Raw genomic sequence first — 144,179 nt, 5'->3', positions numbered from 1 at the left:
TTCCAATGTTTGAAGGTCTGGAAAGAGCCTGTATACAGGAGTCTGTCTTCCGGCTATATGTAGAGTGTATACACAGTTGGTGTCAGTTCAAAATGTACCAAGCAATATGCACTTAGAACAATAGAAAAGTGCAATTAAACACACATAAAACGCCATGTCAGTGAAAAACACATTTCAATGATCAATGTTCTCCTTAGATACATATCACAGCATACATATATTTGTTAAACATGTATGAAAAGTTTGGTGACACAGTAATTATATTGCAGGGTGTCATTTTCACTAGTGTCAGTTGCTGTTCATGCCAAATCAAGCAGGACATACTCCAAAACTCACAAGCCAAGACGCCTAGACTTATGCTAGTGATATCAATTATATAGTTCATCTGTACACACAATAGGATCATGTAATGCATGACATCTGGGACATTGCTCTGGGAATGTAATAGCCAGGACTTCAAACATACAACCCCTTTCCACCTGCACATCACACAGATCGCACACCGGGTCACACTGTATTGTAATGTAGTAACTTCTTGTAATTTGTACTTGAAATGCACCAGAGACCCATATTGACTGATATAAAACCTAAGTACCAAAATGGCGTAGTCATGTTCCTGATGATATTATCCTCCCAATCAGTGAGTCATGTGCCTCTCAAGGTTAGGTAATCATGGGAGTGTGAGTGTTTCTGTTAGATGTCCCTTTCACCAGAAATATGCATCATGCAGGCATGGAATATCAGAAACTCACGACATTTACCAAAGTGTTTGCATCGCAGACCGATTTTTTAAAGGTCGCTTTAGGCAGTTCATAACCGATTCGGACACAGACTTAGGCTGTTAGTTGTTATGGTGACAGTTGTAGATTGTTTCTGCCTCACGTGTAAACCGGTGCAGTAAACTCCCATTAACCATGTACCAAAGTTACTCGCGGACCGCAGATATTTTATAAACCACGCAGTAGGCGTGTTGTCAGCAAGCAATGGAGGGCATGGGACGGATTCGGGAAATGTGACCTACACTGGACAATCGCTTTGTCTGCCTAGAATGAAGACTGCCTGTGTGGCCTAGATATAAGGCTAGCAGTTTCCGAGAGAGAGTTCACTTGCCTTGCCTAACTGCATTATTTTAGGATCTCCCCATTTCTCTGCTGTTGTCCACATCCTATGGGAGCTTCAATGTCTCACTGTACAGTGCGCAGGGCCCCAGCCTTCACAGCTGAGGAACTCAAGGTGCGGGTGGGCATGGCCCTTTACCTGTACAGGCAGCTCTATGGCACACCAAAGGAGCATGTGGGTGATGATCAGACAGCATTGTTAGTTTACATGTGCAATAACCATGCACTTCTGGCATTAGTAATCTTAGAGACAACTATTTAAACCTGATTTTTAAATTTGGAAAGTGTTTATGTAACTGTCCTGGGCAAGTACACTGCTGTAGATGTGTATGTACTGGTGTTAACATTATATCACTGTTCTCATGGGAAAGAGTCCTCATTGAACACAGGTGAAGTGCAAAGAATACCTCTATGCTAACTTTTAGATTTGTTGGGCAAGCTGTTCATGACCTATGGGCACAAGTATTTGTCTATGGACATGTTGCATGTGAACTACAGACCTGTCGCCATGTCATCCCTACAGGTCAACTCCTGTCAGAAGGTCAACCTGTGGAGGACTATTGCACGGAAGGTGCACTACGTGGCAATCACCCATCGGTGCAGTGCCCACTGCAGGAAACTGTGGCAGGACTCTTGAGAGGCTGGACCAAGAAGATCGCAAGAGTCCAGCTGGGCCTGTCACCTCCAGACAGCAGGGGTGCATGCCACACCCTGACTCCCTAATTCTACGCATCCTGGCGGTGATCTGCCAAGTCCTAGATGGGCAGTTGAGGGCCAGAGAGTAGCAAGGAGGGGGTGATAATGTGCCTTGTTGCACAACATATGAATCCTTGCCTGTGCAAGTATTTGAGCCTGGCTGCCCATTTTTTAGGTTGTGAGACAAACAAAACCACCGTTCAGTTTAAAACAAAGTTTGAAGATGCATGGTTATGTCCCTTTCATCTGGGATGTGGGAGGCGAATATAGTCAGAGTATTGCTAGTAGTGCCATTCTATTGTAATATGAACGCATGGGAACACCATGTGCAGGGAGATGACCTTCAGTGTTTTTTGTTATTACTCAAAATGGCTCCGCACATAAGCAAATGTTTGGCCTGTTCTCTGTGTGGTTACAACAACGATGTAAAGTCAATTGATGTTGGCTCACTTAACTGTGATATGCCAGGCTATACAACCAGGTAGCAGGTAATGTCCATGTTGAGCTTTTGTTGATTAGTGAATGTTCTTTGTGGCAATGCTATCCCAGCACTGGTGATAAGTGTACTCAAATGTATCTGATGGCCAAATGATACGTTTGCCTACTCATGTCACATTTCACACTGGCCATTCCCAGATTGAGTGTCAGATATCATCATATCTATTTCAATGCTTAGTCCATGTTTCTAACTCTGTAAAAGTGATGACACATGTCATTGAGAACAATTCTGGATCAGGGTGGGTCAGCTGTGTTGATCTTGCTGGACCTATCAGCGGCCTTTGACACGGTCGATCATAACATATTGATCGACCGTGTCAATTCCATGGGCATCCAGGATAAAGCAGGAGATCTGCTACTTTTCTTTCTCTCCGATCGCTCTCAGATGGTAACGTTGGGCAATTATCGCTCTGCCCAAATGACTTTACCCTGTGGTGTCCCGCAAGGCTCATCCCTGAGTCCATTACTATTTAATATTTATGTGATGGACCTAGCAAGAATCATCAAGCTACATGGGATGAGCCTAACATCCTATGCTGACGATACCCAATTGGTATTATCGATAAAAAACAATGGAGAGAGAGTAGCAGCCAATTTCCAGCTAGGCATGCTCGCCATCAGTAACTGGATGGCAGAAAACTGCCTTAAGCTTAACTCCGATAAAACGGAGGTTATGATTTTTGGCAAACTCCATCCGATCTGGTCCAGCTCCTGGTGGCCTGCTGACTTGGGTTCACCTCCCAATCCAGTGGCTAAGGTGAAAAATCTTGGAGTTATTCTGGATGGAAAGCTCACACTTGCTGCGCATGCAAATACCATCGCATCTGCGTCCTTCTATAAAATCAAAACCATCAAAAAGATCTTACCATACTTACCTCCCTGTTCAGGCAGAACACTGATCACTGCCTTTGTAATGTCCTCAATGGACTATTGCAATGGGTTGTTTATGAACACCCAACAGAAAGTGATTCGTAAGTTGCAAACGGTGCAGAATGCAGCTGCCAGAATGCTCTCAGCCACACCTAAATTTATGCCTATTGCCCATGTAATAAAAAGTTACCGTTGGCTTACTGTGAAGAACAGAATAAAGTTCAAGGCCTTGTGCATTGCTTATAAAGCAACCCGCAACCAAGGACCGCGCTTCCTTTTAAATGCCTTTTCATTTCATGTCCCCAATAGACCACTACGGTCCGCTAATGCCTTCCTGATATCCGTGCCTAGAACTAGAACGGTCTCCTGGGGTAATAGACATTTCGTGGTCTCCACCGCAAAACTATGGAACTCATTGGATTTGGAGATATGATCGTCCCAATCCTTGATGATTTTTCGCAGAAAAATCAAAACATGGTTATTTAATCAATAGCTCCCCGTCGCACGCCCTTTAGAGTTTAGCTACTGTTACTAGCGCTGAGACGCCCTCGGGCATTTGTGTGCTTTACAAGTTTCATAAATAAATAAATAGAGTGGCTATCAAAGTAGGTCTTTTTTGGAAACAGGTTTTGAAGTAGAGGGATGATGAAAACAAAACATTACAAAAGGTTAGTATGTGTGTAAATCGTCTTCATTGGTCACACATTATGATCTGAAAAGCATGGTTTAGTTGCCTCACTGGTAGATTTAGAAAAAGTCACATGACCATCATTTTGAGGTACATGATATTTTGAAATGAAAAGCTATACATTGTGTGCATGATGAAAGAAATAAGGGAGGGGATATGCTATCTTGGCATTCTTAAATGTGGACATCTTCAGAGTTGACACAATGGTAAGACGTGTTGAATACACATTTTCAAGTATGATGTTCAGGACTACTAACTTGTACAGACAATGCATCAAGCTGCCCTGGTGATACAGTGATCCACATGAAGCATAAGGAAGATGAAGCCATTGGATTTGGCAGTGTGCTATGCTATGTTTATAGCCCAAACTGATATAATGTTTACAATCTGGAAAACAATCAGATTCACCTATGTGACACTGTGCCTAAATGCCACAAGACTTGGGGTCAAATACCTTTCATCCTAGCTATGCCTATTTCTTATGTGTGGCCACGATAAGAGAAACCCATGTGACACTGCAAACAACTACATCTGCTATTGGACATATGAGCAACTTCAATGTGATCTATGTGATATGCAAAAATAACTATTGATGGACAGACTGCAGAACAATGTCATACATTCACCCCAGTACAGAGATCTGGGCCTAAATCCATCATTTGTTCCCTCACCATGCCATTCCAGTTTGGTCCCAGCCATATGCAAATCAGCTTTGACCCTGCACCCAATGCGAACAATCCAGCACGAATTGCCAGGCCAGGTGCTCCCTGGACTGGAAACAAGCACCCTATGACCATTTTCACCCCTCTTCAGTCAGGATAGCTTGATTCCAGTGGCATGTTCAACACTGTCCATCATCCCCTTTGGTTTTGCTTTGTTCGCCCTAACTTGGCAGGGTATGCCCAGACGTGGGTTCCTTGCTCACTTTGCCACTGGAGTCAAGCTAGCCTGGCTGATGGTGGCTGATTAGCCAGAAACCGGTCCCAGGTTGCTTGTTTCCCGTCCAGGGAAGACATGGCTTGGCAGTTTGGGCTGGACTGTTCCCATGAGGCACAGGGTCAGACTGGTTTGCATTTGGCCATGTCTGAACTGGGGTGGCGGAGTGAGCTAAAGAATGAAGATGGATTAAACCCAGATCAGTTGACTGGGGGTGAGTGCTTGTAATGTTCAACACTCCGTCCATCATCCCCTTTGGTTTTGGATCTATGTGATATGGCCATTCCATGACTACACCACCTTGATGTATGATAATGAAGATATGTGACCTGTGACACTAGACCTGCTGTTTCCCAAGTTGATGAATCTGGATAGAAAATTGCATACCACATCGACAATCTTGCGTGTGACTTCTGTTCTCATTATGAGTTCTAAACTGCCTTGGATTAGATGAGTATGTTATGACACAAGTCAATCAGTACTGAGAGACAAGAAATCAGCTGGTACATGCCTGTGCTCAAGATATTGTGAATAAGTAGAAGTTACAGCACACAATGTTGCTGACATAATCATGTGTGAGGTCACACTGGTTTACCTGCATTCAAATATTGGTATTTACGGAACAGTTTCAAGTATTTTGCCCACAAGTTCAAATAATGTAGTTGTGTAGTCTTGGAAGAGTTGTGATGAAACCTATGTGGCAAGTACATATGGACAACTCATGTGAATAATTTTACTTCTTGTTTACAGCATCAGACCCGGGCAGAGAAGGAGACAGCATCACGGATGTTCGGGAAGCAGCTAGCCAGAGTGGTTCCTGTGCTGCGAGTGAGCAAGAGGAAACCAGTGGCATGAGGGTGACACAAGCATCCCTAAGAGCATAAGCAACATTACATCTGTCACCTCGACTTCAAACTCCATCTCCAGTGACGACTCCCGTGTGGAGGTAGATGACCCTGGACCTGTATCGACTCCTTCAGAGTCTACCACCACCCCTACCATCTTCTCCTTCCCTGCTGCTCCCCAGCCCCTGTCCGTGCCCGCTCCCCTACAAGGGGAGGCGTCTCCTTTGCTCTCTCCCCCTGCCTCTGTCTCCACTGCTGCCCTGCGTGTGGAGACCATTGACCTCCTGAGACAGATCTAAGTGGGGCAGACAGCAGTGCTGAATGTCCTCCAGGTGCATACCAATCACCTTACACAGATGGTATTCTTGCGGGGATTCTGCACATACACAGAACTATGCACAGGAAAACAGGACCTCAGTGAATAGGTGGTGTACCAACCCACCACATCCGTACCCAAAATCCCTCACCGATTAGCTATAGTGTCTCATTCGTTCTCCATCTATAGCGAAGCTACCAATGATTAGACAACCCAGAACACGCAACTCTATCTTAGGAATCGCGGGAGCCAGACACTCTTTTGCTTAGCCACTCATACTTGTCCACAAAGCGAGTAATCAGAGACGCAGTATAGTTTAAACTAACGTGCTCTGTGGTGCAGTACACAAGCCAATACAAGCAGCAGACTGCATAAACACAATATTGTCAACATTGTTACAATTCCATAGAACACAAACAGGGATGTCATGTTGTAGAAAACAATGAAAAAGGACAGAACAACTTAACCACCCTCCCCGTGACAAGAAATAGTTTAATATAAAACAGAAGAACTCTGGGCTTTGTCAGAAGACCCCCATACCTCAAGGCCTACATGCAATGTTCACATAGCAGGACAAACACAGTTCTACTCTCTTGAAAGGTGTCGCTCCGTGTGTGCAAAAACAGGTTGTGGTTGCAATATTATAGTACAGGATTTCCAGAGGTGCAGCTGTCTGTAGCTTGTTATGTTTAGGTGCGAGGGACAGATCAGAACAGAATAACAAGGGGCATCGTTGTTTAACCTTGAACATTGTGTGCAGACTAAACCTCAGAGCACAGCAAAGAACCTGCAAGGCGGACAGTTCTCATGTGTAAAGGGGCACAAATAAAGTCTTGCGAAATAAATGCTTACAGTGTCGTGCGCAAACGCAGCCTCATGGCAGCGAAGCTCATGCTAATTTAGCAATTGTCGACAATGAAGCCTTACTACAGTATCTTTCCTGGAGGGTATTCACTCTGACATGTCTTTCCTACAGAGATCTGATCAGGCTCTAGCCTCCACACTGATGGCATCATTAGCCCAAATTCAGCTTGCTTATCCTCATCCACAGTCCTGATTACCCTTCCTGGCCAAAGCAATCGCAAACATAAACATGCATCTACCTCAACATCCACATGCAGCACACACACACCTAGACATAAGGGCAAACACACACAGATTCACAAGACAGACGTCACATTTACTACCACAGACATGCCAACAGACACAACACCCATGGTACCACATGTCACACTAACAGCAAAACAGGCACCATACCAGCATCCAAAGACATGCTGCATACCTCACAACCCTCTGCCTCCACCGCCCCTACCCTGTCCTCTCATCATACCCACGCTGCCCAAATACTCCCCCTCTTTGCCCTTGACCACTTCCCTACCCAAACAGACCAACCCCCACCTAAAAAGAATAAAAATACACTGCTTCCCCTGCCAAACCCTTTTACACCCCCCAAAAACAAACCCAGACCCCTACAAAATAAGAGTTCCCCCAGGTTTCCCGGAAAAGGGAAGCTCCCCGGTTCAAAAAGTCACCATCCCCTACTAGAACCCAAAGGTCCCCTTTTCACATCTCAACCCAGTACCTCGACTCCCCAAAAATCCAAAAGATCCAAAAAAGCAAACCCCCTCCCTATTCCCTTCCAAACCCTTTAACACTACAAAATCTCACATCTCCTGAAGCCCAGTCCGCCCCCTCCATCTATCCCTCCCAATGATGTTGATGACACCCCCCTCCATCTAAGTCTCCCACTGATGTTGTCCCACCCCCTCCTGATTCCAGCCCCCACACAGACCAACCCAGTCCTCCCTAGTCTTGTCCTTTTGGTGCATTGCCTGCCCCCTAGATGCCCCTTACAGGGGAGGTGTCCCTTTGTAGTACAAATGCAGGCAAGTGAAGATGGGCAAGAAGCTTGTGGCCCATGTGAGGAACTCTTTTGGACTGGCCATTGGCATTTTCCTCTTGAATGGTGTGATTGTAAAGCTTACCAGTACATAGCGTTGTTATGCACATATCATTCTGGGCTAATTACACATTTGGAATATGATAGTCTGGGCATTTCCCTAATCTGAGAACTGGAAATAGGCCACATCATGCTGGGGAAGAGTGTATGGGGGTTCTCAGTTACTCTCTCCCCAATATGCTCGCTTTCGGGGCTTTTGATATACAGGCCTCCGGGGGCGAATGGACAATTTTGTGAAGAGCTGTTAAGCTCTGGTATTAATTTGTCCTGAAGTGCTCCTAATTTCACGGTATTAGGAGATTTTAATATCCAGCTAGATAAATCCGATACTCCAGTATGTCAGAGTTTGCTGACTGCATTAGACACGGTCCAACTTAAACAAATTATCAAAGGTCCTACACACAAAGCAGGACTTACGCTGGATCACTGTTATACTAATTTAAGTACGCTCGAGTTTAAGAAATCCACTTTAATACCTTGGTCTGACCATACCCTCCCGTCCTTTTCCCTTACGCGCCAGGAACAGATAGGCCAGGCTTGTTTTTTTTTAAAAACTAGTCGAGCTTGGTCCAAACTATCAAAGGAGAAATGGATTCTCAACCTTTTAGAATCCTTACCTGAACCTAGTAATGACCCCTCAGAAGCAAATGATCGCTATAGTCATTGGCTAGAGGTATCATTGGACGTGGTCCTACCTAAGGCTGAACTCGCCCATCGTAGCGGGGCGAATAAAAAAGCCTGGTATACTCCTGAGCTCAGAACCCTTAAACAGCTTTGTAAGCAGAAAGAGAGGATGTGGAGGAAAGACTACCTTGAAGCTAGTAAAAATAGTTACAGGACTGCGCTACGTAATTATAAAAAAGCTATCAAAATTACTAAGTCCAATTACTATCAAGAAAAAATGTCTTCTGCCTCAAACTCCTCCAGGGAAATCTTCAAAATATTTAAGTCCTTAGTTACCCCTCCTACCCCCACGATTGACCCGCTTCTTGCTCACACACGCTGTAGGGAGTTAGCAAACTTCTTCGCCTCAAAGATAGCAGATATCTATTCAACATTCCGGGGCTCCCTGGTGGCATTACCTCTGGCCCCAGGTCCAGATGGGACCCTCCTTGAGACTTTCCCCCCTCTTGACCGTCTGAAGGTTCAGTCGCTTTTGGGCAACTTGAAATCAGGTTCACCGGTTGATGTAGTACCCCCCACTATCCTCAATCTGGTCTCTGACACTGTGGCCCTGGTGATTCAGGAGGTGATTAATTCCTCCCTGTCAGCTGGGGTAGTCCCTCCCCACTGGAAACAGGCAAGAGTAAAGGCGCTACTGAAGAAACCCAATCTTAACCCTGATGATTGGGCCAACTATCGCCCTATCTCCTTGCTGCCCACGATCAGCAAGCTCACAGGAAAATATGTAAACTCGCTGATATCCAGCCATATAGAAAACAACAACTTATTACATCCAACCCAGACCGTATTCAGATGCAAACAAGGCACTGAAACTGCCCTTATTACAGTAGTGGAGGAAGCAAGGAAGATTGTTGATGGAGGTAGTTGTACAGCCATATTGTTATTAGATCTCAGTGCGGCCTTTGACACCGTTAACCATTCTATTCTGATCCAAAGGATGAATGATGTAGGTGTCACTGGGACCGCACTGAGGTGGCTGCAATCCTTCCTCTCCGAGCGGACTTTCTCGGTATTTGAGGATGACATCTCTTCCCCTCCTATGCATTTACACTGTGGCGTTCCCCAGGGTTCATCCCTCAGCCCAACCTTATTTAATATATATATGAGACCATTGGCTGAGGTGGTGCTACCTTGGGGGGTGCAACTAGTGACTTACGCGGATGATACTCAGCTTATCATCACTCTTTCTGGGAAGATGTCGACCTATGACAAACTTTCATCCTGCCTTAGCAGAGTCCATGAGTGGATGGATGACTCTTTCCTAAAACTTAACGGAGCAAAGACGGAGATCATGATGTTAGGGCATAACGCACCTTCCTCGGTGGATGGCTGGTGGCCTAACACTCTGGGCCAGCCCCCCCCCCCTAAAGAAAAAATCAAGAGTCTGGGAGTGTGGCTGGACCCAGCGCTCAATTTTTTGGTGCAAGCCCAGAAGGTAGCAGCTATTTGCTACGCCCTGATGAGATCACTCAGGAAAATCATTGGGCTGCGCCCATTCGAAGCAAGGCAGATACTAGTCCAGGCCCTGATTTTAACGCACCTCGACTATTCCAATGCAGTCTACCTAGGGGCCCCTCAGGGAACACTTAGGGTCTTACAGACTGTACAGAACTGTGCAGCCCGGATGCTTCTACAGATCTCTCGTAGAACCTCAGCCAAACCAGCGCTCCGGCAACTACATTGGCTGCCGGTACAACAAAGGATTGAATTTAAGGCTATGACCATTGTCCACAAAGCCCTAACCAAGACAGGACCTGATCTTATTCAACCTTTGTTCCTTCCCTATCAAACGAATAGGACCCTCAGATCCAGCAACAAGAACCTCCTGGCAGTTCCCAGAATAAGGAGAAGCCGTATCGGTGGCAGGCGTTTTTCTGTTCAGTCAGCAAAACTTTGGAACAGCCTGCCCGACTCTATTCGGATGGAGGAGAACCATCTTAGATTTAGGAATATGCTTAAAACCCTCTTATTTCCCTAAATCATTGGGGATGAATTGGACCACTGAAGCGCTGGGATGCCTCCGGGTAACCATGCGCTATACAAATGAGTAGTCATTCGTTCATTCATAGGATGTCCCTTTAGAATCTGTATGTACGCACACATAGGCCTGCATTTGCTCCTACACCCTGAAATATGACACACTATACTAGAGATGGGTGAGCAGCAGGATAGGGGATGTATGGCTAAGCCAAGGGTAATATTAGTTGTATTGTGTTGTTCAAGCATTTCAATGAGTGTTTGTGAGATAAGTCAAGTTGAGTGTGTCAATATGCCCAGAGAGTATGTGTGACATGCAAACTGTGACCAAAACACAAGGCGTCTGACTTCTGGGTTGTGATTTAGTGGATTAGTGTAGGGTTTATTTGCATTGTGACATGGTTTAGGTTGTTTCTCACAACATCATATTGAGTATTTTAGTTTGACAAGTGTTTTGTTGTGGAGAGTCAAAGGGGTGTGTATCATCAGCATCTGGCTACCTTTTTCACCCAACTGAGAAACTTGATCGTACATTTCACATATAGGCACAAGTTCTAAATGTTGTACTTTCAGGCATTGTACCTAAGATGACTGACCGTTTGTGTTTGCAAAGGCTGTGATAATCATATCAGTTATGTGACACACATGTGACTTTGCTCCATATGGATTTGGAGTTGTCAAGATACTGACAGGATTGAACTGTGCTTGTTGTATCCAAGATATTTCACCTACTTGTACTGGGACATTGGTGGGTGCTGCATGGGCTAAGTGTGTTAGTTATGTTTCAAACATTTAGCTGAACTCTATTAATTGTTAAAGGGTATTGATTATGTACATTAAATTGACATGTTGTGAATGCTAGGCTTTGTCAAGTCCTATTAGTATTTTAGGAGTGAACGACATTTGTCTGTGCTTGGTTATCCAAAGCCCCTTCTAGCCCCCTCATGTGATACAGCAGAAGATATACCTTTTCTGTGTAACTCAGCCCAGCAACACTCTCCTTCGTGGCTCAGTTTATGCAAGCAGATGGAATGTCAGTCGTTGGTGACAAGAGTGATGTAGAGGATTCTTAGTACAGGGTGGATGCTGTGTGCCAGTCTGGGAAGGCACTGCCCGTGGACAAGTGACCAGGGCCTCACAAATGCTAATGACTACAGGGCTCAGCAACAGAGCACTGCCTTTAGGAGGCTGTCAGTGTTACGAGCTACAGGGGATCAGCCACTCCCTTGGGTTTTGTAGCCATGGTGCTGCAATGTGATGCACAATTAACCCACAACATCCCTCTCCTGGGTCCCTTAGGAATGGGCTGATATTACAAAATGTTTGTCACAAGCAGCCTTTCAGTATACAAACTGTAATGAGTTTGTTTAATTTGTTTCTTTTTCTGACAGACTTGCCTTGCTGTCACCCCTCACTCTGCCTAAACAATGCATCAGCATTATGACAGCAAATAGCCACAGCACTTGAGGCTGCTATAGATGAGACCGGCACCTGCCCCTGCCTGAATGAAAATCAGGGGACCTTATGAGATACCCAAAAAACTAAAGTCTAACATCCATTATGCCATTATATCATAATGGGCACTGCTCACCAGTTATGACGGCATATGGAGAAGAGTGGACAATGGATGAGAGGGGCATTTTGTTTAAGCTTTTCCACTGATGAATATTTGTTTGTACAAGCTATGACTATTGTATTATACACACACATCATTTGGAGCTCGGCATATGATAGCTGTGTATTTAGTTATTTGTTTATTGAAAATAATAAAGGAATTTTGAGAAATGCTTGATGATGGCTCTTATCAAACATAAATGAACTTGAAGGGTTGTTAGGGCCGGTGGATTGCCCAGTGCTAGATGTGGTCAGCCTACTGGACTGTGAGTCAGCAGAAGTGTTTTGGGCCCGTCTGCTGTGCAGGGACTAAAGGAGCCTGTGTTACACCCCAGCACTAAATTGATAGACAAGTGAAGATGGGTTGTCGAACTGTGAAGCATAGCTGCACATGTTGGAGGGATAAATGTTGGGGGAGCTGAGATAGCTAAACAAGGGTAAAGGTGAGAGAGAGTTGTGATAACATTTTGTGCTTGGAGAGGAGACTCAGATGTAATAGGGGCAGAACAAGTAACAAATTAGATGAGTGAAAGGAAGGATTGAGGTTCAAATGCAGTGCTTGGATAGGATACGTAAAGTATCCTCGTTATTACAATGGGGATTGGAGGAAATGCAGAGGTGTGGATTTCAGAGTGTAGGACCTTAAAAAACTAGTAAACGCCTGGGCGAGGTATGCTAGCAATAGATAGATGTGAAAGAGGTAGAACCCTCTAGATAAGGTTAGAGGCTAACAAGAGATGAGAGCTGAGGGAAACATCCTAAACAAAGATGTTTGTAGAACGAATCGTGAACAGCGACAATTCCTAAACCACGACTTCCTAAACCACGACTTATTAAAAAACAACTTTCTTAAACAATGACTGAACGGGAATCTGCGGAGAGCGGGGAAGCCGCCAGCCTTTATCCTGCCAGACAACGACTTTCCATATGACTAGCACACTCTTTATTAATTTGGGGCCCGCGTCTTTGTACTGATATCCCCTCACCGCACTGCGTCACTCTGTACTGCTTTCAGCCTGAATACAGGTACTGAGGAGATCGGGGAAGTCGCCAGCCTTTATCCTGAAAGCATGGTAATTTGTTGGGGGCACCAAAAACCACGATTCGCTCTCCTCCATCCCACCTGACCAGACACGCTCATGGCCCCTTATGAGTCACTCGGCACTATGAAAGCAGGCACGGAGGAGAGTGTGGAAGCAGTCAGCCATTATCCTGCCAGCATGGTAGTTTCTTTGGGGCACCGGGTATTTGGAAATGCTTCGGCCTAACCCCACCTATATGACTCACTCGGCACTGCTACCAGGTGGCATGCTGGCACTGAGGATAGCGGGGAAGCTACCAGCCTTCATCCTGCCATGTTGGTACATTGTGGACATCGCATTTTTGGGAATGCTCAGGCCTCAGTCAATGTATGAACCATGCTGGTTGTTTATCTAATGGTTAGATGAGGCTTTTTATCAACGTTGTGAGGTAGGCCATTTAAATCTTTGAAAGTTTTTGAAACCTTTAATCTTACTTTTGTTAATTTTATAGGTGGTAATGGTTTGGTTTTTTAATTTATTTTTTAAATACTTACTTCCTTGGACGAGATATAGGGATGATGGGGGTAATGGGTGGGGAAGTAATTTATTAAAAAGGCAAAAAGATGTGTATTTTAAAGAACATAGTGGTGTGTCAGGTATTAGGGCTGTTGACCGTATGGAAGGTAAAAGAAAACCACAAAAAATAGAGTCCCACACGTTTTATTATTCTTTTTGTTTGGGTCAAGAACTATTTCGGGGGCTTCCCTTGTGCTCTATTTCCATCAGCACCAATAGTCTTTCTAGATGGGTAGGCGCAGTACGTTTTTATCTTCACCTTAAGGGCAGCCCGGATGTCAATAAAGAAAACAAAAAAAAATATATAGAGCAGGTCAGTGCTTAGAAAGTTATTACTTCCTTATTCAGGGAATAGGAGTGAGGGAAATTATCACAGCCAGTCCTTCACCATGTGGAACCCCTCATGCCCTCCCACGTTATGTTCCCCTCCCGCTCCCGTGCCCTGTGAGCCCTTTCAATGTTGCCCGTACATTTGTAAGCCACCCTCTTCCAAGAGAGTAGCTGGGCGAAGTGCAGTCTTCTGGGCCTTCCGGCCGAAGTTCTGCGTACACAGCGATGCCTCTGGATTTGGTGTAGTTCTTAAGCAGGGCTTTCACGTTCTCGTCTCTGGTCCCGGTATCTCCGTCTTTGTGAGTCCACTCCACGGTCTCTCCTCCTTTGCGAGGTTCCGCGGTTTATTCCGTTCCGAGGCTCGTCCCTCTTGTTTTGCTCGTCTCGTCCTCGGATAGGCCAGTGTTGAGTGACATCACGGGTCACACCTCCACAGTTTCTTCTGGCGGTTTCTTAAAGGGCTCCGGACCTGCCTGTTAGAGGGGGATACTATCAGAGTGTCCGGATCAAAGGGCAGTATAGTTTGCAGCTCATTATCAATATTGTGACATGGTGTAAATTGGTAATGAGCAATTTAAAGATTTTTCGTGGTTTAGGAACTCGTTGTAAAAAAAGTAGTGGTTTACCATTGCTCGTTGTTTAGCTTCCCTGGTTAAGGAATTTGTGGGTTAGACAGTAGTTGTTTAGTCATACATCCGAGAGTATGTAGCACTACGGTGAAAGGTGACTGTGATAGAGGCAAGAATCATTGAGAAAGTTAGTTGTTAATATGCAAAAGATAATGGAGGTATGGAACATGGAACTTAGATCTGGATGTAAGGGAGCCACAGTGAGACAAGGTAACAGTTTTTTGGGAAACCAAGCGGATAGGGGGATGTCAAGGGGATACAACAGCTGTGCACGTTAGGATGATGGATTTCTAGATGCGAGGTGCTGGCCGTTATATGGATGGTGTGTTCAAATATACAGATGTTCTAGTTTGTCTAATTACTCTTAGTAGGTCTTAAGCAGAGTAGAGTGAGTGACTGGTGAAAGGCTAATGAGTAAGGCCAGATTCAGGGAGCAATGTAAGAGTCAGGATGAGAGATTTGGTAATGTGTTAAGAGGGAATATGAGAGGTGGATATAATGGTGCACCTTGACAAAAATAAGTGTCCTAAAGCCAGTGGAGAGGGGAGAGATGGGGATGAGAGGGGTACATTTGACAAGAAACAGTTATCAGCTGCTGAGGAGGTAATATGTACAGTACATTGTGAGTACAGCATGAAGGGGAGAGGTGTTGTGTTCATAGAGGTGCAGGGAATGTAGGTGTGGATATAGGAGGGGTATCACCAGAATGAGAAGGTGGGAGTCTGGGTAGAATAGTAAGAGTTCAAGGGTAGAGCTTAGAGGCAAGAGATGAATTTAAGAATGGTAGTACCAGATGGTGATTGTAAGGAGCATGTAGATGAAGGACAGTTTGAGAGATGAGCGTGTACTTTGACATTGATGTCAGAGTGGTCAAATCAGCAAAATTAGGGAATAGGCAGGCCAAAAGGTAATGTGGAAAGGTACACATAGAGAGGATAGGTAGATGTAAGTATGCAAAATCTGTTGCCAGATGAAAGTAAGAGATGTAGTTAGGGGTCGTTGCTGCTTGCTGTCTGCCTCTGATTGTTCATTTCAGATTGTGGAAATGTCCACTAGGAGACCCGTAGCATATGCAATACCTACTAATATCACAGGGCATATTCCCCCCACCCTGCATGCCTTGCCAGAGTTGTGTGTGGGCATAAATGCTAGGTTTCACTTTGTAGGTTGATGTTGTTTGTGATTGCCTCAGTCTTCCTCTTGGATACTGCCCTGGGATGGAGGCATTGAGGATTCATGTTTTCTTTCCTGATGCAGATCCATTGAGTAGTGGGCCATCGATTACGACACATAGCCTCCCAAGGAAAGACTCCAAGATGTGTGTTGCTGGCCCTCCTTGAGCCAGACTACTCCTGACACCCCTACCCACACTTCACAGTACACTACACACACATGGGTCCTATTGGCATTATGACTTTGGATGCCAGAGGTATGGGAACAACAAGGAAGAGACACGCATTATAACAATATATCAGGAGGCGTAGGGAAAAGACATATCACTGTTGCAAGAGACCCATGTGATACGGAGGCAGGAGACAAAATTCCAAAAGTGCTTGCAGAGTCATTTTTTTGCACCGTCTACTTTTGTTTGGCAAAGGGAGCCCTTGTGTGGGTCTGTACTGTTGTCCCATTTAGCCCTTGAGGTACTACCATAGAGCCTGAAGGGCTCTATGTCTTTGTAGAGGGGCAACTTGATGGTTGCCAATATTATTGGGCAGTGTTTGTGGAACGAATGTGGCCAAACCGATCTTCATTCTGCAAATATCGCTCATCCTCACAAGGCAGGCCCATATCCCCTGGGTTGTGGAAGGCAATTTCAATTGTATCCAAGAGCTGCAGCTTGACTGTTATCCCACGCCATCCTCTCCAGTGTTGGCAATGTACATTACACAATGGGCTGCACACCTGTCCCTCTGACACTGTTGGTGGATCCTGCATCTAAAGACCCAGGAGTATTCCTATTACTCTGCAATACACAATCTACACATTCGGATTAAGAATATTTGTTATCACCACACACTACAGCCTGAGGTGCTAGATGCTGAATTCCTGGGAAGAACATTCTTAGAACATAACCCAATGCACTTACACATTAGGTGTGGTACGCAACAACACCCTGTCCACACATGGTACCTGCAGCCTACGTTGTAGTTGCCCCATGCAATTTGTGAATTACTGAGGGAATCCATCTCAAATTATTTGACTGACAACTGGGACACTGTCACTTCTAGGTTGTTGGAGTAGGAAGCCCTGAAAGCAGTACTAAGTGTCAGGTGCTTGGGGCTTTGGTAGGGACTTGGGCCAATATCCACTGGGCTTTGATGCAAATGGAGGCACTACTAGGTCAGCAGGAGACTGTGGTCCAGTTGCAGCCTGGAATGTTACCCACACTGACAAATACTCAAAGACACCACACCCATCTCATTGGGGAACTGTGTTGATTGTACCTCAAAACATGACAAACTGTGATGCAAGCACAGGGAGATAAGTCAGGGCAACCCCTGATCTGCCTCGTCAATGGCATTACACAAACTCAGCACATTACGATGATTAGGGATCACCTGAACCAGAGCACAGAGCCAGTCCCGTAGGAGGTACGAGTCCCCGGATCCTGGCAGAGCCAGCACCGGACCCGGCACAGGTCAGTCCCCGGACCCAGCGGAGCTCCGTCCAGAGGACACAGTACTCCACGGTGCACGCCCTGCCTGACCCGGGTCTGGGAATAAGTAGAGGCACCCTGTGCCCGGACCTCAGTGGGCGGACTCTGTCCCTTGAGCACTGTCCCGTGGGGATCGGCTGGCCTGGACCCCGAGAGAGCACTGCACCGCGGGGAGCGCAGGGGCTGCCTGCCACAGAAGGGTCGAGAGAGCCCTGCCCTCCGGATTCATGTCATTACTGAGTGAGTGCAGCCGCTGGCACCAGCGGGGGACTGGGGTCTCTGTAAAAGACCATGGGGTTCAGATCTACAGGGGGGCCGGCTGCGCGTAAGATGAGAAGTGCTGCTGAATAGGGGGGTTCTTTACGGGGTGGTCAATATAGGGTACCGTGGCTGGCTGTCTGCCATGTGGTCCAGGGGTGGTTGGCAGATATGGGGTACCTGTGTTCCATTGTGCATTTTGTATTGTAGGTGTTGTATATGGCCATGGTGGACGTTACATGCAGTATGGGATGGCTCCTTCATAGAAAGACTTATAGGCCACAAGACTAGACACGTTAGGGAAACTGCAGAAACAGCGCCTGTGTGGGGCGGCAGTCCTAGAACAATTGAAGATTACTATAGATCACTGTGTGGGTGGTCTAGACTTTACTGGACGGTGCTAGTTAAGGCAAGGGCACCCCACCCATCAAAGTCCACACTATCTACTATCCTCCCGGAGAACGTGCCCTTTTCCTCGAAGAACTAACAGACCTAATAACACAATTCTCCTTGTCCGACACCAAAGACGTTTTCTTAGGTGACCTCAATATCCACTGGAACGACCCAGAAGACCCCAATGTCCTGAACCTCTCCAACCTTATGGAAATACATAACCTCAAGCACCTCTGCAATAAACCTACTCACATCAAAGGTGCTACACTAGATGCGATCATAACAAACAATGATTTGATCTCCTTGAGTGAAATTACTCCAATTGACTGGTCTGACCACCACCTCATTCTGTTGAAGATTGACAAACATGCCAGTCTCCAACCCACTTGTGCTATCAAACCTAAACTCTTAACCAGAAACATCAAAGAAATACCTCTTTCCGAACTTGAAGCAAAGATTCATCCCCTTCTTCAACTCCATCCCGCATCATGGTCGGCAGATGACCTCACTTCTCACTTCAACTCAAGAATGACTGAGGTCTTAGACCTAGTTGCTCCTCTCAAACTCAAACATCTGAGGAGAGTCAAATCAAAACCCTTGTTTAACATGGAGCTGAATGATGAACGGCGCCAACTCAGACAAACGGAAAGGTCTTGGAGACAAAATCCCTCGTCCTTGCACCTCAAACATCTTAGATCTGCCCGATGATCATACAAAAAACACATCTTCAGTGAAAAGGCATCTTTTTTCGGCAACCGACTAGACGGAGAAAATATTATGTGGCAACACTGCTGCAACGGCCGGTGTGATGTTTGGCTGGGAGGCAGCTATACAAAGTGGGCAGGTTCCCAACATGCAGGGCACAGGAAATGGTGGGATCAATATTGCTCACTGGATCGCTGCTCCCCTGCGGAGCTGAAAGCCTGGTGAAAGTGTCTTTTTATCTATGATAACAGCCGGAGGCTACTGCCAGACATTATCCCGTACTCTCCGTCTGTTACTCTGCACTTCCTACCACTGTTCCATACAAAAATGTAAAGGAAAGGTCTGACGATATGGAGAGACACAGTTTTGACCTCAGTGTGGGAAGAGCATGACATTCCGGGGGGGGTGGGGAGCATTTCTTGGCATATGGCACACTAAAAGCTGAGAAGGGGCACCTGTGGAGAGTCACAGCAACTGAACTGGAGCATCATCCCCTAACCCACGCCCTGTACGTCATGTGTGACAGTCAGAAACTGGTGAACTTGTTTGCGAATGGCTTGGTGCACATGATAACAGACCCTCTGTCACCTGTTCTCTGGCTATAGGCCACTGATATAGAGCAAGCCCTCATGGCCAAGGAGTGGGAATGCACTAGTCAATACCAATGTAAAGTATCTAGTAATGCCAAACTCCAGTACAGTAAATTCAACATCCAGCACAGGGCATGTCTCACCACAGCTGTTCTATACGAAAGTTTGTGTCCTCCCCTCTGTGCCCATGATGTAGTGCACCTATTTTGGATTTGATACATATGTTCTGGGCATGGTTGGATGCACCAAACCTGTGGTCCAGAGTCACAGATGTACTTGACACAGTGATTGGTTGGGTCAACCTCCTTATTGGAGGGGACACTGCTAGGGACGTTCAGGCAGATGAGTGCTTAAAAAGTATCTAATAAAAGGATAGGTTTGGAAATGTTCATAGCACGCCAGGCCATTTGCATGCATTGTAAGGCCACTGCACTCCCAACACTGCAACACTTGGGCACAGTGACTCTCTAATGGGGTAGGGCTGAAGCAACTGTGCTGCGCATGGAGGAAGTCATGTGCCTCCACAGGATTGCAATAGTTAACCTGTAGAACAACTTGTTACAGGACTTACAGGATACACAGGAAGAGCCACTGGATGGGTGAAGGACTTTAAAAGGGTCAGGGTCATGGACACGTGGTCATGGACCCATAAGAGGTGGTCCTGACATGGCTAGATGAAGCTGCTGCTCTATTATGTGAGGCAGACTGGGTGCCTGACATCGCCTCCTTCAATCACGGGCAAGGGGGGCTCTTAGAATCCACGTATGCTAAAATGGCAACTGTTAATAAGGGCTGTGGTACGAGAGGACATGGTCTCACCCCCATGTCTAGACCGGGAGGTGTCTGGGATGCTGACCTTCTAAATGCCCGGGATCCCTCTGTGCTCGTCTATCTTGTTATGGTTATCGTGTTTTTGGAGTTGTTAAATTTTGAACCATATGCTCCTGTTGTGGTATACTTGACTCAGTGATGAATGTTGGTTATGCACAGCTGACATGATTTGCATTGCCTGCTTAATGAAAGATGACTTACATCCATACCAATTTGTTCCCAAGACATCATCATGAGATAAAAGTCAGAGATTTTTTGGATGTTAAAATGTCTTGTCACCCGTGTGCAGCTACATACATTCATCCTTATGCCATTAAATACAGTTCCCTGTGTCTTTATTTTGTATGCAAGAAATTGTCTTTGTTTTGAGATGTGGGTCATCCTTTCTAAAAGTTTTGGATATTGAACCATCCTTTATGTGCCTGCAGAATTCAAGCCTGCTCATTGTGACTCTTATTACTCTAGACCAGAGGTCTTCAATCTGTGAGGCGAGACCCCCAGGGGGGATTTTGGAGTCCTGGCAAGGGGGTCGTGCGTTCGCCAGCTTCACTTGTCTCTTCAATTTAAAACGTGTGCTAGGCTAATTTAGATCGTTATCAGCTGCTTCTGAAATGCAAATGTAAAAGTGTAAAGGATGCTTGGGAGCAGTTCTGGCTTTAATTAATCAAATCACTTCAAGCTTTGTGATGAAAAAGATGTTTTTTTGAGTGGAAGTACAAAGCGTTAACAATTGGGCTGGGTAGTGCTTGCTTTTACTTTTAACTGCATTTACACCGCCATTAGTACCCCTAAAGAGGTGTTGAAGGGACAGCTATGGAAAAAAAGTTTGCATTGCATACACTCTGGTATTAATAACATCTATGTTTTGGAAGCACCATTTTAGTGTAAAACTATTTCCACCTTTTGCAGCATTCTATCTTACACTGTGTGTAATTTATGTATGAAATAATGACTTACATATTCACAGTGCTTTCTGTCACAGGCTGTGACCTCATAGCACTAAAAATACACATCACTATTCTCCACTGAACCAACCAAGATGTAATTCTGTGGCTCTCTGGTTAAACGCAGACCTCTGCAGTGCATTCACTAATAGAGGTTTCATAATGTACTACAGTGCATTTCCCACTGGGTAACAACTTTTCAATTTATTTTTCATTTACGCTGCCCATTATTTTATGTGTAGATACCTGATGGTGAAAAACCCTAAAAACATACAGAGGGCCTCATTTATGAAAATTGTTGCCTCACTGTGACAATACAGCGAAGCAACAGTTTTCACTGTGCACTCCATGTGAAAATGGATGTGCCCCATTTAATGTATGGCACACCATGTTGTAAGGCATTACAGATACTTCAGTATTTCTAATGTATCTGTAGGAGAAAAGTGACACATTGCTGGGGTGTGTCTGAAAACAGACCCAACTCCAGCAGTGTGTCCTTTCACATGGGGCTGTGAGCCAGGTGTAAGATATTGACACAGTAGGATCCTAGATTTCACTGCATCACTTCTACGACCCTTTATTGCTGGGGAACGCCCTCCCTGCAAACATTATACCTGACACAGGTATAATGTAGTGCAGGCCTTTACAAAGTGATACATCTGCTTAGATGCATCACTTTGTAAATACTGAGCAACATGGAGCATTATTTACGCCGCTACAGCGTCACAAAAAGTGACTCAGTGGTGTGTAAAAGTGTGACAAGCCTTCATAAGTAAGGCCCAGAATATTTTGGGCTTATTTAGGAGAGGCTTGCATTGCTAGAGCTTCGCTGTTTTTGACCATCCAGTGGTGCACAGTGGTGCAAGCCTCTCAACCATACCTCTGAGGTGGTGCAAAGTCACCATGCAAGGCTTTGCATGGCCTCACAGATATGGAGTAACACATAGCAGAGCAAGTCACTGCTTTGAAATACTCTGCATCAAGGAGGTGTTCCATGGGCTTTGTGTGAGGTTCCCACGCAACACCCATGGATTTTGATGCTGACCTATATTTACAAAATCACGTAAACCTGAGGAGCTTCAAAACAGATGCCTCCCAGTGGAGGTGAAACGAGGAGGGATGTTTCTGCAGCTCACATAGAAAAAGAAAAACGCCTCTCTGGATTGTGTTTGTGAAGGAAGGTGCCCCTTCCTGTACAAAAACAATCCCTCCTGCGTTGCTGCTAGGCAACAATTTGCGCGCCAACGCAAGGGAAAAGGACAGAAATACACCATATTTCATAAATACGCCCATTCGTAATGAATTAGGCCCTTTGCTTATAGCTACACGTTTTGACTACACCCCCATCTTCACTGACTTTTGGTTTGCTAAACAAAGTTTACTATTATTTCCCCATGGTAAAAATTGTGTGCTGAAGGAATTGGAGGTGTTTAAAGTTGTCAATAGTTGTCATTGATGAAGGGTACAAGGTTGTAGAAATGTTTGTCAGATGGGGGTCCATATGCCTTAAAAAGTTTGACAAGGGGGTCTCGGCATCAAAAAGTTTGGAGATCTCTGCTCTAGACCTTTTTAAGAAATCTAATTCCAGGTGGAACATTTTGAGACCATGTCGTAACTGTACAGGTAGAGAGCCTAGCTCATACCCTGCCGGCTGGCCTCAGTAAACAGTGGTGGTGAAATACCACAGGTCCATCGGGTACGTGTAAACCTGACCTGACATAGCATACTGGGCCAGAAGATAGTTTTGGTCCAATGTTTTTGAATAAGGTGTGTGTGCAAGAAGACCTGGGTGCATGATAGATATTGCATGGAAGGCGTTCAGATGTCTGAGGCCTGCTTAGGAAATGTGCTGGATCGTTCAATTATTTTTTTATTACTGACACATACATCATTCCATGCTGGTTGTGACTGCCTATACTGACCTGGCTACATACCCTGTGATGAGGCTGAGATCATGAAGAGGGGAGGCTCTAGTGGATGCCTCCTCCAACACTGCTAAACTCATCTGGACACAGGATCAGAGACTGCACAATTGAGCTTATGGGGGACTGACAGCCCAGGCTGGACTATATTAGTCATGTTAGTGTTTTGATTCATGTAATAATCTGTCAACAACTAGTGCATCAGATTAAGAAGTTTGTCAGATTAGAAATGACCTATGCTTAGCTTTTCCATCCAATTGGGTGGATGTATTGTATTGACACTTGACAGATCTGCCATGTATTTTGACATCATTTTAATGCAGTGTTTACATATATTGTTGGCCAATTCACAGATACCTATACTAGATAAAGTGCTTGTTACAAAGCTGGTGCAACAATCGCAGGGAATTTATGGTAACTTGAAATCACTTCCTGTGATATGACTTCCTATGAAATGTATAGGTGGTCCATATATTCTGGTTCTGCCTGGGGAACTAATGATCCTAGGAGTGGCCCTGGTGCCAGTACATATGTTTCTGTGGACATATTTTTTTGTGTGCATTGATGTTCTGTTGCAATGACATGTTGATTTTTGCGCTGTGGTGTACTCTTCCATACATTTAGGTACACATACATATATGTAGCTATAGCCATTTCTGATCAGACCTTACATTTGTGTTAATCCCAGTATTTCCAGGTCAGACTATGGATACCTGATGATGGCATTCCATTATTTACCATGCTCAACATGCGACACAGGACTTTAGTCTCTATTGACAATTGCTTTGGTAGTTATGTTAATGTGTAGGGGTAGGTGTATAACTCACCAGCGGCAACGTCCTTGACGATTCCTATTCTCATATTCATCGATGATGTATAGTAGAGGGATGACATGCACAATGGGCTCGACAGCTTCACAGCAGATGTTGTAGGAAGCATGTTGTGTCGATTTTCAGACTTAAAAAAGTCTCTCCTTATGCCTACTCTGATGAGGTGGTGTCGGAAATATGCATCGTAATAGGACAGGTGGATCCAGGGCTGGAACTTTCTACGATTTGCTCCATCCTACCTTTCTGAGAGTTTCTTAGGGGAATTTCCAGTAGGAGTTGGAGAAACCAAATTGGGCAGTAAGCAATGTCTTTTTGGGCATCATAATACTGCGCTCAGAGTGACCGCCTCCACAGCTACATCGGTAGGTCCGACTGTCCTCAACATGCCCGCAAAGGCACTTCCAACCGACATCGTAATCGGCCCCTATATGTTATGGGGTTGTACATCAGAATATCGTTAGAGAATATTTTTTCTGTCAGAAATATGTTGTCCTAAATATTATTCGCAAGAATATTGCACTTTTGGTTGTAGAATTGTTATTATTTAATGCCAATGCAGTGATATTCAGCCACACAATGTGTCCGTTACAATATTTTGGCACAATGCCATGTGGTGGAGTATAAGAAATCCGGCTGTTGCATTTGGTACCAAAAAATTATAATCCTTAAGTCAGTTCTAAGAATAGGGTTGTCTTTTTTAAGTATAAACATCCTTCAGTAAAGGATGGGTGAAGAGTTGGGGCCTAATTATTATTACGGTGATCCTAAGGAATAGCACTCTTTACAATGCATGCATTTACAACAGAAGTCTCAACGCAAGTTGTTACAACAACGCTTTGTTACATCGCATGCCATTACAAGGCAAGTCGTTACAATGACTTGCGGTAGGGCGGATGCTGGAGTTTGGAATAGTATAATTTACTATTTCAACTCCAGTGTGTGCAACAGTAGGGAAGGTGTTGGGTTAAAAATCCAACTAATCCAACACCTTCAGCCCCCTACCACAAGTCGTTGTAACGACTTGCCTTGTAAGGGCATGCGATGGAACAATGCATCGTTGTAATGACTTACGTTGTAAACAGTGCGTTGTAAAGGTTGTTTCCTGATCCGATGGAGCACCCGAGCCACCGTGGCGAAGGGGTACGGCCGGTTCGACCACCCTATTAAAAGTAGGGCAGTTGGACTGTTTCAATTGCCAGGGATCATAGATCTGTCTAGAGACCACAATATGCTTGGCGGTGCCACTGCAGCACCCCAAAGCATATTACAAGTTTCCTCTCCGCCACAGGTTTCATTATGGTCAGCCCGCCATGAAAATATGGTGGAGAGGAAACAAAGCGGGCCCTAGAGGGCTCCCTGTTACCTCGTGACCATAGGGAGAATTCAGGGGAGTACATGTTGTGCCCCTGTGTGCATGCACTCCAGTTCCTGCATGGTATGGACTGCAGAGTCTATGCCATGCAGGAACTGCCTTTGACGCTCCAATTGCAGTGCCCTTTCTTTGAGGCACTGCCATGGGACTGAAAAAGAAATGCCGCCAGACACAAGAAAACGTGTAATCTGGCAGGCGTTGGTCGCGCGGCTATTGCAGTGTGGGAGCAGGGCGGCAGTTTGGCAGCCCCACTTCCACACTGCCAAAGTCATAATCGGGCCCTCAGTCAATTGTTTACATACCAACCTTCTTAACATAACGTAGCAAACACATACTGTCAGTCATGTTAAAATTTTAATTAGGGTCGGTGCACACTTTAATTCATACCATCGTAAGATGAGGTTAAATAAAGGAGTGTTGTGCTCAAACTTCTTATGTGTCAAAAATGTTTCAGAGGCTCATTCAGGCCCCCAAATCCCTGGTGCCTTCTTCAGGACTGCACCTGTTGCACATATCAACCTACTGTCATCAAGTCGGCAATGGATACGTTATTTCACTGTTTATCCTTAGTTGCAGTCAAAACCATAGCAATGGGAAACCAGTGGGGTACAGCACAGAAAGAACACATATTCTCTCAAGAATACCCTCAAAAACAATAAAACTCCTCTTGAATATATTGTAACAGTACAAAGTAAAGCAGACTGGTGATAGACAACTGTTGACTTTTTCAAGTCCAAGTCTATTTGTTCTACTATGGGCCAATTAGATAAAAATATGACACCTTTCTTCACTTTTCTATTAATGATTACAAAGCATGAACAGGGCTATTGTTCTCTCAAGCACATGTGCATTTAACTCCGGCATAATGCTGTGTACAGCAGATATTCAGAATGGTTTATTCATTTCGGCGGTGGGTACCCATAGCAATTCAATAAACTCACTCTGGTTAGGTCAAAATGTTGTTCTGATAGAATCTTTGTTTAAGCCCTATTAGCTATGACACAAGCAGCAGGCCATCCCCAGAGAAATGTGCGATAAGTTCAAGTACTCCCAACAATGTTAAAGTAAAGAAGACGCCATAGTAAACTTACCAAACCAATTCAGATAAATATAGAAAACTGTAATGAGCGAAAAAAACACCAAAATGATTTTAAAAGGTTAAGGGGTTCAGGAGATATTTTTAAAACATTAGGGTAAAAAGTGCCAAGAAAATGTAAAGCGTCTATCAGAAGAGACTGTTCATGGTTGAAGCCAACCGAGATGGAGCAGTGGTCAAAAGTCCCAAGTGCATCACCCTGTCAAAGATTTTATCTTTTGAGGGCAGATATATTTACCATGAGATTCGGCTGAGTCAGTCTTCAATGTGGTAAAAAGGTCAGAGCAGTAAAAAAGTGGGATTCTTGCCTGCCGTGTCTGCTACCTTATTTTGCAAGAGTAAGTACCTTGTCTTTGTTCTCCAGAGGTGGGAAAATGACTTAGAGCCAACTTAATTCTAAGTACCATGTTAAGAGATTACCCACATAGTGTGTCATGCTTTATCATGGGGCTGTGGCAATGGGAAAACCTATGAGTTGACATCACTCGACCATTGTCGTCAAAGTCAATCTAGCTCCTGAGTATCCAGGCAGTCACTATATACAACTCATCTCATCTCTATACCATCCCTAGTCCTTGTTATGTCAATCAAGGATTTTCCACAAAAGAGGGGGTTAAACATGTTTGATTGTGGATTATCTTATGCTTTCTCAATGTCTTCCAATCAAATGATTGAAAAAACAAAAAGTCTAAATGCCTACCTTTCTCTCATGGGCGGATAACATGTTTCAGTGCCTGCTGTGCACACACAGGGTCAATTGTATTCATCAGGGCTATGATTAGAGAGGATTCTTAGACACAGTGTAGGTGACCCTGTAAATGGGGGGTCACTTTGCATAGAGGAAACACGTTGTTTCCTTTCGGCTCTTTAAACTGAAGAAATGTTCTACATGAAAAGATGAATAAAGAATCAGCATTAATTTTAGAAAGACCCTTCTCCACATGTGATGATTTTAAATATAACTTCCACTTAGGGATGAACGGAACTCGCAGACTTTCACTCCACGGAATTTCACTGACTTACATAAAAAATCCCAAAGACTCCAGAGTACTGCCAACGGGCAGTTGATATGGAGTTTGTGCTGCTTGTGCTTTAGTTTAGCAATGGTAGAGTGAGCAGCACTACAAAATCTGGCCCAAACTGCACAATGCGTTTGGCAAAAGTGCACGGCCACTTGAGTCTATTTTGCTGCCACTCAAGTAAAAAATCTACTTGAACGGTGGTGAATCTACTCGAACTGCAGCCTTCTGACTTGCGACCACTTGCGACTGCCAGCATTAGAAAATCACACTAGAGGCTGCCAGATTTTGCTTGTGGTCAGCAGCTTGCGTTTTCTGGAGCCTTGCAGGAGAAAAATTCAGCCATGCTGCGATTTGTGGAAGTTGTCCAGAACTCTGTATTAAAGAGTAGCACAGAATGACCAAAAATTCACCAATTCTGCAGGCACTACCACTTCTTCCACTAAGAAAATTCCCTCTCAACTGAGTGCACATTCCCATTTTTGGATTCTTGGACAAAGTATTATACACCCTTGTTAATTTCTCCTTCTTATAGCCCTTGAAAATCACCCATATCAATAAGGTGCCTGTTCCATCTCAGTTTAAAGGATAAAAGTTAAGTAATTAATTGTGCACATGTACCACCCACCATCATTTAGGTAAATACTTTTGCAAACATCTTATTCTGTCATTCTAGATACAGACTCTTCAACAGCCAGTTCTGAAGAGTTCCATCATTCTAATCATTGTCTCCAGTGCCTGCTTATCAAAAACAGAAAGATGTTTAGGATAGCGATTCATGAAAAATTGCTAGTCCTAACTATCAGATATCTACTTATGCATGGAAAGAGTCGGGCCTAACTAAACCACCGAGGCATTCAACCAGGGTTGACAATGTGAAGTCAACAAAATAAAGCATGCGGAAGAGCTGTAACAGACAGACAGAGCCTTTCTCTACCACCAGAACATCTGCCTTGGCTTCATGATGTGTCTGCATGCTTGACTTCATCCACTCCTGAACTTTGAGGAGACATTCAAGAATGATGTTGCCTCCTTCATTAATAAACTCTGATATCACTGGGTGTCAAATTCCTACATTGGAAAATTGAAGATTTATATCCTGAGCAACCTTGGTTGTGGTTGCCTTTTGCTTTAAAACAGAGATTGAGAGAGTGCTCTGACTTCCAGGGCCTCTTAACTAACCACTCCAGAAGTAGAAAAGTCAAGTCCAGAATTGATTTTCTGCATTATGTGTTCAAGTGTGAAACCCTCCAATTCTTGGAAAACCTAGAGATGCCAACAACTCCTTCCAAGTGGTCTAGCAAACGGCCCTGCTTAACCATATTGGAGCTGGCTTTTATAGTTTGTAAAATCAACATTGCAATCCTTCTACCATCTTTGGCCCTCAAAAGTGTTTCCTAGATGCTTACAGGACCTGTTTCATTTACCTTCCTGGGCAAGACCAGAATGCTAGCTGTCCCACAGGAGACCAACATTATTATTGTGTGAAAATCTTTGTCTGATACAAATATTGTCAAAAGATATTGAAGTGAAAAGTATACTGTGGGGCAGAACATTAGAGGTAAGAATAGAATATTTGAACATCTCTAATATTGTTTTTCTTTAATATGTAGTTGCACATAAAATCAAATTTCTATTATTTGTAATGTTTTATGATTCGTGTGTGTTAAGTTACTAATATGTTAATTTTAGTTGCTTGTAATTTTGTAAATAATAGTTTTATTGTTTTGGTAATACTTTAAAAGTATTGCTTTTGAGTTTATTTACCGCAATATGTATGAAGGTACCGATTAGCGAATCAGAAATAGCGATTATTACCGAAACGCTAAATCTGAATCGCAAATCGGGATGTAACAACGCATTCGCAAATATATAGCGATTCGGCCAAAATCGCTAAATATTTGCACGATGTGAATCAGCGATTCCTTAAATGCCAAAACTCGCTAAATAGCGAGTTCGCACCCCGGAAATCGCTATATAGCGCGACCGCACCCCTAAATGCGCTAAATAGCGCGACCGCGCCCCTAAATGCGCTAAATAGCGCGACCGCGCCCATTACAGCGCTAAATTGCGAGGTTCCCCCGGGAAAAATCGCAATTTAGCGAATATCTGGAAACATCCAATTGCTATCCTGATGCTTTATGATGACATCACCAACCAGGAAGAGAGTGATTTCCCATGGGGCATCTGGATTGAGACAGAGAGTGTGAGAGTGTTGTTTGGAACTCAGGAGCCATGGCAGAAGGTGGAAACCAGGATGTCCCAGCAAGCCAGCAGGAGCAGCAAGCAGGGGAAGCAGCCAGGAAGAGGAAGCTCAAGTTCTCTGAGGCTGAACTAGAGACCCTAATCACCGAAATGGTGCCACACCATGATTCATTATTTGGGACCACTTCCCACAAGGTGCCAGAAGCCAGCAAGAGAAGGATTTGGGAGGGCATCCAAGTCAAAGTGAATGCCCTAGGAGTGACCCACAGGACAGTTGATGTTTTGCGCAAGCGCTGGTACGAGCTGCGCCAGCGCTCCAAGGAGAGGTTGGCTGCCAGGCTGGAGCAGTCCCAGCTCACCGCTGGGGGAACCTCCAACGTCCCTGACTCTACACCACTGGAGGAGCTGGTAGAGGGCACACTGCCTCATCAGAGTGTTGCGGGCGTGTCCGTGCTCGACAGCTCAGCACAACCAGCAGCAAGACCAGGTAAGAAGCATGCCTCCCCACCCTAAACCACCCCCAGAACCCCCTGACGCGACCTAGGGATTAGGGCAACCACATGTCAGGCTACACCAAGTACACAGGCAGGCACAGCAATGCATTATGGGAGATGTAGTCACAACAGTCAGTAATGTAGAAAGTAGCATCAGAATTTCACATTGTACACATGTGCAGGTCAGGAGAGGTGAATGACACAAGTAAAGTCAGGGAACACTGTGAAAAAATTTATTAGTTCATCACATGTGATGATAAAATAAGTAATGTGTGCACCTGCAAGTGGGAAGGCTACAGCCAGTGCAACTGAGACAGGACCCCGAGCCTCAGGAGAAGGCAGCCATGGCCATGATCCAGATGGGGAGGACAGTCCTTTCATCCAACCACAGGGACACAGTAGGAGGAACGTGAGGCCATTCAGAATTATGGATGATGAGGAAGAGGAAAATGTAAATGTCCAGTCTGATGCACCAGTACCCCAGCAGCAGGAGTCCAGAACAGAGTCCAGAGGCAGGCGTAGACCCCGCACGGCCATCAGCACCAATGTGCAACAAGATGAATCAGTGTTCGCCGGCCTCGAAATGCACATGCTTCAGGTTCACCGCCTGCAAGCGAAACACATGAAGGCGATTCAGAGAGAGATCAGGGCAGGGAACAGAGGACTACGCGAGGAAATCAGGGGGGCTGTGCAGGAGCTGACTGCAGAGTTGAGAGCTGAACGCGCAGCCAGGCGCAAAGAAATGGCCCGCATGGACCACTACACGCGTGCTATTAATCGCCTCGCCTCCTCCACCAATATGCTGGCAAGGCGTGCCATAGAGACCCAGCGAGAGTTCTCGCATGGTATCCAGGACATAGCCACTGTGGTAGTGCAGTCAACTGCCACCCTGGATGAGCTGCGTGCGCTGCGTGCTGCTGGACCCGGGGTGCTTACCCCCAGTGAGGAGGACTCACAGTCGGTGCGGAGCGGCCGGAGCAGCAGGCCTGCCACACAACAATAGGGACTGCATCAAAATGACTATTCCACACAGGGGGGATATGGAGCCAGCAACAGGGTAGCACTTGCTGTACCAATGACTGATTTAGTTGCACTGTGATTTAAACATGTGCTTTGGTTTAGGAGAGTTCATCCTGCTTTTTGTGGATGTCACATTGTTGGTATTGGAAATTAAACACGTTTGCAGAGCAAGAAGTTGTCATTGTATCATTTTTACTCACCTAGAAGTAGTTCCGCATGATCTCATCATGCCTCTGTCGCCCAGCTGCTGCAGCAGCTACGCCAGCTTCCATGTGTATGGGTCCGGGTCCCTCCACGTCAGAGGTATCTGAGTCACTCAACTCCATAGGTGTCCCTTTCCTGGTTGCAATGTTGTGGAGCATGGCACAAGCTACAACAATTTTGCAGCACGTCTCAGGGCTGTATTGAAGGGCACCTCCACTTTTGTGGATGCATCTGAATCAGCTCTTCAAAATCCCGAATGTTCGCTCGATGGTGTTTCTTGTGGTAATGTGTGCCCGGTTGAAGCGGCGCTCCCCAGCAGTGGCAGGATTCAAGTAGGGTGTCAGGATGAAGTCCCTGACTGGATAGGCACTGTCCCCTGTGGGTGGAATAGTTTAAAGGTCAGTCAATGTGATGCACATGCAGGTCATGAGTAATATGGGCTGACAATGTGTGCTGTTACCTAGTAGGTATCCCTCTCCAAATTCCCCTCTTGAGAGTCTACGGTATAGGCCACTGTGACGGAATATGAATGCGTCATGTGTGCTTCCTGGGTACTTTGCCACTATATCGGTGATTATGTTTTTGGCATCACACACCATCTGTATGTTCAGGGAATGGTAGCATTTCCTGTTCCGGAATACATACTCTATGTTTGAGGGGGGTGAAATGGCAATATGTGTTCCGTCTATACATCCTATGACGTGGGGGAATTGGGCTATGTTATAAAATTCCTGCTTGGTCTGTGCTAGTTCCTGTGGGGTGCTGGGGAAGTGTATGTGATGTTGCATCCTATGTGTCATGGCGTCAAGTAATGCATGGAAAAAGCGCGACAGGGCACTTTGTGACACCCCTCCTGCACTGGCTATGACCCCCTGGAAACTACCTGAGGACAGCAGGTGTAGTGAACACAGGACTTGGATGTGTGTGGGTATGGCTTGGGTCCTGCGGGTGGGGTGTTCTAGGTAGGGCCTGAGTTCCTCAATCAATTCAAGTATGCTCTCTTCCTCCAGTCTGTAATGGGTGTGGATATCCTCATCAGTGCGTTGGAAGATGGTGGTGCGCAACCGGAATATCCTCTCCTGCCGTCTCCTCCTCTGCGCCAGAGCTCTCATTCTTCGCCTCCTCACTATCATGTACAACCCGGACATTGTGGTAGGGAGTGTGTTGCATTCTGGGTTTCAATTTATACTTTGCACCTGGTTACCACCTGCTCCCACTTGATGGTAATTGCGATTCCTTAATTAGCGAATTTGCTTGAATCGCTATTTGCAATTGGTTGATACATTCCATTGCGATTTCGGAATTGCGATTTCCGCTTTAGCGAATCTCGCGAACGGATTTCATCGCTAATTAGTAAATCGCTTTTGTATTCGCTATTTAACACTTTCGCAACGTTTGGGATTCGCTATGTACCGATTCCTTATTTGGCAAGCGTATTTTGCTTCATACATAGCGATTAGCGATTTTTTAGTCGCTAACGCTATTTATAGCGATTCGCAGCGTTTGCGACTGATTTTTGGCTTCATACATATGGCCCTTAATGTCTTATTATTTGTATTATTGATGAATTGTGGAGTTTGTAGGGAAATAAGATAGGAACATAAGTTAATATGTTGTTTTATACTTTTAATTACACATTGGCATATTTCATTGGTTACGCAGGTTAATAATTATGTCAACTATTTGTTATATTATTAATGTAATATTTTCTTTTTTATTTCAATTGATTCTTCAGATTACTAGTTATGTCATTTTGGAATGATACAAATATAATCTTTTTTACAAATTGTTAGTTATTTTTTATCTTATTAAATATTTGCTTTATTTATAATGTGCATTGCATTATATAAATGATTAATTGATTGATTTCTCTTTTTTTGAGGTCATACTTTTTTTTCTTTTAAAATAATTTCTATTTTTTATATTTTTGCTTGTCATGATTTTTTTTTCAGGATCACCTCACCTTTTTGGGGGGGTTGTTCAGATTAAAGGGGCTTGGGAGGAAAGTTTTTTTATGATAATTGTTTTTTGTGTTTTCAATTGGCAATAATGTTTCAATTGTATTTTTAGAAGTACCTTTTTTAATTATAGTTGTCCTTTTGGGTTATATAAAAAAGGATGTTTCTTTAATTTACCTTTTAAATGTAACTTCTTTCAAAATATTATATTTGATTTTTTAGGTTAAATCCTAATGTGATTTAAAACAATACTTTATAAAAAAAAACTATGTATACACTTTCCATGCTGTTGCCTAGTTTCTAGGCAGAACATTAAATCTGACTCCTTCAAAACCTAGCACTTTTTCTACTGTTGTTTATGTAGGATTGGAAATAATAAATTCCTCAAAGTAGAATGCTTTCCCCACTTCCTATACTGTTGATTAGGTTGGTGTGGGAATAATAAATATGACCCTCGAAAGCCCAATATTGTCACCAAATTAGCTTAGGTTTGAGTTGGAATGGTAAATGTGACCACTCCAATGTCCAATACTTTTGGCACTGCTGCATAGAAAGGATTAGGAACACTAAATCAGACCCCTCCAAAGTTCAATGGCTTCCTAACTATTTATTAGATTGGAGTGGAAATAGTAAAACTGACCAATCCAAATTCCAAAACTTTCATCAGATTTGCTTAGGGAGAAGTGTTAATATTAAATATCACAACTCCATATTTCAGTGCTTTTCCAACTGTTGTTTAGGATGGAGTGTGACTATTAAATCTCATCCCTCCAAAGTCCAGTGCTTTCCCTACTTTGGCTTAGACTGAAGTGAAAATAGTAAATCTGACCAATCCAAAACATTCACCAATGTTGCTTAGTTTGGAGTGAGAATATTAAGTCTTGCCACTCCAAAAGTTCAATGGAATCCCTAGTGTTGCTTACATTTGAGTGAAATGAATGCATTTGACTCCTCCAAAGTCCTACACTTTCCATACTTTTGGTTAGGTTGGAGTTGGAATAGTATATTTCAGTCCTCAAAAGTTCAATTGTTTCATCAGTGTTACTTACTTGGAGTGGGAATATTAAATCTGATTCCTCACAAAGCTAAACATTTTCCATTCTGTTACTTAAGTTGGACTGGAATTATAGCATTTTATCCTGCTACTAATCTTGTTAGGTTGAAGTTGCTGTGGTAAATTGTATTCCTCCAATTTAAAAATTTTCATTGACATGCTTTTTAGTTGAATTTGAAATGCTAATTTTGTTTTGACTATGTTGTGCTTTAATTTTTGGCTTAATGGAGTTTACTTGTTTTTGTAATTCATATAGATTATGCTTACGTTAGTATTTTGGATGTTTTATTTTTTTGTTGAAACATATCTATTTTTTACATTTGAGTAGTTTTTTTAATTATTATTTTTACATTTGTGTTGTGTTTTTATTTTAATTTCTGTTGCATTATTATTTTAGTTTCCTAAATATATGTTTTGTGATTATATTTAAAAGTATATTTTTATTAAAATGTAATATTTTAATTTTATATAGTGATGTTTTTTAGTAATATCACTTGTACTAATCTGTTTATTAAATGTAATGTTAATAATGTATTATATATTGTATAAGAGTATTTGGCACCACCACCTCCCTGGGGCTCAATAAATCAATATGGGGGTCTCGTGGACCGCCCTACCCCGGGGCCTGCTACCTACCCAAGGCTAATTAAAATTATGTGGGGGGCCTCATGGACCCACCCATCCCCAGGGACCACCACCTCTCCGGAGCTAACTAAAGATATGTAGGGGGATCTCGCAGACCATTCTGGCCCCGGGGACCACCACCTCTCTGGGGCTAATTACATTTATGTGGGGGGTCTCACGGATCCCCCCAGCCCCGGGGACCACCACCTCCCTGGGGTAAAAAAATCAAAGGAGGGGGGCCATGCGACCCATCCAGGAGCCTAGATGGCCCCAGGGACCACCACCACCCAGTGCCAGCTCCTGCAATGTCCTGGGGTGCCCACCCCAGGGACATTGCTGTTTGCTATGGTTTGACAGCAGCTTCACAGCTGCCGACAAAACATAGCAAACTGTGATCACTTTCAGCAAGTGAGAACATACAAAATGCTCTCGATTGTTCAACGCAAACACAATTGCTTTGATACAGAGGGAACTTTCATATTAGCAGTTCCATATGTATCAAAGCAATGCCTGCTCCTGCAGGAGGTGGGAGTCTACAGCTATCAGTGGGGCCTCAGGCTCCCCCACGGCCCTTAGTATAAAAAGTGGGTGCTATGGGTGGGTCCAGGGCACCCAGAAAGGAGGCCGAGCCCCGATGAATGGGTCCCCGGGGATGAAATCTGCCTGGGAAGAGAGGACACTCGGCCCCCCTCCCCTTAAAAAAAATATATATATATATAAATAAATATATATAAAGGCCTGGACCCAGGGATGGGGTTTGGGATGGGATTAACCAGGGACAAAAAATAGAAGCGCCCCCTCCCTTAATATCGGCCCAAAGAAGGGTGGTCATGCGCCCCCTTCCGAAAAAGACAAAAAAGAAAAGGCCTGCATCTCACCAGAGGTCTGCCCCCTTTCTCCACTACTCTGCAAACACACCTCTTGGTGCACTACTGGTTGGGGGGTGAAATCCCCTTGGCTGCTCAGTGTCCTTAGGGGCCAACAAGACCTCCTGCTACCTACAGTAATTTATTTATTTATTTATAACACTTATAGAGCGCGCTGTTACCAAATGGTTTCCTGGTGCTATAGTGATAGCTCCCTTGGCCTTAGAACTCATGACTAATTAGTGAACAGCCACATTTTCAAACTTTTCCGGAAGGCCAGCAAGTCCGTGGTCTGTCTCAAAGCCATTGGTAGGGCATTTCAGGTGGTGGCTGCCCCTCGTACAAAACTTCTACCCCCCCAGCGTGCTTTCCTGATGCGTGGGGTCCTAATCAGCCCCAGTCTGGCCGACCTGAGATGCCTACCCGGTCTGTACCACTGAAAGTGCTGTTGTAGAAATGATGGGCCAAATCCATAGAGCGCCTTAAAGACTATACACAAAGATTTGAAAGTTATCCGTTTCCACACTGGAAGCCAGTGTAGCTTCACCAGTTCCCGGGAGACGGAAGCAAACTTTGGTAGGCCAGTGATAAGAGGGGCTCCAGCGTTCTGCAGAACCTGTAGTTTGTTGACCAGCCCCTGTTGAGCCTCCAAGAATAAACTATTGCAATAGTCGAGGCGGGATAGCACGAGGGCCGTCACGACCGTTTTCTTGCACTCATCCGGTAGGAAGGGGAGGATCTTCTGGATGATTTTCAGCGACCAGTGAATGGAGGAGGTCAGTGCATTTACTTGGGGTTTGTAGGAGAGCTTGTTATTGATCAGGACACCCAAATTCTTGACCTTCGTTACAGGTGTGGGGAGAGTCCCCATCTCTTCGGGCCACCACTTAGGACTCCAAAAATTGACATCGGAACCAAAGAGTAAAACCTCCGTTTTGGACGAGTTAAATTTTAGGCAGTTTCTGGCCATCCAGGTGCTGACAGCTGCCATACATTCCTGAAACTTGGAGACCACGCCATCCTCTCTCCCTGGAAGCAGTGATACCACAATCTGAATATCATCTGCGTAAGATGTTAATTCAAACCTGTATGAGCGGATAACCGGGGCGAGGGAGGAGATATATATATTAAAAAGGGTGGGACTTAAAGAGGATCCCTGGGGAACCCCCCCGGGAAGTTCGAATGGTCTTGACTCGAACTCTCCCTGGGCCAACACCTGGACCCTGTCAGTAAGAAAGGCTTTCAAGATGTCCAGGGCCCTCCCCTGCATCCCGCAGTCCTCCAAACGGTCCCCCAGAATACTGTGGTGGACCGTATCAAAGGCCGCGGACAAATCGAGGAGGACCAGGGCTGCTCGGCCACCTGCGTCCATCACCCTCCTAATCTCCTCGGTTGATTTGATCAGGGCAGACTTGGTGGTATGTCCTTCCCTGAACCCATGCTGCACTACATCCAGGCCATGCGTGGCTCCCAGGAAGGCGCAGAACTGAGAGTTCATAACTTTTTCTATAAGTTTAGCTGGCAACGGTAGTCTGGCAATAGGCCGATAATTATTGGGATCAGCGATATCCAGTGTGGGTTTCTTTAGCAGAGGGACAATTGAAGCCCGTTTCCAGCACGCTGGAAAGTCCCCTGCTTCAAACATCTGATTGAAGAGATTAGCTAAGGTGGCGGCTATAGGAGCTGCTGCCAGCCTCGCCACAGACGCCGGGCAGGGGTCATGGGTGAACCTGATTTTATGACATGTAGCTGTTTTTTAATTTCATTCAGAGCTCACCGGGCCAAATGCTAAAAATTCAGCCTCCTGTGAGTTGTCTAAACGGTTCCTAGGTGTGACTTCTAGTACGCTCTGCCTGACATGAGGCTCAAGTGAGGTGAAGATGTGTTCCACCTTGCTTAAGAAGAACTTGGCTAAGTTCTCGCAGAGTTCCGCGCTAGGTGGAATCATCACTGGCTTAGGGATAGCCAGGCTCGAGACCGTATGGAAGAGTTCCTTAGGCGAGTTCTTAGCCCCCTTAATACGGTCAGTGAAGTATGCTTGTTTGGCCTTCTCGATCATGTCTTTATAGACCACCTGTCTAGATTTAAGTTTTTGTTTGTCTCTCTCGTGATAGTTTTTACGCCAGGTCCGTTTCAATCTTTTGCATACCAGCTTAGATTCTCTGAGTTCGTCGGAGAACCAGGGGGCTGACGGAACTGTGCGGGTAGGGCGACAATTTTTTGGGGGGCTAATGTGGTACAGGCGCGGTCAATCCAGTTAGAATAAGCAGCTGCCGCTTCGTTCACGTCTGCTGGCAGAGCGACCATGGAAGACACCAGAAGGTCCTCGAACACGCTTCCTTCAATCTTGTTCCAAGTTCTACAGGTCCTAGCTGTTTTCCTGTCCTGTCTTGCCCTATAAGGCGGTGTGATGCAAATATTAAACAGCACTGTGGCATGATCAGACCAGGCGACGGGATCAGTCTTTACAAATTTCAGATCAGAATTGTTTGTAAATAATCCGTCCAAGGTGTGGCCTGCCGAATGCGTGGACCCTGTGACCACCTGTGTTAGTCCCACCCCATGCATCACCTCAGATAAAGCTATTGTGTCCGAGTCTAAATTTTTCTCTAGATGGAAATTGAAATCTCCTAAGACCGTGAACGATGCTGCACACAGGGCTTCCTCCAAGAGGCTGCCAACTGTGTCTAGAAACAGGGCCTTTGTGCCGGGGGGTCGATAAAGAAGTCAGCCCCTGAAGGATTGATGATTGGACCGAATGAGCTTAAACCCCAAGACCTCACACGCCTCGGAGAGCACCGGTTGGAAGGACCCTTTGATGGAGGAATGGTAAATGACCGCCAGGCCCCCTCCTTTTTTCCGAGGCCTGTCCAAGACAAAACTAAGATAATCTGGAGGGGTGGCTTTTACTATATCTGGCCCAGAGGCCGCATCCCTCCAGGACCCATTGATGAAAGCGATTTTTATCTCCTTGTCCTGGATCATCTCGGCACACTCCAGACTGTGTTGCACCAGGGATCTGGCGTTGATCAGCAGGCAACTTATGTTGCTTAGCATACCCTCCCCTATAGCCTCGTGAGTGCTAGTGAGTACCCGGGCTGGCCTTAAAAGGATGGCTGGGAGAGTCATGAGACAAGCTGGGCATACCTGAGTGCCTCCCTGTATGGCCTCATCCGGCCTCAATCTATTGCGGCCCACTTTCCTTCCTTTAACATTAAAGCTTAGTAGCAAGTCGCGGCCGTAGACCAAGCTTGTTGGAGTTCCTGCTGCCTGCCGACCAGGGGTCATGGCGCTAGGCGCGAGACCGGCGCGGACGGGCGCAGACGGGCTTGCCTTTGGTGCTTATGAAGTGCTAGGTAGGAGAAAGCCTAGAGCGCTCACCATGGCCCACTCAAGATGGCGGCCGTCTGGGTGAGCGCTTGTTCGAGTTTCCCCCTTCCTGTACCTCCGATGGAATAAAGAGACAACCCCTGACTTCCCGCTCCAATAGTTCGTCAAGCGGTAAATTACGTGCCCTTAAAAGTAAGGCCCATGCAGCTGGATTGCAGAGAGGTGGTTAGAGGTAATGCCCCCTTCCTCCACCACTCTGCAAACATACCTCTTGGTGCTCTGCTGGTGGGGGGATGACATCTCCTTCCCTCCTGAGGACCTCAGGACTAAAGTGGACTTCTTCCCCCAAGCAACAGTGCAACAGGAGGCACGTTTGCAGAGTGGTGGAGAAAGGGGACATGGCTTCTGACCACCTCTCAGCAATCCAGCTGTGTGGGCCCTACTGGACATAAAAGGAAGGCTAGTTTATTTATTTATTTATTTATTTAGAAGTTTTCTATAGCGCTAACAAGACCCGAAGGTAGCAGAGCGCTTTACAGTAAAAGGAAAGGCATGGTGAGCAAAAAGATAGAAGGACCCTCAAGAGCCAACTAGTAGTATGCCAGGAGGCCTGGTTGCAGAATTGAGGAGAAAGGGGGCGTACCACAGAAAACATCTCAGCAAACTCACTGTGTTGAACTTGCTGAAGGTAACAGGAGGAGTAGTAGACCCCTAAGGACCCTCAATAGCCATAGGGACTTCCTCCTCCTACTAGTAGGGCGCCAGGAGGTGCATTTGCAGAGTGTTGGAGAAAGGGGGCATGGCCTGCTAGCAAGTGTCTCTGGTAGCCCGTTGCGCACATTTTTGTTTTCTAAAAAATCACGGGTTAATCCCGGGTGTTCGATTTACATTTTGTCCGATATTATTTTTCAGAATTAAATAATAATCGACATTGGGAAGTAGAATTCACTCGCCCTTCGAAGTTATATAGATGTATCGTCAGACCTATAAAATACAGGTAAATCCATTAAATTAACGTGGCGCCTCTAATTGTGGCAGCAGCCCACACTTTTAAAGCAGTACATTTAATGTTACTCCGCTCTGTTGCAGGTTGATACACATGGAAATTGATGACATTCTAGAAAGACCCTCAAATTCCTGATCCCTTAAGGTATGCTGCATCATGGGATGCGCTCTTCAAAAGCAATTTTGGTTGGATAGAGGACCAATTTCTAAAAATATTTTTTCCCTTCTTTTTTTAAAAAACAGTTCCTATGGATATGACTTATCCTGCCCTGATGAGAGTCCTGTGACTAATACAGGGTGACTCGAAAGGCGTCGGCATCCATTTATTCAGTAAAGGATTTGTGCCATCGGCATTCGTTACATTCCCTGTGTTAAACAATATCCAAACATAGTAAATACTGGAACAAGAATGTGGGTGCAATCATAATTGGTTCACCCCCTGGAATTGTTTTTCAATCAGTACTAGAGGTATAGGTAAAATCCCCTGTTGCATTACTTAAAGGCCCAACCTACCCTCTTTCCCACAGGGCCAAACCCCCCTTCTTTATAAATGCTAGCAAGTGTCAGCACTCCTTCTGTTTGCGACTTATTGCAGGTAATAGAAGGGGTAGCTTGTCCCCCAAAGACCCTTAATAGGCAAGTGGACTTCATCCCCCTACAAGTAGTGCACCAGAAGGTGCGTTTGCAGAGTGGTGGGGAAAGGGGGTGTGGTCTGCTATCAGATCTCAGCTATCCTGTTGTATGGGACTTACTGGAAGTAATAGGAGGGGTAGTTGGCCCTCAAGGACGTCCTTGGGGGCCCACTACTCCTCCTGTTAGCTCCAGTAAGTCTCACACTGCACGATTGCTGAGAAGTTGTCAGAAGCACACCCCTTTCTCCACTACTCTGCAAACGTGCCACCGGGTACTCTACTAGTTGGGGGTTGAAGTCTTCTTGGCTCCAGAGGGACCTTGTGTCCAAGAATCCCTCCTGTAAGTCCTACAGAGTGGAATTCCTAAGAGCTGGTTAGAGGCCCTGCCCACTTTCTCCGCTACTCTGAAGACGTGACTGCTACTTTAAAAACCATAGAAATTCCCTGGAAAAAAAGCAAAGGTGACAGCGACGTTATAGTTAGAAATTAGCATTTATAAAACCTTAGAAATTCACAGAAAAAAAAACGAAGGTTTCAGGCACGTTATAGTTAGGAAATAGAATTAACCCCTTCGATGCTGATGACGGCCCCCAGCCGTCATGCATCACGGGGCTCGTGTGCTGATGACGGCTTGGGGCCGTCATGATCCCGCCCACTTCAAAAAACGCCACACAGGCGCAGAATCGCGGCCGCGCCCAAGGGGTTAAACAAACTCATTCACAGAACCCATACAAACACTTACACATCTTGTCACTCATCCATACAGCCAGTAACACATTAACTCATCCATATAGCCACTAACAGAACCACTAACTCACATATACAGCCACTCATGCACATACTCACTTGCCGATACAGTCAGTCACAGATTCAGTTATATAGACTTAGATACACTTACATGCCCACTCATACACCCAAATAACTTCTGACACAGTGAATGAGTTAACTATACACCTACTCACACACCTACTCACTCACCCATACAGTCACTCACAAAGCCGCTAACTCACCCATACAATTACTCACACAGTCACTCAGTTACATATACATATATTGATATATATATATACTTACTCACCTATACAGTGACAAAAGAACCACACACTCTCCCATACAACCTCTCTCACACTCACTTACTCACCCATCCAACCACTCAAACACCCATTTTCTCACACATGCCGCCACACATACAGCGACTCATATACCCACTCACTCACCCATACACTCACTTACACACCCATTAACACACCGAGACAGCCACTAATGTAACCTGTCACTCGCCCATACAGACACTTATGTATCTGCTCAAACACCCATTCAGCCACTCGTGCACCCTCTGATTCACTATTTACAACCACTGATACACCAACTCAGTCAACTATACAGACACTCACAAAATCACTCATTTGCTCATACATGCACTGACACACCCAATTGCTTACCTATACAAAGACTCACACACCCACTATCTCATGTATACAGTCTCTTATACATCCAGTCACTCTTCTATACACCACTTACACATTCACTCACTTTCCCATAAAGGAACTTCCAAAGTGAGTTACCTTAGTATATATGTTTAACACTCAGTAACTTTTAGAAAACTCTCACCATTACTGGATGATGTCATCAGTGATGTGATTTCAGATGTCATCAGTGATGTCACTGACCATGTCATGAGTGTAGGTGAGTAGGGTCGGCTTACATGGTTACCCTCACTTTTTGCTGTGATTCTCTGTTTTTTCGACTTTAGTGTTGCTGTGGACCTGCTAAATAGGCCCACAGCCCAGCAGTTCTCTCTCTAAACTGATACCATGTACTTTAGGTACATACCAGATTGGTTACTGGGTCACCCTTGTGAGCCCCTGTATAGTGTACCATAGGCACCCAGGGCATAGGTGCACCCTAGGCCTACCAGAGGCTGCAGTATGTATTGTGCCTCCCCTGGTTTGCCTTCCAAACTGACACCACAGGTCTGTTCACACAGCCTGGGTAAGGTGGTGTAATCACCCCTTACTTAGATATAGTATCCCTATATCTATATACCTATATAGACACATATACACCTATAAGCCACTCCTAAGGCAGACCTCGATAATCCTGGAGGTAGAGCGCTTGGTTTTATGTAAGAGGGTGCTCTTGCATGAGCTGAGCCCCTCTGCAGCTTTTGGTACCATCTCCTTATAGCAGTTCTATGATATAGCCATACCATATACTCTGAAGTGCATTAAAACCCTTGCGGTTAATGCTAACTTTGGTTTGACTTTATCAAAACATGTCGTGTAAGGTGTCAAACACTTTGGAATACTACCCCCGCCAGTTCTGGTGGTGGCGGTAGCATTCCACCCTTCTAGAGGGAGAAGACATGTAGTTACTGGTTTACCTGGTTAAAGTTAAACCGAGCCTCAGCATCACAAAATGGATGCTGCTGCCACAGACACAAGTCTGACCTCGTGTTGCTGGATGAAACTCCGGCAGGGGAGGCCTGGACAATAGGTTTCCTGTCCAAGGAGGTGCTGGCACCTCCCCTGACAGACTTTTGTGTATTGGGGCAGGGAGGGCTGCATTCAGTGAATGCTTTCCAGACACTGCCTGGGGCACACAAGGTGCTCCATGCATTTCCCAGTTTAAACCGGTTGCTGGGGCACTCTGCCCTAGCTTTGGCGTGAAAATGGACAAAGGGAAAGGGGTGTAACCACCCCCTTCCCCGGTCCACCCATAGGAGGGACTTTAAAGGTAGTCCAGCCCCTAAACTTAGTATAAGTATAGGAACCCAGTTCCTAGGACTTTAGATTACCCTGGATGAAACTCTGAAACATATATCCTGGACCTTCGACATTCCATTTCGACTGGAGGACGGAAGACATCTCCCTTGTGGTCAAGGAGTGACCACCCTGTTCAAACAGGCACCAAGAGCAACTTTGCCGGTCTGCATTTTCGAGGTTCCTGCCGGATCCTGAAGAATCTGCGACACAGGACATGGACTTTCAGACATCTTGACCCCGACCTTCGCTCACAGCAAAGCTGAGACCCGTGGCGGACAAGAGAGACGTGGGACCGGAACTCCTGCACATCCTGCATTTTTCAAGCTGCACTCACTTCACGAGGTAACTCGAAGTCGTGCATTGGGGTGCTTGAAGCCCCAGAACCGAGCACCATTTGCACTGAAGCTCAGAGGCCCCCACTCCACGATTGACCCGTGGGCCCCACTTTTGCATTTCAACTTGACGCATCTTCGTGGTTCCTAGTCCTAGTCCATTGGCTAGTGAGCCCCCCGAAGACTTTCCTTTGAATCTAACTTGCTTTCCTGGTTGCTCCAGGCTTGCTCCAACTTCCTCACAAAGGAGAAGTTACTCAGATCTTGCTGGTCTGCACCGAAGCCAATCTCGATATCCTGCGTGGGTTGCATTTGCCAAGGCTTGTTGGGTCCAATCCAGATACCGACGCTGCAGTCAACTAGATCCTTTATGGGACAGCTCGAATCCAGCTCCTGGTTGTCGTCAGCACCTCCTGGTCCTCGTGGCAGAAGAGACAAGCTTCACCTTTTCTCCTGAAATCACCCAACATTGGCTGGCAGCATTCCATCGCCATCCTGGTCACTGGCAAGTGACCCAGACTCTGTCCCTTCTGCTTTCAAGTTATTCAGATATTCGATCCAACCATGGATCCACCCAGACACTTTTCCTCTGGTCGCCTGCAGCACTTCTTTGCAGATCTGCATTGAAATTGACGATGAAACCCGACACCAAAAGACACCTATGCACCCAGCTTCCGTGGGTGAGGTAACGCAAGTACTCTGATAGTCTCGAGGGTATTGGCCCTCCTAATGTCGTGGTCCATTCAGAAGTATCCTTAAATTGTTTTAAAATTGTAACTTGTTCGTTTCCCATAGAAAGTCAATGGTAACCCGCGGCTGTGTTTAGTCACTGCTCCCGTGAGCCTCCTACTTCCTAACCTTTGGTTGTTTAGAGTAGCCCCAGCAATTCCACAGGCCCCAGGCCTGCTTTCTAATTCTCATGTGGTTCATGTACCACTATTTTAGTATATGGTTTGTGAGGCCCCTAGGGCAAAATGTATATTGTGCAACTTATCGTATGCTAATTGAGTAACTTGTATTGTACTTTTACCTCTGACCTCATAAAGAGTGCAGAGGGGTTGTGTTTAGAATAAATACATATATATTTGATATATACCTTGTGTGGTGTCCTTTCATTTGGTACTCAAGGGATTATAATTGGTAAAACAACTTGCTTAATACGCTGTGTGAAGTCTTAGCCTGATGACTGCTGGTCCATGCTACCACCAGGATAGCTTTCTATAAGGTTGACTTTACAACCCCCATCAATAAGGGTCGATTATACTGGTGCAATGTGCCCACTAGAACTAGTGGACTTCATATGCCAGGCTAACTTCTCACAATGAGTGTTATAATATGTGAGGCCATAAGGAGTGCATTGGGGGGGCGTGAGTTATAGTCAGCTCTGGTAACTATAACTGCTGCATTTCTCTGGTTTTGCATTAGTGAAATATCAGCCTAAATATAAAGTCCCTGTAACCTTTGTTTTTTTCAGTTAATTTCTAAGGTTTTTTTAAATGCTAATTTCTATCTACAACGTCCTTGTAACCTTTGTTTTTTTCCAGTCAAATGTGTATAGCTGGATGCTCCCATCAAATTTGGCATGTCTTGGCAGTTCGGGCTAGACTGTTCCCATGAGGCACAGGGTCAGACTGATTTGCATATAGCCATGTCTGAACTGGGGTGGCAGAGTTGGCTAAAGAACGGTGATGGATCAAACCCTGATCTTTTGACTTAGTGTGAGTGTTTGATTGGTTCAGATGCTCCGTCCATCACCACCCCCTTTTGTACCCTCATCAAATTTGGGGGCATGACTCGCTTCTCATGTGATTGCATGGATTTATAAAACATTTTCAACATGGAGTTGAGAAAGGGAGACAGGAGAAGTGTCTCCTCTTGACGATTCTGAAATACTTGTGTTTTGCATAAGGCACAGATCAGCAAATTGTCACAAGTTTTTTGAGCCACCTCCCTGGGGCGTATTTCCTTTTTCTTGGGGAGAGCCTCTTTGAACCCCCTCAGCCCCAGGGATGCCACCTCCCTGAGGCTTTACCTGGAAAGAATGTGTGGTGGCATGGACCCCCGCTGCCCCATTGGCTCCCACTTCCCTTGCGCTTTAATTTGTATTAATGCTGGGGCACACTGACCCCCTACAGTTCGAGGGACCACCACCTCCCAAGGGCTTTTGCTAAATTGAATGCAGGGGACACAAAATCCCACCACAGCCCAAGGGCCACCACCTCCCCGGGGTAGAAATGAGGGAGGCCGCACCGCTGCCCTCCTGGAGCCACAGATGGCCCAGGGGACCATCGCCCCCAAGGTCTGGCTTCTGCTATGTCCATGGATGCCCACGCCCTGGACATAGCTGTGTGCTATAGCTTGGTGGGACCTTTACCACTCCCACCAAGTCATAGCAAACAGTCCACTAAGAAAGGGCATTTAAATATGCTCTCACTTGCAGGAAGCAGAGCAAAGTTGCTTCCACACACAGGGAGCTGTGTTTTAGCAGTTCCCTGTCAGTGAAAGCAATGCCAGCTCCCACAGTAGGCGGGGAGCTGGCAGAGACCACGGGAGCCTTGAGGCTTCACTGACGGTCCGCAACAGTTGTTAGTGGGTGCCCTAGATGGGAACAGGGCACCCACAATAGAGGTCGGACATCACATTATGGGGTCCCCTGGGCTGAAATTGGCCACTGGAAGGGGGCCGTGTGGCCCTCTCTCCCTTTATTTAAAAAATAAGGCTGGGACTCAGAGGATGGAGTCCCCATGACCGGAAACAGCTCAGGAGGGGGGTGCTCAGCCCCCCTCCCTTTAATAAAAAAAATGCCATCTCAAATTACCTCATTAATGACATTATCCAAAGAACCACTCACGTATCCACTCATACCCCACAACACCTCTCTTACACCCACTCCCACACAACCACTCACATAACCATTCACAGACCCATACAAACACTCACTCATCCGCTCACTGATCCATTGAACCACTCACAGATTCCCGCACTCATATAGCCACTCACACAACCACTAACTCACCTATACAGCCACTTCTGTACTTACTCACTCACTCATACAGCCACTCACACACTGAGCCAGTCACCCATACAGCTGTTCACACACCTACTCACTCAACCATACAGTCACTCAGACAACCACTCACTCTTGCATACAGTTAAGCACACACCCTCTCACTTACTTACTTACTCATACATATACTAACACATGTACTCACTCAGCTATACATTCACTAACACAAGCACACAGTCAACCATAAGGCCACACTCACTCAAATATGCAGCCACTCACACTTCAATTTACTCATCTATTCAGCCTCTCACATACCCACTCACTCAGCCGTACACCACTGACACACCCACTCATTCACCCACACAGCCACACACAGTAACTCTGTAGTGTAGTTCCTATTATCCCAATAGGCTCTGCGCATTGGAATAATACCTTCAATAGTATAGGCCTAGACCAGACGTTAACTAGGTCTACTACTGTCGATATTAGACTTAAAGTTTTGGGTTTGCCAGCTAGCTCAGAGTTCACTAGAAACTTTCTCGAATAGGCAAGGAGGAGTTGAACCTCCCTGGATAAAACAAAACATCATTTTGAACTAAGGACTCTAAACACCAGCTGCTGCATAGCTTACCTCTCATGGATGTGATGTAGTGTGAGATGTTCAAACCTCTTCAGTGTTGGACTGCATTGGCACACACATATTCTGCTTGCCATAATGTTAAACTCTTCATTGTGTGCATGCCATGAGCCATATATAATGTATATGTCTGTCTGCAGGTGCATGTGTGTGTGTGTTTGTGTATGTGATTAAACATATCCTCAATAGCGCAGTAACTCCACAATTCAAAGCTGTTACTTTCTGAAACTTCAAAAAGCAGCATCCAGTGCACATTAAAATTAAGCAAACTTAGCCCTTATACCAAGCATTAGGTGTCGATAGAAAACAATCACAGTATGGCTTACTTGTAAAATGATTGCTAGTGGGGGGATTATAACTATCTTTACATATAAAAGACTGTAAGTACACTCTTGGCTTGCAAAGCAATCTGTCTATGCGAGGACATAAATCCTTTCATTAATATGAATAATGTATTATTCATGCAGTTCTACTGTCACCATACATCCTTGAAATTCAGGTTATGGCATGGTTTCAATGTTCCTAGCTTTTTAAAATATTAAATAAATATAGTGATAAATACAAGGACAAAGAAGGTGTTATAATGAAAAAATATTTACCATGAATGCTTTTACAATGAAATGTTTTACCATGAGTATGCCTTTACCATGGATGCCTTTACAACGAATTTCATTGTAAAAGCATGAATGGTAAAAGCATACTCTTGGTAAAAGGTTTACATATAACTCTAAAGTATTTTGGTATTAGAGTTAAGTAGCAAGTGTTATGAGTATGTTTTCTATTTTCATTATAAGGTGAACCACGTGATTTGTTGCACTAGGGGCGGTCACTTTCTGTAAATTTAAAAGTAAGGACATGCTGCTGTTTCTCTGTGTGATCAAGAGCACGGCTGTGCTTGAAACACGTCGAAGCAGAGCGGAAAAACTGTAATATGCAAAACAACAGGAGGGGATGTCAGGCCGCCTGAGCCCCCCACGGAAATCAGCTCGTCCAGCACAACCCCTCATTGGCCCTTGATCTTTCACCTCGTGCAGCTGCATGGTGATATGTATATATCTGGATTTTGGTTGGAATTGGAGGGTAACACTATGGAGTGGGAAAGTGAAAGATTTTATGGAATCTCTTAACATAGAGCTTGGCAGGACCATAATCACTCCCTTCAAACCCATGTCTACATGCAACCCTAATACACCACATGATATCACTGACATATGGCATAAAACAAGGACTAACTTTGCATCCAATATTAACTGGGGCCAAAGGGAAGCTCTCAAAATCCTACAGGATGATCACAACATTGTAATAAAACCCTCTGACATTATAATAAAACCCTCTGACAAGGGAGGTAATGTAGTGCTCTGGGACATTAACAAGTATAACCAGGAGGCACTCAGAAAACTTGACCGCAGTAGGAACTATGAAAGACTAACATACAGTCTTACAAACACTGCACAAACACATATCTTTCTATGGTACCCAGATGGAGGGACAAGGGACTTCTCACCACAGAGGAATATTTATTTCTATATGTCAAACATCCAGTAGTCCCCTGTTTCAATCTGTTGCCTAAGATCCACAATGACAGGGTGAACCCTCCTGACAGGCCTATTGTGTCTGCCTCTGGTAGTCTCCTTGAACATACTTCTATGTACCTGGGCTTTTTCTTATTACCTTATGTCCTGGCTCTCCCATCATACTGCAGAGATAGCACTGATTTTATTACCAAGGTTTAAAATATTTCCTGGCAATCGCATTTCATTTCGTTCACCGTGGATGTTACCGCACTACCTGTAATGAGCACACTTTAGGCATTGAAGCATGCAAGGGATAAGCCTATCTCTAGATTTGATCATACCATGATGCTGATTGAAATGTTGGGATTTTGTCTGAATAACAACTATTTTGTGTTTAACGGTCAGTGGTATCATCCGTTGGTCAGCACTTTGATTGGCAGTTGTTTCGCGCCGAGCTATGACAGCATTTTCATGTGGTGGTGGGAGGCTAACCATGTGTGGGTGGCAGAAAGGGAGAAGTGAACGAGACACATTACATTGTGAACTAGGTACATAAATGCTTTATTCATCATTTGGGAAGGCCCGAAACATGATTTGGAAGACTTCTTGGCACACATTGGACACAATGATTTGAATCTGTCATTTATATCCAAGATACACCACACTAAAACTGATTTTCTAGATGTTTCTGTTGAGATTCATGATGGCCAACTACATACCAATCTTTTCCATAAGGATACAGCAGGGAACAGCATTTTACATGCTGATAGCCATCACCCACAGAATCCCAAGTGGACTATCCCTTATGGTGCTTTGCAACAAGCTAAATTTAACTGCAGCACCAACGCCATGTATGGGGAAGACAAGGGAAGCATGATTTCAAGATTCAGAGCCAGCTGTTACCCTGATAAAGTCCTGAGAATAGCCAGTGACAAGGCATCCAAAGTGGCTAGGGACACCTTACTAGTCAAGAGAAAAAGGCAGGAGGGAAACCAGGAACCAGTGAGACTCATTACCACCTTCAATAGTGAGAGTTATGAGGTCAGGTAAGTGATTGCACATCACTGGCAACTTGTTAAAAATGTTCCAGCCCATTTCACCAAATCACATACCGTAAACCCAAATCATTACGTGATATTCTTGTGTACAGCTACACATACTGCATACTGGGAGAGAGGGCTGGTTACAGGAACAGAGTGGATTCTTTAAGTGTGGTAGATGCAAGGCATGTAAGAGAAGCAGCAACATGAGAACACATAACTGCAGCTGGTAAACAGAAACGCATAAACAAATTCCTTACCTGTTGCAGCGATTTCTGTGTTTATGTCCTCACATGTGCTTGCCGTCTCAGATTGCACCATTGGCCTAGTAAAAAAACGTATCTTAGACCATTACAAGGCTGTCATAAATCTCGATCAGTGGAACCAAAAAAGGATTGGGTCTGTGTGCTAACTGGCCTAGACCACTCTAATTTTGAACAACAAAAAGATGGCCAGCTAGATTGTTCGAATATAATCACACCACACTTAGCCAAAAAATCCTAAGCGGGCACACTTGTCATTTAGCTATTTTTACCTTCTTTCATAATTTTCAAGAAACATTTGCATATGTCCAAACATCAAGAATACTCAAGCAGCAAAATTCACATAAAACACCAAACTACAAATAAACGGATGTACGTCATTACGATGCACACTTTTACAACGCGTTCCATTACAACGCGGTTGTAAAAACGCAAGTCGTTACAACGACTTGCGTTGGGGGAGCGCAAATTACAAAATTTTTATTTACTATTCCAACACCAGTCCCCGTGGATAGTAGGGAAGGTGTTGGGATAGTAAATTAAATGATTTACTATCCTTGAGCGCCCCCAGCGCAATTCGCTGTAACAACTTTTGTTGTTATGACCACGTCGTAATGGAACGGCGTTGTAATGGTTGCGTCGTAAACGTCGCATACCCAAATAAACATTTTACAAACAATATAAATGAAAAACATTCCTTGCAACACCATATACAAACAAGGGAAAGAAACGATGCCTCTAGTCATTCAATTCATGGGGCACCGTCCTGATAACATAAGAACAGGCAAGCGGCCGCTCACTTCTTTTTTGCTGGCCTGCTTGTTTGACTGTGCTGGAAACTTTTTATTCCAAGGGTCCAATATCAGGGGGACAATGTCCTAAATTACAATCCTGAAACACCCTTCCTAGATCCTGCTCCAGCACAGGGTCAACGCGTTTCAAACCCGGACACTGTTTAGGGGTTCTCCTCAGGACATGGACTGGAAAGTGGCCTGTACTGTGGGACATACAAATAAATACATGACTGGTGTAAGAAAGCTAAAAAGATTATACTCGTTCTGACTAACACTCTTGACCTCCAACTGTGAGGTCAGGAAAGTGATTGCACATCACTGGCAACTTGTTAAAAAATTTCCATCCCATTTCCCCAAATCACATACCGTAAACCCAAATCATTACGTGATATTCTTGTGTACAGTTACACATATTGCATACTGGGAGAGAGGGCTGGTTACAGGAACAGAGTGGATTCTTTAAGTGTGGTAGATGCAAGGCATGTAAGAGAAGCAGCAACATGAGAAAACATAACAGCAACTGGTAAACAGAAACGCATAAATAAATTCCTTACCTGTTGCAGGGATTTCTGTGTTTATGTCCTCACATGTCCTTGCGGTCTCAGATTGCACCATTGGCCTAGTAAAAAAACGTATCTTAGAACATTACAAGGCTGTCATGAATCTCGATCAGGCATACCCTGTTGCCAGATACTGGACTAGGATGCACAATCAAAATTCTGGCCTTCTTGTTTTCTCTGCTGTTGACAGGATCAAAAGAACTGTCTGAGGTGGCAGTAGAGAGCGATGTATACACATTGGCTGCTTAGGTTCTTTACTGAAGTTATTTTATTCCATTTTCCTCAACAACTCCCTCGTCTGTCCCTCTGTCCACCACAAAAGGATTATCTCCTGTTGGATTGCTAGAAGTGTTTCTCTTACCTCTTTCACTGACCCAATGACCCCATTATATTTGTTTTTAGCTGCTTCCCCCCCCCCCTTTTTGTTGTTTTCAATAGGCACATTTACACATTATTGCTCCCTACTGGGGAGGGTGAACACTGCTTTGCTGGATATGTCATGAGACTAATGTTGTGATATATATCTTTAATGATGAATGATGAATTTGTATATAGGGCACTTGGCCTGATTGTATGCAATTCATTCATATACTATATCATTTCTGTTTTGTTTTATTGATTTGTGGTGTACATTAGTGGATTTTTCTGATGCTTTTTATAATACATTAAATATGGACAATGTGGTGATTCACTAACCACGACAGAATATAGAACTTAGAACACAGGCCAATGGATAAATGTTATGTGAGGATGAGATTTTTTGTTGGTTTGACCATTGTTTAGTCACATGAGTCTGTATTTTCCAAGTATCATTGTATTTCTACTGTTAGTAGGCAATTTGGCCATCATGTTTGAGTCCGCTCTATTTGTGCTATTCCACCAAATATTGTCATATAATGTGTCCAACCAACACTATATAAATATGTTTCAAAACACCTTTAACACATTTTTATTCTTTTTTTTACCATTTGTGACTTGATATATATCACTCCTATTCGGTCTCTTTCAAATGCATTCTATACTCTATGACAATTTCATAGTAGTATTTTTTTTATGTTTAACACTTGTGAAGTTATTTCTATGGTGGATGGGGCACTAGTTTCAGATGCGGCCGTGAGGAAGACCTGCTTAGGTTGAAACGCGTTGCCTGAAGTAAATTCTTCCTTGTGCTCCACTGACACGTGAGTGAGGCACTTTTAAAAAATTTCTTTTTATATATATATCTCTATATCTATATATATATATATATATATATATACATATATATTACCTACTGGCGGTCGCCAGTAGGTAGTTATAGTTAGGACCTAGTTTTCATAGAAAATCCGCAACATTCTATTTGGAATAACTTTGGCGCCGGTGGAAAAATTTTCTCAAATTTCTCAAATTAGATGGCCTGCTCCGCTCCGCTCCTTCCCTGAAAGTTTGGGGGGGATTTGTCAAGCGGGGGCCGAGATAAAAGGGGGGTCCCAAAACGTGTTTTCCCCATGTTAATTTCCATAGGGCGGTTGGACTCACTTTTAGCCCGAACGGCTGAATGGATTCCCACGAAACTTGGCAAAATTGTAGGGACTGGTCGCCCGATGTGCCTTTGCTATGTCTCAAGATATGTGCTCCAGTGGATTTTGAGTAATTTAGGTTCAAAACAATATATATATCTATGAGCGCGCCCCGGTACGCGCACCGGGGAGCGTACCAGCTCGCTGCGTGAGTACGCGCGCGGAAAGCTGATTGGCTCTCGGGTGTCTGTCAACATTCCAAACAGTCCGGAGCGGCCACCATCTTGTGTCTCGGTAGGATCGAGACACAAGAGGTGGCAAAAACAAAGGGGGAAATGACCATAAGGGGGCTGGGTAGACCCCCCCTGACACCCTAGGTTTGATGTGGGGGCCATGAAAGGGCCCCGCGGGGCAAAAAAAATATTACATTTTTTTTTCGATTTTTGCGGGGGGAGCGCCCGGTACGCGCACCGGGGAGCGTATCAGGGAGCGTACCTTGGAGAAAAAAGAATGACAGAGTTTTTAAAAAATGTAGCATTTTTTTATAAATTGGAGAACTCTTTTTTTTATTCTTTTTGTTGTTTTATATTTTTTAAATAGTTTTTTTGAACATTTTTTACTTTTTTTGGCTTTTGTGAACAGTTTTTTATTTTTTTTGTATTTTTTATGGGGAGAAACAAAAAACAGGGAATTGTAAATGGTTCAACTGGAGCAAAAAAAAAACAGGAAAAAATTAATGTTTCTTCGGGCACTTGTGGTGATCCCAAGCACGGATGATAAGTGTAATGCTTTGCTCACCATAGCATATTAACCCTCCACAAAATATGCAAACGATTTTAAAATTGGAAAACTTGGTTTGAATAGTTGAGCACATTTCCCTCGCTTCTGCACCCGATAGGGTGGGTTGATTACTTTGGGAGGTGCTGGCAGAAGATTGGGCAGGGTTTTTGGCAAGTTCCCTCACCTCTGCCCTAGCATAGTTATTAGGGTGCCGGCGTTGCATGTGCCGAATCATGGTGTTGTTGCCAAAAGAGTATTTTTTGTTAGGGTTCCCCCTTGAAAGTTGAAAACCACAGAATAAACAAGTCGCCTTTGGCGCATTAACTTTCTTCTTGTCCTTTGGGATGGAAAAAAACTGCCAGATAAAGTGCTCCTTTGGCTTATATGGGGTAGTATCTTCTGGTAGGAACCCCCCCTCCTCTTGCTCCTCCTCCTCCGCCTCTTCTTGGTCTCCACCACTGTGGTTTTGTGGTGGTCCTTGTGGTGGTGGTGGTGGTGAAGGTGGAGCAGATGCTCCTGCAGCTGCTGCTACTGTAGCCATTTTTCAGACAAATAGGTACAGAGAGGTCTTTCAACAGATCTTCCTCACTCTAAGTACAAAGTGAGAATGAGGCAAATAGGTGGGGGCTTTCATCATTTGGAAACCAAAACTGTCCTGAACCAATGAAAAGTGTTACTTTCAGGTCACAAGACTCGGGCCTTCATCATTTGGAAACCAAAACTGATCTCAACTAATGATTAGTGTTATTTTCAGGTCACATGACCCAACGTGCTTACGCTACGCGCCCGGGTGCGCGCCCGGGGCACGTAGCGTAAGCGCATCAGGACGTTGCGCGATCATATACGTCCGGGCGCTTCCGGGTGCGTTTACGCCGTGCGTCATAAGACGCATCACGCGGCTACGCGAAACGTCACGATGTTGTTTTCGTTCACGGCAATAGTGCTAATGGGACGCTCACCGGTACGCGCCCCGGGGCGCGCCGTAACACTGCGCTCACCGGTGAGCGCACCGATACACGCCCTGGGAGCGCTCCAGGGCAAAAAAAAAAATAAATAAATAAATAAACATAAAAAAAATACTATTACATAATTATACAATATAAAATTCGTTATAAAAAATATTACTTTTCATACCTATAGAGATTTTCTATTAAAAAAACCTTTGAAATTAACTGAAAAAACCATAGGTTTCACATCAGTTATAGTTAGGGATTAGCATTTAAAAAAACCTATTAAATTCACTGAAAAAACCATAGGTTTCACACCAGTTATAGTTAGCTGGACATTTTACTCGCATAAAACCAATGAAATTCCCACGTTATAGTTAGTTGGACTCACTATAACTTGCGCGTGAAATGCATTGCTGATGACGTCACATATTACATCACTCATGACATGGTCAGTGACATCTCTCATGACATCACTGATGATATAAGTATATATTTATATCCACACAGTCGTCAGAAACAGAGCACTTGCTTCAAATACAAAATGACGAAGAGCAGACCCTTAAGTTGCTGGTGCAAAGTGACTCGTTTATTTGTGCCAGCGCGTCCGCCATGACGCGTTTCGCCTCGGGAAGAAGCTTGATCACATGACATACTACATGCTGGAAAGACAGTCTTTTAAAGTGACAGTGCAATCACGCTAATGGTCAAGTTGTAAACATAGACAAAATACTGTGCAAAAGAACGCAATGGAATAAATAAATAAATATTGTTCCATATATCAAAAGCGTCGAGGTAGCAGCATTATGGGGCACATTTAGAAATATCCATGGTTAAGAACATGTATAAAAAATTCATATTTTCCGTGATAAGCATGGTGGCAACAGTGAGATAGAAACTCTCATTCCGTCTTACACATTGTTTATTTTGGGGCCCATAAAAAACAGAATAACCCAATGCCTCCAGGCCCAATTACATAATGCCGCTAAAGATTGTGTACCTCTGTTTCAAATATTGCACAATCCCAAAATTAAGGATAACAACTGTCCAATATACCATCCGGTTTCATACAGCCCTAGTGGGCAATAGCGATGGTACACGTCTGCCCAATGATTTAAAGTGCAAAGTGCAAGTGAAATTGTGCAAGATACGCTAATAGTGCAAAAAGACAAACAGATCATAAAAACATTCATATCTCAAGTAACTATACATCGCTCAGCCTCAACCTGTAAATAACTTAAATCACAATAAATAATTTCATAGAGTCAACCCCCCGGACAGGCAAAATCTTACTGCTTAGTCTTTAAATACATGTGTGCAGGTCCTCCCTATCATTTAATCCATTAGAATTTTTGCTGTCTAACTCCAATATATATCTCGTCTCAAGGAGACGAAGCTTGGCCTCTCGATCTCCTCCTCTCCTAGATGCTACTACTGTGTCAATGACATAATATTGGAGTTGACCTGGGTTACCTGTATGTTTCTGTCCGAAATGCCTGGCAACCGGGTTAGCCTGGTCATGCCCTACAATCTCCCGGATGTGTTGGAGTATCTGTTTGTGGGCGGGTAACCTGGTACCACCAACATACCTCAACCCACACGGACACTCCAACACATACACTGCATAGTCAGTCCTGCATGTTAACCTCTTAGTGAAGGCGATTGGTTCCTGCCTGAAAGGACTGATGTAATGTGTCCTATTGCTGCCGTATCGGCAGGCTTTGCATTGGGGACATGTTTTAAATCCCTTGCTTAGAGACAGCCATGTGGTGGATAATTGAGGTTCCAACGAATTCCTGACTAAAGCCTTAGCCATGGAAGGTGATCTCCTAAAGGTGAGTAGCGGTTTATTGGCTATTTTGTGTCCGATAACTGGGTCACTCTTTACTAGGTTCCAATTCTTATAGAGGATCTTTCAAAGCTCCCCATGTTGATGATTATATGTTAGTATAATACGTGATGGTATATTGGAATCCTGACCTCTAGCTTGATCTACCCTTGTCTTTGGAATCATGGCCTCCTGCCTAGTGATGGTCTGAGTGTGTTTAATGGCATTGGTAAGAATTTGGTTGGAATACCCTCTAACTAGGAAGCATTTCTTGCTGTCCTCCTGAGCTGCCGCACATTCAGAATCCGTGCTACAAATCCTTCTGATCCGAAGCATCTCCCCGTAGGGGATGCTCCGGATCAGATGAGCCGGATGGTGGCTGGCAGCATGTAAGACCGTGTTACCGGCAGTAGGCTTCCTGTACAACTTGGTCGCAAGGGTATTATTCTCAACATATACCTCCACGTCCAAAAAACATAATGAGGTAGCACTAATGTTGGATGTGAAGTTGAGATTTAAGCTGTTTCTATTCAATTCTTCCACAAATGCCATGGCACTAGCTTAGGAGCCCTTCCAGATAAAAAATAGATAATCTATATAGCGCAGATATAGGAGGATGTTATCCGTGGCAATCTCTAGGTGTTGACCATGCAGGACCTGCTCCTCCCACAGCCCCATGTGCAAGCACGCGTAGCTGGGGGAGAAGCAGGCCCCCATGGCCACACTCATGACCTGCTGATAGATGGCATTATTGAAAATGAAAAAATTCTGCTCCAGGCACATCTGTGTCATGCTCAGTAGCATCTTATTATGGGCAGCAAAATTCATAGGATGCCTATTAAGGAAGAATTCCATGACTCTCAGTCCATCACAGTGTCTTATAGAAGTATATAAGGCAGAGACATCCAAAGTCATTAAAAACATATTGGGTCCCCTAGAAAACTGCTCCACTTTGCGCAAAAAATCAAAGAAATCCTTGACATAAGAATCTAATGACTTTACCGAGTCCTGGAGAAAATAGTCAATGTACTTGGACACATTTTCTGTGGAACTGTCAATTGCCGATATTATGGGCAGTCCTAGGGGTCTATCAGCCCCCTTGTGGATCATAGGGATCAAATAGAAAGATGGAATCACTGGGTGTTCTTTTTTCAAAAAACGAAGTTCGTCCTCTGATAATAGGGCCACACTTCTCCAGGCTTGCAATTTCTGATATTGATCCACCCATGCCGCTTTTAAGATTTGAATATTGCTCCTTCTGTAGCACGAGGAATCACCCAGATGAACCTCAGCCTCCTTTAAATACATCTGTTGTGGCCACAGGACCACGTTGCCACCCTTATCAGCTTGTTTTACTATGATGTCATGATTTAATTCCAATTTGCTGATAAGTTGATTGTAACACCAATTTTGTTTGCTAATACAGAATTTCTTTTCGTTAGTGGCGGTGTTTAGTTTCTTCAGGTCCTGTACGAAAATCTCCTGATAAGTATCCAAGTTATCATGGATCATGATTGGCTGAAAGATGGATTTAGGTTTAAAATGAGTATTGCAATGGACCATGTATATATATATATATATATATATATATATATATATATATATATATATATATATATATATATATATATATATATATATATATATATATATATATCCAAAACCAGAGTTGCCCACAACAGATGAAGCCACAACACAGCGTGTTTAATTCATTTAATCCGAGGAGTGCATCAGCCTGGTTCCAGCGCACAAATATTGCCAAACGCGTTTCGGGCGTCACAGCGCCCTTGATCACTGGCATAGGAGACCCCACAACTCGAGCAGACCACCTGAGCACAATTTAATGTTCCGCCCCTGTGGGCGTGTGCTGTGAAGGTTTCTGGTAAATGTAGTCCGCTCTTCAATACAACCCCAGTGGGCGATGTGGGTCCCCAGAAAAATGAACAGTCTTACCCCAGTGGGTATGTGCTGCAGCCAGGCTTGACATAGCATTCATGCTCCTCAGAACGAACACACTGTTCCATGTAGTGCCTCTTGATATCCTGCACTACGGACCTGCATGATGCGCAGAGGGGCTTCATCGCGGCCGAGCTTGCCGCTATAAATCCAAAACCAGAGTTGCCCACAACAGATGAAGCCACAACACAGCGTGTTTAATTCATTTAATCCGAGGAGTGCATCAGCCTGGTTCCAGCGCACAAATATTGCCAAACGCGTTTCGGGCGTCACAGCGCCCTTGATCACTGGCATAGGAGACCCCACAACTCGAGCAGACCACCTGAGCACAATTTAATGTTCCGCCCCTGTGGGCGTGTGCTGTGAAGGTTTCTGGTAAATGTAGTCCGCTCTTCAATACAACCCCAGTGGGCGATGTGGGTCCCCAGAAAAATGAACAGTCTTACCCCAGTGGGTATGTGCTGCAGCCAGGCTTGACATAGCATTCATGCTCCTCAGAACGAACACACTTGTGGGGTCTCCTATGCCAGTGATCAAGGGCGCTGTGACGCCCGAAACGCGTTTGGCAATATTTGTGCGCTGGAACCAGGCTGATGCACTCCTCGGATTAAATGAATTAAACACGCTGTGTTGTGGCTTCATCTGTTGTGGGCAACTCTGGTTTTGGATATATATATATATATATATATATATATATAATCCAGGGACGCGGCACTCAAGAGTTGGATAATTTTGCTTAGGTTATTTAAACTTCAAGCTCAAACCGACCCGTTCAGCCTAATCTCGGCTTTGTTCACGGTAAGTGAGCCATTGTTTGTGTTTAGTTTTTATCTCATTCTGCCATTAAGGGGCATTCTGGGATACGTAGTTCATTTGTACATATATACATATATATTATTATGGCAAGCAACATTAGTGCATTTCGGCATGTGTGAGATTAATTTTGCATACCAATGTTATCACGCAATTTGAACAGATAAAGAAAATTTACATTTTTCGATAAAGATAATGATTTTGCTCTTTATTACAGTAATGCACAGCGATTTTTTCAGAGTAGTGCTATGCTGATATAGTATCAATAACTGCCTACTGATCTTCAACCTTCTGTTAAATTCGTACAGGAGTGCTTTTCGATCTCTCACTATGAGTTTAGTACCCATTATTGTTGAGTTCATGTCCACATTTCACAGTTTCTATTTACATTTTCCTGATGTTATTTTTTGTCCCTTTATTCCAAGTGTACATAAAGCTCTTCGTCAAAGTTCATAACTTTCGGTGCTTTTGTCCTAAGTCTAATTATGAAATGTGATTCAACCTGTCTTAGTTTTCTTTGTCTGTTTCCACCTCTTTCGTCCAATTTCACCATGTGCATTCCAAAGTATGTCATTGCCTTCCAGTCACTTTTCTGGCAGACTGCCATATGTTTTTCTGTGGCATATGACATATCCTTGTTTTTAACCACCCTGATGTGTTCTAGGATTCTCTTCTACCCAGTCCAGAATTGAACACTGTAGTAAGTACAGAATCAAGTAATAATCCACCTAGATTGATTCTGACTTTTAATAGACAGGAGCGCAAAATTCGTTCTATTATGAACCAGAGATGGCCAGCGTTAAAAACTGATTTGGTATTGGCCCCTAGAATAGCGGACAGACCTATTATCACCTATAGGAAAGGACTCAGCATGAGAACCCAACTCAGTCGGGATTTTCCTGAATTAATTAAACAGGATAATTGGATGGCCAGGCCTGGCTTTACCCGATGTTCCAGCTGTAGAGCGTGTAAATTTGGGATAAACACCACCAAATACTCCACACCCTTTAGACCTGACCCTGTGGAAATTAAGGGGAAACATAACTGCAAAACAGATTTTGCAGTATATGTTCTGACATGCACCTGTGGCCTTAGATATGTAGGCAGTACAGGCAAGCAGGTGCATGTCAGAATTTTACAACATCTTCGAGCTATCGTGAACAACGATAGCTCATACCCCGTGGCCCGTCATTTTAAAGCCATCCATCAAAACAATCTTGACTGTTTAACATACTTTGTTATTGCCTCCGTACCCAAGCCCATCAGGGGGGGAGACAGGGATCTCATGCTTAGGAGACTGGAATCGCAGTTCATTCTTGAACTGGATAGTCGTTTCCCAAATGGTCTTAATACGACGGAAGACCTTCATGTGTTCCTGTAATGTCTCTTTGAGGACCAACTTGAATTCAATTTTCAGCAGGTTGACCTACGCCGAGCTCCTCTGCTTCTATCCTGGTTTCTGTTCGGCTTCACACTCACTTTTTTAATTTTACTCACCATGGCTCACATGTTCAAGTATAAAAAAAAGGAAAAAATATATGTTTTTATACACAAAATTAGTTTTCCCTTTATTTTATTCCCTTTTTTCTGGGGGGCACACACACATTATAAACCTTTTCACCACTTCTATTGTGACACAGACCAAGGGGGCATGATTGGAGGCAGTCATTAAACTCTTTCGTTTAGCGCGATCTTGTGACCATGGTATACGTAATTCCTCACAATCAACATATCAAGCATTTAGGCTGATATTAGATCGAACAAATATATTGTTTGATAGATTTGAATTTGCTTTGGGGTCACATACTGGCATTAGACTTTAATGATTTAACATTATTTTCTGTTTACATACAAAATGCCATTTGTACATTAGTAATTTATTACTATGACTTCAATATTGCGATATTTGCACAGCATCTCAAATCACAAAAGTTTTTTATAGAAATGTATATATATTTTTATAGATCATTACATATCTGTTTTATAAATTTTAAAATATGAATTGTACTTTGATTGTGGCTTTAACAACGCATTCATGCTGTTATTCTATCTATGTATATACGTATCATGACACCAATTTAGAGAAACGACTGCCTCAGCCTAATCTAGGTAGTGTGTCTTTTATGTCTATTTATCACGTGGTTGCAAAGAAAAAAATGCCCGGGAAAAACTGACAGTACTTAAGCCATTGTGAACTTACTGACTAACGATCTGTGAACAAGGGCGGACGCCCGAAACGCGTAAGATCTGGTGGCCTTGAGCGCTAAATAAATCGTTTTTAGCCCATAACGGACGTTGGAGTGGCGTGGCTTTCTTTTCCTTTACTGCTGTGGCGGCTGCTGCGTGCTGGTTGGGTGAGAGAGCTGCATTCGTGCATATATATATATATATATATATATATATATATATATATATATATATATATATATATATATATATATATATATCCAAAACCAGAGTTGCCCACAACAGATGAAGCCACAACACAGCGTGTTTAATTCATTTAATCCGAGGAGTGCATCAGCCTGGTTCCAGCGCACAAATATTGCCAAACGCGTTTCGGGCGTCACAGCGCCCTTGATCACTGGCATAGGAGACCCCACAACTCGAGCAGACCACCTGAGCACAATTTAATGTTCCGCCCCTGTGGGCGTGTGCTGTGAAGGTTTCTGGTAAATGTAGTCCGCTCTTCAATACAACCCCAGTGGGCGATGTGGGTCCCCAGAAAAATGAACAGTCTTACCCCAGTGGGTATGTGCTGCAGCCAGGCTTGACATAGCATTCATGCTCCTCAGAACGAACACACTGTTCCATGTAGTGCCTCTTGATATCCTGCACTACGGACCTGCATGATGCGCAGTGGGGCTTCATCGCGGCCGAGCTTGCCGCTATAAATCCAAAACCAGAGTTGCCCACAACAGATGAAGCCACAACACAGCGTGTTTAATTCATTTAATCCGAGGAGTGCATCAGCCTGGTTCCAGCGCACAAATATTGCCAAACGCGTTTCGGGCGTCACAGCGCCCTTGATCACTGGCATAGGAGACCCCACAACTCGAGCAGACCACCTGAGCACAATTTAATGTTCCGCCCCTGTGGGCGTGTGCTGTGAAGGTTTCTGGTAAATGTAGTCCGCTCTTCAATACAACCCCAGTGGGCGATGTGGGTCCCCAGAAAAATGAACAGTCTTACCCCAGTGGGTATGTGCTGCAGCCAGGCTTGACATAGCATTCATGCTCCTCAGAACGAACACACTTGTGGGGTCTCCTATGCCAGTGATCAAGGGCGCTGTGACGCCCGAAACGCGTTTGGCAATATTTGTGCGCTGGAACCAGGCTGATGCACTCCTCGGATTAAATGAATTAAACACGCTGTGTTGTGGCTTCATCTGTTGTGGGCAACTCTGGTTTTGGATATATATATATATATATATATATATATATAATCCAGGGACGCGGCACTCAAGAGTTGGATAATTTTGCTTAGGTTATTTAAACTTCAAGCTCAAACCGACCCGTTCAGCCTAATCTCGGCTTTGTTCACGGTAAGTGAGCCATTGTTTGTGTTTAGTTTTTATCTCATTCTGCCATTAAGGGGCATTCTGGGATACGTAGTTCATTTGTACATATATACATATATATTATTATGGCAAGCAACATTAGTGCATTTCGGCATGTGTGAGATTAATTTTGCATACCAATGTTATCACGCAATTTGAACAGATAAAGAAAATTTACATTTTTCGATAAAGATAATGATTTTGCTCTTTATTACAGTAATGCACAGCGATTTTTTCAGAGTAGTGCTATGCTGATATAGTATCAATAACTGCCTACTGATCTTCAACCTTCTGTTAAATTCGTACAGGAGTGCTTTTCGATCTCTCACTATGAGTTTAGTACCCATTATTGTTGAGTTCATGTCCACATTTCACAGTTTCTATTTACATTTTCCTGATGTTATTTTTTGTCCCTTTATTCCAAGTGTACATAAAGCTCTTCGTCAAAGTTCATAACTTTCGGTGCTTTTGTCCTAAGTCTAATTATGAAATGTGATTCAACCTGTCTTAGTTTTCTTTGTCTGTTTCCACCTCTTTCGTCCAATTTCACCATGTGCATTCCAAAGTATGTCATTGCCTTCCAGTCACTTTTCTGGCAGACTGCCATATGTTTTTCTGTGGCATATGACATATCCTTGTTTTTAACCACCCTGATGTGTTCTAGGATTCTTTTTTTTCAACATGCATGTCGTGCTACCAATGTATTATGATCCGCACTTGCATTTGATGATGTATACTACATGTGTTGAGGTACAAGTTATTCTTTCCTCAATTGGTATTGCTTTACCATTGGGTTCTTCAAAAGTGCTTTTATTTTGGCCAATTTTGCAGGCCTTGCAGACATTGCACTTCCTGAAGCCTTTCTGTTGACTTGTAAGCCAATTTTCTTTTTCCAATTGGATACCTTTGAAGTGGCTTTTGACGAGTTGGTCTCTTAATTATGTTGCTTTTCTGTAACTTATCATTGGTCCTTGTCCTAGCATCTTTCCGATGCCAGGATCCCCTGATATTAGATGCCAATATTTTTTTATTTTGGTTTTGATAATGCCGCTTTCTTTGCTGTATGTTGTTATAAATTGAGGTGGAACTTGTGTGTTTACTTGTGTCTTAGTTTTGGCAGTCAATATTTCCGCCCTTGGTTTCAATGCAGCTCGTTTTTTACTTTTTTCCAGTGTTCTTTCATTATATCCTCTTGATCTCAATCTGGTTATTGTTTCCTGTATTTTGTTTTCTGCATCTGACTCCTTCGAGCAATTTCTCTTCATGCGAATAAATTCACTATATGGTATACTTGCTAGTAGTGGTTGAGGATAGAAATTGGTCCCATGGCGTATACTGTTCGTCTAGGTTTTCTTCCGAAATCATTTTGAGTGTATCTGATTGTTTTGGATGTATACTTTCAGATCTAGGAAGTCAATTTCCTTTTTATTGATTGCATAGGTGAATTCCAGGCCAACTTCATTGTCGCAGAGTTTGGAGTAGTACAAGTTAAAATAATTTTTTGTCCCATTCCAAATTAAAAACAAATCATTGATGTAACGGACCCATAGGAGTATCATATCTAGATCCATTTGGTTGGCTGGATCCCATGCAATTGTTTTCTCCCACCATCCCATTGTTATGTTCGCGTAGTTCGGCGAAAAAGATATACCCATGGCTGTACCACGTTCTTGCCTGTACAGCTGGTGGTGAAATAGGAAAACATTGTTGGTCAGACATAATTTGATCATACTAAAAAACACAATTGTAGGGAGGGTCAAGGGGAATATTTAAAGACCTGTCTAATCACTCCCCTGGTCAACTATAAAACAACAAAAGAGTAGACCAGGTCTGAGGGTAGTGTGTCACTATATCAATGACTCTGAAACGATAGGATGTATAGGTGTATCAATGTTGTTAGAAGTTTACGGACACAAAAGGCGAGAACAAAGTCCCATCAGACCACCCTGCTGGTGGAATTTACGTCATGTGGGACTAGCTGATCAACCCTTACCACAACTAGCCATACAGTGCTATAGTGGAAGGGAATGTCAGCGATCCAGCCATGATGTTTGTCATGAAGTGGACTAAATAAAGTGCAGTGCTCAAAGAAAATGTGATAAAATAAAATTGGCTACACTGGCCCAGAGAGAATGTACATACTGAAGTCAGTGTGTCAATGGTTAAAAACACACCTGGTAGAAAAATTAAGCTACCCTATGGCGTTGTGAAAATCGGTCGACATGTTTCAGCCTAAGGGGAAATTCCCCAGCTTTCTTCAGGACCTCAAGTGTATAATCGCTACTGTCACTATAACCACAAGTGAAGACTTTAAACTAAAAAATTTTTTTAAATAAGTTTACTGATAGACAGGCAGGAAACATATCTACCAGGAACTAGAACGCTTGGACGTCCACTGGCGGGGGAGAAGCATATCTTCATCCTATCAACAGACAAACATTTTTTTTTTGTTGCACAACAACATTGAATAACAGAAACACAGCCGCTTGAATACAGAGTGACCGCATAGAAAAACACTTGCATGAATTAATTTACATTCTGCATATATAGGCTCAAGCATACTAGCTTTATCACACAGAGGCATTTCCTCACGGTGATACTCACCCAGCCTTGTGTGGGTGAAGACCTCACCTCACCCGGCAACCGCTCGGGAGTATGAGGCCCCGCTCTACAGTGTAGAAAAAAGGACAAAGTAAGTACAAAACTCTACGATGTCCAAGCCAATTGCTCTACACAAATAACCCAACGAACGTGTGATAGGTACCTAACTGCCAGACACAAGCCCACATACATCCACCCCAATGGCACCTTATACATCGCACATGTTGCGAGTTGCGTCATGTCACATAACCCAATGTAGACACATAAGAGTGTCCCTCAGCGTTTTGGTAAAGGATTGTGAATTCCTCAATAGAAAAGGCTTTTTTTGTGCTTATTTAAAACCTCTCTTGTAAAATTAACGTGAGGGGCTAATGGTAGCCCTAAGGGGACCAGCTAGGCTGCCCAAATATAAGGGCTCCTATGTTAACAAAAGTTAGAGTCCTCTCTTACTGTACATTGGTATCAAATACTAATTATAGGCCATCTGGGCTAATGGATCTTATTTAATTTGAAGGAGCTGAATAAAAATGCGGATGGTCCGGAAGGACACTCACCTGTCCGTCGGTACCCCTGTAGTTGCACCAAGCAGAAGTGGAGGTGCTGGTAGGTCCGCATTGCACCCTTAAATAACCACCAACGGGTGGTGGTCGACACGGAAGCAACTATCAGGGCAAGCGCGGAGAGAGACGCTGTCCCGTTGCGCATGCGCGGTCAATTCCCGAACCGCCGGTAATGGTTTATGAAATAAAACATATTCCTCTGTTCGATGTGATGTAAACATGTGGGTGTATTGGATCGCTAATGCGTCCGAAGCCTCACCAAGTAATGCGTTAAATCTGATGTCTGCCTCCGAGCTACCACGCATAAACCAAACGGGGGAACACTAATCCCATTGTCATGCGCCCAACATCAAACTGCAAGATGGACTTGTAATTAATAAAAAATCTTTTGAAGTAAATAGATGTCTCTGGCGTGTGTCCCCTAGTAAGAGATACATCCGTGCACTAAGATTCAAATAATCTGATTTATATATTACATCAAATATAGTTTCCTATTCGTCGTGGAAACGAGCACAATAGGTTAAACAAATGGTTCTGAAATGCTGTGCTCTAATTATGATGTGCAATGGGCATCCTATCCAAAATGTCTCCGCATCCTAATGCTCATAGGGAAAGAGCCCTAAATATGTCAGCGGCTCAATTCTAAGAGTCAAGACCGTTAAGTCTGAAGAGAAATGAGATGATCATGAGTCATTCAGTGATGAAAAATGACTACTTATCATGTTTAGTTAGTAGTTGTCATAGAGTAATATCGCATATCCATGCAAATTAGGATTGTTCAAATCAGGTGTCATTTAAGGGAGGATGTGGCCATGGCTAGTGAGACAGAAAAGCAACACACACAATTAGGTTGGGTGAGCTAAGGACGATGCAAACAAACAGTGATTGCATTCAGTTACTAGACCCGCAACTAGAAAGTTGCTCTAAATACTAAAAAACACAATTGTAGGGAGGGTCAAGGGGAATATTTAAAGACCTGTCTACTCACTCCCCTGGTCAACTATAAAACAACAAAAGAGTAGACCAGGTCTGAGGGTAGTGTGTCACTATATCAATGACTCTGAAACGATAGGATGTATAGGTGTATCAATGTTGTTAGAAGTTTACGGACACAAAAGGCGAGAACAAAGTCCCATCAGACCACCCTGCTGGTGGAATTTACGTCATGTGGGACTAGCTGATCAACCCTTACCACAACTAGCCATACAGTGCTATAGTGGAAGGGAATGTCAGCGATCCAGCCATGATGTTTGTCATGAAGTGGACTAAATAAAGTGCAGTGCTCAAAGAAAATGTGATAAAATAAAATTGGCTACACTGGCCCAGAGAGAATGTACATACTGAAGTCAGTGTGTCAATGGTTAAAAACACACCTGGTAGAAAAATTAAGCTACCCTATGGCGTTGTGAAAATCGGTCGACATGTTTCAGCCTAAGGGGAAATTCCCCAGCTTTCTTCAGGACCTCAAGTGTATAATCGCTACTGTCACTATAACCACAAGTGAAGACTTTAAACTAAAAAATTTTTTTAAATAAGTTTACTGATAGACAGGAAGGATACATATCTACCAGGAACTAGAACGCTTGGACGTCCACTGGCGGGGGAGAAGCATATCTTCATCCTATCAACAGACAAAATTTTTTTTTTTGTTGCACAACAACATTGAATAACAGAAACACAGCCGCTTGAATACAGAGTGACCGCATAGAAAAACACTTGCATGAATTAATTTACATTCTGCATATATAGGCTCAAGCATACTAGCTTTATCACACAGAGGCATTTCCTCACGGTGATACTCACCCAGCCTTGTGTGGGTGAAGACCTCACCTCACCCGGCAACCGCTCGGGAGTATGAGGCCCCGCTCTACAGTGTAGAAAAAAGGACAAAGTAAGTACAAAACTCTACGATGTCCAAGCCAATTGCTCTACACAAATAACCCAACGAACGTGTGATAGGTACCTAACTGCCAGACACAAGCCCACATACATCCACCCCAATGGCACCTTATACATCGCACATGTTGCGAGTTGCGTCATGTCACATAACCCAATGTAGACACATAAGAGTGTCCCTCAGCGTTTTGGTAAAGGATTGTGAATTCCTCAATAGAAAAGGCTTTTTTTGTGCTTATTTAAAACCTCTCTTGTAAAATTAACGTGAGGGGCTAATGGTAGCCCTAAGGGGACCAGCTAGGCTGCCCAAATATAAGGGCTCCTATGTTAACAAAAGTTAGAGTCCTCTCTTACTGTACATTGGTATCAAATACTAATTATAGGCCATCTGGGCTAATGGATCTTATTTAATTTGAAGGAGCTGAATAAAAATGCGGATGGTCCGGAAGGACACTCACCTGTCCGTCGGTACCCCTGTAGTTGCACCAAGCAGAAGTGGAGGTGCTGGTAGGTCCGCATTGCACCCTTAAATAACCACCAACGGGTGGTGGTCGACACGGAAGCAACTATCAGGGCAAGCGCGGAGAGAGACGCTGTCCCGTTGCGCATGCGCGGTCAATTCCCGAACCGCCGGTAATGGTTTATGAAATAAAACATATTCCTCTGTTCGATGTGATGTAAACATGTGGGTGTATTGGATCGCTAATGCGTCCGAAGCCTCACCAAGTAATGCGTTAAATCTGATGTCTGCCTCCGAGCTACCGCGCATAAACCAAACGGGGGAACACTAATCCCATTGTCATGCGCCCAACATCAAACTGCAAGATGGACTTGTAATTAATAAAAAATCTTTTGAAGTAAATAGATGTCTCTGGCGTGTGTCCCCTAGTAAGAGATACATCCGTGCACTAAGATTCAAATAATCTGATTTATATATTACATCAAATATAGTTTCCTATTCGTCGTGGAAACGAGCACAATAGGTTAAACAAATGGTTCTGAAATGCTGTGCTCTAATTATGATGTGCAATGGGCATCCTATCCAAAATGTCTCCGCATCCTAATGCTCATAGGGAAAGAGCCCTAAATATGTCAGCGGCTCAATTCTAAGAGTCAAGACCGTTAAGTCTGAAGAGAAATGAGATGATCATGAGTCATTCAGTGATGAAAAATGACTACTTATCATGTTTAGTTAGTAGTTGTCATAGAGTAATATCGCATATCCATGCAAATTAGGATTGTTCAAATCAGGTGTCATTTAAGGGAGGATGTGGCCATGGCTAGTGAGACAGAAAAGCAACACACACAATTAGGTTGGGTGAGCTAAGGACGATGCAAACAAACAGTGATTGCATTCAGTTAATAGACCCGCAACTAGAAAGTTGCTCTAAATACTAAAAAACACAATTGTAGGGAGGGTCAAGGGGAATATTTAAAGACCTGTCTACTCACTCCCCTGGTCAACTATAAAACAACAAAAGAGTAGACCAGGTCTGAGGGTAGTGTGTCACTATATCAATGACTCTGAAACGATAGGATGTATAGGTGTATCAATGTTGTTAGAAGTTTACGGACACAAAAGGCGAGAACAAAGTCCCATCAGACCACCCTGCTGGTGGAATTTACGTCATGTGGGACTAGCTGATCAACCCTTACCACAACTAGCCATACAGTGCTATAGTGGAAGGGAATGTCAGCGATCCAGCCATGATGTTTGTCATGAAGTGGACTAAATAAAGTGCAGTGCTCAAAGAAAATGTGATAAAATAAAATTGGCTACACTGGCCCAGAGAGAATGTACATACTGAAGTCAGTGTGTCAATGGTTAAAAACACACCTGGTAGAAAAATTAAGCTACCCTATGGCGTTGTGAAAATCGGTCGACATGTTTCAGCCTAAGGGGAAATTCCCCAGCTTTCTTCAGGACCTCAAGTGTATAATCGCTACTGTCACTATAACCACAAGTGAAGACTTTAAACTAAAAATTTTTTTTAAATAAGTTTACTGATAGACAGGAAGGATACATATCTACCAGGAACTAGAACGCTTGGACGTCCACTGGCGGGGGAGAAGCATATCTTCATCCTATCAACAGACAAAATTTTTTTTTTTGTTGCACAACAACATTGAATAACAGAAACACAGCCGCTTGAATACAGAGTGACCGCATAGAAAAACACTTGCATGAATTAATTTACATTCTGCATATATAGGCTCAAGCATACTAGCTTTATCACACAGAGGCATTTCCTCACGGTGATACTCACCCAGCCTTGTGTGGGTGAAGACCTCACCTCACCCGGCAACCGCTCGGGAGTATGAGGCCCCGCTCTACAGTGTAGAAAAAAGGACAAAGTAAGTACAAAACTCTACGATGTCCAAGCCAATTGCTCTACACAAATAACCCAACGAACGTGTGATAGGTACCTAACTGCCAGACACAAGCCCACATACATCCACCCCAATGGCACCTTATACATCGCACATGTTGCGAGTTGCGTCATGTCACATAACCCAATGTAGACACATAAGAGTGTCCCTCAGCGTTTTGGTAAAGGATTGTGAATTCCTCAATAGAAAAGGCTTTTTTTGTGCTTATTTAAAACCTCTCTTGTAAAATTAACGTGAGGGGCTAATGGTAGCCCTAAGGGGACCAGCTAGGCTGCCCAAATATAAGGGCTCCTATGTTAACAAAAGTTAGAGTCCTCTCTTACTGTACATTGGTATCAAATACTAATTATAGGCCATCTGGGCTAATGGATCTTATTTAATTTGAAGGAGCTGAATAAAAATGCGGATGGTCCGGAAGGACACTCACCTGTCCGTCGGTACCCCTGTAGTTGCACCAAGCAGAAGTGGAGGTGCTGGTAGGTCCGCATTGCACCCTTAAATAACCACCAACGGGTGGTGGTCGACACGGAAGCAACTATCAGGGCAAGCGCGGAGAGAGACGCTGTCCCGTTGCGCATGCGCGGTCAATTCCCGAACCGCCGGTAATGGTTTATGAAATAAAACATATTCCTCTGTTCGATGTGATGTAAACATGTGGGTGTATTGGATCGCTAATGCGTCCGAAGCCTCACCAAGTAATGCGTTAAATCTGATGTCTGCCTCCGAGCTACCGCGCATAAACCAAACGGGGGAACACTAATCCCATTGTCATGCGCCCAACATCAAACTGCAAGATGGACTTGTAATTAATAAAAAATCTTTTGAAGTAAATAGATGTCTCTGGCGTGTGTCCCCTAGTAAGAGATACATCCGTGCACTAAGATTCAAATAATCTGATTTATATATTACATCAAATATAGTTTCCTATTCGTCGTGGAAACGAGCACAATAGGTTAAACAAATGGTTCTGAAATGCTGTGCTCTAATTATGATGTGCAATGGGCATCCTATCCAAAATGTCTCCGCATCCTAATGCTCATAGGGAAAGAGCCCTAAATATGTCAGCGGCTCAATTCTAAGAGTCAAGACCGTTAAGTCTGAAGAGAAATGAGATGATCATGAGTCATTCAGTGATGAAAAATGACTACTTATCATGTTTAGTTAGTAGTTGTCATAGAGTAATATCGCATATCCATGCAAATTAGGATTGTTCAAATCAGGTGTCATTTAAGGGAGGATGTGGCCATGGCTAGTGAGACAGAAAAGCAACACACACAATTAGGTTGGGTGAGCTAAGGACGATGCAAACAAACAGTGATTGCATTCAGTTAATAGACCCGCAACTAGAAAGTTGCTCTAAATACTAAAAAACACAATTGTAGGGAGGGTCAAGGGGAATATTTAAAGACCTGTCTACTCACTCCCCTGGTCAACTATAAAACAACAAAAGAGTAGACCAGGTCTGAGGGTAGTGTGTCACTATATCAATGACTCTGAAACGATAGGATGTATAGGTGTATCAATGTTGTTAGAAGTTTACGGACACAAAAGGCGAGAACAAAGTCCCATCAGACCACCCTGCTGGTGGAATTTACGTCATGTGGGACTAGCTGATCAACCCTTACCACAACTAGCCATACAGTGCTATAGTGGAAGGGAATGTCAGCGATCCAGCCATGATGTTTGTCATGAAGTGGACTAAATAAAGTGCAGTGCTCAAAGAAAATGTGATACAATAAAATTGGCTACACTGGCCCAGAGAGAATGTACATACTGAAGTCAGTGTGTCAATGGTTAAAAACACACCTGGTAGAAAAATTAAGCTACCCTATGGCGTTGTGAAAATCGGTCGACATGTTTCAGCCTAAGGGGAAATTCCCCAGCTTTCTTCAGGACCTCAAGTGTATAATCGCTACTGTCACTATAACCACAAGTGAAGACTTTAAACTAAAAAAAATTTTTAAATAAGTTTACTGATAGACAGGAAGGATACATATCTACCAGGAACTAGAACGCTTGGACGTCCACTGGCGGGGGAGAAGCATATCTTCATCCTATCAACAGACAAAAAATTTTTTTTTGTTGCACAACAACATTGAATAACAGAAACACAGCCGCTTGAATACAGAGTGACCGCATAGAAAAACACTTGCATGAATTAATTTACATTCTGCATATATAGGCTCAAGCATACTAGCTTTATCACACAGAGGCATTTCCTCACGGTGATACTCACCCAGCCTTGTGTGGGTGAAGACCTCACCTCACCCGGCAACCGCTCGGGAGTATGAGGCCCCGCTCTACAGTGTAGAAAAAAGGACAAAGTAAGTACAAAACTCTACGATGTCCAAGCCAATTGCTCTACACAAATAACCCAACGAACGTGTGATAGGTACCTAACTGCCAGACACAAGCCCACATACATCCACCCCAATGGCACCTTATACATCGCACATGTTGCGAGTTGCGTCATGTCACATAACCCAATGTAGACACATAAGAGTGTCCCTCAGCGTTTTGGTAAAGGATTGTGAATTCCTGCAGGGTGGTCTGATGGGACTTTGTTCTCGCCTTTTGTGTCCGTAAACTTCTAACAACATTGATACACCTATACATCCTATCGTTTCAGAGTCATTGATATAGTGACACACTACCCTCAGACCTGATCTACTCTTTTGTTGTTTTATAGTTGACCAGGGGAGTGAGTAGACAGGTCTTTAAATATTCCCCTTGACCCTCCCTACAATTGTGTTTTTTAGTATTTAGAGCAACTTTCTAGTTGCGGGTCTATTAACTGAATGCAATCACTGTTTGTTTGCATCGTCCTTAGCTCACCCAACCTAATTGTGTGTGTTGCTTTTCTGTCTCACTAGCCACGGCCACATCCTCCCTTAAATGACACCTGATTTGAACAATCCTAATTTGCATGGATATGCGATATTACTCTATGACAACTACTAACTAAACATGATAAGTAGTCATTTTTCATCACTGAATGGCTCATGATCATCTCATTTCTCTTCAGACTTAACGGTCTTGACTCTTAGAATTGAGCCGCTGACATATTTAGGGCTCTTTCCCTATGAGCATTAGGATGCGGAGACATTTTGGATAGGATGCCCATTGCACATCATAATTAGAGCACAGCATTTCAGAACCATTTGTTTAACCTATTGTGCTCGTTTCCACTACGAATAGGAAACTATATTTGATGTAATATATAAATCAGATTATTTGAATCTTCGTGCACGGATGTATCTCTTACTAGGGGACACACGCCAGAGACATCTATTTACTTCAAAAGATTTTTTATTAATTACAAGTCCATCTTGCAGTTTGATGTTGGGCGCATGACAATGGGATTAGTGTTCCCCCGTTTGGTTTATGCGCGGTAGCTCGGAGGCAGACATCAGATTTAGCGCATTACTTGGTGAGGCTTCGGACGCATTAGCGATCCAATACACCCACATGTTTACATCACATCGAACAGAGGAATATGTTTTATTTCATAAACCATTACCGGCGGTTCGGGAATTGACCGCGCATGCGCAACGGGACAGCGTCTCTCTCCGCGCTTGCCCTGATAGTTGCTTCCGTGTCGACCACTACCCGTTGGTGGTTATTTAAGGGTGCAATGCGGACCTACCAGCACCTCCACTTCCGCTTGGTGCAACTACAGGGGTACCGACGGACAGGTGAGTGTCCTTCCGGACCATCCGCATTTTTATTCAGCTCCTTCAAATTAAATAAGATCCTCTAGCCCAGATGGCCTATAATTAGTATTTGATACCAATGTACAGTAAGAGAGGACTCTAACTTTTGTTAACATAGGAGCCCTTATATTTGGGCAGCCTAGCTGGTCCCCTTAGGGCTACCATTAGCCCCTCACGTTAATTTTACAAGAGAGGTTTTAAATAAGCACAAAAAAAGCCTTTTCTATTGAGGAATTCACAATCCTTTACCAAAACGCTGAGGGACACTCTTATGTGTCTACATTGGGTTATGTGACATGACGCAACTCACAACATGTGCGATGTATAAGGTGCCATTGGGGTGGATGTATGTGGGCTTGTGTCTGGCAGTTAGGTACCTATCACACGTTCGTTGGGTTATTTGTGTAGAGCAATTGGCTTGGACATCGTAGAGTTTTGTACTTACTTTGTCCTTTTTCTACACTGTAGAGCGGGGCCTCATACTCCCGAGCGGTTGCCGGGTGAGGTGAGGTCTTCACCCACACAAGGCTGGGTGAGTATCACCGTGAGGAAATGCCTCTGTGTGATAAAGCTAGTATGCTTGAGCCTATATATGCAGAATGTAAATTAATTCATGCAAGTGTTTTTCTATGCGGTCACTCTGTATTCAAGCGGCTGTGTTTCTGTTATTCAATGTTGTTGTGCAACAAAAAGATTTTTTTTGTCTGTTGATAGGATGAAGATATGCTTCTCCCCCGCCAGTGGACGTCCAAGCGTTCTAGTTCCTGGTAGATATGTATCCTTCCTGTCTATCAGTAAACTTATTTTAAAAAAATGTTTAGTTTAAAGTCTTCGCTTGTGGTTATAGTGACAGTAGCGATTATACACTTGAGGTCCTGAAGAAAGCTGGGGAATTTCCCCTTAGGCTGAAACATGTCGACCGATTTTCACAACGCCATAGGGTAGCTTAATTTTTCTACCAGGTGTGTTTTTAACCATTGACACACTGACTTCAGTATGTACATTCTCTCTGGGCCAGTGTAGCCAATTTTATTTTATCACATTTTCTTTGAGCACTGCACTTTATTTAGTCCACTTCATGACAAACATCATGGCTGGATCGCTGACATTCCCTTCCACTATAGCACTGTATGGCTAGTTGTGGTAAGGGTTGATCAGCTAGTCCCACATGACGTAAATTCCACCAGCAGGGTGGTCTGATGGGACTTTGTTCTCGCCTTTTGTGTCCGTAAACTTCTAACAACATTGATACACCTATACATCCTATCGTTTCAGAGTCATTGATATAGTGACACACTACCCTCAGACCTGGTCTACTCTTTTGTTGTTTTATAATTTGATCATATCCATGAGCATATGGGTATGCTGAAGCTCACTGATGTTGCGTTGTTACATAAAGTAATTGCATGCATTTAGACCGATCTCATGCCTAATTGACGTATATAGGGATACTGCATAAATTTTAACCAGTCGATATTTTTCGTTCCACTTGATTCCATTGAGAATTCGTAGGAAATCGCCAGTGTCCTTGATATATTCTTCGCGATAGGTGCCAAGAATAAATCAACATATTGTGAAATGTTCTCATAGAGGCTGTCACATGATGAGACGATTGGTCTACCTGGGGGGTTGATGAGTGTCTTGTGAATTTTTGGTAAAAAATAGATGGTGGGGATTACTGGAAAGTCTTTAGTGAGAAATCTCAGCTCATCCTCGTTCAATAGTCCTTTGTTCTGCCATTCATGTAGGAGTCCATTCAATTGTAGTGTCATCTGATTTATCGGGTTGATCTCTATTTTGCTGTAGGTCTAGAATCATTTAATTGGTGCATTGCTTCTTTTACATAGTCCTGCGTATCCATCAGGACTATGTTGCCCCCTTTATCCGCAGGTTTTATTATCAGATTCACATCTTCATTCAGTGTCCTTATTGCATTTCTTTCTTTGCTAGTTAGATTTTCTCTCCTACTCATGTTGCGTGTGTTTGTAATCTTATCAATTTCTCCGATGATGGCTTCAGAGAACAGGTCAATTCTATTGCATGGAGACAGTGTTGGGCAGAATCTAGATTTTTGCTAGCTTTAACTTGCAGACATATTTGTAAAGGTCAATTCTAACTTGTGTTGGATCAAAATGTTTTTCCGGGCAAAAAGAAAGGCCTTTATTTAATAGAGATTTTTCATCTTCTGTTACTGCATGTTGCGAGAGATTAATTATGAGATTTTCTATGTGCGATTTCTTAAAGGGTAATACCATTTTTCTTTTGGCTCTTCTGGTTTTCCTTGCTTTTGTACATTGATGTTTGTTCCCTTTCCTCGACTTTGGTTTGTTCCCCTTACGCGGCCCCCTCCTCTGGACAGTGTCTTGTCCAAATTCATGAGCCGCACTTCCTCTAAAAAATCACATGTGGTGTTACCTGTGGCGCCATCCATTGTTTCACTCTTGCTCACATCAGATTCACTTGTACTAATTAGAGTACCAGTTGGTTGTTTAAATGGAAAGTTATTTTTTAAGTTATCAAAGCGAATGTCAGAATTCTGCCTTGAGCATAATCCCTCTCATCTCTTTTGAACTTTCTTTGTTTGCGCTCTTCGATTTCTGTTTCGTATTTTTCTAGTCTATCATCCATTTCCTTTTGTAGCTTTGCCGCTTCATCTTTGTTAATTTGTTGTTTTATAATGTCTTCAAATTCATTGATTTTGTTAGTGACCTCGCCTATGTCGATTTTCGCATGTTTGATCAAAATGCGCATCATGTTCAGAGAACATTCCACGTTGTGTACAACCCACTCTTCGATTAAATTTTTTTTGTTTCTGCTTGAGTGGGCATTGTAAAGATCCTTAACCCTCTGGGTATTCGTTTGACCTCTATATACTTTTCCAGCACAATGACTTCCCAGCTTTTATTTATTTATTTTTATACATTTTTTCCACTTGATTGAATAACTGTTTGGCTGTGCTTTGCTGTGATGTACTTGTATTACTTGTACTTGGTATAATGTTTTCTGTTTCTCCTGTACTTTTAAACAGATTAATTGCTTTGTCGGGACGTTTAGCTGCTAGCACCTCCATTTTTCAATACAGTTCTTTCTCTCAGCCGCGATTTAACGTTGCCTGGCACTTCTCACTGTTTCGAGCTAGTGAAGTTGACCTGTATCACCAGCTGTCCAAATCACTGTCTCTTAAACCTCAAAACCGCCTTACTGTTTATGGATCGGTTGTACTTGCGGGCTTTCAAAGACCGTATCGTTAACACTCCTTTGTTTCGCTGACTGCCAATGCCACTCACCTCAGGGAGACTCCCGACTTCACGGCACCCTCCGACCCCATCATACGGCACTCTACCTTCCGGCAAATCCTTCTTCCAATGGATATCCTCTCGCAGTGGAAACGGGTGCACTGGGGTCACTCAGATTTCTGCACCAATGTGATCCTCCAACTCCATGCGCTCTGCTACTGGTGCTTCGCGTAGGGGCCGTATCATGGCCCAAATTCAACAATCTATACACCAGGGACGCTACACAAATGCGGAGCACTCACTGAACTTTATGAGTTGATTTATTATGAGAAAATGCCTTTTGATGTTTTGCCTTCTGCAGTGGTCATTAGCACAGCCCCAAACATAGCACATGTTTGAATACCAGCAAGATGATCCCATTGTAAGCGCAGAATCATGGCCAGCAACAAAGGACTAACATAATTCAAGTTCCAAATACCAATATCTTGGCTGCATGTCGGTGTGTCGGTGTGTGCTTTTTCTATTCCAAGCCTCATGGTAAGTGTTTAGTTTTCCAATAAGTTTTCAAAGTTATTACAGTCTCTCATAGACTATTTCAACATCCCATCTTATATGGAAGGGAAAACGACGGTGTCAAATGTACCTTACACCCAGAGCTAATCCGTGTAGACCTTCGTGAATGGAAGTGGTCCCTGTGCCTCCAAACAAAGGTGCCATGCTGGTCACCATTATGTTCCTTGCCACTGATATGACTTCAAACGTTGTACATTTCTGCAGGTATCAGTCTGGATGACCTCAATCCGCCATCGTAGAGTATCATCCAATAAGAAATAAAGTAACAGCATTAAAGGAATTTAGTAAAGTAGGAGACGTGTCTATTTTAAAAAATAAAATCCCATCAGTTATATCCTCGTTTTACATTTACATGTAATCTGCCTAGGTCCTCTTAGCTGCTTAACCAGAGTGAGATATGGTAACGGAATGTTGGTGTGACTGTGATGCATGGAATGCCTGGGTGCCTGAGTGGATGAGTCGTGACAGTTAGAGATGGGCTGAGCAGCTAGGCAGGATGCTCCTGGTGGGGCTGGTACATGGCTGATACTTGACCAGAGCTGGCTGGACAGAGATTGACATGGAACCAATAAAGAAGACTTGGAAAATACTACATGGCTACCTGTGTCAGCTTGTATAGGGTACAACACCATCAAATATACATAACAATATTACAAGTTGCCTCTTTGTTCTGCATTGTGTTCTCTCTCCATGTTTGATCTTTTTCTTGATACAAGGGTGTTACAATTACAGGACTGTCTTCCAGTAATAAAATTATGTAACATAGCAACAGTGATGTAACTTTGCTGGCAATTTGTGATAACATATTGTTTCCTTATGTGTTTACCATATCATACACCTACCAACATTTGATGTGTCCTAAGGCCTCTTGAACTACTTTTATTGTATTTGTGCAGTCTATCAAACAGCAATATTTAAAGCATGTTTTATGCATTACAATGGTGTACTCTTTGTTCACTTATTCATAACATATGTTGTGCTTTAGCTTAGGCCTAGTGTTTTCCTAGATGGACAATCAAAGGTAGGAATTCCTGTGAGATTCTTCCGGCACTGTGTCATGGATTTGGGGAATTTTCTCACACTTTCTCACAACAGCTGAGAAAAATATTACAACTAGAGTGCACTCAGCTCTCTCAGGCAGATAGGTGAATTTCAGAATCCAGAGAGTTTACCAAGAGAAGTGGATTATGAAGTAGTAAGCACTAAATTATGCATGTTATGCTCCATTTCATGGGAAAAGGTATAGTTATTTTAATAATTTGTATTTTGCACTGACCTCTACTTCGCTGGTTCCTGCTCCCTGAGTCCCGATCCGGCACGGCTGAGTGCCGCTTGAACCGGCGGGCTGACGGGGTAGCGGGCGCCATCTTGGATCGGGGTACAGAGGCTGCCCAGGTCAGCGCTGCAGTCCTCGCGCTTCCCTCCTATTTAAAGACCTCCCCATGCGCACGTGCAGCGGACGCGCGCAGCGGGTGCGCCGGCGGCGCGCCAAAGGCAAGCCGGTCTGCGCCCGTCCGCGGTCGGCCTTACAAGGTTTGTGGCCACTGGCAGCCTCCACCATTGCTAATATTTCCAAACTCGGCCTTAGGCTGATTTCTCCCACTCCCTGCACTTTGGCACCGCCCCCCTCCCCCCCTTATTTCACCAGAGCCACCTCTCTCACCATGTGCGGCCCCCGCAATCTCTGTTTTTCTTTTGAACACTAGATCCGCGGTCAAGCACTATCATGAACTATTTGTTCTGCTTGACTCGCATAAGCCTGATCTTCTGTTCCTCACAGAGACTTGGTTTTGCCCGGATTCCCTCCCAATCCTGTTAGCTGCTCTACCCTCTTCTTACTATGCTCTCCGCGCCGACCGACCGGCTGGGAAGGCTGGCGGCGGCGCCGCCTTGATCGTCCGTTCCAGACTGCATTTTCAGTTATTATCAGCTCCCCCATCCCAGCGGTCGACTACTTGGTCGTTCGCTCTGCCTCCTTCCTAACACCTCTTACGTGCCTGCTCATGTATCGCCCTCCACAACTAACCCCGCACTTTCTTCCCGCTGTCCAGGACCTGCTGGCTACCCTGGCGGTGAATAACTCCTCCATCCTTGTGCTAGGTGATTTTAACTTTTGGCCCTCCGACCCTTCTGAGGACCTCTTATCTAAAGAGTTCTCGGAATCTCTCTGTTCTCTTAATTTTCTGTCCCATGTTCACACCCCTACCCATATCCACGGTCACACCCTGGACCAGGTTTGGTCGCTCAATCGTCCTGCTTCTTCCCTTGTTGTCTCCCCATGTGCCTGGTCTGATCATTTCTTAATTTCTTTTTTCTTATACCCCAGTCTCGCTAAGAATCTCCTCTTCTCAGAAATACCTGGGCACGCAATTGGAACCACGCTGACATGACATCCCTATGTTCCTCCCTCTCGGCATCTAGTCCCAACCTTCAAGATCTTCCCTCCTCTTCCCAAGTGGACACTTTCAGCAAATGGCTCGCCAGAGGCTGTGATCAGGTGGCCCCTCTAAGACGAGTTACGGCCAGACGCGCCAATGACGCAAATAGGTGGTTCAACGTGGAACTCAAGGAGAAAAAATTGGCCCTACAGCAAGCTGAGCGCGCTTGGAGACGCTCCTACTGTCCTACTCCCAAGCTTCAATACACCACACTTCTTAACCAATACAAGAAGTCCATTCTCTCTGCTAAGACCGATTATTTCTCCTCAAAAATCTTGTCCGCTGAAAATCAATCGAGAGAAATCTTTATCATCGTGCAGGACCTGGCTTTCTCGGACAGAGTCACCCTTAAACCCTCCCCTTCTCAGGCCCTCTGTGACTAACTTAACAACTACTTCTTGGAGAAAATCATACCTATCAACTCCAACATCCCTCCTCCCTCTCTTTCTTTTTCGGATCTTCAGCCCTCTCCTGCAAGGTCGTACCTTGACCACTTTCCCCCTCTGACCAAAGAGACGTTCCTGTCCCTTCTCTCAACAGTTAAGTCAGGCTCCCCATCCGACATCTGCCCTGAGACAAATATATCTGGCTTGTCCTTCCTCTCCCCTCACTTTCCTCAATAATTCCCTTGCCCAAGGTATTGTCCCACAATCTCACAAATCCTCGATAATAATTCCCATTTTCAAGAAGCCCGGTGCATATCCCTCCTCACTTGCAAACTATCGCCCTATCTCCCTCCTACCATTCTTAGGCAAAATATTGGAACGCCATGTCACCAGAGCTCTCAGTGCCTTGGCTGAGGAGAATGGATGTCTAGCCTCCCGCCAGGCTGGTTTCCGCCCTGCGCACTCCACGGAGTCCATAGTCCTCTCTGTCATGGACAACCTCAGAGAGGGCATGGACACCAACCAACCCCAGGCTTTGGTTCTTCTTGATTTATCCCCCGCCTTCGACACGGTGGACCATTCCATTCTCCTCTCCCGTTTCGGGGCGGCTGGCATCAGGGGATCCGCCTTGGTCTGGCTTTCCTCCTTCTTGAGGGACCGCACCCAGGCCATCCATCTGGCTGATTTTTCTGCTCCCTCCTGTAAGGTTCAGTGCGGGGTTCCACAAGGATCTTCTCTGTCCCCTCTTTTGTTCAATTTGTACATTTCCCCTCTTATTTTGGCACTACAGAAGATGGAGGTCATGATTTACAACTACGCTGACGACCTCCAGCTTATTTTTAATGTATCCTCTTTCCCAGAGTCCATTCACAAATTTCAATCTGTCATGTTTTTCATCAGGGACTGGATGAACCACAACCATCTGAAGCTCAACCCGGACAAAACCGAGCTGGTTTTGACAGGTGGTTCCTCCAATCCCTGGAATTCTTCTTTTTTGCCTTCCTCTTTGGGTACTCCTCCTACCCCCTCCTTTTCTGTCGAGACCCTAGGGATAAAACTAAACGCTCACCTCACTTTGCACTCCCAGATTAGCTCCGTTGTTTTTTCCTGTTTCCTCACTCTCCGCACTATTCGAAAGGTTTCACGTTTCTTTTCCTTTTCCGCTTTTAAACTTATTCTTTCAGCTATGGTTATTTCCCGCCTAGACTACAGCAATGTTCTGTATACCGGCGTCCCTGCATACAACCCTCGGCGACTTCAGCTGGTTCAAAACCAGGCTGCCTGACTTGTTTACAACCTTTCCAAGTCTCACCATGTCTCCCCTCTGCTCAAAGCTCTGCACTGGCTGCCCATCCGGGAGCGCTCTCTGTTCAAGATGGGCTGCATCACCTTCCAGGCCAGGGCAGGGACAGCCCCCGGTTTTATCACCTCTGTAATTAAGGGCTACCTTCCCTGTAGAGAGTTGCGCTCCTCTTCGCAATCTCTTCTGCTTGTCCCTAGCTTCAGGAAGAAGAAGTCGGGAGGTGCTAAATTTTCCACTCTAGCCCCCGCTTTTTGGAACACCCTTCCTCCCCCCCCCCCCATAGCTCCTCCTCTCATTATCTGGAGTTTCGAAAAGCAGTGAAAACATTTCTTTTCGCCCTAGCGCTTCCAGACTAGCGGCTCTCCCTTCCCTCTGCCCCATGGTTCGCATCCCTAGCGCCAAGAAACCGCCTGGTAGTTGTGCGCTTTATAAATATTTTAATTTCAATTTCAATTTCTATAGTAGGCAATACTTATTGAATACTATAAATTCCATAAGCCTTGGTTTAAAATGTTATTAATACAATAATGATTGCATCAAAAACCAAGCCTTTCATAATGGTGGCCCAAAGAGGAAGTAGAATTATAAGTGATAACAGGTTGCATATTTATATAGTACATACTTTCTGTTTGTTTTTAACCCCCATAATTCTTCTAATAATCACTACAATACTATGGCCTTATAACCCTCTGTAGGCGATGGCGTTTAGCTTTCGAGTGGGCCTTCAATGGCTGGTATATCCTGCTATGGTGGGGTCTAAGGCTATTAGAACATTTCGCTCAATGAGGCCAGAATGATCTAATTTAAAATACAAAGAACACCCGGAGAGCTTTGAAAACCTCGTGGCTCCAAAGCCTTTATTCACAGCTGTTGTTGTGAATGTGGAACTGTTTGCAGCCTCGCACAAGGCAACAGCTGTTATCTGTTGAACATTCACAGCAGTAGCTGTGATGGGAGGCTGAAGTCAGCCTCAGGCTCTCCCAGGGCTTGGCTAAACCGCTTTTCCTTGTTCAGTCAAGTCAGGAAGGCCTAGTATCTGAGCAGAAGTCCACCCTCACCCCCTCAAAGGCTCCAGTGACACTGTGAGCTATGGGAGAAGGGAGTCGGTAGGCTATTTGGGCCCCGTTCCACACTCTGCCTTTCACTTGTCCTGCCCAATACATATATTTTGGAGCGGCAAGGGAAAGAGAGAGGCAGAGGCTGTCCATTGGGACATTGTAATGTTGAGCGCAGTAGGTGTTTACCAGGTTTTTTAGCCCACTCCTCCTCCAGTGTCTTCAATTTAGCTCTCAAAAGCTCTCAACATTCTAATGTTCTAATTGAAGAAAAGATGAAGGCAGCACCAGTCGCAAAGTAAATTGAAAGAGACCAAAAAGTTGCAAAAATAGAATTTTCTTTTTATTTTCGTTTTTTCAAGGTGCACAAGACAGCCAACGCGTTTCGCTCCCCAACCATGGGAGCTTCGTCAGGGCAAATTTCAAAACGATATCTTTCCTCTATCTGTGCAGTATAGATGGAGGAAGCAGAATGCACCAATATAATGGCAAAAATACTAATTTGGAAGGTCCATGACATAACAGTTTTTTCCAAGAAGTTTAAGGGTCGTGAAGCTTGTCGAGCCAGTCAGATGGCGTCACAGTATCCCCATTAAAATATTATTTTTATAAGTCCATTGAGTGGTCACCAAATATCGAAGAAGAACGGAAAAGACAGTCCCTGATAAGCTGCTATTCCCAGTAACTCGAACAAAGTAGTATACAAGTAACGACCCTCAGCGAACTTCAACTTGCTGAAGTTCGCTGAGGGTCTTTACTTGTATACTACTTTGTTCGAGTTACTGGGAATAGCAGCTTATCAGGGACTGTCTTTTCCGTTCTTCTTCGATATTTGCGTAAACTTTCCCTCATTCTGACGGTGGACACGCTCAGGAGAGCAGTATCAGCTCTGATCCTGGCATGACTGGACTACGGCAACGTCTTGTATGTCGGTATCCCTCAAAAACTTCTGATCAGACTTCAGATAGTCATGAACGACGCCGCCAGACTAATCTTCAATAAACCAAGAAGGACACATGCCACCCCTCTCCTTCACAAACTCCATTGGTTGCAGTGAAACAGCAGGCCAAGTTCAAGGGCCTATGCATTACGCATAAAGCCTTGTACGGGCAAGCCCCAAAATATATCAAGGAACGTCTAGTTCCGTACGCCCCCAGCAGGAACTTACGATCGGCAGATGCTGCACTTTTGGTCTGCCCTCGGTTTAAACTATCCTCCCTAGGAGGGCGTACTTTCTCCTATACAATTCCCAGTGCATGGAATAATCTGCCAGAGAGCCTGCGCAAAGAAACAAGTTTACTACCCTTCAGGAAAAAACTGAAAACGGTGCTGTTTCAGGAGGCATGGGGCACTGTCTAACTGGCCCTCCTAACAGTACTGTGTCCACCCTCTGCTAAGCGCTTAGAGACCCCTGGGTGATAAGGCGCTCTATAAATCTAATATACAAAATACAAAATTTGGGGACCACTCAATGGACTTATAAAAATAATCTTTTAATGGGGATACTGTGACGCCATCTGACTTGCTCGACAAGCATCACTACCCTTAAACTTCTTGGAAAAAACGGTTATATCATGGACCTTCCAAATTAGTATTTGTACCATTATATTGATGCATTCTGCTTCCTCCATCTATACTGCACAGATAGAGGAAAGATATCGTTTTGAAATTTGCCCTGACGAAGCTCCCATGGTTGGGGAGCGAAACGCATTGGCTGTCTTGTGCACCTTGAAAAAACGAAAATAAAAAGAAAATTCTATTTTTGCAAATTTTTGGTCTCTTTCAATTTACTTTGCGACTGGTGCTGCCTCCATCTTTTCTTCAATTTGCTTATCTGGGATTCCAGTGGGACCGAACCGCAGCAGGTCTTGGAGGTTGGACAGCACAAAAAACTGGAACATTTTATGGGACTTTGGAAATTGAGGTGCTTTTTCTTTGATCCGCTGCGGAAATCCTTTTGTTTTCTATTCTAATGTTCTAATTCTACATATATTCTGCAGTTGCTTTGCTTCTAATACGCCTTACAAAATAGTTGTCCAGATTTCGTCTGTGTGTTTGTTTTCCAGAAAGAGTGAGGTAAAACACAGAACTTGCTGGCAATCTCTGGCAGGTAAAGTGCGTTCCTCTACAAGAATTCCTTCCAGATAACTTGGGACACGACTTGTCTGTTTTCCATTCTCTGGACTGTAAGTAGATTTACATGCTCTGCTTGGGGGCTAAGGAAAATCTTCTAGTTGTGATTGATTATGAAGATGCATTCAGCCAGAGGCACAGTGCTTTAAATGGTGATGTAGCTTTTTCAAAAAGCTTTTTTCTTTTAGGGAAGGATATGTATCAGTATTAATCTCCTTCCCATATATCTCCTAAAAATGTCTCCCACGTGTTCGAGATATATTTATTACAGCAGCTATGATAAAACAGTTCCTGGTTTGTCTTTCACTCCTGTTGTCCTGGAGATTTGGGCCATTCTGCATTCATTGCTAAGATGCACTGAAGCAGTACAACTTTTAGTTAGTACTGCCAGGCTCTTTTTCAACTATGCCTACATCTGGGCACACACATCCCTAGAGTTACCATTCTTTGGCAGTAAAAGTCAGTGAAAAAGGGTGGGCCCAGGTTTGACAGAATGCTCACAGTGCTTAGTTGTCACGTACTTTATGTTTTCACAACAAATTGGGAAGAACTTCTCGCACACTTTCCAGTGCAGGCAACCTTTAGCATTTTAAGTCTTGTGCAATCTAGATCTTTCCCTTTAAATACATAGAAAGCGAGCCGCTTTGGGCAGTGCTTAGTTAGAGCCAGTGGTTTCCGGTGCTCAGCACCTGCACCTAAATGTTGGTACGGGCACTTATGACTATTCGCTACATGGTGGTGCTGTCTGTCTAATTTCAGAATGAGCACAACAACAGTTGTTTAATAATTCTACATATGTTAACAATGATTAACACCTGCCGGACAGGCATATTCTTATAGCTTTGGGTAGCCTGAAATAGTTTGATTATCACACTTGTGAATGGATGACGTTACTATGAATACATTCACCACCCATGTCTTTACAACGCGGTTGTTACAACGACCGCCTTGTTACCACGCGTGCCATTACATCGCAAGTCGTAACTACGACTTGCTGTAGGGGGCACGCTGGATTTAGGAATAGTAATAATTACTATTCCTACTCCAGTTTGGCCAGCAGCAGGGAAGGTATTGGATTTAAAATCCAACACATTCCCTGGTGTTACACGCTCCCTACAGCAAGTCATTGTTACAACTTGCGATGTAATGGCACGCGTGGTAACAATGCAGTCGTTGTATTGACTGTGTTGTAAAGTTGATGCGTTGTGTCTACTGCGTTGTATACGCTGTTTCCCACACTGGTAGAAGTGTCATGGTTAGTAGCTGTATTAGTCTTGTTATTGGCAGCATTGGCAGAGGCAATGGGTGGTGCCTCCTGACACAGATTCTGGAAAAAAAAAATCCTCACAAATAAGCACTGCCTTTTGGTCAGCCTTCTGACAGCCTTGTCAGTTAAGGCAGTGCGGTCTATATCTATCTTGCCACAGCCCAGATGTGTATTTCTGTTACTGCAACACGGATGGAAGAGGTGTGGGCTGCGGCCAGGGCGACTGATGCTGGAATCTGGGGCTCAGGGTTCGATCCCCGGCACCGTGGTCAGGTCAACCCACCACCATGTGACTCTGGGCAATAGCTTGCTTAATTTTCCCCCAGCGACGGGATGCCTTCAGGTAGCTGTTCGTGCTTTACAAATACTGGTTTTAATTGGCTATTAGGTGTAGTATTTCACCTAAATGGAGGGAAGTGCCGAGGGCCCACTAACATAAAGAATACAGGGGCATATTATCAAGGGGGTTTATCTCCGCTTTTTTGGCTTTAAAAGCCAAGAAAGCGGAGATAAAATGATCTCCCTATTACCTAGCTGTCGCTAACACCAGTTAGCCACAGCTAGTAGGAGATAGCGACCATCTTGGGCCCCACTTTGCATGACAGAGATATTTATCACTAATGATAGGCAAAGTGGGCGTGCCAAGATGTTAGCGACTGGAAACAGTCGCTAACATCGCTATCTCCTATAACCAACTTTTGGAGATATTCGCGCTAAGCGCGAATATCTCCAAAAGCTAACACATGCCCTGAGCAGTTCTTAGCCATGTTAGCCAATGGGAGGTGGATAACATGGCTAAGAGCATTAGCTCGGTAATGCATGAATATCGCTGACTTTTCAGCGATATTCATGCATTGCGGCCCTTTTTTATCGCATTTGCGATAAACCTTGGTAATACCAAGGCTTATCTGCGATAAAAATCGCCGCAGCTCAGCGGTCCATTTTTGTCTCTAACCAAGCAATAGCGATAATTATCGCTATTGCTTGGTAATATGCCCCACAATTCTGCCGAATGTGCTTTTGAAGGGCACTTCCTGGTTACAGAACACCGCCCTGCCCTTCGTAATATTATAATGTACAGCAGTACTGTCGATTAAAAATGATTTGACTCTATAAATTATTCGTGCTCACCTTCATAATTTAGACCCATTTTTTTAACCGTGAGCTTAATTGACATTACAGGATGGAAAGGTATATGTTTCTTCACAGCATGATGTGCCAGCAGCTTATAAAATGGTAACAAAGTATAGCAGTATTTAACACAACTCTGCTGTCTCAGAAGTTGCATTAGAATGCGGAGCAAGAGAGTTCTTCTAACGCCTCTATTTCTTAGCTCACTGCTGGTGATCTTCATGGCCACAAAAATCTGCTGAGTGAGAAGTGCACGTACAAAAAAAATGAATAAAAATACTTTTCTTTTTCCGTATACTAGTTTTGTGTCAAACATCGAGTGTCTACATAAGTATTCCATTCCCGTTTCAACCTCTCAGATAATGCCTTTTAAGGAAACTGAAGTGAAAGCTTTGCTTGAGCTGTCAGTTTCAAGCAGAGACACTGCAATGACTCAAGTCTGCTCTTTGCTCCACTAATAATTTCTATATTAAAGTGAAACTGGTAATGCACAGGCAATGTTACGATATTGCTGGCTTGATGCTCATTAACCTAGTAACAACAATAGTATGTGCCAGTGTTGTCTAAAAGGGGTAATATTTTAAGTTATTACATTTAAGTAGGAGTGTGAATTTAAACATAAGACACCAGTCTGTGTTATGCTTGGACGGCAACGGTGATTGCGTGAAAATGAACGTGAGGCGGAATTTACTGATTTGTGCAAGAACCAGCATTTTCCTATTGCAGCGATAGCACTGGTGCACGTTTGCACGGCCTCCACACACACATTGGTCGAAATAGATAAAATGTGTTTGCACTGGTCTGTCAGTATAAATATTTCTTTGCACTTCTCAGAACTTGCAAATTGGTGCAGCATATCAAATCTGGCAAATGGATGGGGCATAATTACCAATCTTTCTTGCAAAGAGAGGCAGCAAGCAAAGTTGCTATGCTGCGTTTCATGAAAGGGACAGAGTCAAAATGCTCCATATTTACAAAGATATGGAGCATATCCGCTATCTCCTTGTGCTGGTGCACTGTGTACTGCCTAGAGCCAATGCAGGCACCCTCACACCACAGTACAAGGGTGCCTGTGTTACAGACAGGATTGTTTGTGTGCAGAAAGACACCTTCCTGCACAAAAACAATCCTTATAGGCATTTTGCTCTTTGTATGTTTGATGTAGAATGCAACATGTGTGGAAAGAGGAAATAAAGAGAATAAATAAAGGTATTTCTCCTTGTTACGCCTCACAGAGTAAGGCGTCCCATTTTCACGCTTTCCCAGGTATTCTAGCCTTATTAAATCTGAGAATGAGCCAAATCCCATGGGTGGATGGATGGCAATGCCCATACTCCACCCATGGAACATCTCCCAGGTTGCAATGTAACGTACCGCAGCACGAACAGCTGTGTACATTACATTTCATTACAAAGCCATGCAAAGCCACGCAATATTCCAAATAAGTCTTTGCATTGCCTTGCGTTGCCTTACTAGGCTGATGTTCTCTTTTGGGTTGCAACATTTCCAACAAATAGTGAGCTCTGAGCTTTATTTCAATCAGACCCCAGATGTATGCAACACCTGTGGACATTTGAGAACATGTTTTTAAATACTTAAATCAAGATGTTCTGCAACACAAATGCCATTGTTCTAGTACATTTTCAATAAAATGAAACTGGTGAGGAAGGAAATGAGCAAAACCTAACCCTGGGCGAAGCACTACGCTACGCTCGCGGAGTTTGCGAAGTTTTTGCAAATTCGCACTACGCGAGCTGCACGTAGCACAGTGCGAACATGCGTAGTGCAGCGTAGCGTAGTGCAGCGGTCATTTTTTGCTTGTTCGCGGTCCTGAACATCATGTTCGCGACCGCGAGCAAGCAAACTGACATCCCGGCAAGATTCTCAACGCGAGGAGGTGAGGTTTCTCATTTTTGAGTGGTTGCGCATGCTCGCGACCGCTCTCAATGAGAAACTACCTGTTCGCGTTGAGAAAGCTGCCGCTCGAGTAATAATCTACTCGAGCAGCAGAAAACTACAGCTCGCACTGTGCAAGATGCCGTTTTCAATGCTTGCACAGTGCCGGATGCTTGTCCGCACTGTGCAATCAATGAAAACGCATCTTGCACAGTGCGAACATGCTACTACGCAGCTCGCGTAGTGCTACGTGAAGTTCGCGTAGTGCGAAGTGCACTTCGCGTAGCTTCGCGTAGCGCTACTTCGCGAACTACGCCCACCCTTACAAAACACACAAGATTCTGTACGAAATGTTGCACATTGGCAAAACATTCACCCCCAGTCACAGATCTGGGTTTAATCCATCGTTATTTAGCTCACCACGCCACCCCAGTTCAGACATGGCCATATGCAAATCAGTCTCGACCCTGTGCCTCATGGGAACAGTCCAGCCCGAACTGCCAAGCCATGTCTTACCTGGACCGGAATCAAGCATCCTAGGACCGGTTTCTGGCTATCAGCCGTCTTCAGCCAGGATAGCTTGACTCTAGTGGCGTTCTGAGCACGGGACCCATGTCTGGGCATACCCTTCCCACATAGGGCGACCAGCAAGACACACAAGATGATGGACGGAATGTTGCACATTGGCAAAACATTCACCCCCAGTCAGAGATCTGGGTTTAATCCATCGTTATCTTGCTCACCATGCCACCCCAGTTCAGACGTGGCCATATGCAAATCAGTCAATGGTCCCATGCTAGAATACAGAAATACACAAATTATGTATTTTTCTGGTTAAGCTCATCACTCGTGGCTTCAAGTAAAATGCAATTTTCACAATTCCCTTTACTTAAGAATAAGAAGTGTTAAAAGCCAGTATCTTTACTCCCAGCATTTATTATGAAAATGTGCAACTTCTATTTTCCCAGATGACAATTTCTGCTTAACAAAGGATAGATAAGATTTTTTAAATATAGATACAAATTCTGAAACGTGGCAGGGACAACTGGTGGGTATTTCTTCTCACTCCTCATACAACTTCTCACTCCTAATGCAACTTTTCATCTCTATGTACTCTTCTCGAACTTATATCCAATCTGCAAATTGTTCGTTTTCATGCCCTATGAGTAAAGAAAATAAGCACTGGCAAAGCAAATAAATCTGGCCTTGACAAGTTTTTGTGATGGCAATTTTTTTTTGTAATTGCAAGAGTGTGCCACAGAAATAAAGAGAGGAAACTGAACATACTGCCCCATAAACGTGGAGGCAATGTGCTTGCAATAAAACATTTTTATTATGCAAACATTTAAAATCGCATATATAAATTTATGAGAACTGTTTGTGTGCTTTCTTGCATGCAGGTTTACCTAGAACACGTTTTGAAACCCTTTATTGTGATAATACACATGATAGGAATATAGGATTCTTATTGCTGCAAAGAAAATGTACGATTGTTTTGCATTGCTTTGCTGTATCCCGAATACATAGTTTAAACACACAGGGATCACAAAAAAATTAAAATGATACAACATGGAAAAAAAAATCAGGCAAAGTCAAGTATTTGCTCTAGCACTGAAGTGTGCACATATGATCAAGTGAAATGCCTCCACTTTCAGTGCAAAAGTGCCAATGGGCGAAGTGAGCTGATTCATTACCTTATGATGTCTGTGGTGGTGGACAAAAGTTAAATGAGAATTATATATCTCAACAGAGAAATTGAAGCAGGAGCTGACCCAAAACCCTATCAACGTTTTTTTTAGATATGATATTTTTTTATTTTTAGCAAACGTTGTCTATAGACCAGACCAAAACCTTTTGCGGGATTTTTTGGAAAGTAGCTAGGGACATTTCTGACCTGTTCTTCCTTAGTATTACAGAGTACTGCATCACTGCCCAACATTAGTAGGGAGAGGCTTTAATTCAGTCTGTTTTAATAAATATTACAGGAAAATACATCAAATCAAAATAGTAGAGCTGATGCAATATTTTTCCTATGCACTGTGCCTGCCATAGTTATCTGAATTTAAGAGATTGTCTTTCTATACTTCTCATTAGTGGAAAAGATTAGATTTTCTTCATGAGGAGTTGCCTTAAGACCCATGCTTATGCCATGGAACTGAGGCTCAGGTGGCAAAGCTCCAGCTAATTTTTCCTTCAAAGAAAATAAAGAAATATATCACAAAACATATAATCGAAAAAGAAAGATTGAGGAAGCCCGGAGAACTATATTGTCAGTATCAAAAGGAATATTATTTATTATAAATATAGCACATAATCATTAAAAAACTTGGCTCAAGACAAACAATGCTGGTGTACATAAGCAGAACATATAACAAAGACCAGACATGTGGCAAACAAAACCACTACATGGTAAAGAAAGAACAACATATACATAAATGTAGTGTCCTTATAAATTTGGGCCACAGAAAAGCGTAGACGGCGTTTCGACCGCTGGTTATTTATGCAGTCATCTTCAGGACATAGAAATGGCTTGAGCGTTGTATATCTGTACAGTGAAAAATCAATTAGGAAATTTAACTAAATTCATACATATTTCTAGTTCATACAGGCTTCTTACAAAGAAAAAGGCAAAAGTCAGAAAAAAGAACAAGAACACCACTTAAAAAATCGGAAAAAATAGAATAGACCGACACCAATAAAAGCCATAAAGTGACTTAAAGCATCAAACCACCAGAGTAATTTAAAAACCAGGCAACATCACCTGAAAAAAGATCGATGGGGACCAATCAATGAATTATGGTCATCCACATATTTACTTTAGGTGAGCTAGAATGCAGAAATGCACAAATTTAGTAAAGCTATAAATTGCACATTCTCAATATATAATGTGACCCAGGAATGAGAACTTACTGGGAAAACGTGTTGAAAACACTACGAGAATTAGGGTTTAAAATCTGTTGCAGTGGCATTCAATCTTCAGCCAACTGTACGCCCAATATTTTGGCTGGAAGAAAGGGAAAAACAAGTGCCCATATGTTAATCTAAACGGGTCTCCTTGAACAGCAAGCTGACAAACAGCTTCGAGCCTGAGGTACTGCAAGGGCGCTATATTTAAACTGCCACAAAATGGGTCAGAGAAAGGGAACTGTTATTAAAAAACGGTCGTTAATCGACCATCAAAGAATGAAAAATTATCTACAAGTAATCGGATTTTAACAAGGATGCACAATAATAAGAATTTTAACAAGGATGCACAATAATAAGAATTCGAGTGTATTCGGTTTCCATGTAACTAAGACCGAAGGCTGAGTCAAGCACATAGATATCAAACAATTGCTAATGGTATATAAAATTCAAGGTAACATCTGACAAAAAACTGGATGCAAGTTCTAAATGTGGCTCCTACAGAAACGAAAAGAAAAGGGAAGGAGGGGGCCGAAAGCAAGGGTAATGGAAACTGAAAAAACGGGACGGGAGAGAAACAAACGAAAGGAAGGGAGGGAGAAGCGGGGAGGGAAGGGGGGAGGGGGGAGAAAAAGGGGGGCGGGGGGAAGGAAAGCGTTTTTTCAGTTTCCATTACCCTTGCTTCCATCCCACATTTTAAATATGACCATGTGCTTTCTCGTGTACACCTATTGGAGATTGCGAGATGAACTCCAATTATAAGTTTGTAACTATACTGTTTTGAGTCATCAAAAACAAACTTAACTTTATATTTGTTTTGATGAGTTTGATTTTACAAGAGTTGTAGATAGTTGAGGGGTTCATAGTGTATATATATTGAGATTTTACTTGCATCGCTATTATGTTTGTGATGTATTCCAGAAAAGCAAAAGGTTTATGAACTAGTTATGAGTAAAACAGTGCTTGTGTCAAAAGATCAAATCCCTCCTAAGTATGGATCTTTTGATTCAGATTGACATTTTTAAATAGAGCATTTTTATGATTCTATATGGTTTCCATGGTTTTTCTGCTTTTTCTCGGAAATCAGTTAGAGAATCTACGGTGATATTGGATACTCTCTTAGTTCATGAGTTCTCTCTGCTCTTGTTTTGAGGATGGCAATCTCATCATCACAATGTTTGATATTGCAGAATTTTGAAACAATAAAGAATTAATCTTTTCGGGGATAGAAACACTACAGGATGTGATGCAACACTTTTGTTGCCATTCTGTCAAGGTATGGTTTTCAATTTTTAGAATTTATACATCTCACTGTCTTGGGTTCTTTATATAGATAATCTGTGTCGCTACACTGTTATGGTATGGTTTTAATTTTGAGAATCTGTATATCTTACTGTTTTTGGTTTGTAATATATACAGATGAATCTTTGTTATCTGACACACTAATTATGCTTTTGAAATCCAATATTGACTCTACTTATAGAGCAATAGATTAACTGTTGAATGACAAATGACGTTAACTCGTGCCTTTTTTCATTCAGATGCTTGTGTTGAAGCCATTGTTTTTGTGAACAATTATGGAGATCTCGACATGTATAACAACATTATTACAGACAAAGAAAGGAATGATTCACCGGCACACTGTTTGGGGACTGTCACTACAGAATAATTATCCTCTTTTGAATATTACAACTCCAAGTGGCATAGTATTCCACCTATAATGTAAAGAGATGGTTCTTAGCTAGAGGCTACGATAGGTCTTTGCTTAATAAAGCACAGGATAAGATATTGAAAGTATCAAGAAAAGAAACCCTGAAGCGTAGACAGAAGGGTTCTAGAATAAAAAAACACTGAGAAAATTGCCTTCATAACACAGTACAATGCAAACAGTTCACAAATCTTTAGCACTCTTAAGAAACAAGGGCACTTACTGAGATTAGACCATGACTTAGAAAAATATATCTCAAACAATCCTAGGGTTGTCTACAAAAAAGGAAGGACGCTGAGAAATATGTTAAGTCCATCTATTGTAAAGAATCCTGTGATTCAAAATCCAAACTTGTGGCTCCCCAATAGGCCTTCTGGTTTTTATAAATGTACTCTATGTAACATATGCCAGTTCGCTGATGACAAAAAGAAGACATTCTGCTACAATACCAAGCAGACCCATCACATTAAAGAATTCATTAATTGTAATTCTAAATATGTTGTATACTGTATTATCTGTAAATGTAACCTTATTTATGTGGGAAGTACCATCAGGCCACTGAAGGAGACAATTCAGGAACATGTGAGGGCCATTAGGAACAACAGTGCTAACTACCCCTTTGTGTCACATTACAACAGGGAACATGCAGACAGTGAAGTTCTTAACATTCGATTTCATGGCATTGATATAATGAGACCGAGCTCAAGGGGTGGAGATAAAACAACAGTTCTCCGCAAACTAGAAGTGAGATGGTTGATTAAGTTGAGGGCAGTTGATATGGGGCTCAATACTGACAGAGAGCTGCATGTCTTTCTTCGTGAATAATGGACATTATTAACCAAGAGAGATGTCTACCAACACAGGGCTCTGTGTTGGTCATGTCCAGAAGTCTAGCAGCTATTGAAGTGATTACAGTGATACTGGTATATAAATAGAGATTTGAGTCCAGGTTATGTTTCTAATTTAAGTGCAATGACCGCCCCATTTGATCCAGCTTATGTACATGGGGCTATGATACTATGAACCTCAAAGTATAGGTATACAAATAATGGTTCCTATATAGGTATTCTTGATACTTCAAACATAATTCGGTCCATCGGATCGGTGTGATGCGATTATATACTAATTCTAAAGAAATCATGTGCTAGGAATTTTCATATACTGACCATTGTTGGATTAGTATTATAAAATGGGTGACATGTGTTGTAACCTCTCTTCCCCTTACCCACCCCTCTCTCCTCTCCCCTCTTGGTACAGCCCACTCTGCCTCCTAGAGTGCGTGTTAGAATGTTAGCGGTGAGAGTCTGCCGCCAAGCTGGGAGCACCTGTTTATTCATGACTAAAATAAAATCAGACTTTGGAACCTTTATTGCATAGTGGCTCTTTACTACATTTCTGGCGACGAGGACGAGGAGCTGAGCCAGGGTCAGTTTGGTGTTTTCCCCCCTGGATAAATTTGATGCTTGTGCGGAGTTTTGAAGTGAAAAGAAGGACTCACCAGTTAAAGTTTGATGATCACTGGACAGCAGACATACCGGTATCCAGGCTGTTCTCATCGAGGTATTCCCCTGGGGGGGACGTGAGATTCTCGATTCCGGAACGAAAAAGGAAGTCGGGTGTGAAGCCTCGGTGAAGGTGAACTGGAGCCGTGTGGAGAAGAGGAACGTTCCCTCCTTGTTGAGGTCTGACTGGCGTTGGTGTATCTGGTAACCTGTGTCCTTGGACAAGGAAAAAGAAGATATGATGAAATGAAGTGTTGACCTACTTCGGGCGTTCTTGTGAAATTGAAATTAAAAAGAGGAATAAGACCCGAGTTGATGAGTTTTAAAAGAGGCGAAAGTCCGTGAATTGAGCAGCTGAAGCCTATGAAGAGAGCTGAGCAGAGGGGGAACGAAAGTATTTTTAAATCGTTCTCACTGCGAGCAAGGAAAAGAAAAAGAATTGAAGTGATGACAATTGAGGTGAGCTGAGCGGAGTGAGGAACAAAAAATGTTTTATTAAACGTTCTCACCGCATTTTTAAGTTGTTAATATGAGCTTTGGTGGCAAAGGAGAAAATTGAACCCAGGAAAACGCGGAAATCCTTGCCTGAGGCGAGAAACTCCTGCGTAACAGCATCGCCGCGATTCTCCCCGGCATCGCGTCACCCCCATGCAGCACGAAGCAAGACAGAGTCCATGAGGAGGAAGCGACATCTGTAGACATCCCTGAGGGTGCCACAGGCGGAGTCTATGCTGGTGCAGGTGGCGGGGTATCCTGTGTGAGAACCGCAAAGGAGGTTCGTCTTCGCGGGAGAAGGCACTAAGATGAGGTGAGAAGCGCTATGTGGAGAGGCGCGAAAGGCAAGCCGTGTCAGTTCCCAGCCGAGTGTGCACGGAGTGCTAGCTAATATTCTGTGAGAGGAAACGGTTGGGGAATTAACAGAGAAAAAGGGGTTGTCACACGGCGCCTGCCGTGAGCTGCGCTGAGGTGACGGAGTGTTCGGCGCTTCACCGAGAGGTATTCTCTGACAGAATCCGCCCCAAGTAGAGAACCTGTCGGCTGTATAACTCACCCCTGAAGAAGTTGAGGTACGACATCGCGTTGTGCTCGTCTTTCACGAGAGGGAAACATGAGATAGTAAAAGGAAAAAGTCTTATAAAGGTGAAATCTGAGTGTGTTATTCACGAACTTCCTTGAAGTAAAAGATTACATAGTTATTCAAGTAAATTTACTGTGTAACGTGGGGAGTACTCGTGAGTGAAATATTGGACAAAAGTACTGTGACTTTGCTCTGAATTCGAGAGGTGCGCACCAGAGAAATTGATCGTACGGAGAAGTCGATGTTGATTTAGGTTTACTGCTCTCCTACGCAGCAGAGTAAAATTTTGAAGGTTGACAGGCGCTAGTGCCGTTTCCTGCAGCACGTAAGTCGAACAGGCACCATTTTGCACTGCCACCCTGTGGGCCATTCTTGTAAACGCACGCTTGTTGCAATCCCGGATCAGAGGAAAAATAGAAGGGATAAGGACTTTAAAAAAGAAAAAAATAAATAAAATTAAAAGACGTGTGGTGGTACTAAAGATAATAAGGGGGTACATATAAGCACATAATCGGCGTGACTGAAAGTGGCATACCGCCGGTCTGAGTAGTCTACGTTCCTGTGTCGGGGTCATTTGGAACATTCAAGTAGGAGGAACTCTTTACATACGCATGCTTGAAGGGGCAAAATGACCGAGTGTAAAGCAGCGCAGGAAACATTGAATGCTGTAAAGAAGTAGGGTGGGGCATTTTAGCTGTGGAATTCATTATAGTGCAGTTGGGAGTGTACCAAAATATCTTTCCACTCCTTAGCTTTGAATCAGTCCCACCCTCACCTGACCAGAGTTTTAGATTCAGGAAAACTCCCTCCCTCTCCTTCCATTTATCTGACACTAACATTTGGATTATCCGCGCAGTGTTTTTACCAGTTGGGGCGAAAGAGAGTCCAACGTGGCGCACTGGTACTGCCATCTTTTGGAGGGAGGTGAACATTACATCTTCACGGTTATTCCTTGTAATAACAGCGCGTTCAACATGGAGTGGGGCCAGAAGTATAATTTTCCGCCACCAGTGCCGTTCATGGAAGGGGATGAGCAAAACGTTGCAGAATGGAGTGAATGGAAAATATATTTTGAGAAATACATGTCAGTTCGTGAGGAAGAGGTAGTATCCTTTGTACCTAAGGAAAAGGCGGAAATATTACTTTACAGTTTAGGAACTGGGGGACGGAAAAAATACAGTGAAAAGGAAAAGGAATTCATGAAAGGAACAGTCAGAAATATTTATGAGGACATCTTGAGAGTGTTGGATGAACATTATGCACAAGCCTCGTTGGCAAAAGTACAAAGGGATGAAGTGTTCAAGGAAAGAATGGATAGCAAAGAGGAAGTTAATCCAAGTAAAATAAACCCGGTGTGTACTATCTACATAGGCGGAGTGAAGACAGATATGAACTTAGATTCAGGATCACGTTATAGCTTGGTAAGCAAGAGTGAATGGAATAGAGAATGAGTTAAAAAATGTGGAAATGTATTCAAAGAGGCAAACATATCCCTGATAACGTATACAGGGGAGGACATCAACGTAATAGGATACAAAGTCATGGATTTAATGCACAAGGGAAAAAATACTAGGAGTACCATATATATAACAGAAGGCGGACCCACCATGCTAGGGTGGAAGGATCAAAAGAAATTGAGAATATCACTTAATGGAAGAAGAAAAGAACAAATGAGTGAGCAGGCACAGAAACAAAGCATGCAGGTAACAAAGGGTGGTGCCTTGAAGGTACTCACGCCGCCTTCCAAGGTTTCAGTAGTTTTTGAAGGGGCTGCCAGTATTAAAGAACGCGGAGAAAAAACAGCTAAGGACAAACTTAAAGAAAAACGAAAATCTTACCAATGTTGGGTGGATGAAAGAGAAATACGTAAGAAACACGAGAGAAAAGGCAGAGAGGGTATAGTTGGAGAAGAAGGAGAATTCGTAAGGAAGGAAGAACGCATAATTGCTACAGCAAATGAGCGGAAAAGGTCAAAATGTAAGAGTAACCAATTCAATCACAAAGAGACGTGGCAAAGAACCACATCGTCTGAGTTCAAGACTAAAACTAGGGAGGAGTATGTGGTCAATTGGGAACAGGAAAGAGAGGTGGACTCAAGTTTGTTTGAACCAAAGAGTGAGAATAAAGGCAAAAACACGCAAAGGCCCTACAGTGGGAAGTTGGAGAGTGAGAATAAGGAAATGCAGAAAATACTAAAAGATTTCCCACTAATGGTCCAGTCAGGGCAGAAGGGTTCACTCTATGATTATAGGAGAAAGCATAATTTTCGTGACCCAGAAAACACTACTGAGTTCTCCCATGGTAGACGCGTGATGAAACAGGAGAACGGAGTTAGGGCAGAAGAGGCTCAGTTTGATGATCGGGAGCTGTTTGAAAAGGAATTCGATAAAGGTGTGGATTCTGGTAATGGCCCAGGGAGGAAGAGTAAAAGGTGGCCTAGACCAGTCACAGAGAATGACATTGTAAGAGAGACATAGTGTGCCAGAAGGAGTTTCCGGGCAGTGCCCTGGCCCAATTTGCTGCTTTAAAAATAAGATATGAACCTCACCCCCAGGATCATCCTTCCCAGAGGGGGATGGAAAGACTAATAGAAGAAGTGCGGAACTTTATGGCGAATTAGACTGTTGGGCTTGCTCACCCTAAGGGGAGCCCAAGGTGCAAGAGGGATGAGATTCTCATATCTGTGTTCAACCAAGGTCATGAGGTTCATCAATGAGACTTTAAGAAGAGTATGGTGGGGTGGCAGAGGAGGTTCTAGGGATAGGAAGTTTCTGCCACACCCATTGTGACACCAAGTTGCTCATCCCTGTGCGAGAAAAGCCAGTAAATTGGGAGTGACCTTGTGGAACTTATGTACCCTCTGTCCCAGTCCACTCCCTGTTAGTTCCTTATAGAGGTTTGCGGGACCTAGTGGACCAAAGGAACCCAACGCTCAAGACTACTTCATGTCAGTTCCATACTGAAGTTAACGTGATGGTTTACAGTTTGCTGTTTAATGTTTCCTTTGATATAGCTCCAGTTTTCTTCTTCCCCACCCCTCCTCTCTTCCTTTCCTGCCACCTCGCCACCTCTCCACTCATCTCTCACGTCTCCTTTTCCCCTCTTGCTGCCTACTTTCGTTTCCCCCCCCCCGCCTGGGGCTCCGCAATTCCTTTTCTTCTTTTCTCCTTAGGGGGAAGGTGTGTTGTAATCTCTCTTCCCCTTACCCACCCCTCTCTCCTCTCCCCTCTTGGTACAGCCCACTCTGCCTCCTAGAGTGCGTGTTAGAATGTTAGCGGTGAGAGTCTGCCGCCAAGCTGGGAGCACCTGTTTATTCATGACTAAAATAAAATCAGACTTTGGAACCTTTATTGCATAGTGGCTCTTTACTAAAACATGCTAATTCTGATGAGATAGGCGTTAGTAGATATACAAAAAACATGGTTTGTGATACTTTAGCCACTATAAGATGGCCGCTGAATTTCACGCGTTTTTCACGCTTAACGTCCACAGTGTACTGATAGGATGCACAGTGAGGTCATGTGACCGCAGGACGTACACGTGAGATTACTTTAAATATGGGCGCCTCCATCGGGCCGACGTGCTACGATGACGGGAGTCCCTTACGGCTGTTGAGTGACGCTGCGGTAAGTTTTCGGTTCTACGGAGCTTAGTTCCCCCTGTCATGCGATAGAGTTTAGGATACAAATTCCATTGTGGTAGAATATCTGACCGCTTTGTATTGGGTTTAGGGTGTTATACTCTGCCGGCTTATGATATGATATTTATGTCTTTAGACTCGACTGGTTATGTGGGGTCACCTAGGCATTGACACTCGTACCTTCGTTTTATTAATATATACGATTATAATATGCGCAACTTTCCTAATAGGATTCTTCTGTGTGCTATACTACTTTTTTCCAGACGGGCACACTGACGTATTATGAGGGTGCCGTAAATAGAAGGATTGAAGACACAAGACCGTTATTCCATATATTAGGATACTAACGGTATGTATTTGCTTTAAAATCTAATTTTAGCACCCTATGGCATTAGGCGTAGACCCTCACTAATCCACTTTTATATACATCTTGTCGTTTTGATTGTTAATAGGTGACAGAGTTGCATAACTACACTTTCAAAAGAACCCAAGGAAGACTGTAGAGAACAGCAGGGAACGGGATATCTCTGCTAGGGAGACCGTGCTTCACACGGTAAGCCTTAGTATATCGTATTGGCCATGTGCATGTAATTTGGAATGCAATGCGCATTTTCTTATGGACATACTCCTTTTTGAATAAGTTATACGACTTCCAATCTGATGAGCAGCTACTCGATATACTCTACTCATCCTTACTTTGGGAGGTGAGTTTTTATTTTTTTGAGTACAGGTTCCTGTAGTGTAGTGGTCATCACGTTCGCATGACACGCGAAAGGTCTTTATTATGTGCTCGACATTCAGTTTTAGAATATCTTTGAAAAGAGGATATTACTCAGCCATGAGATTGGGACATAGGTATGGTAAACGTCACAGATGCTGGTAATTAGTTTATACCAGGAGTATCTTACCATTGGTGGGACTCATAAATAGAGGAAGACCTATAGCTATACAGGGATCTAAGTAGTATCAGGTTATTGTGTATATACAAATATGATAGATTTGAACACTATTCGGGGGAATAGTGCTACTCATTTCTGCACTAGACTTTTTCCGGGATGGACTTTTTATTAATACTGTGAATGTCGTTACTTTTGTGTGTATAGCATCGTCTTTTGAATTACATTCACTGTGTCAATCTATGTGTCTCCCTTTTTGAATACTTTTCAGGTAGTTTATATGACCGTAAAGAATTAGATAGTCCACTATCCGGGATTTCCCTATCCACAATGAGACAGGCTGACTTGATCTAGACATAGAAGAACCATATGAAATTGAATGGTATGTGCTGTTTTTTTTAATATAATAACTAATATCTTACACTAATACCAGTGGTCTTGAATTGTCTTGAATTATTTTTAAAAATGTTAGAGGTTTCATATTATAAGATATATATTAGTTCTCCAATGTTTGTGATTGTTCACTGATGCATCTTTTGCCTAATTAACTTTTCTCCCCAAATCTTTCTATCGGTGTTATAATTGCAGTGAATTTTTAATCATATGTTGCACATAAATTCTTCCACAAGAAATTATGTATATATTTCTGTATATATGTATATATTTGTGTTATAGTATGTGGATTTATTGTTTGTTCGATACCCATGAGGTGTTTTTTTAAATATATGTTTGTCCCAGCCTTAATTTTTACCTTGAAGGCTTTTTATTAAGATATGAATATATTGGAGTGGTTTATCACCTTTGGATTTGATAATGATAAAGTTGTTTTTTATAACAGTTTTTTATTTGGATTTTCCCTCTTGGAATTCTGTTACTCATTATTGTATTTGTATTTGTTTGACACTTCCAGCCTTGAAAAAGTCTCAGGATTGAGACGAAACACGTGTCGGCGTTGTGAGATGAGAAGTTTTGTTGTGAATATTATGAACTTTTTGAAATAAAGATTTGAAGACTACCTTCGACACTGGATCTTTGTCTCCAAAAAAAAATTATTAGCTGTGTAATGGACATTGAGATAATGGGTGCCCATCTCTTTACATTATAGGTGGAATACTATGCCACTTGAAGTTGTAATATTCAAAAGAGGGTAATTATTCTGTAGTGACAATCCCCAAACAGTGTGCCGGTGAATCCTTCCTTTCTTTGTCTGTAATAATTTGATGCACAATCTATGTGCATATTAACACCCTGGGGTAGTGAGTGTTAGGAGGAGGGTCACCTGAGCACCTGTGTTTATGAACAATATACTGTATAGAATTTATACTTTACGTAACTTGGAGAAATTAAACTTTGGGAACACTACTACCCAATTTTTGTTACTTTAGAATGTATAACTACATAGCATTTTTGAATTGTAAATATATTTGTTTATGTATTTATTTACTTTTTACAAGAAATTGTGTATAGGCTCCTCATTTTAAAATATGTATATTTTGTATATTTCTTTAATAGCCCTGAAGAAATCTCAAAGTAGACGAAACGCGTTGGCTATGTTTTTTGGAACTGTGGAGTGAATCCTTTGATGAAATAACAAAGTGAAAACTGCATTTGAAAACACACATCACAGGAGTTGGACAATTCTTCATTGTGCTAATAATTTGTGGACTGTAATATATCAGAGCAAAACGTATGCATAAGAGTGCTGAAACCTTTTTTGCAGTACAATTTGTTGTGGGACTTGGTTCCATATTGTGGGAAGTACAGAGGGAAGTACTCCATGGTTTCCTGCACCTTTTTTGTTACTTTAGGACACAATTCAGTCGGTTGGGTGCTGTTTCTGTAGCCCCTGCCCTCTGTTAGTGTGTTTATCTTAACAAAGCTAATAACACCTCTTTGACACTGTTTCACAGAAATCTTTAGAGTTGAAGCACAAAAGCAGGCTCAACATACTCCTTGAACCACCTTTTGTGTTTTACAAATTTATTGAAAAAAGCACAAGGTGATGGGTGGAATTCTTGAATAAATCTCAGCCATTGGCAATTGCTCAGGCCACATAGTTTTTCACCCACCATGCCACCTGAGTTTGGACCCAGCAATTTGCAAATCATTCTTGATCCTGCTGCGCATGGGAATAGTCCAGCTCGAACTGCCAGGCCAGGACCTCCCTGAACCACAACACAAGCCATCTAGGACTGGTATCACCCTAGCTAGTTAGGGCTCTTCTGCCAGGCATAGCTAGGTTCCAGTGGCATAGTGAGCCCGGGACTCACATCTAGGCCTGCCCAGTGTATTTAGGGCTTTAAATAAAAATTAGGGGATTGATGGAATGCTTGCATCAATCTCAGCCCTGGCAATGGCATGGGCGGCATTCCAATCCATTGTTTTTCGCCAACCATACCACCTCTGTTTGGGCCCACCAATATGCAAATCAGCATTGAACCTGCTTCTCACGGGAACAGTCCATCCTGAACTGTCAGGCCAGGTCTCCCTGAAATGGAACACAATAAACCTAGAATAAGTTTTGCTCTGTTAGGAAAAAAAGAACGAAAGTCTCATGTGATTTTTTTGTGATGGTTTTTCTATCAGAAAATCCAGGTGTGGAAAACCTAATTACTCAAAATCAAGCTGAACGGAATTCCATGAGGTAATACCGCTCCGCTTGACTCATAATCCGGCTCATGGGGGGGTTAACAGAAAGTTGATTGTTGCTCTGTACTGTTGAAGAAATGATTACAGAAACACATGTCTAGAGCTATACAGCACATGCTGCACCAACAAGGGTGAAAAATTAAAGACTAGTACTAAAGGTAAGTTTAATCATGCACTGCATTTACCCTGATGCATTTGGGCAAATTGAGTGCCAAGACATGGGGTAGTGTGCTCCCACCCTTTTCTGTTAGAAAGTTGGTTTAGTTAATAACAGTCATAGTCAATGATAATTTTTTAAAGATGATCCATAAAAATATAGAGCCAATGCAAGGGGAAGGGGCAGTTATTATTCACATCAAATAACCTATCTGAACTGATGTTTTTGCCATTCATTTAACTTTCTTAGTGCATGTAGTCAACACTGCAAAATGAATTCCGGCAGTTTGTTCATTCCTCAAGTTATTTCTCTCCCTCCAGGACACAATATTTGTTCTGGGAAGCGTTCCTTAAATTAACTATAATTTCAGACCACTGCCAAAAACAATTCCTGATTTCAATTTATTTTATTATGTTTTGGCTCTCGACGAGGGCCACTTAAAATTCACAATACAAATTACATACCGAAAGAAAAATTCAATCAACACACACAAAACTAATTGCAACCATTGACAAATAGACAAGAGAAAGCAATGTCAGACCTCTCCTAAACACCTTAATAAATAGCTGAAAAACCTTTAAAAAAATTAAAAATGTGGAAGCAAAACATTTCATTTGGGGGACAGTGTAGAAATTGTAGAAAAATATTCACATTAGAAATACCAAGTCGGAGACATATTGGTTTTAACCATTTAAGCCGCAATGGGCGGAGTGCAGGGCAAATCAACAAGACATGCATACGATCCTGAATACTCAAGTGACAAAAATTGCACATAGGAGAGGTTCCATACCATTTAGATAAGAGTAAATTTAGGGGCAGTAGATCATATCGTAAAAGAAACCATAATCTGCGAACACCATGTGGCATATTCCATGTGGCATAGGGTTGGGCCAACTTCATAGAATAAGAATTAAGGAGGAGGTCACAACCCCTTTTTTCTTGTATTGTATTCTTATCTGTTTGAAAACATAGTTCCCACGATGCCTGTTTTAGCAAGAGTTTTAGCTGTGTCGATGAGTGAAGGAACAAAACACTTTCATCTAACTTTAAAAGTGACACAGCTCTTCTAAAGTTCCTTACTAATCGTGAGAACTCTTTAAAATTGCCCAGCAATTCATTTTTAAGGAGGGCTCTCATCGACCCTGATTCGGCTCTAGCCAAGCAAACCACCCATCTTACCAGGGCACATAGTCCCTGAACCCAGCTGCTCCTAAGACCGAAATCAAACCTACATGCGGCCAAAGAACACGCGGTGTTGAGGGAAGATAGGGATCTTAAGAGTTTCCCTTCAATTTTGTGACAAAAATCCCAGTGCTTCAGCTCTATGAGTTCTATGCCATATAATATCGTAGAAGGAATCTTTGCCCTATACACCTCAAGTAAACAGGCGAAGTGTCTTTTTCCAGTGGCAAGATAAAGGGAATTTAAACCTTTGCCATGCGTGAGGGCTTTACGTGAACTATGCTCGATATGGGGCCTCTCACTCAAATTGGCCGCAATTATTTTACCCAAAAAGGTATAGGATTTAACAACCTCTAATTTCTGGCCACCGATAAACCATCCAAAGTTTTCAGAACGGCACTTCTTTTTCCCGGCAATACACATAATTTTACTTTTAGATGTATTAATCTTCATAAAATGGGAATCAGCAAAAACATGTAGAGCTTGCAGCCGATTAGCGAGACCTTTGGGGGTTAAATCTAAAACAAGAATATCATCGGCATACATCAGACAAGAAATAGGGGTCCCCCCTACCACCGGAGCTATACCCACACAAGCTGTCAAGGAAGCAGGAAGGTCTACAGTGTATAAGGAAAACAATAGTGGGGCCAAAAGACAGCCTTGTTTAAGGCCGTTCAAAGATGGAATTCTATGCGAGAGTCCCCTTTCGCCCCCTTGGAGAACACTACACCACGTTTCCGTATGGAGAGCACGTAGAAGATCCAATAGATAAAGTGGTAGACCAAGGGCTGCTAACTTTCTCCACAGCGTTCGACGGTCAACTTTATCGAACGCCGTGGAGAAATCGATGAACGCAGCAAACACCACCCCCCCTCTCACATGTGTATATTTATCGGAAATCACATGTAGGGTGGTGAGATTGTCTAATGTACTGTGCCCCCTACGGAATTCAGTTTGTTCAAATGGTAAAATATTATTCTCCTCGATCCAATTATCAAGTAAAATTAAAATACATTTAGCGAAGACCTTTCCGACTAAGTCGAGGAGAGCAATCAGACGGTAGTTCATGGGGCTATCCTTAGCTCCCTTCTTAAAAATAGGGACCAATATACTTCCCCTCCAAGAGGCAGGGACCATTTTAGTATCAAAGCAGGATTTAAACAATGGGTAAAGAATCTTACTCCATAGTAATGGTTCCTGCTTCAGAACCTTCATAGGGAGTTCGTCAGGTCCCATTGCGCCGGAGGAGCGCATGTTCTTGATGGCCATTTCTATTGTTTTCTCTGTAGGATAATTAATCGGACCCTCAGATGTTAAGTCAGGGTCACTATCTGCAGCCGATGTTACGTTCCCTGCATACAGCTTCCGGATGTAAGAGGACCATACTTCTTCAGAAATAGGGATGGGGAGAGGGCTTGTTCTAGTGCCACATCCCTTCCCAACTATGGACCAAAATTCTCTGGCTTTGCCATGCGCAGCTGCTTCCCGCAAGTTTATCCATACTGAGTCTTCCTTCTCCCTTTTTAGTCTCGCTTTTAGTCTAGTTCTCCTTCTTTTTAACCTCGATATTTCTTTAGCTAATTCATCTGATCTACCTAAAAATTGCTCTCGCACTAATTTATTTATTTCCTTATTCAGGATACGCAATGCACTAGGAAAAAATACCTTTTTCCTAGAACAACTAACCTTTTTTACATCTAGAATAATCTTCCTCATAAATTTTTCAAAATTAACAATTTCGGAACCATACCAGTCGTTTAGTTCTAATATAGTTCTGCATAAAGTATCATGCACACCTATAATGGCAGTTGGGTTCCAAAAACATCTACCCGAAGATCCATGGAAAGTAACATCATTGTTATTGAGGGACCAAGACTCAGTGGGCGGAGGTTTTAAAGAAAGAGTTATAATGATTATGCTGTGATCACTCAGGGATGTAGGGGCTATCGTGAGATCCTGGATACATGGGAAAATATCATAATCTGAGATCACATAGTCAAGAATTGAGGCACTAAAAGGTGACCTATGAGTGAATTTCGCGGGCACATCAGAGGGAAATCTCCCATTTAAAATGAGCCCCTCAACTGCCGATAATTCTTCCAGCAGAATCTTCCCTCTTTTATTAGTTATTATTTTGTCTGGAAAGAGGGATTGTGGGATAAAATAAGCCTCTTCTTTGGGTTTATTTCTAAATAGATTTAAACTAGCATTAGAAATTTTACAGTTCAAATCTCCAACTAGGATAACTTCGGGTGGAGTAGAAACATTTTTCATCTGTCCGATATACTGAAATACGTGCTTCAATAAAATATTAAAACGCTCTTCGGGAGGAATATACACATTAATGATTACGACAGCAGACTTATTGAGAGAGCTGGGGAGATTTGCTATTGTTATAGCTTGAAAAAGATTACTTGGGTCAATATAATGCGAGAATCTCCAATGCAGTTTGTTAGATAACAAGCAAGCAATTCCCCCTTTGGCATGACCTTTCTTGGATGGGGCAGCCGGCGCTTCCAACACATAGTAATCCTTTCCTACATAGATATTATCAGTACACCATGTTTCTTGGATGCAAATCACATTTGCTCCCAGCGAGAATAAAAATTCAAGTTTCTCTGGATTACTATGTATCCCAGCTGCATTCCAGGAAATTATTTTCAATTGATTATTAAAGATGATGGAATAATTTGGAGTTATCTGTGCTCTTAGTAGATAGGGCACTATGCAGCCAATTCCACCGATGATTATCCTCTGATGGCGAAGAGTTCTGGATTAGTGGAGGAGGCAATGCCTGAGAGACCGAACGTTTCCCCTTAGAGACCCAAATCTTTAGATCTCTAAAAGGAGAAGAAACCCCATCTTGCTTATCACCCTTTTGAATCAACCTATGGGGTGAAGAGGGATTACCAGAACTAGAAATAGGCAGAACGTCAATACCTCTACATTGGAAATTCTCCGCTTGCTGTAATATCAGATTTACAATAATTTTAGAGTAAAATTTGACCCTTATACTTGATACACTATCTCCACCTAACAAAGAAACTAACTCAATATCACTTGATTGAATGAGGTGAAGACTTTCCAAGTCACTGAAACATTTAAGCAACCATGATCTATTTAAGGGCAAATTTGCATCAAATAGAGGGAAAAAGTCCAAAACCAAAGTGTCCACATAAGACATTGATATTTTTGCCTTGGAAGAGAGGAGTGGGCATACACCAACCACATCCATAGGAGCAAAAGAAGGAGCCAAAGGGTTGAGAGCCCCCAGTTCAACCGGAATTGTGCTCCCTGTCTCTACCATAGGAGGGGCAGTCAGCCCATGTCCACCCTTCTGAGGTAAGTCTTCCACAGTCGTAGGCAGAGTATTACAAAAGATCTCTGGATGGCAGGATTCACTTGCCAATTTTGTGGTCACCAGGTTAGAGTCAATGGCATTCTCTTCATTATCAGTTAAAATAATAGAATTTTGGAAGATTATCCGCCTTTGTCTTTTTTTCCTGTATTTGCGCACAGGTTTCCTTTTTTTCCCTTTATCATTTCTATGTTTGCAGGTTTTTTCCTTTATTTCTTGATCAACATCTTGTTGCCCTTTTTTTCAGGGATAAAAATTGGAAATAGTTCCTGTGCTACTTTACAGACTGAGCCAGACAGATTTTCCTCCTCTATTTCCAGATCAGAGTTCTTTACACAATTAGTCGCCGCAGAAACTGGCAGGGCCGTAGCATTATTTTCTTGAACTATTACTGATGGCTTTATACCAGAATTCTCTGCAGGCGCATTTGCATTCCCCGTTGCCAAGCTAATATCGGCCGCGGTGGAGGGAGCGCTCCTCATTTCAGGAGCCTTTTGCAGCATTGTATTCAGTATTTTAGTGACAGAATCCAAAATACAGTCAGAGCTGCCCACAAATTTGCCCAAAAGACATAATATAGAGGATAACAGATGTTCCAGGGCAATCAGAGATTCCGATATAGGTTTTTCGCCAGCAGCAGCAAAAGGACAAATTCCAGATAGGTTGAGCTCCGGGCTCATAGAAACATTTAACAACGCGGACATGTCCTGCACATTTATAGAAGGAGTGCTACTATATAACAATAACCCAGATGGGGTAGCACCCGCTGATGGCTTAGTGGCTTCTAAAGATTTCAAACTTCCTGCATTCACATAATGGCCACAGAGTTCGAGGTCAATGGATGACAATGAGAGCTCTCCACCTGACCTAATGTACGTTGTAGAGGCTTGTGGCGCAGGCGAATTGTTAGCTTGTTTTCCTTCCATAGAATGAACGTGAAGTTCAATAACACCATCAGCTTCAGAATGTACGAGGCTGGTCCTCGCAGTGGATTCTATTTGGAATGGGTCTGTCATTAATGAAAGGGGGACCAAATTATCAACCACTTGAGTTGGGCCAACCTGTGCGACAGAAAGTGAGCCATCATTTTCAACAACAGATACTTTCTTATCCACTGCTTTTTCCCACAGGTCGAAAAGCTGACATTGTCCCTTTAGTAAAGGATTATTCACTGATTTGTTTCTTAGGGGGTTGGATTTTGTTTTTGCACAAGTCCTTCCCCCCACTAATCTCCAAGAGCGAAGTTTCTTTGTCATCCTCTGAAATAATTTTCCAAAGGGTGTCGTTGATGGAAAAATGTATATCCACTAGAAGTGTGAATAAAAATATAAATGGACCATAAAATAGGTTTGAATATGGAGGAAAGTAAGCGATTGCCCTCCAGTCAATGTCAATGGAGCAAAAACTGTTCTTTAACTTCACGAGGTGACACTTCGTTTTAGATACAACACGTATATTTATGAGCCAAATTGAAATAACCGGGCCCAGCCCAGCCTACCTCAGTCACCGAGGGCCACAGAGGGCCCGCCCTTTGCCCGGGCTTCGCCCCGGGCGTCTCGCTCGCGTCCCGCGAGGGAGTGGCAACGTTGTTTATATGCGCCTCCTGGCGCTTGCAGGTGACACTAACCCCAGAAGGGCTGCTGGGAGACGTAGTCCAGCCCCTCGCCGGTCTCCACTCGGCGGCTCCCGCTTTAGTTGTCAAAAAAGTGGCTGAGCAGCGGGAGACTGGCGGGCGGGTTAAAGAAGGGTCCAAAGGTCTGCAAAAGACTCCAGAAACATGGGCGGCAACACTGGCAGCAATTTCGGCACGAGCAGGCAAACAGGAGCAACCCACTTACAATAGTGGCAACGTTGTTTATATGCGCCTCCTGGCGCTTGCAGGTGACACTAACCCCAGAAGGGCTGCTGGGAGACGTAGTCCAGCCCCTCACCGGTCTCCACTCGGCGGCTCCCGCTTTAGTTGTCAAAAAAGCGGCTGAGCAGCGGGAGACTGGCGGGCGGGTTAAAGAAGGGTCCAAAGGTCTTCAAAAGACTCCAGAAACACGGGCGGCAACACTGGCAGCAATTTCGGCACGAGCAGGCAAACAGGAGCAACCCACTTACAATAGTGGCAACGTTGTTTATATGCGCCTCCTGGCGCTTGCAGGTGACACTAACCCCAGAAGAGCTGCTGGGAGACGTAGTCTAGCCCCTCGTCGGTCTCCACTCGGCGGCTCCCGCTTTAGTTGTCAAAAAAGCGGCTGAGCAGCGGGAGACTGGCGGGCGGGTTAAAGAAGGGTCCAAAGGTCTGCAAAAGACTCCAGAAACACGGGCGGCAACACTGGCAGCAATTTCGGCACGAGCAGGCAAACAGGAGCAACCCTCCCTGAATTTAGAACATGTTGCAGCCTGTGGGCCTTATTCACAAAGGTAAACCTTCACTTTTATGTGAGTTTACTATTTTTTTGCTATTCATCAGTCAGTCGTGGTGGTGAACTCCGAACATAAAAAGATAGGCCTGTACTCCAGAGTACTTCACCACGACTGCAGAGTCCCCACAATGCACTTTGAAAAATGAATTGTTTTGCATTTTTCAAAGGAATTTCAAATTACCATCAATTTGAATTTGATGGTCATTTTAGATTCCAAATTGCAAAAGCGCAATCTGCAAATGCATGATGCATTCCAGAGGCATCCCTGGGCGATTGTGCCGGATCTCGGACAGTCTCTCCTGCAGGGGGCAGGGTTTCGCGCCCGATGAAACGGATGCTCCTGCCCCTCACAGGTGATAATTGGCTACCCAGTGGCATGCCCCAGAAGTGAATTAAGCAATTCCGGAGCAACTTAGGCTGAACGGGTCCCGGGTCCGGCCGGGACCTGTTCCAGTTGGTTTCCCTGCCAATTGCCCCTATTAAAGGAGCACGCCAATGTCTCTTCCTCGCCGATCCTCTCCTTGGATTCCTCCTGCACCCCTCTGTCCACGCGGCGGTGGCCTGAAGAATGTAACCCCTTTTTATCTGTTTTTCCCCACCCACCATCCCCTGAGGCAGAGGTTTGTAGGGATGTCAATTTGTAGGCCAGGTATTTTGTTTTTTTCTTTCAAGATTTGTAATTTGTGATCAAAAATTGTCATTTTTTAATGTTTCTATTTTCAGGGCGAAGTTTTTATTGTTGTATTTTTTGCATTGTGGTATTTTATGTTGAAGTATCCTTGGTCTGCGGAAAGGTCATGATTGGTCAGTCAAGTTCTTTCATCTCTTAGTAGGCAGCCCTTTATTAAGGGGGCGCTCATGGGGGGGACACTGTCTCTCATCACACTCCAGGGGGTGTTTACGGCCGGTAGGCTGAAGGGTGCGTGGGTTAGGGAGTTCTGCTTCTGGCAGGCCCTTGGGCCAATCCCCGCACAGGCACATGGGCACCAAGTTTTGCCATAACAGAAGTCCGTGGGAGGTAGTATTCGAGGGCGAACGGGTGCCCAAGGGAAGGCATCTCATGGGCAACCGGGCCTCCTGCACAAGTTCAATCCAGTAAGAAGGGGACCTAACAAGTAATTGGGACCAGTCATGACCTTGCACATAGGCTCATGTTATGTTATGTTATGTTATGTTATGTTAAAATATTTATATAGGGCTCTATGAGACTGGGGGCTTAGGAGGAGTAGGCTTTCTGGAATAGCCACGTTTTAAGCAGCTTCCTAAATTGAAAATGCGAGTTGGTGGAACGAATTGAGAGAGGGAGGGAATTCCAAAATTTGAAGGGAAAGCGTTGAGAGCCGGATCCCGCCATATTTTAGGCGCTTATATCTTGGGACGGCCAATAGATGTTGACCAGAGGAACGGAGGGTGCGGGAGGGAGAATATTTCTTGATCCGATTAGAGATGAACCTTGGGCCTGTGTCTGAGAGGGCTTTATGCGTAATGCAGCTGAGCTTAAAAATGCTTCGTTGTTCTACCGGGAGCCAGTGCAGTTGTTTGAGCAATGGTTTTATGTGCTGGCGAACTGGAAGTTGGAAGATCAGCCTGGCCGCCTGGTTCTGTATCAGTTGCAGGCGATGCATCTGGTAGGCAGGAATACCTGCATACAGTGCATTGGCGTAATCTAGCCGCGAGATGATAAGCGCAAGAACGACCAGAGTAAGGGCTTCTATTAATAGGAATCTTTTAATTTTTTTTATTTTCCGTAACATGAGGAAGCAGGCTGACACCACGGAGCTTATCTGAGGGTTCATCGATAGGTCGCTGCTGATTTTTACACCCAAGCTTTTTGCCGAAGAGACTGGGGTGGGGGGAGAGCCCAGGGCAGAGGGCCAGAAGTTGGCATTCCAGGGATTAGAAGGCAGGAGTGTCAGGACCAGCTCCGTCTTGTCAGGGTGGAGTTTTAATTGGTTGGTATTCATCCATATACTAATAAAGGTCATGGTTGTCTGTAAGTTGGATTCTGATAGTCTCGTAGGTTGGATGTTAAAGATAAGTTGCAAATCATCTGCATAGTTAAAGACCAAGACTCCCATTTCCTTCAGGGCCGATATTAAGGGTTGCATGTATAGGTCGAATAAAAGGGGGGTTAATGAGGAACCCTGCGGGACTCCGCAAGTGAGCCGACCTTTTTTTGAACAAAAATGACCCAGTCTGACTGATTGGTGTCTATCCCTCAGGAAGGAACGTATCCACCTCAGGGCTTGGCCTCCAACGCCAGCGCTGCGGACACGGTCGATCAAGATGTTATGATCGACCGTGTCAAATTCAGCGGAAAGGTCGAGGAGGATCAGGGCCTGTGGGGAGTTGTGGTCAGCCCCCTTGCGAAGTTCGTCCATGACCGTCACTAGAACTGCCTCGGTCGAATGGGCCGACCTGAAGCCAGCTTGATGAGGGTCTAGATGGTGGGACTCCTCAATAAAGGAGCTCAGGCAGTCCGCCACATGTGTCTCCAGGATCTTACTTAAGTAAGGTAGGAGGGATATTGGGCGATAGTTGCTCATCACTTGGGGGTCCGCCCCGGGTTTCTTAAGAATGGGAAGGATCTCTGCACTTTTAAACAAATCGGGGACCATACCACTACAGATAGAAGTGTTGAGAAGAGATAGTGGTGGGTCAGGGCATGCGCAGAAGGCCTCGCTCAATATATGGGGAGGACCACTATCCAAGGGGGAGCCAGATTTGACCCTGTTCATCAGGTTGGAAAAGGAGTCTAAGTTGATGGAGCGGAAATGATCCAGTCGAGGGGGGACGGGTTGGTCAGGCGGGGCAATAGGAATAGGTGTACTAGTTGAGGGGATACTTGCTTTGATTATGTCAATTTTTTCAAAAAAATCATTATTTAACCTATCGCACAGTGCTTGAGAATGTACTGGTTGTGCTGAAACTCTTTCCATCCCTGTCAGTACGTCAACGATCGAAGAGTTCAAGATTTTAATTGTAATGAACTCGGTTTTGCATTTGCGCACGGCCGTTTTGTATGCCTTAAAAAGGGACAGATAGCTGGTTTTCAATTCGGGCTCATATTTCTTACGCCATTTTCGCTCAGCTTGTCTGAGGCTTAGTTTTTGTTCCTTTAGGGCGGGAGAGAACCATTTTTGAGCATCATGAGACCTACGTGCTTTGATGTTCTTTTGAGGGGCAACCATGTCGCTGGCTTGTTCAAGCCAAGTGGCTAGGTTTTCCGCCTGATTTGAGAGGGAGGTAGCTTGGGTCGGTGGAACAGTATTAATAAGAATAGTTTTAAAGGTCTCAATGCTGGCTTGGCCCCAGTTCCTCGCCTTCATGCTACTAGGTCTAATCGTGGGAGGTACTCCCAAGCCTGCTAGCATACACCTGATTAGGCAATGGTCTGACCAGGCGCAGGGAAGGATGGTGAGTTGGGTGATGTCTACATTAAAAGACCAAACTTGATCTAAAGTGTGACCTTTGTTATGCGTGGGGGTATGAACGTGCTGTAGGCAGTTGAGATTGATCAGTGAGTCCGTGAAGTCGCGAGAAAGTGGGGTTTCGTTAGGGTCGCCCGGCCAATAGTTAAAATCACCCACGATCAACACTCTAGAGTGATTGATGATCAAGTGGCCGATTAAATCGCAGAACACCAGTGGATATGACGGCATGTGCAATGGAGGTCGATAGGCGATGACGCATGCCAGCGAGAAGAAATGCGTTTCCAATTTGATAATAAGTGTTTCCGTCTAATCGATTTGAGTAGTAGTGAGTGCAGTAAACTGGTGTTTTTTGTGAATAATTGCGGCCACTCCCCCGCCCTTTTTATCCGCTTCCCTGTCGACATGGAGAATGTAGTAGGGAGCGGGGATGGCTGCTAGAATGTCCGGAGAGGAATCATCACGCAGCCAGGTTTCGGACAAGAATAGAATATCCGGCCTGTTCAGCTCGATCAGGGAAAATATTTCTAGCTGGTGCTTGCCGAGGGAGCGAGTATTGAGGTAATATATCATAAATTCGTCTCTTTTGTCGTCGGGGATATCCGGGATACGCAGAATAATAAAAATGGCACATATTCCAGTTTTTAGGTTAGGTACGGCTATATATTAGAGACGTGTTAAGGTTAGCCATAAAATGTGTAAATACGCTGTATATGAACATTTACCAAGTCTTGAATATGTGTGGATTTTCCTTTGTATTATAAATGTTTTTAAAATGTTATTGATTTTGTTTAAATAAATATGGCTGGGGTTATTCCGACCCCTAATCCAAGAATTTGTGTTGGATGTGATTTACTTTCTGTTGCCTAGGGGCAGAGAGGGAAACAGAAATATCTTGGTTGCTGGAAGAGAGGTTAGGTCAACAAGATCTTAGGAAACTCGGCAATCTCTGGCCATATGCATTTATTGAATCACAATTTTCGATTCCCTAACTCCATTCGCAATTAAGGGAATCGCAAAAATTTGTGTTTTTCTTAATTGCGAATTGCAAAAAGGGTACATGCTTCAGAAAAGGCCATTTTGCAATCGCACAAAGCCGAGTTTTGTGGTTCGCACTGTTTGCGATTGCAAAATGGTTTGATGCATGGGCCCCTAAGTTCAGATCTGTTTTTGTAAATGACATTGAGCTTGCCTCTGAGTGCAGTTACTTTCCATCTCATCAAAATTCCACAGAGGGGTGGCAGAAAAGAGCCACCCCACTGTGTTTGGTTATAGCCGAGGATTTGTACATTATTGGGTAGGCGCTATGACGCAACATGTGGTCTTCTGATAGTTTCATGTGGGTTTCCTGTAAGGCCAACACATCATTCCTTTGGTCAAGTAAGTATTTCCAAACTCTGTGGCGTTTGGCGGGTGAGTTAAACCCTTGTGACGAGCTACAGCCCGAACTGCTGAATGGAATTAACTCAAATATGGCAAAAAGGTAGAGCTTGGTTCATAAAGCAACCTTTATTTTAAATTGTGTGAATCCGTTCTGTAGTATTTGAGAATTTCAAAAAATAAGAGTAAAAACAAAATTGGTAATCACTGACTTAGACAGTTAGTCAAGCACCTACTAAATCCTTCATCCAGACACTTATAAATCCGCTCATACTTCAATACACCTTGGCATAATTATAAAACATATTTAAACTTTACAGAAACACACATTCACTGGATGATGTCATCAATGATGTCACCAGTGATGACATTTGAGATGTCATCAGTGATGTCATCAGTGATGTCACTGACCATGGCATGAATGATGTAATACGTGACGTCATCAGCAGTGCATTGCGGGGGTGCGAATTATAGTTAGCGGAACTAACTATAACAAGGGAATTTCTATGGTTTTGTACGAGTGAAATGTCCAACTAACTATAACTATAATTCATTTAGCTATTTCAGTGCCCTCAAAGCTTTTCCTCATATGCTTACAAGATCCTTTGCTCTCATCCTGATTATATCTCATACATCTTATCTGTGGGACATCACTAACCATACTGGCCCAATTTTAATTTCACATTCAGATGAGATTGTCAAAAGGAATCATTTTGTGATATGTTGCTTTGATAATTGCCAATGTATTTCTTCTTCTATTATCACCGTAGGCGTTGATATAATCATTTATAGGGTTTGCCTTCTGTGAGGTTCTTCGTTCTTATTTTTCTAACCTGCTTTACCTGCATGGGCTAGCTACTCAAAGCTGCTTCACTCTCATCATCTCAGGAGTGTAATTATTTAACCCGTGCTAAGTCTAGTCCAGATTGCGATACCATGGATTAATCGTCGAGCGCTTCACCTAAAAGCATCACAGCTACTAATATTACAACCTCTGGCACAAACAAAACACAAACCAAACATCTCAAAAAGGATCCTCCTTTTCCTCCCAAACAAACATCTTCGGTCTCTTGGGACTTGCTGCTTGAAGAAATTAGACCTCTGCGTCCATTCCTTGAGGAGACAAACTCTCAAATACAAACTCTAACGGAAAGATGTCAAGCTTGGAAGACAGAGTCACTACAGTAGAACAGTCCCTCGAATCATTGACTTCTGCCAGTAGTAAGACAGATGTTCTTCACGCTCAGGTGCTGTCTCTCCAGAAACAAGTTGAAAACTTGGAAAGTACAAATAGACGGAATAATCTGTGTATTTATGGATTATCAGAAAAGTCGGAGAGTTCTGATCCTATACATTTTTTCAAGTCATTTTACCCAAGTATTTAATTTGCCTCCCAACACCCAGCTACACATCCAAAGAGTTCATCGTTTGGGTCATGCTTCTGCATCGTCTTCTGCTAGTATAAAAAAGAGGAGTTATCTTGTATTTTCTAGAGTACACTGGCTTACTTAAAGGTTCATCAGCAGCTAGAGTGGCTAAACGTATTTCTTGGGCAGGGAATGCCCTGTTTTTCTCTCTAAAATTGAAAAGCTTTCTCAACTTCAGTCATGCTGATTCTATGGATACATCTGCATCCTCCTCGTCGACTAACAAACAGATGATGCTGTTACGTTGGCCTGTTCATGTTGCTGTTGTCCGATTTGGATTGAATATTTATTTTGTTTAGTGTTCCTTCATAATTATTGTTGATGTTCTATCTGTTTTTGTTTTGATAGCACCCAATCTTTCCATTTGACGATCTTTTGTTCATTTGATTATTATCTTCTTTTATTACAGGTTCTGCTCGTTAGATGTATTTCCCCATTTGTTGTATCACTCGTCGTTTCTCGTCCCTTCCCGCTCCTGCTTGACGTCTGGAGTCGTCACTCTTCCATGTGGCCCTACCTCCCCCCACCTTATATGTGTCTTGGATTATTTGTGAGTATGTTCTTTGTGTCTTCTTTATTGTGTTGCATATTATTTCTCTCTCCTCTTCCTTTTCTTTCTCTTTTTTTCCTCTTCTCTTTTTCCTTCTTAAACTGTAATGATACTTCTTCATATTCCCTTCAAATGATTTCTTCATTTTATTAATTTTCATTTTTTTCCTCTCTCTTTTCTCTTTCTCTATTTTATCAAGTTTCAAATGTTCTACGTCATTACTGGCATATTATTTATACATGATTGGTGTATGCATTATGCTTGTTTCATCTCACTATACACTTCCCTTCCCCTGATATATGGCTTTAAAAATTATTACATGGAATGTTAAAGGTGTGAATTCCCCTATTAAAAGACAACATAGTTTATCTTATTTATCTAAATTGAATGCTAAAATCGTTTTGCTACAGGAAACACACCTTACTGAGTCTGAATATCTAAAGCTCAAAAAGAATTGGTGAGCTCTTTTTTTCCCTTGCGGTATGGCAAACGAAATGGTGTTATTACTTTGATCCACAAGTCATTACGGACTTCTCTTGTTGCCCAAGAAAGAAATGATGAAGGTAGATGGTTGTTTACTAAATTAGAGATTGATGGCGTTTTGCTCTCTCTGTTTAATGTTTACGCCCTAACTTCTGGAGTTGCCCCCTTTTGGTTCCAACTAAAACAAATGATTTCCCATATTTATTCTAGTAATACTATACTAGCTGGAGATTGTAACCAAGTTTTCGATTCTTTTTTAGATAGGAAATCTACAGTTTCCTTCGTTCCTTCCAAAGCAAACAAAAGCTGTTAAACATTCCCATTTAATTGATGCTTGGAGAATATGCAACCCGTCTGTGCAGGAGTTTACCTTTTACTCTACACCTCAACAGACACAATCAAGAATCGATTATGCTTTTACATCACATAATATCTCTCAATCACTAATTTCTGCGGAAATAGGTCCCATCCCGATCATGCTCCTGGCTCCATCTTGTTAGATTTACTGCCTCACTCATCATATCCCAGAAGATGGAGATTCAATAATACTCTGCTTTTGGACCCTCACTTTAACTCCTCCTTTATTTCTTTTTTTAATGAATATTTCTTCTTTAACAATAATGATACAATGCCCTTTCACATAATTTGGGACGCTTTTAAGGCTTCTGCTCGAGATTTTACTATTCAGTATATTTATAACAAGCAGAAATCAGCCCGAGCTTTAAATAAGGAACTCCTCTCGACGATAAAGAACGGGGATGGCTCCGGAGTTCCACGCCTCCGGATAGCCGTCACGACTCGTGGTCCCGCCCACCCTCGACAGCGGCAGTCTCCGCGGTAATGGCGTCCGAGTGAAGCGGCATGAAAACGAGTGGCATGTGGGAGCCACCGCTCGGGAGAGTCGGGAGAATTAAGTTTGAGAATTGAGCTGTGGGCTTCCTTGAGCAACTACAGATTTGGACGCCCGGAGGTCCGTGGCGCAGGGATTTTCAAGCGAGTGTGCCTCTTGCCCTTTGCCGACCTTGATGTGCTGCTTTTGCGGCGCTTTTATGCGAGCCCTCAGCAGCCCTCCTTGAGAGATAGGCGGTCCAGACATTCAGCAAAGTGAAAGGTGAGGCGAGGGAAAGGGGGCATATAGACTGTTTGCTGTTCGACAGAATTATTGACAGACAGAGCTTGTTTAAATTGCCCTTAAGCTTAAAATCTCGAGCCCCCCGCTGGGACAATGGGGAGGCAACTGAAAGATAGTGAAGATAATGAAGAGGCAAGCAAAACTTCCAAGATGGAAACTACTGCCCGCCTTAAGAGTAAAAGTCGCCTAGCCCTAGCTAGAAAAGCTGCACGGATAGCTGCCAAAGAAAGGGAGAAGGGCAAAAAGGGAGAAGGAAGCGCGGCTGGGGAAGGATATAATGCCAGAGAGCTCAGAAGATGAACTCCACGCCACTTTAACCTCTTCATCTAATGAAGGGACAGGAGAAGTAACTGCAGGGGGGAGACACCCAGAAGATGTAACGGAGAACACCTCAGCCTTATTAGTAAATGCAGCAGAAGCAGAAGTTGAGCCATCTCCGGGTGAGAAAAGTATGAGCGGAGTGAATGGGATTCGAGATTTTCCCCTATTTGGAAAAAAGATCGCTCGTATTCCTCAAGCATCAGCGGTCCCGCTCGAGATGAACTCCGGAATTCTAGCTTCATCCCCAGTAGCATTAAAAGTGCATGAACAAATAGACTCTCCCCTGAAATTGCCTGAGAATATAATACAAACTATATCAGAAGCTCCTCAACTACCTGTGACAATTTGCTCTGAGGTGGCAGCCGGGCCTGAATCAAGTAGTGCAGTCTCTGGAGCGGAGGCGAGTCGGAGCTTAATCAGCGAAGAATCAAGGATAGAGACACTGTCTAAGCAGATCTCATCTTCAGTGGCAGTTCTGCAATCTCCCTCTTGTCCACCCGTTATACCGCTTCAAGAAGGGGCTTTAAGGGGCTTAACATCTGCAATCTCAACATCTGTAACCCCGTCACCTCAAAAGGGGAAAGGTGACAGCTCTGAAAAGGAAATGAGCTACCAAATCGACATTCGTGAGATGTTTAACCTAATCCTCAATGAGATTCGTGAGATAAAGTTGAACCAGCAAGTTGAGATAGCCGCCTTGCACTCCAGACTGGAAACATTTGAAGAGTCGATGTCAGGACTCCCTATCAGATTAAATGAGGCGGAGGAAAGAATATCGGCTCTCGAAGATCACATTAATCAAGCAAGAACAGAAGCTAAAGAGGCAGCAAGTAAAAAGAGCCTCCTGGAGAGTAAACTCGAAAACAAGCTCGAGGAACTTGAGAATCACTCCAGAAGATCCAATTTGAGGATAGTGGGGGTTCCTGAAGGCCTGGAAGGCTCTAACACGCTTCAGTGGGTTAACTCTTGTATCCATCAAAAAGTATTACCAGAGTTTGAGGGGGACTTAACCATTATGAGAGCTGATCGGGTTCCGGCACAGAGATTCGCAAACTCAACCTCTCCCAGAACTATCCTGATGAATTTTGCGGATTACAGGATAAAGGAAAAAATTCTATCTAAGGTATTCCAACAGAGACAATTCTTAATTACTGAGACAATCAAATGTAGAAATTTTTCCGATATGACTGCCACAGCAGCACGTCACAGAAAAGAATTTGTCAAAATTCTCCACCTCTTCAAAGTGAATGCCGCTCAAGCTTCGATTGCTCAACAATCCAAGTTAAAAGTCCTTGTGAAGGGAAAGTTTTACATGTTTTCCGACCTTGAGGAAGCACAGTCTCTCCTTAAGGAGATCTCTTCAGCGGCAAATGTTTGAGCAGTACGTAGCAGTGTGCTGAATAGTGGTTGAGCTTGAGGAAAGTGTGGAAATAGGATGCTTTCCTATTTTCTGAGGACAAGTTCTTTAACTACTTGAAATAAGGGGGCACTACAGAAACTAGCATGCCCTTCTGGTTATGACAAGGCTCCACTCAAATATGTGCTATGTGATATGCTTGCCCTGTTTTGCTATCATAATGTTATGAGAATAGAATCAATTTCACTTGTCTGTCGGGGGTAGGGGCCCACAGGGTCACACAGGGTGTAACAAGAAGACACCTAGGTTAGTAGGAAGGGGGGAAATGTGGTTTGCGTGGGGGGAATGGAAGGCTCCACATTTCAGGGGGGGTGGGGGTTCACCAGGGGAAGGAGAGGGGGGGCTGGGGTGAATGCAGCAAAAAAGAGCAGAAGTCTTAGTCAGGGTCTGTACCGAATTTTGGATGTTGGAATTAAAGTTGTGAGAATTTTAATATGGAAATGAATAAATGTAGTATCCTATCAGTTAATGCCAATGGCGTTTTAAATAAACAGAAATATGGTGCTCTTATAAAATGGGCAGTTTCTCAGAATCCCCATGTGCTATTTCTCCAAGAGACCCATCTTAAATCCAACACCCCTAATTTATTTATCCCGAAAAAAAATTCTCACCCACTTTTTGAGTCAGCTGGGGTAGCCCAGAGAGGTGTTGCAATTTACTTTTCCAGAAGACTGCCTTGGGAATTCTTAAAGATTCGAAGGGATCCTAAGGGGAGATGGGTATGGGTTGTTGCTAGAATACAGGGGAAGGTAATGAACTTTGTGAACTACTACGGGCAGATATCAGATGAGGTGTCTAGCATCTTAGAAATCAATGATCTTCTGAGGGCGGTTCCTGGGCAGATTATCTTGGGAGGAGATTTCAACTATATACAAGATTTAAAAAAAGATACCTCTAATAAAAATAAGAAACAATTAAAACCCAATACTAAAAAGGTTTTGGGTGCTTTCATATCAGAATACCAACTCATAGACCCATGGGGCTCAATGAACCAAGAAGGGGAATCCTTTACCTGTTATTCGCACCGCTTCCGGACGTCATCAAGAATCGATTTTTTTCTGATATCAAGATCCATTCAGACTCTAGGCTCATCTATTGGGTGTAATCCCTTCTCCGATCATGGGAAGGTGGAGCTGGAAGTTAATCTAGGAGTAGGGGGCAGGGACCAATCCAGGTGGCAGCTGGATCGTACCCTGCCCAATAACCAGGATTGGGTTGTTAGTTTTGGAGAATGGATTACGGAATACTTTAAAACCAATAATGACACAGCAGAACCATTTTCGGTTTGGGAGGGATTTAAGGCGGCAGCACGTGGCCAGATAATATCTTATACATCTGTCCAGGCTACAGAGAGGAGACAAAAAATATCTATGCTCCAAAAGGCTGTAGATAAAGAATATGCCCTACAGTTCCGCCTTCGCCCGAATCATTTGGAGCAAGCAAAGGCAGAATTAAGAGATTTCTTTGTACTGGAAGAGATCAACAGCTCCAGAACCTTCCATCAAAGGGTTTGTGAGGATAGCCAGTTGGAAGGGAAGCCCCTGGCAAATTCTGTGAGAAAAAGACAGGAATCTGCCTTGATAGTTAAAATAAGAGATTCTATAAATGGCCAAGAGATAGTGGACAACGACCTGATTCAAAGGTCTTTTCTGGAGCATTTTGGCCATATATACACTACTGAATATCTTGTGGGGGAAGATCAGATACAGGACTATTTCGTGAACATAGAAATTCCAAAGATCACGGCCAATCGGGCGACACAACTATTTTAATATCAATTCAACCCCTGCTTGTATTTTAATGGTCGAGGCGGAAAAAGCGTTCGATCTGGTAAATTGGGCAACCCTGTTTTATTCCCTTGCCCAATTTGGGTTTCCAGAGCAAGTGATCAAGATGCTGCGGAACATCTATCAAGGTGCTTCGGCGCAGATCATAGTAAATTCAAATAAGACTGGTTCAATCAAAGTCAATCGAGGGACTGGGCAGGGGTGCCCTTTATCTCCTTTACTTTTTACCTTTTTTATCGAACCCCTAGTGATCAAAATTAGGAACAATCCTGCCATTTCCCCCCCTATCTCCGGGATGGCGAAGCTCAAGCTCTTCGCGGATTACATCATTCTTTATTTGAAGCCGAATAAAGAGAATATAGAAATCATAATAAAGGAATTTAAAGCATACAAACAAATAGGAGGTTACAAAATAAATGCTAAGAAGACGGAGGTTCTCGCTCTAAAAACCAACCTCAGCCTTTTTCCATCTTGTTTGCGTGTCCAGGCTGCAAGCCGGGACCCGGTTAGATACTTAGGCATATATGTGACCTGTGATTATCACCAGCTTTACCTTCCTAACTATGTGAGAATGAAGAATAAAATTAAGAGTCTTCTCGCCCAATGGCTTTTACTCCCGCTCACCTTGATTGGGGGGGGTATCTTTGATTATACCCTTGTTATACCCTTGTTAATATTCCTGTTTTGCAATGTTTCAATCAAATTGAATTCTATCTTTTTTAAAGACATGGAAACTATGATCAGAAGTTTCGTTTGGGGGGGGAAGCACATAGGGTTAAGTTGTCCATGATCCAACTCCCAGTTGAACAGGGGGGACTGGCTCTGCCACATTTAAAAACATATTATGAGGCAGCCTTTCTTGATATGGTGGCAGGTCTGATAGGTACAAAAAACAATTGAGATAGCTTCTTCTTAGTAAAAATTATGCAAGAGTCTGATTCTCAAATCCAGGTATTTTTAAAGATTGCAAAGTTCCCAAAAAGGACAAGATATAAGACTTTGAAAGAATATTTATCTAGATTGCAGTCCTTTTTTAAGAAAAATCCTTGCTCCTCAGCTTCTCAGTTTTTTGGTCTCGGCCTCCAAATTATAAACAGCCATATAATAAATTGGGAGAATTTGGGATTTAGGTAGTTAAGACACTTCGTTGTTCAGAATAGAATTATCACGTGGCAAGAAGTGCTGGCTAGAGTAACTACTCCCTGGCGACCAACGTTCTTTGAATACTCACAAATTGTCAACTTTCTATGAAGAGATATAGGTGGACTTCTTGACTCGACAAGTGAGATAGTAACACTTCTATATGAAGCTAAAATCAGCGGCATAGAGAATTGGTAAAAGAGGCTTTATTGTGACGGACAATTAGTTATGATAGATCGTCATCTAGATAAAATAAGTAGCCTAACACAATGTAATTTAACACGCAAAGATTGGGAAACCGTAAGCTTGTTGGGCTATAAATCATTGTGGGCTGCTAATTTTAAGAGGATGGCTTTCCTGTCCCGCTGGCTAGCGTATTGGACTCCGGAGGCACTTGAGAAAAGGTTCCCGGAGGTTGGGAACAAGTAATTTAGATGCCAAGCTGACGGCCAGGGTGGTTGGCTTCATATATTTTTCACTTGACCTCAATTGAAATCTTTTTGGGAGGCCATTCTCTCAGATATTGAGGCGGCTACAGGGAAAACACTTATGCCCTCAGCCAAATTGGCCCTCTTTGGTATATGTAATGACAGAGGGTTGCTCAAAGATGCTGAGGAAATGTTTGTATTTATTTCTTGTGCTGTTGCCCGCTCCCTAATACTCTAAAATTGGAAATCAAAAGAAGTTCCATCCCATTTGAAATGGCTTAATAAAATGAGGAGGTCATGGAATTTTGAAAAAGCTTATGCTAGTAGAGTGGGAGCAGTTAGGAGATTTGACAGGAACTGGAAGTATTTCGAGAATCTGCAGGAAATAAGGGGGGGTTAAGCTAGAAATTAGATTGAATACTGATAAAAGGTCTATATTATTCTTAAGCAGTCTTGAAGTGTTGGTAGGTTTTATCAATAAGTCACAAGCGCACTTTTTCTTCTGTGGTAGTTGCACTATTAGTAATTTTTAAGCACTAGCACTTTATTTCAGGTTGGATTGTACTGTATTGCATTGCACTTTATGATCGAATTTTGCGGATGTTGCACATTGCTTGTATTTGAAAATGTATATATATAGTTTTATTAACATTGACTGCTCACGGCTTTTAGGTATTCAAAAATCCTCCCTTTTATTCAGCTTTTAATAGAAGAAGCTTTTAAATATTTTTATATTCATCTCCATTGTTCAAATTGTCCATATATGTATTGTACCTTAACTATGCTCTGCTCAATAACAAATTTATAAAAAAGATGATAAAGAAATTAGAACATACTTATTACACTTCCAGATCAAAGCAATGCTTAACAGAACTCATTAAAGCTAAAATCCAATATAATAAAGAAACGACCGATGCTGCCTCTTTGTTTCTCTCAAAAACCAGTACTAAATTTTATGGAGGACAAAATAAATCCGGTAAACAATTAGCTAACTATTTAAAGACTAAACAAAATAAATTGAATATTGAATCCATATTGTCGGATAACAACATTTCCAAGCACAAAGATGCTGACATTATGCAAGAATTTGTTCACTACTATGAGTAACTTTATACCCCTGAAATGCACCCCTCTGAAGCTGATATTTCCATATACCTTTCTTCAATCCACAAAAGTCTGAATCCTCTTCCACATTTCGACATCCTAGAAGCAGACCTGACTTCAACTGATCTACTTACTGCACTCAAATCCCTTAAAAAAGACAAGGCCCCTGGTCCAGATGGTTTCACTGTTGAATTCTTCTTACACTTTGCCCAAATAATCATCCCTAAGCTTCACTCTTAGTTTTCCTCTTTTCTTTCTCTGGTAATTCCTCTGGGACTTTCTTAGAAGCCTTAATTTGTCCTATTCCTAAAGAGGGGAAAGATCTACATTATTGCAAAAATTATAGACCCATCTCACTAGTCAACATAGATTACAATTTTTTTCCGAAGTCATTAGCTCTCCAATTAGAATCCTTTTTGCCCCAACTCTTAGGTAAAGTACTATCAGGTTTTGTTAAAGGTTGATATATCAATGACAAAACACGTTTGTTTTTTTATATAATTCCAAGTCGTCAAATCTTACAGAATCCCTAGCTGCCATAACTCTAGATGCCGAGAAGGCTTTTGATTTCCTTGATCTCTTTATTATATTCCAACCCTAAGGCTGCCATCTTTGCTAATGGTCTCACATCTTCTTATTTTACTTTATGTAGAGTTGTAAGTCAAGGCTGGCCTCTGTCTCCTTTCCTTTTTAATTTAGCCCTTGAACCTTTCTTGTCTAAAATACGACAGAATCTATCTATCATGGGCTGCTCCGCTAAATCTTTACAGATTAAACTAGCTGCCTATACAGACGAAATTCTTTTATTTCTCTCCCAACCCCATACTTCCATGCCGGCCTTTTCGAATGAAGAAGAATCATAGTCCTTAGTCTCCGGTTACAAGTTAAATAATGATAAATGTGAAATGTTGCCTCTTTCCAAATATACATTTTCAAAGAAGATTTTTCATTGCCTAATTTTACTCGGATTCCTCTTCATATAAAATATCTTGGTGTTTGGTTTCCTTCTTCCCTTAAATCATCCATTTCTCTTAATTTTAATAAATGTATTGAGAAAATTACTTCCCTTACCACCAAGTGGCACCCTTTGTATCTTTCATGGTAGGGTCATCTTGATACCATTAAAATTATGTTGACACCTATTATTCCTTATCTCCTTTCTAATATACCAATGACTATCCCCACAAAATGGTTCCATAAAATAAATTCCACTCTTATTTCTTTTCTCTGGTTAAATAGAATGTCCTTATTAAAGTTGTTGCATCTGAAATCTGAAGGAGGTGTTTGATTTCCTGATTTTTCCAAATATCACAAAGCATTCTTATTGAAACATCTATCCAGATGGTTGTCAACTCCATCACCTGACCTCCCTCTTTGGGTTGATTTAGAAAGTTCCTTCCTTTCCCCATTCTCCTTTCAAGAATATCGATCTTTTAAGAGGAAACCGCAAAACTTACACACACGTATTATTACATTTTCTTGTAATACTTTGAATAAACCTCTAACTGCATATATTCCTGAACTCTTCCATATGGCATAATAAACTCATCTGCGTCAAAGGAAAACCAGTTTATTGGAAAACCTGGAGATATAAGGGCATTATATGGGTACATCAGTTATTTGAGAATAACTCTTTTCTTACTTTTTCCAATATATGTTCCCTATATCACCTACCATTATCATTCTTTCATAAATTCTTAGCCTTACGTTCTGCCATACTAGAATCTTATTTACATTTTCACACCTTACCTCTTGCCTCTGTACCATTAGACCATGCCTGATTAAATATAATTTCCAGATCACCAAAGGCCTCTTCCTTATATTCTTGTTTATTATCCTCGCTCTTACAGAGATCAAAAACTAAGGTTGAACTTTCCTGGGAAATTGATTTAGGCATACAATGGTGCATATTCATTTGGAAGAAGATTTGGACGAAAATTTGGAAATCCTCCAGAGCAGCCAGCACTACACAAACTCTATTTTTTATCTACAATAGATTATTGCTAACACCTGTTTCCTTACACAAAATGCATTCTAATACTCCTGACACCTGTTGATCTTCTTCATCCCCACAAGCTGATCTTCAACATTTACTCTTTTCATGCCCATAAGGTCTGCAACTTTGGAAAGCAGTCTGGTCCTAAATTAATGTTATCTTTAAAACGAACGCCTCACTGGATTTCGCTAATATTATCATAGGCAGCATAGCTAATTGTTGGAATAAACCGAAGTCAAAAACACAAATCATTGATCTACTAATTGCTACTGCTTTTCAGCAGAAAAAGAAAAATTGGAAAGATTTCTCAAAACTCTCATACTTAGCTTGGTGGTACTCCATCTGTCATAATCATGGGATTGATGCTGTGCAGGGGACAGCTGAGATAACCTCAGTCCTGTGAGCATTGATTATGCTACCATTACAAGTTACAGAGAGTTCTGGTTGCGTTGGCAGCACCTCTGTTGTATACTCAGTTAGTGTGCTTATGTGCCTTTTTTTGTTCAGGAAGAGGCCACACAGTCTCCAGCCAGCTGTGTTCCTCACTCATCAGGTTTATGGGAGAGCAACGTGCTACTGTCTGCCCTTCATGGCTCAGGGATCTGTTATCCAGAAACAGCAGCATGGGATTCCCATAAACTGGTGCTGAGATACAGCGCTGCAGTATTGGGGAAGAAACTGCAGTGATTTGTTGAGGCAGAAGTGCCCCTGTACTTTGAATTGGTGCCCCCACCAATATCAGAGGAATGTCAGCATCAGGGTTACTGTGCCTTACAATTGGCATTAGGCATTAGTATCCAATGTAGGAAGACTTTACCTCTTGATAATAACAATTTAAGCTCATAGTGGTACGATATGTAAAACAGTTCCACATTGTCAAAATTTTGTTAAAACAGAAACAGCAAAGTAGGAAGTGCTGTGTAGCTTGCGAGGTGAACAGCAAGCCGCAGTGCAAACCAGATACCCTCAGGGCAACCGTTGCGTGCTGCGCAGTGAAGAAAACAGCGGACGGGGAACATCCTTTACAACGCAACTTTTATCACGCAGTGCCTTTACGACGCAACTATTACAATGCATGTCATTACAACGCATTGCGCTGGGGGGCGCTCTAGGATAGGGAATGGATTTAATTTACTATCCAACACCTTCCCTACTATCCACGGGGACTGGAGTTGGAATAGTAAATTAAACTATTCACTATCCAGCACCCCTTAGCGCTATGCGTTGTAACAGCATGCGTTGTAAAAACTGCGATGTAAAGGCATGCGTGGTAAAAGCATGCGTTGTAATGTCAGACATCCCAGCGGACTGCAGCAGTGTGGAGAATAGCAGACCGAGCAATGAGGAGAACGGTGGGCCATGGAGTGAACATATATCTCCTTTGTCACTTTTGAGAGCGGCGCAGTAGCTGAGGTGAGCAGCTGAGAATGGGAACTCTCTCTGACTGTGACCGGGAGTTACCTAAGTCGCATAGGAGTTGCCAGCTGTCAGCACGCTGACAGAATTTGTTGGAGGAAGGCTGAAAGATCCTCCAGTAATCCATGCCAGGAAGTGAAGATGAACATGAGCCTGCAAGCTGGATTTCCCTTGAAATCCCCAACCATAGGTGGAGTGTGTTTCAGGACACTCTCTAACTTGTTTGAGGCAGGTTTAAGTTTGGAGCATACAAATGTTGATAGTTATAACATTTTAATGTATTGAATGATTAGGCCCATTCGGTAATAATTTCACGGGTATAGTTAGTGTACCAGGGATAATTTGTACATCCTTGTTATTATCATGTCCTTGAAAAGTTGTTCCAATCATATTTAATAGCGAAAGAAGGGGAAAAGTTCTCATCGCTAAGAAAACAGCATATGCTGTTACATAACCTAGGCATTCATGGAAGAAGGGTATATGCAAATTGAGCTATTCCTGCTGTGGAGAAAAGTGATGAGAATGAAGGCCAGGTAGACGTGTATGCTATGTTAATCCAGAAATTGGAAAAATATATTGGGAAAAAGTTGAATATTGTTTTGGAAAGACATACATTCTTTTGCAGAGTCCAAGACAAGCAGAAAAAAGTCATGAGCTATATCGCATGTTTAAAAGGATTGGCAAGCATGTGCAAATTAGGCCCTTTATGTGATTCTTTGATTAGGGATCAATTAGTGCAGTGCACAAACAACCTTAGGGTTCAGGAAGAATTATTAACACACAATCCTGACTTAAAAGAAACCATGTATCTGGCCAAAAACACAGAACACACTGCAGAATGTATAAAACAGATGAAGCAGTCTAACATGTCTGAAATGGTTCATGTTGTTAAAATTCAAATTGACAATGAAGATCATAATAAAGATAAGGAGAGTGGGAAGAAAGGGTTGGAGATGCAATTTAAAAAGAAAATGTGTAATGATGTAGAGTAAGAGAAATTTGAATGCTATCATTCTGGTAATGTTAACCATTTGGCAATCCGTTCAAATTTTCCTGCACATTCATGTGTGTTTATGTAGGAAGTGTAATAAAAGAGGACACCTCAAAAGAGTGTGCAAAAATGTGAAGGAGGAATATAATCAAGTGCAGGTTGTAGAAGAAACAGAAGGCAATGATCATAAATTGCTTTTTCCGGTTGTGGATCAAGCGGGAAAAGAGATTTATTATCCCACTTGTGAAGTCCTGTTGAATGGTGTAAATGTGAAAGTACATGAAGACTCTTGTTCAGAAGACACGTTTATTGATATGAAATATTTCAGGAAAACGTTAGTGATAGAGGGTACTGTATACAACATGCAGATATTAGACCGGGGGTATAAACAAGATTCCATACCCCTAGTTGGAATGTTGTTTATTACCATTGCTTATAACGGTTTCTCAACATATATATAGCTTAGAAAGGTTACAACTTACAAGGTTGGCACCATCAAAGAGATTTGGGGATGAAACTGGACCCTAATAGTGAAGAATCAGTTATGACAAATAACCCTGACATAGTCAGCAGAGACGTGAGTGATGAATTCCCAGAGGTGTTCAGAGAACAACTTGGGATTTCAAAATATTTTCATCTTAAAATCAAACATAAAGATAATGCTATACCAGTAGTGCACAATGTAAGACCTGTTCCACATCTAATGCAGGAACCATTGAAACACGAATCATATAAACTTATACATCAAGGTGTGCTTGAGCCTATTGAAAGCTCATTATAGCTTGCTCCTATTGTAGTCACCCAGAAACCAGGGGGAAGGGGACTGCAGATTTGTGTTGATTTAAGAGATTTATACAGCAAATTATGAGTGGATAGATTTCCAATACCATCAATAGATGAAATGATAAACATGATAGGAGTTGCTGGATACTTTAGTGTTATTGATTTATTGTCTGCCTATCACCAGATTGAACTACTCCCAGACTCAAAGTCACTCACTTTAATTTTTAACACCTTTTGGAGCATTCAGGTTTTGCAGAATACCCATTGGATTGCTGCATTCTCCAAGGCAATGCACCACATTTTAGATACGATGAGAAAAGTCCTGCATTTCCAAGACGACATCCTCATCTGCTGGTGTTCTGGGGAGTACATGATGTTACATTAAGAAAGATACTCAATTCACTCAGTAAAGCAGGTACAACTATAAAACATGGAAAACGTCAATTTGTGGTGGAATCTGTATAGTACATAGGTCATAGCATTTCAAGGGAAAGGTTAAAACCCAAATTGGACTTAGTGGTCACTGGAAGAGAAGCGCCATCCCCTTCACCAAAGGAAGAGTTAAAATCCTTTTTAGGCTTAATGGAAAACATGGAAAAATATGTAAAACTTTTTGCTGATCACAAAGAACCACTAAGGAAGTTACTCAGGAAAGTAACTCATTTTGAATGGAAAGTTGATTGTAGGAAAACATTTGAGAAAATTAAATGAAACATAAATGCACCATCATTAGGCAACTTTTACATAAAACGTAAAACCTTACTAACTACAGATGCAAATGGAGAGGGAATAGGTTCTTCATTAGCTCAAGTAGTAGATGGTAAAGGGAGAATAGTTGCGTTTGTATCGCGTACCCAGAAGAATGCAGAACTCGGCTATTCTATAATAGTGTGACCTCTGACCTCTCAGTCACTGATCTCCCCTAGCGCAGCTCTGCTGTAAGTGTCCTGTCCCCAGCGCTGCCTCCAGCCAGTGTTCGAGGCCCCTGAGCCTCGCCTCACCTGTGGTCCTTCCGCTGCCTCTGCCTGCCTTCTGACTCCGCCTATATTCATTTAGCCTTTTTGCCTTTTCTTCTTGTCTCTTTCCTTTTTGCCTGCCTCTTTCCTCCTTGACTTTTTTTCTTGCTTCTTTCCTTTTTGCCTGCCTCTTTCCTCCTTGCCTTTTTTTCTTGCCTCTCTCCTTTGCATCTTTTTTCCTTTTTTTCTTCTTTTTTCTTTTGCTCTTTTCCAGCCGCACCTGCCCCCGTGGCCCCTCCCCCTCCCACATGCCCCTGCTGCCGCCTTCCAGCTGCCCCACCCACCCCCAACCCCTACTTAATAGCGGCTGCTGCGAGATAGGGTGAGCAAGACCTCTGACCTCTCGGTCACTGCTCTCCCCTTGCGCACCTCCGCTGTAAGTGCCCTGTCCCCAGCGCTGCCTACGGCCGGTGTTTGACGCCCCTATGCCTCATCCTCGCGCATGCTCCCGCTCCCACCTCCCAGCTGTACCGCCCTCCCCCAACCCCTACTTAATGGTGGCTGCTGCGCAGCTGCGCTGCAGGCGCGCCATAAGTGTGCCAAAGGCTAGCCCTTCTGCGCCCATCCGCAGCCAGGGACAAAAAATGCAAGCGTCCCTCACCTATAGACACCCACGGACCCTTCACCTGCTGCCACTGTCGCCACTACTTCTCCTTCACCGAGACCCAGGACCCACCTGAACCCTCCTGCCACAACTCCAGCACACCCCAAACCCACGGAAATCTGGGACCTCCACCACATCACCACCCCGACGTCGCCTTCTTCACAGAAACCTGGATGCACGTCACCTCGGACACAACACCGTGATCGCTATCTCTGGAAGAGGCATCGCCATCGCCCACAAATCCAACCTACAACTGAGCACCAACACCTATGGGCCCACAGACCTGATGGAACATCTTCACTTCAAGATACAGACCAACTTGACCACCACCCTCTGAAGCACCCTCATCTACATACCCCTGCACGCCGCAAACCTTTCTCCAACTCTATCACCAACATCATCACCCCGCAAGCCATCAACTCCACTCACTACACCTTGCTGGGAGACCTCAACTTCCACCTCGAAAACCTCCAAAACCAATTCCACCTCCCTCCTGGACCACCTCTTCAACATCAGACTCAAACAGACCATACCAGAACCAATGCACTTGGCAGGACACACCCTCGACCCCATCTTCAAAGCAGGAAACTCCAATAATTTCACCATCAAAACTATCATCACCCGCAAATTAACCCTGGGCGTAGTGTGCGTAGTGGGGCTACGCGAAGCTACGCAAAGTGGGCGAGAAACTACGCCCACCTGCGCACTTTGCGTAGCCCCACTACGTGCCGCATGCCCCCCTCCCCTACATACCTAATTTTAGCAAATGGCACATAAAAATAAATAAAAGGCACTTACCTTGTCCGCGGCGTCCCGGGGCTCCCTCAGCTCGTTCACACCGCCGTCTTGATAACCAATGCGCATGCGCGGGCGGCCGTGCATGCGCATTGGTTATCAAGACGGCGGCGTGAATGAGCAGAGGGAGCCCCGGGACGCCGCAGACAAGGTAAGTGCCTTTTATTTATTTTTATGTGCCCATTTGCTGAAATTAGGTATGTTCGGGAGGGCGGGAGGGAGGCGGGTGGCGGGCAACTTCGCTACACCCAAGGAGTGGGCGTAGTGTTGCCTACTTTGCAATGGGAGAAGTAGGCAACACTACGCCCACTACGCCTTCACCCAGGGTTACCGCAAATGTCCACACCAGTTCCAGTGCAGGAATTGGAACAAGCTCTCCGATGACCAACTCACTGCCTCCCTCAGCAGCTCTGCTCACACCACCATGGACAATGACTCAACCACCGCCATCCGAACCTTGCACAATTGGATCACCTACTGCGCCAACACCATCGCCCCGCTGAAGAAAACGACCAACCCACATACCAAGAGAGTCAGCTGGTTCTCCACCGAACTCTGAAAATCTAGACAAACCTCCAGTATGCCTGGAAAACAGATGGAGGAATTCCAAAACCACAGCAGACCTTGACAACCTCAAAGCAGCCACTGCCGCCCACCACAAGCTCATCAGATACACAAGGAGGAAAACACTCCAGGACCGGATATCCACCCACGCACACAACAGCAAGGATCTCTTTGGCATTATTAAAGAGTTCGCCCAACCCAACATTGAGACCACCGACATCCCCCCTCCCAGGACCTCTGCGACAGACTCAGCACCTTCTTCCATCACAAAATCAAGACCATCTATGACAATTTTGATGACAACAACCTACTTATGGAACCTACACCCACCATTCCCTACTCCACGCAGCCTACACTTGACAGCTGGATCACCCTCACCATCAAAGACAGCATGAAGAGTATGAAGTCAACCCACTCCGGGGCCCCCATGGATCCGTGCCCCCACCACATCTACCACAAGCCGCAGGCATCATCACCCCGAGCTCAGACAAATCATCAACTGCTCCTTTGAGACAGCCTCCTTCGCTTATGACTATGCTCTCTCCACAAATAAACCTCGTGAAATCTTTTCTCTTGTCCAGCAACTCGCCACCTCTGACCGCACTAGCACTAGCCTCGCCCCCACTCAATCCCTCTGTTTTGCACTTAACGATTACTTTATTGACAAGATTGTCAACATCAAAGCTAACATCCCCCAATCTCCCAACCCTGTGCCACCCCTTCCCTTCCTCTGCCTTCTTCTCTGGATCACTTCCCCCCTATTTCCATTGACTGCTTTCTCCATCTACTTTCCAAGGTCAAGTCGGGCTCTCCGGCTGACTGTGCTCCTGCCCGGATTCTTAAAGCCCTTTTCACCAGTTGTCCTGTCCCCCCTCTCACATTGCTTAACGCATCGTTGACTCTTGGTTCTGTCCCTGTTTCTTTTAAAACCGCCATCGTTTTTCCAATCATTAAAAAACCTGGCCTGGACCCCTCCCTCCCTATCAATTTCCGGCCTATCTCTCTTCTTCCCTACCTGGGGAAGATCTTGGAAAGCCATGTCACATCGTGCCTGTCCTCGTACATTGAGGAGAACTGCCTCCTGGCCCCCCATCAGGCGGGTTTTCGTCCGGGTCACTCTACGGAGTCCGTGATCATTGCTGTGCTGGACGAATTAAAGGAGAAAGTAAACACCAACCTTCCCCAAGCCCTGGTGCTGCTCGACTTGTCGGCTTTGTTTGACACGGTCGACCATACCATCCTTCTCGACCGTGTCAGCACAGCCGGCATTAGGGGAACAGCACTTTCCTGGCTGGTGTCCTTCCTTCAAGACAGGTCACAATCCGTCCATCTTTCAGGATTCTCCTCCCCCCCCCCGTCCAGTCGTGTGTGGGGTGCCCCAAGGTTCTTCCCTTTCTCCCCTCCTTTTCAATCTCTATATCTGTCCCCTTATTCTTTCTCTCCGCGAGCAGGGGGTCTCCGTGTATAACTACGCGGATGACCTCCAGCTCGTCTTTGACCTTTCCACCTCCTCGGATTCCTCCCCTTTTCTCAGCTCCACTCTAGTATTTATCTCGGAATGGATGAGCTCTAACCATCTTAAGCTCAATCCGGATAAGACAGAGCTTGTCCTCACGGGTGGTCCTTCCAATCCCTGGTCCCTGATTCACTGGCCCCTTTCCTTTGGTTCTCCCCCCTCACCGGTTTCCTCCGTCTGTACCCCGGGTATCAAGGTCAGCAATGATCTCACTATGCACGCCCAGGTTAGTTCTGTTGTTTCTTCTTGTTTTTTATCCCTCCGTCTTATCCGGAAAGTATCCCGGTATTTCTCCACGGATGCCCTCAAATCCATAGTCATGGCCCTTATCACCTCCCGCCTTGATTATGGGAACGGCCTCTATGTGGGCATACCAGTCGTCGAAAGGCGACGACTACAGGCAATTCAAAATCAGGCTGCCCGTCTCATCTTTCACCTCCCTAAATCCTCCCACATCACGCCCGTACTCAAGTCCCTACACTGGCTCCCTGTGCATTTTAGATCTCTTTTTAAATTGGCCTGCATAACTTTTCGGGCCCTCACCCATTCTGCCCCCCCTCTTTATTGGCACTTTGATTGTTCCCTACTCCCCGGTCCGCACTCTCCGCTCTTCATCTCTCTTCTTACTCCAAGTCCCCCGTTTCCGCAAATCCAGAACCGGGGGCACCCGATTCTCGGTTCTTGCCCCCCAGTTCCGGAACAGTCTCCCTCTTCCTATTCGCTCCATTCCTACTTACTCTACTTTTCGTAAAGCCCTGAAAACCTTTCTTTTTGCTCATGCCTTCCCTGACTAGCCCCGTCGGATCATTTGCAGAGCTAGGCATCAGATTTTCAGCGCCAGGAAGCCGCTTGGCCACAGTGCGCTTTAGCAAGTCCCTTTTTACATTACATTACATTACAACATGCTGAGATCAAACCTCTCCTGAAAACACCCTGGCAGACCCCATCATCCTCAAAAACTTCAGACCGGTCTCCTTACTTTTCTACCTGACAAAGGTCCTTGAAAAAGCTGTCAACAGCCAGATCGCCTCCTTCATAGAAGAAAACAACATCCCCCACTCCTCCCAATCCAGTTTCAGGAAAAACCACAGCACTAAAATTGCCCTTCTCGCTGCAACAGACAACATCCGCTCACTCCTCGATATAGGAGAGACTGTGGTCCTCATCCTCCTGGACCTCTCGGCAGCCTTCGACACAGTCTCCCACCGAACCCTAGCCTGCAGACTTCACGAAGCTGGAATCCGGTACAAGGCCATCAACTGGATCTGCTTATTCCTATCCAGCAGAACGCAATGGGCCAGAATCCCACCCTTCCTCTTGGATTCCACACCAATCACCTGCAGAGTTCCCCAAGGATCCTCCATCAGCCCCACCCTGTTCAACGTCTACATGGCCCCACTTGCACCCATCGTCATATCCCAGACTCAACATTGTAACCTACACAGACGACACCCAATTCATCCTCTCCCTATCCAACAAGGCCAACCTCTTGAAACACAGCTTTCAAGAAGGAATGGAAGCAGTCGCCGGGTGGATGAAGAACAGCTGCCTAGAACTAAACATGGACAAAACCGAAGTACTCATCATGGGCCCACACTCCGACACCTGTAATAACACCTGGTGGCCCCCCACCCTCCCTCACCAACCACGTGCGCAATCAAGGAATCATTCTGGACTCCAAATTAAAAATGGACAGCCAAATCAATGCTGTCTCTTCCTCCTGCTTGCACACCCTCCATCTCCTATGAAAGACCTTCAACTGTATTCCCCTCAAACACAGGAAAACCATCACCTACACCCTCATCAGCAGCAGACTGGACTAGGGCAAAGCACACCCCGCAATCAACAAGAATCTCACCCAGAACGTCTCTGCCAGTCTAGTCCTTAACCTACGGCGCCACTGCCACATCGCCCAACACCTGCAGACACTACATTGGTTCCCCGTCGATAAGAGAATCACCTTCCAGTTCCTCACCCATGCCCACAAAACCCTCCACAAGACCGAACCTGCCTACCTGAACCACTGCCTCTCTTTCCACGCACCCCAAAGGTCCCTCCACTCAGCCCAACTCTCCCTTGCTATGGTGCAGCACAACAAGAAGACCAGAACAGGAGGCTGCTCCTTCTACTTCCTCGTGGCCTAGGCATGGAACACCCTCTGTCTCCACCTCCGACAGACACCAACACTCTCCAAGTTCATGGTGGACCTAAAGACCTGGCTCTTCGACGAATCGCCATGAACATCCGGAAGCTGCACCCCCACAGCACCTTGAGACCCTTTGGGTGAGTAGTTGCGCTTAACAAACCCCTGATTGATTGATTGAGTGAGAAGCTTTAGCCTGTTATTTGGCCATCTGCCATTTTTAATTCTTTTTATGGGATTTGCCATTTGTTTTGAAAACAGACCACAAACCCCTTACCTTAAGTAGAATATGTCCTGGTGACAGAAACAGTGTAGCTGATGGCTTATCCTCGTTGCCATGGGATGGTGAAAAAGGGGAGAATATCCAGTGGGAAGATCCCGATCCTGTACTTCTAGTTACTCAGCCTGGCATTATGAACAAAAATGGTTGGATTGTTCAAAGAAAGATGTTATCCATAACCTGGTGAAAGAAAGAGTAGTCCAGGAATGGCCAGTGAAACCCAATGGGTTACAAGGCAATGTCAGGAATTATTTGGATGTTAGACATTAGCTTAGCATATGTGAAGGTATGGTTTTAAAAGGGGACAAGGTAGGGCCACCTGGGGACTTGTGGGACAGAATTTCAGAATTAGCCCATGAAGGGAAACTAGAACGGACTATCACCAAGTCCAAAGTAAGAGTTATGTATTGGTTTCCAGGGATGGACAATATTGTAGAAACAAAAGTTAACAATTGTGTGATTTGCTCCATGAATAATAAAAGCAAGAAGGTTAGGAGAGCTCCTTTATCACCAGTGAGTGTACCCTCTAAACCATGGGACTAATTAGGCTTAGACATCATTGGTCCTTTAAATGTTCCCTTAAGTGCAGGAAAATATATGCTGGTGTTAGTGGACTATCATTCCCATTGGAATCTTAGTAAAGCTGTGAATCGCATCACCACTCGTTACCTGATATCATTCTTGTCGGATACATTTATGATAGAAGGTGTACCTAGTATTATCATTGTGGACAATGGGGTTCAGTTCACCTTAGAAGAGTTGAAGAGATTTTCTAAGGTATGTCCATCCAACATTTCAAAATAGCACTGTGTTTTTCCAAGGCAAATGGACAAGTGAAGTGTATTAATCGCATGAGCAAACTGTGCATTCAAATGACCTGGATATGGGAGCCAGTTGACATTGCTGTAAAGAAAATGTTATGGTCCTATCATACAGCTCTCAACTTAGTCACAGGAGTCTTTCCATTCACACTCCTCAAAGGTTGATTACCTGGTATCATGTGGGCTCCTAATTGGCTGGGACGAGAAGAACCCAAATAGGTTAATGGAGGTTGTGGTAGCAAACATGTAAAACAACATCAAATTCATTACAAAAACAGGTACAACTCCATATATGGTACAAGAAAGAGGAATTGGAAAGTCAGGGATTTGGTGGTGGTTAAAATCAACAATCCTGGCAAGAAAGATCTCAGTGGTTATTCGAAACCTTCAAGAATAACTAAAGTAAACAGAAATATTGTACAATTAGAAGATGGGAGAATATGGAGTTTTGATAGGATTTCGTATTCTGATAGCATGCTAAGTGGAGGTATGCATTTTCTAGGAAGCCCATATTAAATAACAATAGTTCAAAACAAATACAGAATCTCATAAACAGATTTAGACTCTCACATAAGCAAAGTCCCTTGCGCCGCGGTGCATCACGTTGCGTAACGCACTGGCGGCGCAACCTGCTGAGTGATATTTACAAGCACACGTAAAGCCACCCTGCAAAGCTTTTCCTGTTCTTTTAAATATTGCGCCTTTTCACGCAACACTTTGCATGTTAGGGGCATGACATGGGTGTTGCTGTGGGTGTTCCCACGCAGTACCCATGTCCGCTGATGTATTTCCAGATTTATGAGTAACCGTAAAAATGGAAATGCGTCAGAATGCTATGCCACCCAGGGGCAACGAGGAGAAATGTTTTTATTTCTCCTCTTTATTTCCCTCTTTCAATGCGTGCTGCTTTCTACAGCAGGCATTAGAAGAGGAAATCACATCAATTGATTGTTTTGTGCAGGAAGGTGTAGCTTCCTGCTAAGCATGGGCGGATCTAGCGGATCTCGCGTACGCGAATTTGTGAATTTACGGATTCGCAATCCGCGAAAATACGCGAACTCTCGCGGATTTGCGGATTTTTACGTTTTTTGTGTTGGCGCGCGTTCGCGAGGATTTGTGGACCATTTCGCAATTGCGAACTTACTTTTCGGCTCGCAACGGCCGCGACTATGTTGTTTCTACTTCTGGTTTATCATCACAGGTTCACAGCACCCTCTGTTTCACCACTGCCACCCTCTGGTACACCCATGCCACCCTCTGGTACATCCTCACTGCCACCCATTAGGTTTGTTTATCACTGTAGATTATGGGGGTGAAAAAAAGCAAGCACACCTGCCCTGCTTCAACTGCCATGAATTAATTTGGGGTTGAATAATGTGTCAGTGATTTTGAAACTTCCAGTCTGGCTGGCACCTGCTTCCTTCCTTATCTGTAATTTGCTTTCTGTTGCAGTGAAAGCAAGGAAGCACACCTGCCCTTCTTCAACTGCCATGAATTAATTTGGGGGTGATTAATGTGTCAGTAATTTTGAAACTTTCAGTCTGGCTGGCACCTGCTTCCTTCCTTATCTGTAATTTGCTTTCTGTTGCAGTGCAATTTTTTTTCACAGGACCTTTATGGTCTACTTGTAGCTATTCTATGAGCCTGCTGTTTGGGTCATAGCAGGGTCATAGAATAGTTGCAAATAGGCAACTGAACTCTGGAGGGGCTCCTCAGGAAGCACTAGAGTAAATGGTTACTAATGTTAAGTTTGAACTTTTGCACCTGGTGATTGCTTTCAGTTTAGCAAAAATTGTTTTTCTGCAATTTCGCGCGATTTGCGGGGCGCGAATCCGTGCGAGATCGATTTCGGAAGCCGCGAATGCGTGCGAATACACTATTTTTTTTTTTGCGGCGTGTATGTTCGCGTGATTTTTTGCATGTTCGCAAGGCGCTTGTAGTGATACGTTTGCGAACTTACCCACGCGGTCGTACACGGGCGCGGCCATCTTGTTTGCGTGACGTAATTCTGTTTCCGGCCGCTATGTGTAATCTCGCAAAGTGTGCTGCTCGCTAGTACAATTTTGCACGTGATCGCGAGGAAAATCTCGCGCGAACTTACCCACGCGGTCGTGAATGGGCGCGGCCATCTTGTTTCTCATTCATTGCTATGGTTCTGGGAATGCTTTCTGTATCCTCTCTGAATCTCTGCCATCCTTTGCTTGTTTGAAGTTTATTTGATCTATTTTACTTATTATCTATCCCTCTATTTTTCTAGCTCTATATTTTTGTGTTTTCTGCTACTTTTAGTTAATTTTAAACTACTTTTTTTAACTCTTTTCTTTTCTTCTTCCCTATTCTATTTCTTCTTTATCATTTAACTTTATTTCTGCCCAGACCATGGTAAAGGGAGCCGGGAAGCACCCTGAGAAGGGGAAGGGTCCCGCACCCCGTGCCCGGCTCCCGTGCGGGCATTTGAGGGGGGAGCAAGTCGTGCCACGGGAGATCTTTAGCGCGGAGGAAGTGGGCGCACTAATCTTCTACGTCCAGCGCCGCCTCCCCAAGACCATCCTGGGAGGCGGCAAGATCGCAACCGGCTATGGCATCCGGGAGCGCCGGAAGCGGTGGGAGAAGGTGTGCCGGGCCATGTTTAAGCTCTCTGGGGTCCAGCGCACCTATAACCAGGCCACCCACCGCTGGATGGATGTCATGGACCGGGAACGGGACTTGCTGGACGCGCTCGGCGTAGAGGTCCCCGGGCTTGGTGAGTAGTAGTAGCTATTCATCACTACTCTGTTTTATCCGGCTCTGTTATTTGCAAATCTTTGTTCTTTACCAAGAGCAATAATGCTGCCGATTACATTGTAGGTAAATTATATTTCAAAATCTTCTATGCATTTCAGGTGCACTGCTCTCCTTCTCAGTAGCCTTGCTTGCTACTATGCTTATTTGTTTTGTATTTTGTGTTCATTTCATTGGCCTGAGAAATTATGTGTGAGTGTAGTGTAAAGATAAGAACTGCGTAATGCTAGACACTAAGGGTCATATTTTCAATTACCGGCGCATCCCTGCAAAGTAGCAGGGATGCGGCAGTAATTGTGCGCCATGCCACCACCACCCATTGGCCCAAAACGTCACAGAAGCCTTACGCATCTGTGCCGTAAAGGCGGCGCATTGCTGGAGTTGCGTGCCAACGATGGCGCAGCTCCAGCAATGCTCTGGGGTGCCCTATCTCCCCAATGCTGCATCAAGCCGTACGTCGGCTTCAAGCAGGCGCAGGGTTTGAGTCACGCATCATTGTCCTAAAAGTGACTGATTGGCATCTTGTAGATTTCCCTCAGCCACTTTTAGGATTCGTTCCTGCGCAGGAACGCCCTCCCTTGCGCCGGAACGCCCCCTGATGGCGCAGGGCTTTACAACGTGATGCATCTCCAATATGCGTTTTTTTAATATATACGCCGCACCATGGCGACTCTTTTGTTCTGCCGCTGCATCACAAAAGTCACGCAACAATGGAGGAAAATGAGCCGCAAGGGACTTCTAAATCAGCCCCAACAGACTGAAGTCCAGTCCTTCCTTTAGACACATGGCTATAAGAAGAAATAGTGGTGGTGGTCGGTGGATTGATAGTTTGAGTATTCACTGATCTGCAAGCAGGATGGACTTTGTCTGTCACTTCGCGTGCTGCGGACTGATGCCTGCCAGGCCTAGGCAAACCTTTTTAGTAGTCTGTTTATTGAGTTACATAGGAACTTTCAAAGTCAACGGTCCGCAACTCAGGCAATACGAATAACGTAGTATACCACATGAGATAGGTCAATATATCCCGTGGAATAGTTGTCTATCTATTTGCTATTTCTCCAAAATATTTTGTTATTGTTCTTTTGAAATGTTTGATTTGGTTGACAAATCTCATCCATGTTTTCTGGTCTTTCTTTCTTTCATGTTGTACATCAGCTCCCCCCAAGGGCAAGAGGACACAGGAGGAGGAGGAGGAGGGTGCTGTTCAGGAGGATGCAGGCCAGGATCGGGCAGGCGAGGGCTCCTTTGCTGGCCCCAGTAAGTTTTAATTTTAATAAAGAGTACCTATTTTTTCCTAGCATTCCTCATTCGATTTTTTCTAAATCGTCTTTGATCTTCTTGTAGACTGGATCTAAATTCTTATCCTGCCTCGACTATGACTCCCTGTGGTATTACTAGATTATTCTTATTAGTCTGTCTGTGTAGCTAACTAAGATTGCACATTTGTCAATTCCATTGAACTCCCATTCTAGTCAGCAATAGCTCTATGCACTGAGTGCAGTCCTCTGGGATTGTCCATAATGTCTTTTCAAGTCTTCTAAATGTTTATGCTTTGACAATTGCCAACAATAAAAAGGTGAATGACCACCAAGAAAGAATAAGATACTACTTTACTTTTGGTTTGGATAGGAGGACAATCCATTCTCCTACTGTTGCAGGGACAAATCTGCACAAACCGAACTATGAACACTAAATAGTGCATTGTTTATCAATTATAATAGGCGCAGGTAGACTTTCTTTCCACATACCTCAGTGATATCAGACTTTGAAGAACCCCCAATCTCCTTACTGACTAGATAGTGTGGCAGAGTCATTTAGCTCCCTAAGTCACCGATGATTGATCCCCAATGATCATTAGATTATCCTACGCAGGACAAGAGTACGGAGTCACAGTCAAGAAGTGTCAGAGGCACTCATGCTTGCAAAAATTCCAAAACCTTTAGCTCATCCACTCTAGTCTGGAGGACCAAAAACCACAGAGTCTATTTAAGTTTAAAAGCTTTATTAAAACTAAACACATGTATTAAAATCAACTTTGTCATAAAAGTAAACGTTTAACTGAAAATGGAAAAGTGCTTAGTGCTAACGATTAATTGGACACATTTCTTGTGGTCGAGCTGAGCTCTCACCTGGTTTGAATTTGAGCTTGACCCTGATCGTGTTCTTAGAAGTCAAGCTTCTGTTAGGAGAAAAAGTGTTGTGTGTTGAAAATAAAAAGCAAGCATTCATCAGTTGTGCCAAAAAGTGCAGCAAGACAACAGCCTTCCCTGGAAAAAGGGACATTTTTACTGTAGAGTATACAGTTACAAATTATTACATTGTATTTCGTTTTTTTTAAATTTCTTTATTGCTCCTAGACCAAATATTATATAGTAGTGAGTGGTGTATTTCTAACATTCTTAAATGTACTTTGTAGGTGTAACATCTGGTGGCGGGGCCAGCGCGGAGGTGGTGGTGTTGGACGAGGACTCTGGGGAGGATGCGGTGGAAGTGCCGGCGGACGTTCCTGTGAGGGTTCGCACGGTGGTGGCGGGAAGAGGTAAGCTATATATTCCTTACTTATTGAGATTGAAGACTGCATAGTGTGCTTTCTGCACGGGTGTATTACAAATCAACCAGGTAGTAGCCTCCTCGAAATGTACTTCGACTTAGCTGTGAAGTTTTTGGTGAGAAGAATCCCAATAAGATCTTAGATGAACTTGATGGATGGGATGAACGAAAAGCGGAACAAGGGTGTAAGTAAGT

This window comes from Lissotriton helveticus, chromosome 10 (genome assembly GCF_964261635.1).
Source record: "Lissotriton helveticus chromosome 10, aLisHel1.1, whole genome shotgun sequence".
NCBI classification, from domain to species: Eukaryota; Metazoa; Chordata; class Amphibia; order Caudata; family Salamandridae; genus Lissotriton; species Lissotriton helveticus.
The sequence above is the reverse complement of the archived record's forward strand: the minus strand, read 5'-3'. Positions refer to the sequence as shown.